This window comes from Stigmatopora argus, chromosome 15, assembly GCF_051989625.1.
Source record: "Stigmatopora argus isolate UIUO_Sarg chromosome 15, RoL_Sarg_1.0, whole genome shotgun sequence".
Lineage (NCBI taxonomy): Eukaryota > Metazoa > Chordata > Actinopteri > Syngnathiformes > Syngnathidae > Stigmatopora > Stigmatopora argus.
In genome coordinates this window covers 9,903,004-10,014,577 of record NC_135401.1, presented here as the reverse complement: position 1 = coordinate 10,014,577, position 111,574 = coordinate 9,903,004, and the positions used below count along the sequence as shown (strand labels likewise).

General features: G+C 38.5%; 4 protein-coding genes across 9 annotated transcripts; 3 read left to right on the top strand and 1 right to left on the bottom strand.

Annotated features, from left to right (window-relative positions):
- Window positions 1-14,449: 14,449 nt before the first annotated feature.
- htr1b (5-hydroxytryptamine (serotonin) receptor 1B) lies at window positions 14,450-17,019 on the top strand. The gene has a single exon (XM_077621699.1). The coding sequence runs from the start codon at window positions 14,704-14,706 to the stop codon at window positions 15,856-15,858; it is 1,155 nt and encodes a 384-aa protein (XP_077477825.1). The 5' UTR covers window positions 14,450-14,703; the 3' UTR covers window positions 15,859-17,019.
- A 4,045-nt stretch (window positions 17,020-21,064) lies between these two features.
- Window positions 21,065-54,523, top strand: impg1b (interphotoreceptor matrix proteoglycan 1b). 3 transcript variants are annotated; one of them, XM_077620706.1, is made up of 19 exons: window positions 21,065-21,442; window positions 21,646-21,736; window positions 37,420-37,638; window positions 39,726-39,892; window positions 40,335-40,363; window positions 40,568-40,602; window positions 40,696-40,742; window positions 40,813-40,962; window positions 42,038-42,096; window positions 42,293-42,477; window positions 42,549-42,911; window positions 42,978-44,479; window positions 45,348-45,437; window positions 49,526-49,745; window positions 50,808-51,018; window positions 51,210-51,395; window positions 51,472-51,655; window positions 52,523-52,606; window positions 53,945-54,523. In XM_077620706.1, the coding sequence occupies exons 1-19, from the start codon at window positions 21,437-21,439 to the stop codon at window positions 54,026-54,028; spliced, it is 3,912 nt and encodes a 1,303-aa protein (XP_077476832.1). In that variant the 5' UTR covers window positions 21,065-21,436; the 3' UTR covers window positions 54,029-54,523. The 3 variants fall into 3 exon arrangements, with proteins under 3 accessions (XP_077476832.1, XP_077476833.1, XP_077476834.1); XM_077620707.1 differs by lacking the exon at window positions 45,348-45,437 and having other exon boundaries at window positions 21,066-21,442; XM_077620708.1 differs by lacking the exons at window positions 21,065-21,442; window positions 21,646-21,736; window positions 45,348-45,437 and adding an exon at window positions 29,727-30,260.
- Window positions 54,524-55,202: 679 nt separating this feature from the next.
- On the bottom strand, window positions 55,203-97,630 carry LOC144089649 (unconventional myosin-VI-like). Of its 2 annotated transcripts, XM_077620709.1 has the most exons (33): window positions 97,389-97,630; window positions 93,946-94,086; window positions 91,939-92,008; window positions 91,801-91,874; window positions 91,362-91,491; window positions 89,869-89,974; window positions 89,619-89,674; window positions 89,441-89,538; window positions 89,197-89,361; window positions 87,418-87,498; window positions 85,279-85,459; window positions 84,466-84,610; window positions 82,895-83,052; window positions 82,251-82,342; window positions 81,874-81,946; window positions 80,494-80,621; window positions 78,903-78,998; window positions 78,428-78,598; window positions 76,510-76,548; window positions 76,321-76,414; window positions 75,948-76,078; window positions 75,805-75,882; window positions 75,593-75,722; window positions 74,987-75,077; window positions 74,094-74,244; window positions 72,804-73,012; window positions 72,636-72,714; window positions 68,888-69,048; window positions 68,674-68,724; window positions 65,946-66,049; window positions 62,808-62,942; window positions 61,787-62,005; window positions 55,203-55,811 (listed from the first exon to the last, which is right to left on the bottom strand). In XM_077620709.1, exons 2-33 carry the CDS (start codon window positions 94,060-94,062, stop codon window positions 55,612-55,614), a joined length of 3,813 nt encoding a protein of 1,270 aa, XP_077476835.1. In that variant the 5' UTR covers window positions 94,063-94,086; window positions 97,389-97,630; the 3' UTR covers window positions 55,203-55,611. The 2 variants fall into 2 exon arrangements, with proteins under 2 accessions (XP_077476835.1, XP_077476836.1); XM_077620710.1 differs by lacking the exon at window positions 68,674-68,724.
- Window positions 97,631-98,509: 879 nt separating this feature from the next.
- On the top strand, window positions 98,510-102,810 carry colec11 (collectin sub-family member 11). Of its 3 annotated transcripts, XM_077621156.1 has the most exons (8): window positions 98,510-98,528; window positions 99,112-99,199; window positions 99,702-99,859; window positions 99,925-99,996; window positions 100,389-100,460; window positions 101,450-101,503; window positions 101,625-101,720; window positions 101,903-102,810. In XM_077621156.1, exons 3-8 carry the CDS (start codon window positions 99,724-99,726, stop codon window positions 102,292-102,294), a joined length of 822 nt encoding a protein of 273 aa, XP_077477282.1. In that variant the 5' UTR covers window positions 98,510-98,528; window positions 99,112-99,199; window positions 99,702-99,723; the 3' UTR covers window positions 102,295-102,810. The 3 variants fall into 3 exon arrangements, with proteins under 3 accessions (XP_077477282.1, XP_077477284.1, XP_077477283.1); XM_077621158.1 differs by lacking the exon at window positions 98,510-98,528 and having other exon boundaries at window positions 99,063-99,199; XM_077621157.1 differs by lacking the exons at window positions 98,510-98,528; window positions 99,112-99,199 and having other exon boundaries at window positions 99,426-99,859.
- Window positions 102,811-111,574: the final 8,764 nt, after the last annotated feature.

Below are 111,574 nucleotides of genomic sequence, written 5' to 3'. Positions count from 1 at the left end.
TTGAACACTCTAAATTGCCCCTATGTGTGTGAGCATGAAGGGTTGTCTGTCTCTGTGTGCCATGCAACTGGCTGGCAATTGGATAGGTAGGCTCCAGCACCCCCCGCCACTCTTGTTAGGATAAGCGGTTCAGAAAATGAATGAATGAATATTAAAGGGCGTCTGGTGGACTTGCAAAGTATTTATAGTGGTGAAAAAAGTGGTGAAGTTTACAAATTTATAGCTGCTTTTAACACAAAAATATTGATACATCTGAGACGAGGAAACCCTCTGTTGGGTCTTGAAAAAGAAGAATAGAATAAATCAAAAAAATAAAAACAATGCTGGGGAGCAGCCATGTTTGTAAACTTTTGGTCTGCTAGTGTGTCGTTGTGATATATCAGATGTAAAGGTAAAACAGCACTTACTAAGCAATTGCCACCATGTCTCTCCTTTTAATGCAGTGAGCACTCACAAACAAAGAAGTGTGTTGTGTTTAGCTTCAACTCCAAAAGCAGGACAAAAAAGTGTCCTGCTTGATGCAAGATGAGCTGTTTGAATTCGGGACATTCCTGCATAATGCAAGACACATTGCCGCTCTACTAATGATTTGTTTTTCATTTCAAAAAGAAATTTACTGCAGAAACATATTTCATTTTTATACTTAAACATTAAAAGAGGAGAGTGGAAAACAGGAAATAGTCTTTTTTATATATATGTTACATCGTGGTGAGGTTGTTGCTGCTTTCTTTCATTCTTTTTCATGATGAATTATCAATTCATGATTATGGTACAAGGATAGCCGGTGGCGCAGTGATTCTTCTTTCGCTTGACTTCGGTTCAGGCAATCTGGGGTCGATTCCCACTTGGTGTCGGTGTGATTGTGAGTGTATGTGGTGATCTGTTTCATTATGTTCCCTGCGATTGGCTGACAACCATTTTGTGGTGTCCCCCGTCTGCTGCCCATGGTTGGCTGGGATCGGCTCCAGCACCCCCCCCGGCCCTTGTGTGATAAGCGGTACACATCATGAATGATACATGTACGATTCAAAACTCCCTGTGCTTAAATGGCGACCCACAGTGGACGGAATAAGGTGTCGCGGGACGTTTATGTACGAATGGAATATTGTTTTAACCCTTCATTAAACAATATTTGTAAATATGGAATGAGTATATACGTTGTGTGTTTCATTAAAATGATCTTTCAACTTTCTTTCACTATATATAATTTCAAATAACTCTGTATAACTTTATAGAACTTTGTTCGTTCATTCAATTCATTCATTTTTCCCTACAACTTGTTTTTATATTGGTCACAGGGGTGTTCGAGCCTATCCCAGCCAACTGTGGACAGTAAGATAATGGTACGGATAATGAATGAATTAATGATCCCTTATATTGTGATTAGAACATGAACAGTTCACGTCAGTGTGAATTAAGGTTAAATATATACTAGGCTCCAGCACCTCCCGCAAACTTTATGAGGATAAGCGGTATGGAAAATCAATATACTGGTTGACTAACTTAGAGCTTAAGTAACTTGAAACTATGGTATTCAAAGATAAGATTTCAATCTGACAGTTCAGATCCATCTGCCTTGAGACTTTGCAGTGTGAAAAATCACTTCAATCACAAATGAATTGTGTGATTATAGCGCAGCAAAGAATGTTAGTGATGGGAAAATCACAAATGACAAGAGGCAAACTCAGCTGTCAGGGAGCGAAATGAAAAGCAATAACAGTTGACACTATAATACTGCACGCTGGAGGTGCAGAACAACGATAAGTGACATGTGAAAACACTTGTGTTTAATCAAGTTGGCATACATCATTGTACTAAAGCCTGTGCTGCAATTCTCCAACAAATCTCATCGGTTGCAAAAGAGAGGAATGATAAACTGAAAGATGTTCATGCATCTTTATTGGAAAATGTACTTGTCCTTCAGTCCTTAACTTCAGTATTGGTTGCACATTCACTTTCAAGGCTTATGAATGCCTCCTTGAGAATTGCTTGAAGGATAAGTAGAATTAGGCAAGGTTTTTCCGTTTAACCTAGAAATTACAACGCCTACAGCTGCGGTGCAGACACCTCACGCCTACAGAACGCCTCTGGTCAATCTCGACAAGTTGCTTTTGGGCCAAGAATGTCTGTGGCAATCAAACAGACGGATTCTCCCATGAAAACACAAAAATTCAGGTCCAATTGTGCGACAACGTCTGAAACTTCCTGTTGGGGTTATTCTGGGATATAATTATATATGTGCGTATTAATCATTATATGTATGTGTGGAATATTAATCATTATATGTATATGTGATACATTAATCATTATAAGCAGACGAAAGCTCAGTATAACAAGGACACTCCCCCCCCCCCCTGCAGCTGGCTCCGAGGACATTTAATTTTTTTTAGGACTATTGACCTGACAGATCACCAAGTTCCGGGCCGATGACTGTTGATATGAGTTCCCAATGAAGATCTGTGAATGACTCTTAAATTGCTTTGACTTGGATTCCGGCAGATGGCGATAATCGGATCAACTTCCGAAAATACTCGCATATTGTTTCAAAATATTGTCGCTCGGTTCACCTTTTATGGAAATTATTATGCTTACTTGTGCAAATTCTTACGCAGTTGTTTTTGGTTTCCGATCCGCTCGTTTCACCTTTTATGGAAATTATTATGCTTACTTGTGCAAATTCTTACGCAGTTGTTTTTGGTTTCCGACCTGATTGTTGTTGCAGTTGTTTTTTGACCTTAATTGTGTTATTCGGTTAGCTTATGCAATTGTTTGAATCAGATAACCTTAAGTGTTTTAATTAAGTGCGACTAAATGGACAGAGGAGGATGCCTTTCTTCAGAATGCTCCGGTGGCGAGGTCGAGCCAGGACTGATTCTCACTTGCAAGTTATCGCTGGATTATGTCAACGATGTCTCTCCTTTTATTAAAGTATATCTATTAATAAACCTATCACTTCCATAGAAATGTGATATACAAACTATGCAAGAGTGCTTTATTTAGAAAGGAAACCAGAAGTTCAATTTTGTATCCGCGCTGAATTTCCTTTTCAGTGCGATGGTATGTGTCCACTTCCTGTGGTCAGGCCACGACGTCTGAGAAAAATAGACTTCTGCGTCAAGCCCATGATTATATCCGCCACATCGTAGACGTTTCTGCAGGGGATGAAATTTGTCAGATTGATTAGAATGCTTGAGAATGCTCATGACATCCTGAACACAGCCAATCTTGTCCTCGCTGAAGGCAGTGTAATCTAGCCCCAATATTTGTCCAAGTGTTTTCATCAAGCGAAAATTCCTTCATAGTCAGTTGACACGTAGTATTTTAGAGAACACAGCACAACAAATCAAATATATGCTAAATGCAGACGCAAGATGAGTCACCATAGAATAAATGATTAAAGAAAAACATGCGGTGGGTATTCACGCAGCAAGATTAATTAGGACACTCATGCTATAACAAATCCAGACATGACTTCAGCTCTGCAAGAAAGACCACTCAAAGAAAAAGGTCTTATCCACAATGATATTACATTGTGTCAAAAAGATTGTGTTCAGCCTCATTTCGGGGCATCTTTTGGAGAGGCTCCATTATTGTATTTCTAAAATGAAATATTTGTGATTAAAACCTGCTCAATCACCCATGACAGATGCTGCCTATGTAAAAATAAACCCATGTTTTTATGACCGTTTTGACTCACGTGTGCTGTTAAGGTGGGTTCTCATCATACCTTGCTCTTGTCTCTTTCGGCACTGTGACCTACGATAATCTGTTGCAGTCTCATGCTTCTTAGATTGACGTCACTCAACCTTGAGGTGAAACTGCCAGGTCTAATATCAATGGAATCCCAAGTCTAGTGACATTCTAAAAGTAGTTGTGAGGCAGCAGGCTGTCAGGTTCATTCATTCATATAGTATATATATTATACGCACACGCCACCAAAATGTGAAGACACCGGTAAACAAATGTTGTTTTGACCAGAACAGAAGAAAAAGATTCCATTTAGATCTTTGTTTTGTCGTTATTTAATCCGTTTTCAAATAGGGATTTTGGAGAAAACCTTAGAGTCTTATTTTATTTTAAAATGATATATTTACAAACCTTCAGTAATGTTTTCCTTCAATTATTATTATTTTTTTCAAATTAAACATCAACAGTGCTACATACTGCAAAATCCAACCTTTCCATGTAATAAGTTAGAGTTTTACACATTTAATACTATAATTGAAGATATTACCTTTTACATTGCCATAACAGGAACACAGTATGAGAAACATTTCAAAATCTTGCCTTGATATTTTTCACCATGGCAACCAGAACAATAAATTAATTGTTTCCAAAGATGCATTTTGAGGATGTCACATATATGTATATCAATCTTCAAGAAATGACCACACCTAAGGAAAACAAGCTAACACATGGAAGATGATTTTTGTAGTCAGTAGATGATACACCACCTAGAGTTTCCTTTTACCCAGTAGGCAAGCTGGAGACACACATGGCAGCTTTGTCACCATGGAGACCTGCAGGCTTTGGTAATTCGTGGGTAAAGAGCCGAAGCCTATTGGGTGGGAGCCATACCTTTGTGAAATATTGAGTGGAAAAAATATATACAAAGTTGTTGTCCACTTCCTCCTTGCGATAATTCATTTCTAAAAGTCTTTGACAACACTTAGTGGAGATCAATAGTTATGTATGTGAGAGGCGTATTTAGTATTTACAGCATCATTGATGTCGTATGGCCACTAAATGCCACAATTATCATCACAACCACATTTTTCAAGTGCAGTTTAATAAATGAATACCATGTAGAAAATGTATTATTCCAAACATTTAACTCAAAAAGTGCATCTTGTATATAAATTAAATTTAACTCAAAAAGTGCATCTTGTATATAAATTAAATGATTAAAACTTGACCTCTTTCCCCACGTTTGGCACTAAAGAAGCTGACATTTTACTTGCTAAATAGTTCAAAGCAATGTGATGCTCCAGGGCAAAGTCACAGAGTCATTTAATGAAAACACATCAGGATTCTGGCCCTTCCAATTTGATTATGTCGGCAATAGTTTTAAGAAGCGGCTATACAGCAAAATGCATACCTAAGCCAATGGAAATAAAGCCTGGAACTAAAGTTTTAGAAACCTAAAGAAAGTGCTACAGTGGGTGAAATATTTTTTGTAGCTGTACCCAGGGGGTTCCACCAATTTAAATTAAATACGTCTTAGATGTTTGATCGGAGGTCCCCATTCATTTGAAATTAAAACTATGGAAAAATAACAACAGGATTTCCATAGGACCCCCTCCTTTCTTGGGTACCACTTTTCCCCCCAAATACCATGCCCATGGCTAAAGAAGCCTCCTTTTCAGAAACATGGTGGATTTTTTTTATTTTTTTGAAGGATCCACTGAATCCTGGAACCTCATTACAGTTTATTGCTCATGCCGCCATGGATACCAGCAAATTCCCTCACAACTCATTTCTTTTTGATGCGCCTTTCACATTTTACAAAGCTCTTTTTCAGATGAACCATCGGCAGACAGCTTTGGAGCACGACAGACTCAAATGAAGTTCCCTTGCCGGTCCAGTGTTTCCCTTTGACACATTTGCAGCTCAGTAATGATATTCCATTTCTGGAAACATCTAATTACTCAGATGCCCCCCTCCCCTCTCTGTCTCTGTCTCTCCCCCTGTATTAATTGATACAAATGCCAATCACTCCTGGACATGTTGGGCAATCCCAGCCCACCTTGTTTGCCAACCTCATACTGAAATGATGCTGGTGTTACCGCCAGGAACACAGCCCAAGCAACAGCTGCTGCAATGAGACCTGTAGACAATTAGTCCATTTTTCAAACGCAGCCTTCATGACATTAATCACAAACAATGTATCTTGTTTGCTTTTCCCCCCCACTGTGCAACATTTTATCTCTCAGGTGCACTGCAATTTTTTTTTTATAGTAAACTATTTATATATTTCATGTACCTTAAAAATATGATTATTACAAAATTATAAAATATTGAAAAAAAATAGAACCAGATTTATGGAAGTATTTAGTAGATAAGGTAGCACTGATCCACACTTCCCATCCAATCTCAATACCTAAATCTACAAACTATTTGCGAAAACTGAAAATATCCTGATAGCAGTCTGTCTGCTTTTCCTTGTAATATTTTTGTTGATCTGATGCGAGACTTTAATAAACTTCCAACTACAGGCGAGCAAGATATTCATGAATGGCCTAAATATGTACAAAGATACTTTTTAATGAACTTTTTAGATCGCATTTTGTACAAGAAAGAAAATAGATTTGTGACTTTTATTTAAAAAAATGACCATGTATAGTAAGGCTATTTTCTTGAAAAATACAAAAACCCGCATTGTGTGGCATTTGAGCAATAATAGTCATATTTGACTTTATTGTATACTTAATAAATAAATCTTGGCTTCTGGCTCATCCAGTAAGGTCAGAAAAAGCAGTAAGAAAAACAGAATTCTCTTCATAGGAAAAATCCTATCATATGGCTGCAAACTGTGGAAAGGTTTTTCCAAATGGAGGCAGGTGTCATTATTCCACCTCTCATTGATATAGATCATTTTCCAAGATATCCATTTCCAATTTTGCAGCTCAATAGCTGAACACCTAGCAGGAATTTTCTTGTGGAGTCATTTCCACATATAACATTTCCTCTACAAATTTGGCTCATAAATCAGAGTTTCCACCAGATCGATCCCATCCTTGTTTGGTGGTTAGACATACATGCAAACTCCTTACAGAGCTGAGGTTTAAAATCTATGTATGTCTAAGAAAGATGAGACAGACATGCTAATCAATCATCTACCATGATGCCCCGTTTTGCTTGTTCATAAAAAAGGGAACTTTTATTGGCAATAAACCAGCTTTTGACATTTAGGGCATGCACAGGGGTATAACATCTTTATTTAAAGGGGGCATGATGTTTAAAGGTTTTGAGAAAGGCTGACAAATGATTTCACTTTAAAGTTTAAAACACCAACCCTATTCCTCACTTTCTGGCCCGACTTGTGATTAGCACACGCCTGCACATCCTGCGTCAGTGCTCTAGTGTGTGCCAACACACATCAATCGTACATGCATGTCATCATTTGGAAATGTGCAAAAAATGACAGCCTATTCCTGCGGGAGTCTGCAAATCATGCCTCATCTCACGTCTCTCTCATAATTGTGTCTAATTCTGCTCGTACCTCATTGGGACGTGTCATTTACGATGTTTGCAGGCTGTGCCGTTGGGTAATCTGATATTAATTGCAGAAAGGAAACCATCTGTGGTTTTGTAGCGGATTTCTGGGAATTTTGAAAGCACATAATGTACAATGCAACCAATCCTGGTTGATTGTAAAAATTGTATCAGCGCAACATCACAGCTTTCATAAATTAGATTCTTTTGCTTTTTTCTGCAAAGTGTAGCAGGCTTTTAGGTCATCAAAACAAGCAAAAGTTGAGTTGGACTTTTCTGTGACTAAATGGACTCACTGTTTTCGCCACGAGACATCAAGGGCCCGACCCCAGTAATACGGCTCATTTCCCCTCTCGTATTCCCTAAAAGGGGATGAAGTTGTGCATCACGCTCAATTTGTGAAATGTGCTCTTGACCTTCCTCTGGTCAGATGGTTGTAGCTTTTTCTAATAGCAAAAATGCAAAGAGTGTTGCAATTTTTATTAAAATTCTCTATTTTCCACGACTGGGTTCATGTTGGTTGTGGCTGATACAACTTATAAATAGCAATAACAGCAATGAAAGTATTTCTTTGGCTAATCACATTCCATAGTCCCCCAATATGTCATTATATTAAGACCTTAGACAGCTGATTGGCAACCGCTCTAGGGGGAAATTTGTCTTTCGCCCGAAGTTGGCTGCGATAGCCTCCGGCAACCCCCGCAGTCCTTCCGTGGCTGCGCGGTATGGAAGATGATTGGAATGAAAGAATGTTGGTATTGACAGGTGGATTCGTGGGGTAACTCACCTTTATAATCTATACATTTAAGGGTCCTTCAGTATTTTGAGGAACAGTTACAGCACAATGTAGCAAAATACCCCCTAACTTAAATAGTCATCATCCCATCTGGAGAACTTGACTTCAACATGCATTAAAAATGGTAGACTTCTAAAGCTGTTAGGTGACACACTTTTAGAAGACACCATATGCTACTGGACCGGGCCTGGGCTGCACAGCACTGCACTGGGGCATCTCTGGAACTCAACACGTGGCCTATATTTGTGCCACACTTGCGTTGGGCACAAGAGTGCTCACTCAAACATATTATAATATAACAACCATAGGCCACTGATGAAGTACAGTAGAAATTTCAAAGTCGGCTCCTAGTTTTTACCATCAGGGACCCATTGAGAATCTGGACTGGGTTAGCAACGGGCTGAATATGGCTTTGAGGCTCAAATGTGACCCACTCTGTTCTTTAACCACCAATTATTTCCTTTAACATCTCTGTATAAATAAAGTAAAAATCAAAACACTAAAAATAAAACAAATGATTAAATCTTTTATACATTTTTATTTCTTGAATACTTTACATACACTCTTAGCTATGTATTGCTTTACCTCATCTGCAAATAATGCAGCCCAGTGTGTTTTACAATCTAAATGTGCACAAAAAAATCTTACCCACCATGATCTTAAAGCATTAACTTAAACATGCACCAGTGATAGTAATAAATAAAAATAGTACAACATGTTATAAGGTGTAAGCCCTAGACCAGTCTTTGTAACCCTGTGTGCTGCAAGCAATTGTCAACTTAATGGTCACTGAAATGTAAAACTAATTTATTAAACTTGTTAATTTGAAAACAAAACTGCAATTGAGGGTTGGTTACTCATATATCAATGCCAATTACTCTTAAACACATTTGTTCATTTAAAACCACCACATTTTACAAAACTTCAACTGAAATGATGCTGGTTAAGTAAGACAAGAAAATGGGGTTTCACTCGATGACAGGAATTGATGTAAAAATGTTCATCTACTTGTTGCCCTTCATATGACAGAATAAAAAAGTGTTTCTGTTCATTAAATAGGCCATATTTTAGTCAATTTGTGTTGTAAATTAGAGTCAGATTCATCATTTTCTATATTTTAAATTATTTTAGTCCATTGGCAGTAGGGACAAACTGATTCAAACTTACAGGGGCCCCACTGACAGCATTACAAACACTTTTTAAATTCCCAGATCATCTAAAGCCAAATGTGGCTGACCTCACAGCTCAGCATGGTCACCTCCCCCATGTGTCGTCTCATTAGCGCTTGGATGAGAAAAAGACGTTTCCTGTGGTGGTGATATCTGGGGGGTTTAGATGTAGGCATATGACGACCAAGGGATCTGCCCTCATTTTGAATCTGTCCTATTTGGTTCCGAGTCACCAATGGTGGACTAGCTGCCAGGCAGTTGCAAGGCACACATACACAAACACCTATTCATATTCAGAGGTCATTTACTGCAACGTGATAGTTATGGCTTTCCCTTGTAGGACCAATGAGAACGGGAACCTATTTAAATGCGTAATAAAAAGAACAATTATTCTTTTTTTATTTTTAATCTTAAAAGGTGTTTGGTAACAAAATATCTGCAATATGTCAATGTTACTCAAAGTGACAGGAAACTTCTATTCTGTAAAATGAACGAGAAAATTGAAGTCGATGAACTTCCTTTACCTTCATGAGTAACTCAAAATGGTTTATTAGCCATATCTTGTCCTTGCCCTTCAGTTAGACACCTGTTATTTCGAGTCATCAATAACTTAAACATGTTTATGTAATGTCAGAGGAAATTAGAGTACCTGAAGAAAACAAGTATTGTTATGCTCATTGATATGCAACAAGTACATGCACAAATCCACACAAATTAACAAAATTCAAAACAGAATTAACTGATTCACACAAAAATTATGACCACCGTTTTTTAAAAGTATTTTTTCACTCTGGCCCAATCAGCCCTCCACATTAATTTCCGCACTCCCGGGTGGACGTAATTTTGTATACTCTTTGTGTTGGGTTTGAAGTTCTGTGATCTCAGACAATGACACAAGACTAATCAAGATATACACAATAGTGACAAAATAATGGAGCTGTTCATCACAATAGGATACATTCATCAATTTATTATTCAGGCTGCGGGGCAGACACATTTTTCTTTATCTTCCCGATAGTATTTGTACAAATTGTTTACTTCCAACTTTGTGGAAACATTTTCGAAAGACATTGTTTTCAGATTCAGCATGTACTAAACAATGTTTAGCCCCTTATTTGATGCATTGCTGCAACTGGTAGACAACCTTTAGTTACTTCTGTTATCCTTTCCTATGGGTAATATACGTGCTGTGTGCAGATTTTGTCCATGACATACTGTAGGATACATATCAAAAATCTTGGAAGGAGCCAGGTAATAAATGTAGCTAAATAAAATTTCAGAATCTTCTCGCAGTACATGGAACTAAGAAAAGGCCTTTAAGAGTCAGCTGGAGATAAAATAGATTGAAAATCTAGTCTGTCACTCTCCTTTGCCCAAATACGCTTGGAGATGAGGTGAGATTGCACAGAGGGGTGTGCCGTGTCTGAGAAAAACGTGGCTGCTGCTGAACTGGGTCACACACAATGAATTGTAACGCAAAAAAATGATAAAAAGTGCTAAAAGACGTGTGAATGCAAATGAAGCATCACCTTGAGAGCAGTAGAATAAACTTAATATTCATATGCTATACATGGGGTGGGGGGGGGGGGGGGGGGGAGGAGCCGGATAATGACTGTAACAAGCGGGCAAGACACAGTAAGACATTATCTGTTTTGGGGTGTTGGAATAAAGGTGTTAAAAAAGAGAAAGTAGATGCTGTTTTAATGTCTGTCAAAGACATTACAACAGTATACAAAAAAATACAGTTTTTTTGCCTCTGAGTTTGGCCACTCGTGAATTCACAGGAGGGTGTACTGACTGTGTTGTACCATAATAATGCATACTGGAGTTCATTTATGGGTACTCCATGCAAATTATTCTTTCCAAACAAATCTTCTGCTTTCACTGTTTCTGTCTGAGACTCTTATCTTCTCATTGATATGCAAACATTGCCCTCTTCTCTTGTCATCATTCAACACGAGTACCTATTTCCAACCCACTTCCATTACCATATATTTCATTCCCAGTCATTTGGCCATCTGTCTGCCACTGGCACGTCTGACTTTTCACCATCTCTTTATCATGGGCTTTTGTGAGACAAGGAACCATATATGGTGACTTGTAGTCCCCAGTACAGGATCGAAAAACTAATTAATACTCACCTGGGATTTTATTAGTCACTGTCTAAGTTACTGTCAAGGCAAATTTTTAACCAGCCAATCACATAGCACCAACTCAATGCATTTAGGCATCTAAACATGGTCAATATGATGTCCGATGTTAATAGCCAAATATTAGAAAGGTAAGGTGATTGATTTGAATTTGATTGTGACATGATTGTTGTTGCTACACGGGTTAGTCTCAGTATTTCAGAAACTGCTGGTTGATTGTGATTCATGTAATAATCTCTAGAAGGGTTTGAAAAAGGCACCCAGTAAGTGGGAATTCTACAGGTGAAAATGTCTTACTGATGCCAGAGGTCGGGGGAGAATGACTAGACTGGATCGTGGTGATAGATAGGCAACAGTACTCCAATAACCACTTGTTACAACCGAGGTATACAAAAGAGTATCTCTGAATGCCCAACACGTAGAACCTTGAGGGAGGGAGAATACATTAAAAGATTACCCCAGGAGTCACTCAGGTCAGCTGTGAACGTACAATTCACACAGGCCAACAAGAATCGGACAATAGAAGATTGGAACAATATTGCCTGGTCTGAAGTGTTTTGATTTCCGCTTTAATATTTGTATGGTACCTGCCTTATATGAACAGTTAAGGCTGGTTGGGGTGTAATTATTTGTTGTTGTTACAACTTAACTAATTGCCTTGTTTTCTCATTTTAAAACCTTATTAAACAATAGATGGCTTTTAAAAAATACTTCAGATTTGACGGGCTTATTAACAACAATCTTTACTTTGACCCAAGCAATTTATTTATACTTAATATTGACTCCTACTTGATTGCTGAACTGACACTGATTGACGAGAATGTTATTTAAATAACAAAAAGAATGAAATTTGTTTTGTACATGTCCTAGTTTAATAATTAATTTACTTTTAATAGCCAATTAATTATTATACAAAGAGCAAATACTGTCATTCTAAGGCTAAGGCTGCAGTAGTAGTTTAGTGAGGCTTATTTATGGATTTTAATAGGGTAATCATGTCCTTAGGTGTAAATCTCCCATAATACTTATGAAATTTGGGTGCTGTCATCTTATACTCTAGAAATAACAATTAAAAAACAACAACAGCGAAAAAAAACATCTCACTGTCATTTCCAATAATAAACAATAAGATGTCAATCAACGCTTCAGCATTATGTATGTGAAAGTAGCCGCTTTAGTACAGCTCTACTGCGTCATTTGTATGTATGATCCATCTCACTCTATCATTTGCCGCATAGATGCTTTACAACAAATAGTAGCATGGCAGCGGTATCCTCACATGCTGGTGTCAGTGAGCCATTACTAACATCAGCTCCAGCCGTTTAGGTGCCAAAAGCTGCCGAACACATAAGTGTGCGAGCCAGCTTCTAAATTCTCTGTGCAAAAAAAGTGAGCAGGGTGATTCAAGGTTACCAAGCGACAGCAAACCTGCTTTATGGTTGTATCGAACTCATAGCCTTATTATTTTGGGGCACACTTTTATGATAACAAGCTAGTGAGTCAAGCCTGAGCCTAATAAGTCTTACTGCTGGTGGAGGCCCTTCACACTACATGAACTACAAAAGTGTCTTTCAAAGCATGTATTTGGTGAGCTACTTTCATGACACAATAACTGAGATTATTGGCTCCCAGAAGCCCAATGGACAAATCCTTTATTTAACCTTCTAGGACCTGGCATCCACATGTGTGGATATCACATTTTTTGGTTGTCACAAGACAACAATGTTAAATTTTGGACTACAAGGGCCTGGCGTCCATTTATGATGTGGATATAATTTTTCTCAGTAACTACATCATGTAAAAAGATAATTCTTTGTTTTTACACTCATCAGGTCCCAATTAGCCAAAATATCAAAGAGAAAATAAAAATGCATGCCTTGCAAGAGTCTGGGTTTTAGGAGATTATTTATCTATTTATTTAATTGACCTGTTGCGCCACCCGTAGGCATGGTACTCCACTTCACACCCGCTGCTTACCTATCTACCTCCCTGCTGTCGAATAAAAAATAATAATATAAAAATGATAATCCATCCATCATCCATCCATCCCTCCATTCATCCCTCCATTCATCCCTCCATTCATCCCTGCCTCCATCCCTCCCTCCATCCATCCATCCACCCATCCACCCATCCACCCATCCATCCATCCATCCATCCATCCATCCATCCATCCATCCATCTGTAAATACATACACATATATACATACTTAGATACACACCTACATACTTTAATATTAAATATATACTACACGAGTCACAATATTGCAGCAATGGCAAAAATTGCATAAGATTTTTTTGGATCGACATACGACAAGCGTTGACCCTGTGAAGCACATTGATGATTGGCTAATACCAGTGGCGGGCCGTCAAATCCAAATGGATTTGGTTGCAGATTTGCTGGCAAAGCCATTTTGAAGACTGACTTTTCAAGAAAAAAAAGCTGGACATCATTAAGAAAGGTCGGACACCTCCAAAGCAAGCAAGCCTGTCACAACCGGGAACGGACATTTTCAGCACTAAATCAAATAAAAACGTATGCCAGAAATACGACAGCACAGGCCCAACTTTCAGCATTAGCTTCGATGGCGATAGAAAAGAAGGAAGAAAGAAAGGAGGATGGATATTGTGTACAGTTAAAAATGATTTTTGGTGAGTAAAATATGGCTATATTCCTAAATAATATTTCAATTGTATGAGGTTATTATTGATGATTTTTTATGTGTCGCAGCTGTAGCTGCAGTAGAGGTTTTATAGCCATAAAATAGTTTTTGAGGGTTGGATTGATTCGTTGAAGGCGCTACGAGAAAATGCACGGACCGCCACTGGCTAATACATAAACACACAAATAAAAAAGAGCATTGCGGAGCATAATTACAAGTAAACATCCTTTTATTGTTTTAAATAGTTTGTAATGGCTAGACTCTATAGCCGCTAGACTAAATGGCTATATATGTGCAATGCTCGGGTGGCGTATGATTGGCACCCTTAAATGATAGTGTGCATGGGCACTATGACCCAGCAGACAGTCTGGTCCTTTATGGAGACATCAGTTGATGTCACAGACTGTATAAAAAGAAGCACTTTGAGGCTCGCCTCCTCACTAGACCTATGTAGGTGAGTGTCCGGAGAACTTTTTTTCATTTTTTTTTTTACCTTCCACTCGGATTATGTCCCTCCTCACTGGAACTGCCGCAAATCCTCATTGTGCGTAGCCACGATGAAGAGTGGGAAACTTTTTACCCCGCAGGGGCTGGATTACAAGTGAAAAGAACGGGTGACATGGCGTTAAGGGGGCGACTGTCATCCAATTTGGGAGCCCGATGCGTGAGAGAGGCGCTGGGCGAAATATGACCTAAGAGTGACTGGAAAAGGGATGGAGGTCGCCGGTGAAATGGAGGCCAGCCCTCCGCCGGTGAACGCGTCCAACATGAGCCTACCCGAGGATGCGTCCGAGGCGGGCTGGGACGCGCAAAGCCTCGCCTACCAGATCACCCTGTCATCGCTCCTTTCTGCCATCACGTTGGCCACCAGCTTGTCCAACTCCTTCGTTATCGCCACCATCTCGCAGTCCAAGAAGCTCCAGACGCCGGCCAACTTCCTCATCGCCTCGCTGGCCGTCACCGACTTGCTGGTGTCCATCCTGGTCATGCCCGTGTGCGTCCTCTACACGGTCATCCACGAGTGGACGCTGGGGCAGGTGGTGTGCGACGTGTGGCTATCGTCGGACATCACCTGCTGCACGGCGTCAATCCTCCACTTGTGCGTCATCGCGCTGGACCGCTACTGGGCCATCACGGACGCAGTGGAGTACTCGAAAAAGCGCACGCCGGGACGCGCGGCTGGCATGGTGGCCACCGCCTGGGTGATCGCCATCTCCATCTCCCTACCGCCGCTCTTCTGGAGGCAGGTCAAGGCGGACGAGTTGACCAGCTGCAGCGTCAACACGGACCACATCTTCTACACCATCTACTCCACCTTCGGCGCATTCTACATCCCCACCCTGCTGCTTATCGTCCTCTACGGGCGGATCTACGTGGAGGCGCGCAAACGGATCCTCAAGCAATCCCCCAAGAGGAAGAAGAAGGGGGCGGCGGCGGGCAAGAGGCTGACTTCGGCGTACTTGGCCACGGGTTCGCCGGGATCCAACGCTTCCACCAGCCCCCTGCAGGGCGGCAGGCACGACGCGCCATCCAGCGACACCAACTCGTCCACTAGCGACAGTCAGGTGAAGGTGACTCTGTCGGACGCAGCTCTGGAGAAGAAGCGCATCTCTGCGGCGAGGGAGAGGAAGGCCACCAAGACTCTGGGCATCATTCTGGGCGCGTACATCGTGTGCTGGCTGCCCTTTTTCATCTACACGTTGGTTGTGGCTGCCTGCGACGCCTGTCATATCCCCGAGCTATTTGACTTCTTCACCTGGTTAGGTTACCTCAATTCGCTCATCAACCCGATCATATACACTATGTCCAATGAGGATTTTAAGAAAGCTTTCCACAAACTAGTGCGCTTCAGGTGCTGCAGAGGGTGATCCTTTTTTTGGTGTTTTGGATGATCATGAATGTGAATATGCAGATGCCATAAATAACAGTTCCAAGCCATGGTTTCTGGGAGAGATTGCTATCACAGGAAATCCACAGATTAAATGTATTTTAATGTGTATGGTGGAATCATATTTAATAATAATTCATATAAATAAGAGTATATGGAGAATATTGTAGGCTGACTGCTGTTGTCATGCCTACAAATACACCAAATAGGCCAAAAAAATGCACAATTAAAAAAAGTATTAATATATTAAAAAACTGCCTTAAGAAAGAATACTAACTTTTTGTTATTAATAATTTAACTAGTTACTAGGTAATTTTATCATTTCATTTAATTTATAATTATTTTTTCATAATGTATTATTATCACATGTATTTATTTATTTATTTATTTTTTACCTATTTCCAGCCCACTGTATGTTTAATAATAATAATAATATGTATTAGAGAGGTATGTAGTGTGCTGGGCTGCATTACCATACGCAGTGGAATTCTTCACACTTTGGCAAACAAGTCCAAATATCAGTAAAATCCACTACCACAAAAATAAACAAGGGGGGAGGTTAGCTTTTTAAAAAAGTTATTTATCAAAAGGCATAAATTCTATTTTATCTTATATTGAATTTCAATAAATCTGTTTTGGAATAACTATGATGCGTGGAACATAAGTGGCCAGCAAAAGAATACAATTGCTTGCCTATAACATTGCTAAAACAGACAAACAAACAAACAAACAAAAAAACAAAAGCAAAACCTCAGAGGAACAGTTGCAAAAAGCCTGGAAACATGATATAAAAAAATATACAGTTACTAGTATATTGATAGACATTTGCTGGAGTGTTAGAGTGACGGAGCGAAATGGCTGCCCTCTGTCAGGAAGATTTCCACGCCTACATTGGATCATACGGTGCGTCCTCATCGTAAACGTGTCTCACGCTTTGCACAATTGTGACTGAAATGTGATTGTCTGCATATTTTCAGATCAGATTTGATATTCTGCTTCTTATGGTTTCTAATGTCCCACAGTAAAGATATGTGGGCTGCTACAGTGTGTGTCTGCAACGTGATGTTTGATCTCCACACACACACACAAACAGATTTTTCCTCTCAGAGATGCTGTGCAATAAAGACAAGTATTTCAAGTATTTCTTTGACTTTTTCCCATAAGGTGTTGTGCATCTCATCTTGGATCACCAGCAAACACAATGCATTTTCTTTTACATTTTTGTGCATAATGATTAATAGACCAAGTTCCATGTGACATTGTACCATTACTTTATATTTTGCAGATCCATTCAGTCACTGGTGGACAACAGGAAGCCATTGTAGGTCACAACACCCTTTCAGAAAATAAGATGCCCATGACATGCATAAGTGAATGTCATTTGACTGTTAACGATTTTTTTCCACAAGGCTCGTTGTGAATTAACAAATCCCCTAGTATGAGCTGACAGATGCTGCTATTTGTAACACCATCTTCAGGGATTTCCTTAATACTCACACAGAAATATGTAATTTAATACTAATTACACATATACATAAATGTAGGTTTTGTAATATGAAATTATAAAAGAAACTTCTCTGGAGAGTGCCAAAATTCACACATGTGAGCTGTGTCTTCAAGTGTAAATAATAATGTTCACAATAGCAGATTTTTATTCTGGAGATGGCCTGAGATACGAATGATCCAAGTCGTAGGTTTTACAAGATACATAACAATAGGAGAGATGTAAGGAGATCATAAACTCTAATAGACTTCTCTTCACGGTAAGAAACAATTTGAAAAATGATAAATATTTTTCAAAAACAGGTTTCATTGGTTTGAAAATTACCATCAAACTAAACAACACAATGTCAAACACAACGCAGAGCAAAAATTATATTCTTATACAAGACAATTGCTCAAAGTTATTTAAATGAGCAATTTGGATATTTTACATATACTATCTTTGAAAATGGACAAAATAATGATTAAACAACAACAAAAAAGAAACCACTCACGGGCGCAACCATTTTGTGATGTCAGTATTACCCACACGCATATAAATAGACTCGAGCACAGGTGCATGTTATAATGTGTATTGATGAGATAATGAGAAAAGGTGTATAATTTGGAATACACACATTTATCAACTATAAGAGTAACAACAATGATAAAATATCTTGCTCTTATTGGATGCTCATTTCCTGGAAATAGTGGCTTTAAGTCACGTTCAATTTATCTAACAAGATTCCTTCCTCTAAATTGGGCTCGTTTGACTACCTCGATGCTCTCATGTAATAGAAAATCACATTAGCAAGCTATCTGATAACGTTAGTTAATTGCCGTTTAAACAAAAGATGTGTACGCACAAATGGCGGAACAATAACGCATTAGGAGAGATAATAAATAAATTTTGACAAGCATGTCTTATTTATCCTCTATGAAAAATTTGTAGTATGCCCGTAATTTACTGAGTCTTTCAAGAAAAATAAAGCTGTTGTTCTTTGTTTGCATCTAAATCCAGTCGTAATTATCCTGCTCATGGTGGCCAAGAATCATTAATCATGATGCCCAGACCTTTAGATGCTTTACATTATGTTCATATACAGTATATTACTACTATATACATTTATGAAGTACACAATTATACTTGAAACAGCTCAGCATTTTCTTTTCAATTGGGGAATATCACTTAAAATACAAGGCACAAAGGAATTGTTTTCTAAAGGAGGCACTATTTTGTTTGGTTGTTTGACTTCAGAATAGCTATTGTGAATACTATTGATTTGTTATTTTTACTTCTCCAGCTAGGTGTGCCAATGTGAGAACAGCTTTTGAGCCTGTAAAAAGCAAGCACTGAGGCGCATCTGAGCCCCAAAAAGAAAGTATAGATTGTATTTCCACTTATGGAGGCAACCCCTACTGCTGAATTGCAGTTTGCCAATTGTAGTGCAAGAATATAGTTTCCTTTGGTAGGTTGTTTTGCAAAAAATACGTTTTTTAAAAATATAATTATATTGCCTTCTTATCCCATTTATTTAAAAAAACATTCATGCAGTAGAATACATCTATTTTGGAATTTATTATAAGGGATTTAGTGAGAATAAATGCTTCAGGTGAAGTAAAAATGATAATTATATGCAGATATTCAATCAAAATGAAAAGAGGTCATCCATTTTGCAAGAAAATCTATGGACTTTATCCGGCTTGCCTTGAAGTTGGTATAATGCAATAATATTAGAAGAGTCGCATCAGAGGCAGGTTTCATTGAAGCCTGCGGCTCACTTCAACACCGGAGTTTACTCCATCGAAAACACCATTCATTCAAACGACAAGGAAAACCTAAGATGGAGAAAATGAAAAAAAAAATAGTGTTTCTTTCCAATATTCATATTCCTATTTTATATTTTTACCAATTTAACAGTTGGAAAATATCAACTGAATTTATACAGGGGTTTTTTGAGCATTTTATTTCACCGAGGCGGCCTGGTGGCGCGAGTGGTTAGCACGTCGGTCCTGCAGCTCTGGGGTCCTGGGTTCAAATCCAGGTCATGTCCGTCTGTGTGGAGTTTGCATGTTCTCCCTGGGCCTGTGTGGGATTCCTCTGGGTACTCTGTTTTCCTCCCACATTCCAAAAACCTGCATGGTAGGCTGATTGGACACTCTAAATTGCCCCTAGGCATGGCTGTGAGTGTGCATGGTTGTCCATTTCCTTGTGCCCTGCGGTTGGCTGGCCACAGCTTCAGTGTGTCCCCTGCCTCTGGCATGGAGACAGCTGGGATTGGCTCCAGCAACCCCTGTGACCCTAATGAGGATAAAGCAGTTCAGAAAATGAGATGAAATTGGATTTTATTTAATAATTTAGAGGACTAGCCTTTAACTTATACCTTCTAGTTTTTATTTTTTTAATTCTGCTTGTAATGAGGGGAGAGGCTCTAAAAAACTCTTTGAATTGATGCTTACAATTTACAAGTCAAATTGACAATAAATCCTGAATACTATACTATATAATACTATACTACTATAACATTGATTTAACTGCATTTGATTCAACATTTTAGCACTCATGAGCCCTTGTCCCGTGCAACGTAATGCATGCAGTCTTCTATGCAGAAATAAAAGTCATGTAGCACATCAATATGCAGGCAATTGCTCCTGTTTAACAAACTAGAGATGATTTTGTCTATCCAAATAATTTCTCCTTTGACTAGGACTGTCATCTGCAGGCCCTGCAAACAAGCCCTCTGTTGACATGAGAGGATTGCATCGCTAGAACAAATACATTAATTGCAGTACGTCCTTCCTAATAGCACAACGTGCTGCCTTGCTGCTTTGCATGGAGTGAAGGACGCCGCCGTGTTAATGGTCAGCGACGCACAACACATGGATAATGGAGCCATAAACCATCTCTCTCCTCAATGCAGTTTTGGTTAACAGCTTTATAGTTCTACTTGATGGTGGCGGCAGGAAGGCCTATTGGCATTCATCACTAGAAATTGGAAGCACACGGGCCCAATTACTATATATATAAATTATACCACAAAGGTGAGAACAATTGACCTTGAGGTGTGGGGAATGAGTCATCAGGTTATCAATTAACCAAACCATAAATGGAAGAAGCCTGAATGAATTGAGGCTGTCAAACTATAACTTTCATCATCAATATCATCATTTAATGGCACTGGATTCAATCTGTTTGAACTCGTCCATAATCACATGATTGATGAACTCATTTCTACACTTAAACTCTTGCTGCAAAAAATGAATCATAATCAATAGTTCAATATGAATTGTCAGAGGCAATAATCAATTCTCTGCTATTTAGTGTTGCTACAGCACAAAGTAACATGCATGATGGATAACACCCTCAAAGCTTATTATAACTCATGTGCATGCAGGGCACGCTTCAATGCACAGCTATGCTCTAAAGGTCCTTTTCGAAGACCCCTGGTGCATCATGTTAGTGCTACTTGTCATCCATGAAGCCAATATATGTAGTAATCTGCTTGAGAGAATCATGTGATTGGACACTCTGTATGCGGCTTGCCATAAAGGAGTCCAATAATAAGGGAAAGGATAAACATGACACACCTTCATTGACCCACTGCTTGTGTTTTCATTGGCACTCACACTGAATTGCAAACGCTCACAGCTGCATTGCACTGCTGTTAACGACCACTCACACACCTAAAAACCTTATGCCACAAGATTACCTACTTAGATAACTTTGGAGTGGTAGTCTCAATGGCCATCTTGAGAGGAAGGAGGAAGTTTTGCCTGGATGAATTTAGCCATAAACTTTAATCAATTAATTTGAACTTAATCAATATTGAAAAAAATATTTTAATTGAACATAACATCATTCAATTCAGTTATGTGCATGTAACCTATACACAATTAGGTAGCTAAAATGACTCAAAACAAAAGAAAGTTAAGCTGTCTAGCTAGCATTTTTGATTGGCTGTTTTGCCTATGATCAAATATTTAATTGCTAGCCCAGTCATGCACTCATTAAACAATTTTGGGATAGGCTCCAGTACCCCTGCAGCATTTGTGAGGATAAACTGCATAGAAGATGAATGAAGGTATGTACATATGTTCTTTCAATATTTCCTTTTCTTACAAAAAGCAACAAGAAACGACGTGCATTGCAGATGTTTCAACCTATTACTTTGCTGGTACTTTTAGGGGAAAAAAAGAATATATTAGAGACAAGACTATTAGAGACAAGACAAACAATGAAATGTCCTTATTGTTCTTTTCTGCTACTGACTGCTGCTCCACATAGGGGTCAAGCTCACAGTTTCATCCTGAACTGCTTAAAAATGCACAGTGTAGACTCTTCACGCAACACGGACGACAGCGCGTCAAGAACAAAGGTCTGCTTTGCCCTTTCTCACACAACGAAGAATACATTTAGATAAAGTTACTGAAAGTTTAAATGAGGGAATAATGCTCAGGCAGACGTACTTGCTGCGACATCATTATACCTTCTTACTCTGTACCCAATTATGGCATGTACTATTTGTACATGCGATGGCGATTGTGGAAAAAGATCAAAACAAAACATCACACATGTGGTTTTGCGCTTGGTGAAGAACCTGCAGGAATATCAATGAGGGTTTTCCCTCTACCTTGGGGCCCCATTTACATATTGTCTATTAACCTTTCAATATTAAGCATAAGAAGGTCCATTGAGACGGGAACTCGGTAGACATGTTTGTAATTTGTCAATTTCACATGCAATAACAACATAAAATGTCACAGAGAATATTAGCATGAAATTTGCTTGACATGGGCCTAATTCGGTGCGCTATTCATTGGCCTCCAAGCCTGTAGCTTCTTGTCAACATGCATTTGCTGTGGTGCTTATGTCAGATGCTTTAACACAGGTTTGGTATTTTGAAAGCTTTGGGGGGTGTTTTACCTACGACGCACCATATTCAGCCCTGATCTTTCACTGGATCTTCAATCTTGTCACGTTTGATTAAAATGTGCACTGTTTTCTCCTCGTGGATCATATGGAGCATTATTCCCTTGCACTTCTTATTCAAGGTTCTCTTTGTGTGTGCTTAGCTTTTAGGAGCTAGTTGTCATGGTTACAATAAAACAACTCACGCTCACAGTATGACAAAGGATTCGAGACTTGGAGAGTTTAGAGAAAATCATTTAGATTGATGGATGCATGCTGGATGTGTGAGCCATGAAAGGGTTGCTAAAAGCATGAAAAATAAGGACTTTCGTTCATGTGAATGAGTAATAGCTGAAAGTTGGATGAGGATCGGAAATGATTTTGGGACAGAATCCATTCTCCAAACAGTGCAGTCAAGGACAAACATCATGTGAAAGTATTCCACTTTCACGTATTGTAACATCCAAATATGCCACTAAAAAATTGTCGTACAGAGAAGTAGCTATTAAAGAGAGCTTTGTCATGTTAAAATCTGAATCTTTAGTTTAATTTTTTTAAATCCAAAGATTTGTTAAGGATCTAAATATTGAAAAATGAAGTACAACTGAAAGTTTTATTTTTTATTGTTCAATGTAAACAAATGGATAAATAGAAAAAATAATATATTTAGTGTTTTTGCTTTTAAATTTAAAAAAAGAAAAGATTCAAATATATTGGACACATTTTAATGTCTTAAGATGATTTATTGACTATCAGAAAGTCTGTCAATCCATTAGTCGATTCATTTTGGTAGCCTTGTTGGCAGACGTATCAGCTCTCTGAATACAACCGTAACTACGACACGGCTCACGACAAATGAGTTTCACACTCCTGATTGACAGTATTCCAATCAATGATAGAGTGAATATGTCGCAGTGGTGGAGCTGGAAATCCTCATGTTCCCCTTCGCTGTGCTGCCACTTACTTTGACTTCTTGCTCAGCTTCCTGTGGCATACGTTCCTGCTCCATTTCATTACTTTTTCCATCCTCCCCACCGACTTTTATGAGTCTGCCTCCCTTTCACAACAGCCTGCTTGTCCAGGTTTCCCTCCTCCATTGGGCCACTGTCCTTCACTTGCTTCTTATCATCGCTTCACAAATCAGTTTTGCTTTATTCCCTTGTGCTGCATGATGAAATGAACCCTGCCCATGGGGATATTACACATTGAATTGCACGATTCATGGCTCCATCTTCGCTCTACCTGCACACCGCTGCCCCCTCTTCTACTTCCTTCTTAGATTGTTGCGGGAAACCCTCCAGGGCCAAAGACATGAGCATTTCATCCCACCTGTGCTCTTTTATTATAAGCAGTGCTGGATATGAATCCTCGCGTGAGGTACATTCAGGCTACGAGAAACACCCTCGAGCCACCAATTTTCTCGTAAGCATCTCGTTATCGAAGCGTCTTAATCAGAGCTTCTTCAGGAGTTATCCCCGCCCCCATGTCCTAGGGATGACAACTTTAGTATTTCATCTCATTTTTTGGGCTCAATACAATAGTATCTTATCTGATTGTCTCATCATGTGTTTGCATGTTGCTTTTCTTTTTCGATTCACATATTTTAAAATGGATCTCTTGACTTGATGCTGTTTTGATTTGATTTTGCTTGAGCGGCTCTCAGTTTTTTTTCTTCCATGCAACACACGCTGTAAGTACGCTGTGTTGACATAATTGTCCATCTGTCTTAATTATGGTTGCCAGGCAAACAAATCTCCCAGTACATGCTTCCAAATGTTTGCCATCCATTCCAATTGCATGCGTCAGTCCAAACCCACCCCTTGATGGTGGTCTCTTTGAGGGGGGGCACACAAAGTGATAATTGGGCCTCATTTGAATATTCTTTGTCTCTCTTCCAATCAAAGTTAGCAAAGACTGGACTCGTGCATCCACCTGTTGTCATTCATTTAAGAGAATAGGTCATGCTAAGGTCATTAGCTTTGTTTTCAGTTCAGTAGGCTCAGATTGTTATTTTCGAGCAAATTGTGATGATGCTACAATCAGTATTCACGCTATATTTGGCAGTTTTGACTGGTGGGATCCGTTTTCGCAATTACGATTTTTCAGTTTAGGCTTTAGATCCATAGAAATCTTATCTGTAACTGTAACTAGATTAATCATTATTATTATTCAGGAATTATTTTTTAGTCTTCTTTGCTGTGTCTCTTTTTATTTAAATGTTTAGGTTTTTCAAAGTTCCCGTATGCTACGTATATCATGCTAAGTGTGTAAAATGTGTTGTAATTAAAATAATGAAAACTAATTTAAAGAAATTACTAAACAATAATTTGTTGGTTGTGTTTACACGTCCCTTTGGCACATAATAACAGGGATCCATATTTAGGCAGTTTACTAAAGCAGAGCATGTGTATGTTTCCTAGTTTTTTTTTTTTACAACCAAGAGTTAACAAATAATGAATTTTTGGGAAAAGAATGTCTACCCTCAGTATAACTGTTCCCAAAAAAAAATCTCATCATGAGCCACCAGACATGGTTTGCCATTCTGCTTGGGTCCAAAATTCCAGAGTTCAACATTACCATAATAGTTTCTTTTCAAAAATAAATATAGAGTGAAAACATGCTGAAAGAGAAGCTAAAGCAAGTCACTCAAATCACTTCACTTGCTTGTGGCTTTCCAGGAGAGAAACAGGCGAGCAGAAGCGTTCGTAAGACATTTATGTAATTGCCTCCCACTTCCTGATAGTTATCCATTGATACATGCTGCCACGTTTGATGCTTATCATTAACTTACCAGGCTACAGGCCAGGATGGGCCAGGCCCTACCACTTCGGCAGCAATTAATCAAACAACTACTGCTCTCTTGAGCAGATCTTCATCACTGATTACAAAGAATTAGGACAAACCTCATGTACAAAGTACCATAAAGTAGCCGAGGTTTCATTCTTGGCATTTTTATGCTACATATTTGAAGACACTCTCATTGTCGTAAAACAGTGGATAATAGAGCTGGAGTTCATTAGCGATTTTGTGCTGTCCACGTGTGGCAGGTTTGTAACACAAAGGTGCGCCTATAGGCAGTGTATTGTTTTTATTTTATAACATGATTTTCTCCGTTATCATAGTTCAATGAAATTCGTTACTTGCATACTTAGATTATTTAGGCCAAGGGTGTAAGACTCGGGTTGGTTCGCGGGCCGCGTTAACGTCAACTCGATTTCATGTGGGCTGGACCATTTTAGATATAATATTTAGATTTTTAAATAAATGGACTAAAAGAACTGAATTAAAAGCCCTGAATATTCAGGTTTTTTTTATTTCTAAAACAATGTTTATTTTAGCTTTTTTAAAATATATTTTTAGATTTTACAAAATGATTTTTGAACTAAAAACACAGAAAAAAATGATTAAAAAATTACAATCATTGATTTAACAGGGGGAAAATCAGAAAATGTAATATACATCTATACTCTTCATTTTAAATTGATCCTAAAACAGAACGTTGGCACTCATGATTTACTTTCCCGGGCCACACAAAATGATGCGGTGGACCAGATTTGGCCCCCGGGCCGCCACTTTGATATATGTGATTTAGGCGATCATAATTCAGATGGTCATTAATATACTAGTTCTTATCTTTTCTTTCTACCAAACAATGGAGAAGCAGGCAGTATTCCACTGTGCAACTTCGATAAATTAAATGGAATTCGATTAAATGTGTACCACAAGCATTTCTATATTGTTACTTCAGAAACAAATAAAAGGAAATCCATCACGCAAACTACCACCAAACTGCTAGAAGGCATACCATTATCAATCTTGCCTGCCTACAACAGGTCCCAGTTGGTCACAGTGAGAGGAAATGAGTGCAATCAGTACCGTGCTTTTAAGTAGATAGACAATTTCTCCCGCGGGGTAAATAAAGCAGAACAAATCGAATGAAATCCGAATGTAAAACTAAGGATGAGGGGTGTAAGCACTGAGCGAACAATAGCAAATAGATGCATTTGCATCGCTGAAATAAGTCCTCCTGACAGATGGCAAGTGCTCCTTTCCCCAGCTGCATAATTTAAAGTGACCTCGTTAATGGCACGATGATTCAAGCCATCATCCTGTATGCGAAGGTCATGCTTGTCGGCATAAAATTTGTGGTTGAGAGTCACTCTTGTCTGAATGAATGCACTTGTTACAGGTGTGGGCGGACGGCCCCAAAACAGGCTATCGAGACAGCTTGTGATGGTGGCAATAGTTTATGAGGTTGAGCCTCATGACAGTAGCCAGGTTTCGAAGGCCGTGGCATCTGCAGCGAGGTGAGCCTGGGTGAAGGTACAAGACGAGATGCGGAGGCGAGATCCTGCGGACAAGCAACAGGTCAGTCATCACATGAACAAATTGAATAGTTAAGCTTGTGAGAGGGGAGTGACAGTGAACTGTGAAAGATGATTCAGCCATATGGTGGAGATCTGGGTGGCTTTAATAGGCAGGTGAAGGAATGACGACACCTGCCATCGCTACACCCATCTGGTCCCGGCCCCTGTAACATGGAGATGTGTAATATGCATACCCACACACAAACCCAGTCCAGGGCTTGACAGTAGCACAATTGGGTTGTGCTCATGCGCAGTTGATTGAATGACAAACAACAACAAAGTAGGTGCATCACGTTTGCACGTTAAACCCGTGGGCTGAGTCAACATTGGTAATCCTCATCTTTGACTTCATCTTGACACTGACCCTAATCCTGTGGGATGACGCTCACTTTCATGTCCTTAAAGAGCCGACTGAAGTAAGGCTGAGCAAGAAATGCAGCAACATCTGACTTCCAGGGATTTTTTTTAACCGTATTCCAAAACTTTAGAAACATCATGGCCTTGAAAATATAGTAGGGTAAACCCTTTATGGCTATAGATCAGGATATTAGGTATGGACGGATAGGTATTAAGCTCTACCATGAGAATAGAAATTGGTCCAAAATATTTGTTTTAATGATCAATTTGCTATAAATGAATCTTAATGAATTTATTATAAACTCACTATGTGCATGGCACAGCAGAGGCTACATCCTCAAGTGAAGGCTCTGCTATGTGTAGGAACATTCTTTTGAGGACAAAAATGTGCAAACTCTCTTGGGAGACGACAGATGGTTCAAAAGAGGGGTCAGAAAGGCCGTCTACATGAGGGTAAAAAGAGCATCTCTAAACGTAGTAGGTGGTTCATGTCACCGCCTATCTTCCCGGTTTTCCTCAACCATTTTTTGGCTCGTGATCCCTTGTACATTTGTGCAGAGGACACATTCTATTTTGATGCAGCCAGGCCCTGGATAGAGAATTCAATGACGTGGGTTGGCAGCAGCACCATTGGTTTGCGAATGTGTATGTGAATGGGTGAATGTGAGGTAACACCTGTTAAAGCATTTTGCATACAGTAAAAACAAGTAGATGAATGCGCCACAAGTATAAATTTACCTTTTTAGTTATTTTATTTGTTGACATTTTTGGGGCCGTTTTAAGTGCTGTCAAATAGATTGACAGCATTTTTGCTTTACCCGAAAGATTCTGGGTTTGAATTGCAACATTCAAATCAATTGGTAAAAGAATGCAAATTCGGTAACTATATTCTAATATATTGTAGGAATGAATTTCAAAGAACATGATTATTTTTGTCTTATAAGCCGCTCAGATTGGCTGGGAAACAGTATAATGTACACCCCGCCTGTCACCCAAAGTCACCTTAAATATGTTCCAGCTCGCCTGCGACCCTAATGACAACAAGCTCTGGAGAAAATGGATGGATACACAACCAAATCTATTACAAATATAATAAAACATGCATGCACACGCCTCATGCACGTGCGCAACAGCAACCAAACACCACTGCAGCTATTAAATATTGCTTCACAGTGTGTCACGCCTCAGCCCTCACTGGTTCCAAATTGAGATTTGTGTGTCAGAAAAGAGGCAGGAGGGATTAGGTTGGTCTTGAAGAGGCTTATTTACAGCAGCAATTTGTTAGCAACTTACATGAGCGGCTTATCCTGTTCACAGAAGGAGTTGAGGGTGGAGACTTGCCATACGGAGACTTCCCGCCCTGATACGCCCCAACAACAATTGAGGCCACATGCCAACACGTTTCTGCTACCCTGCCAAAGTCGCATCTAGAGTTAATTGATGGTTGACATAGTTGTTTGTAATTTTGCTTGTGACATGCAAAGCCTTCAAATATGCTGTTGAAACCGAATAGAGGCTTTCCGAGTCTTTTTAACTGACAACTGACAAAAGCAGAAATGATATTTTGAATTTACAATTTCTTGGACTGCACGGAAAATGAGTGGTCAGCGCGTCCGCCTCGCAGTTTGCAGTTCGAGGGTTCAATAAGTGTGGGTTTTTGATTTTTCCATATGGAGTTTGCATGTTCTCCCCGTCCCTCTGTGGGTTTTCCCTGGGTATTTCCGTTTTCTCCTACATGCCCCATAAATGCAAAGTAGGATGGTTGATCACTCTAAATTGTCATTATGTATGAGTGTGATTGTTCAATTCAGTCCCAGCCCGTCTTTCCTTTCCTTACATCTAATGCCCACAGTTGGCTAGGATAGTTTCAGCACCCCTTGTGAATCTTGTAAGGGAAAACAATGCAGAAAATGAATCAATGGCTTTATCTGAAAATATGCCTTTGTATAAAAGAACAACGTGAAATGTGTAAACAAACAACAAACCATGACAGTAGAAATATCACCTGCTAGCGCATACTTAAGTATGAGTCAGACAGAGATAAAAAGCAATTAAAAAAAGACAATAGAACCAAAACCAGCAATTGAGGGCAGATTGAGAGAAAGGAGACTGTGGAAGCAATAACTGCTTGATCTCTATATATGGATGGGGATAGCAAGAATCAATAAAACTCAGTGCTTTCTAAAAGACCACTGCTGTACTACCAAACCGTATTACGGAAAACACAATAAAAAATAGAAACATCAATACAATAATAATCTTTAAAAAAACAATGTTCCTCTCCATTGTCGGACACTTTTTGATGCTTGAGGCACTTATTATTGAAATAGGATGGAGATAGCTAGTCTGTTTCATGCAGTGGATTTTAGACGTCACGATCAGTGTGCGTGATGTTCACATATAATGAAAGAACGGTTCTATGCTCTAGTGCTGTGTTATGTGTCTGCAAAAGAACAACAATGACAGTATCAACAGCTAATACAGTAAAATATGCTTCTAGATGAGTAAAATAAAAATCAAGCAGTTGCAGAAGATGGAAGCATAACGACAAGTTGATTCTAGTTGAACACTGTTCAAACTGGCATCATCCAAACTTCCTGCTATTGAATACCTTGGACCCACACAGGCTTCCAAGCAACATGTTGGGTTGCATAATGAGTAGAAAAAAACTCATTGTTGGCACACATAAATAGAGGCCCTCTGTGCCACATTACTGCACAGTTGTCTCTGCAGAACTAGGGGAACGTGCAGGCCAAAGCGGAGTGGGCAGGAAAACGGAGCAGGTTGTTTGGAAGCGACTCAAACGTTTGTTCAGCCGATAGGGTTCCCTGGTGTCCAGAAGGTGGCTAACAGGATGAGGCCGGGCAGCCACGTGGGAGATTACGAGCTGCGAGAAGAAGGTAAAGAGATTAGACCCTAAAAGGAATTTGCTGTCTTAACCTCATCACTGTTGCCACTTGGACGGGAAGAGGCCTGAGCTCCGGCCGAGATCCCGAACGTGTCCCAGCCCGTCTTTGCTCTTTCCCTCCTTCGCTCCCAGTTCGTCCATCCATGAAGCCGCCTGCTTCAGCCACTAGGATCCGACCGCGGCACCCAGGTACTTAGACGACAAATTGAACGGCACTGACGAGGACACATGTAGACGAGCTCCAAGAAAAGACATCCTGGATATGTACCATCTTGGAAATTAACCCACAATGCTTTTTAAATTTGGACTATTTTTATTTTTTTGGTGTCTGCTTGGCATCCAAGCCAGGCAAGTTAAAGGTAAGAAAGCATTTTAGAAGATTTGATTTCTGTTTTAGAAGAATGATGACATCTTTAAGTGGCTACATACAATCAAATCATTCGATTCAATCATTAAATTGCAGGAAGGATTCTGTCTCTCCTGGTGTCAGAATTTAATTCAGAAGATGATTGGTAACTGATAATCATTATTTTGCTGAGGACCACCTTACATTTTTGCAGTTATTTTCTTAGGTAACTTCAATTCAATTATGAGGCAAAGTGACTCCGCTGGTCCTAAATCAGTGATAACGCCTGAGGGAAATTTCGTTTCATTTTAATGAGATGAGAAATGAGAAACAAAATATGTTGGAAAGAAATTATATTGTAGGAACATTTGTTTTATCTTAATGAAAGAAGAAAGAAGAAACAAAATATAATGAATGGAAATTTTAGTGTGGAGTAGTGGAGAACTCTACTGTGTTCTCAACAGCATAGACTAATATTAATCAATTAACGTCGTAACTATGTAAATATGTAGATGACTGAACAAAAAAATGTCCAGCTCTGTTAAGATTTAGTATGCCATTTGTAATTTATCTGGTCTTAATATTTTATAGTAAATAATTTGCGTGGTACACACAAAAGAATTAGGAACCATACAGTACATCACTGAAATATTATTTGTCTGATGTAATGTACTTTAAGTTGTTTTAGGGTACTAACTACTACAGTGAAGATTGTTTTTCAGTTTTTGGGTTGGGATCTCTATAAGATGCCTTTCACGTCTTCATTAGAATTACGCAGTCCACCCAAAAATATAATATACTATTATAGTGATGCCAGATTCAACAGGTAAAATTGGTCCTATCATTTTGCAGCATCATTTTATTGGCTGTAAGAACAAGACAAGATTTTTGCATGGCCACCACACTACTCTGTTATTTGATAAAACGAGTATTTTTTTTTTTTATTGTGGACTGGTATATTCTATTTTGATAATCATTTTGAATCTTTCCCATATACCTTGAAATTGCTGTCCATCCTGTCATTATGAGGTAACTGCCCCATTAAGAAACTCTGATGATTTCAATGACAATACAAGCATAATTTTGTTACATCCAAGGCTAAAAAGGTGGACAATTAATACCACTTATTTTCTTTAAAGATTATAATTATATGGATGTTGGTACTTGAAAAAAACTAGTACAGTTGGCTTCCTTATTGCGTTTTTTTGCAGAGTGAAAGTCTACCATGTGATGATTAAATGTCAACAATGTCCATCATTTTCGTAAGCTCAGATATTTGGGTGCTGTTGCAAATTTTATTTAGTTTGCAGTTTATATAAAATTCATATAATTTGATAAGGAGTATTTGGTCTCAAACAATAACTTTAATATGCATATGCATTTATATATTAAATGTAAGGTTTTGTTTTAGAATAAATGGAATTTTGGTAGGTAGTATCATAGATAAAACATATGCAAAATCTAAGTTACATAGAGCATGTCAATATCCATTTAAAATAGTATTTTTAAGGTTTAGGTTTACTACATGGAGAAGAAAAATATCAAAAATCTCTTAGTAGGTTGGATAGCACTGTAAATGATAATCAAATTAATAACCAACTAAGAATTATGAATTGAAGCTGATTTTAAGGCAGAATATTTGGTTCCGTTCTTCGTTTGAATGGCGTGTGTAGGTATACCTAATGTTGTGGGGCAGTGTTATTTTCTAGGACAATCAAGGGGCAACATTGCCATTTTAAATGAGAAACTTTATCAGTTGAAAATAACAGGTATACAGCATGAACAAAACAGGTGGTTGTGTGTGCGTGGATAGTATAATGTGATAACGTCTGGTGTGTTGATTGGTGTGATGTGCCCCCTTGAGCTCATTACGCTGAAGGAAACAAAAGCCATTCTGTTCCCAGCGTCACAGGACACTAATCTTTTCTGGCTCATAACTCCACTGGGCGGCCTCGTGCATATGCGTCGGCTATTATGGCCCCTCGGCCTTCCTCCATGTGGCTGTGCATGTGCAGAAACTAAATTTAAAATAATAAAAAAAACCTAATTTGGTTGTTTTCTGTCAAAAAATCATCATTTTAATGCATGGTAGTTTAGTTAGTGTAGTTTGCATGAGAGCCAAAAACGGGACATTAGCCCCATTTTTAGATTGCATTCATTAGTTATTCACCAATATTTCCCCTAGCTTTTGTTCTCATAACAGTTATGGGTGAGAGGCAGTATGATTTGGACTACTACTACTTGGCAACCAAATGCAAACACCGCTTCAAACTGCCACTCTCCCAAATGGGCAAATTTTGAAAAAGAAAAAAAGACATCAAAAGGCAATATTTTCGCTGTCAGCGCAAGTCTGGACTTATGAATTGAGCTCGTTGGGTAGGCATGTTTGACCAGGTTTGAGCAATTTTATGGTGCCGGAAGGATTAGCATTTTGCACTGCTGGAGGAGTTAAAACTGCAAATCTCTTTCTCACCAACATTCCTCTCACACGGAGAGATGCGTGCTTGTGGCTCACTGTTTATCGTAGGCATGATAGAAGAATAAACTTGTTTACTTGGGTCATCTGCATGGCATGGGTGGTACAAATAGAAAATCATGGAGTGATGATGTATCAGCAGTTACTTGCCTACTATGTCCATGAGTGCTCTGCAATTGCCTGGCACCCAATTCAGAGTGTACTTTGCCTACTGCCTATTGTTGGTTGAAATCAACTCCTGCACCCCCGCAACTGTTGTAAAGATAAGCGACTGATAATTTATGGATGGATTTTAAGGTTCTTCATTGAATTTACATTATTGTTTAGGGCAGCAAATCCCACAGCTTCACATTTCTAACATTGCGGCACGAATGATTCTGTCGCACAATTTTTCCTCTTACGAGCACAAAGTGAGACCTATGGCCTCTTTAGAAAATGTTTTTTTTGCTGATTCTGGTTTGGGGCCATTTAGAGTTTAGATTTGTGCATGTGTTTACGCAGGGCAAAGTAATACCATTTCACAATTCCCTTTCACATGTCAAGGAGAGTTCACAATTCAATACATTGATCTATGCTCTTGTGAGGCAAAGGTATAGAAAAAAGAGACACAAAGGTCTTCACAAAAGTTTAGATGATTAGTGAATGATCATGTCAGCATTGCTCTATTCACAAAGTCTCTCAACGAGGCCCTGTTGCTCATTCAAGAGGAAAAGTGAAGGACGTGGTTTGGATTGTCGATCTCCAAGGCTGCCGTGAAGGGAAACACACCCACACTGAATCCTTTCTCTGAGTCACTTTCTGCTCATTGAATGTTTTTATCACCCTCTTCTTTCACTTTTCAATTAGCAATAAGGTGCATGAAGGACACATTGTCACCTTGTGTCCACGACATTTCAGTACTGTGTCTCATCCAGTATTACAGTTCTGTCACTTTAGCAATGTTGTCACCATATTATAGTATAAAATGTGTCAATGTTATACAATTTATATTCATAAGTATCTGCATGGCGAAGTTAATAAAAAAACACCATGGGAACAGCCTTGTCTCTGTTAGGCTTTGTAACAACTCATCCTCATGAGGATAAGTGCTATAGAAAATGAATAGATAATATCTATAATAGGCAAAATAAATTGAAGAAAATGATCCTTAGACATCAAGGTTGGGGCGGCCCAGTGTCCGAGTGGTTAGCGTGTCGGCCTCACAGATCTGTGGTCAAGACTTTGATCCCGGGTCAGTCCTCACTGTGTGGAGTTTGGAAGTTCTCTCTGGGCACTTCCGGTTTCAGAAAATTAATGAACGAATGAATGAAGATTGAGGTTGGTGAAAGATATATGCTACAGGTAAATACCAAACATTATTTACTATCAGTGCAAATATTTAAACACACTTCTATTGAATAACAATGACTGAAGAGAAAGAACCTACCCAGTTGTCAGACTGGCCCTTGCTGTTAGCTGGCAAATAGATCAGGACAGGCCCAGACCAGTCATTGGGAAGTTCCCGACATTTCCCGACAGCCTGTGGTCTAAAGTGTCCTGGCTGCTGATAAAAAAAATTATAACATAAAATCACATGACTGTTGCTGCTAATTTGTCTGGGCCATCTGCGGCAACTGACAAAGTTTTGATTGGAAATTTGGATAAAGTTGTGTTAAATGCAATTAGAGCCAATGATGATGCTATCAAAGAGTTCTCAACTCTCACCAATTGAGCGGGTCACATTTTTTCAGGCTAGTCTTAGGCCTTGTGTCATTCTTACAACCCAAAAATGTATAACGCAAGTGGGGTCATAGCCCATACATCCAAGTTACTTGAGTCGATCTGTTTTCTCCAACTTATCCGAGGTTGGGTGGCAGGGTCAGTGGCTTCAACAGGTAACCCACCACGCATATCATCCTGCTCTGGGAAGATTCAAAGGTGTTCCCAGGGCAGCCGGGAAACACCGTCTTCACAGCGTGTCCTGGGTTGGCCCCGCTTCCCCTCCAAGTGTGACAAGCACAGATCACCTCACTAGGGAGACTTCCAACAGGCATGTTAGTTTGATCCCGAGCAACCTCATCTGTCTCCTCTTGATGCGGATGAGCAACACTCTACTCTGAGCTCCTCCTGGATGACTGGACGTCTCTCCCAATCGGAAAGGGAGACCCTGGACACCTTGGGGAAGAAACTGATTTATATCCACGATCTTGTTCTTTTGGTCACAACCCTACAGCTCGTGACCATAGTTGATGGAAGGAACGTAGATGGACCAGTAAGAAACTGATTTATATCCACGATCTTGTTCTTTTGGTCACAACCCTACAGCTCGTGACCATAGTTGATGGTAGGAACGTAGATGGACCAGTAAGAAACTGATTTATATCCACGATCTTGTTCTTTTGGTCACAACCCTACAGCTCGTGACCATAGTTGATGGTAGGAACGTAGATGGACCAGTAAGAAACTGATTTATATCCACGATCTTGTTCTTTTGGTCACAACCCTACAGCTCGTGACCATAGTTGATGGTAGGAACGTAGATGGACCAGTAAGAAACTGATTTATATCCACGATCTTGTTCTTTTGGTCACAACCCTACAGCTCGTGACCATAGTTGATGGTAGGAACGTAGATGGACCAGTAAGAAACTGATTTATATCCACGATCTTGTTCTTTTGGTCACAACCCTACAGCTCGTGACCATAGTTGATGGTAGGAACGTAGATGGACCAGTAAGAAACTGATTTATATCCACGATCTTGTTCTTTTGGTCACAACCCTACAGCTCGTGACCATAGTTGATGGTAGGAACGTAGATGGACCAGTAAGAAACTGATTTATATCCACGATCTTGTTCTTTTGGTCACAACCCTACAGCTCGTGACCATAGTTGATGGTAGGAACGTAGATGGACCAGTAAGAAACTGATTTATATCCACGATCTTGTTCTTTTGGTCACAACCCTACAGCTCGTGACCATAGTTGATGGTAGGAACGTAGATGGACCAGTAAGAAACTGATTTATATCCACGATCTTGTTCTTTTGGTCACAACCCTACAGCTCGTGACCATAGTTGATGGTAGGAACGTAGATGGACCAGTAAGAAACTGATTTATATCCACGATCTTGTTCTTTTGGTCACAACCCTACAGCTCGTGACCATAGTTGATGGTAGGAACGTAGATGGACCAGTAAGAAACTGATTTATATCCACGATCTTGTTCTTTTGGTCACAACCCTACAGCTCGTGACCATAGTTGATGGTAGGAACGTAGATGGACCAGTAAGAAACTGATTTATATCCACGATCTTGTTCTTTTGGTCACAACCCTACAGCTCGTGACCATAGTTGATGGTAGGAACGTAGATGGACCAGTAAGAAACTGATTTATATCCACAATCTTGTTCTTTTGGTCACAACCCTACAGCTCGTGACCATAGTTGATGGTAGGAACGTAGATGGACCAGTAAATAGACTTCGCCTTTCAGACCAACTCTTCACGATGAACTGATGCAGAGTCCACACCACCGCTAAACTAATAACACCACTACACTAAAAAACGTCTTCTGTCAAATTGTGGTTCTCATAAGTTTTAAGGCATCTGCAACTTCCCATTTCTCACTTAACATTCTTGTCACACAGGTATAAAATGTGTTTCAATTGATAGTAGGCCTTTGAGTACTTGATTTTGATCAACAATTAAGGATTTTAAAAAACATTTAATTGCAGAAATAGCATTTACTTTATCTTCAACTACTAGTTACATCTTGTATGTGGGTATTCGCTAAACTCTGTAACAATCTATTTTATTAGCGTTATGTAAGCCTACAGTGTATTGCCAAAGTGAGTTTTGTGAAGGCCATTAAAACAACAAAGCTAGCATCCATCGCAAACATTTACACAAACAAGACAATCCGAGAGCTGTTTGCGCTCTGTCTGACAAGTCCAAGTCCATCTTGCTTGCCAGAATAAAGAGCATCACGTTGCAGAATTGATCTCTCATTTTGCTTTTCTCCCTAAAACTAACAGGGAAGAAAACGAAAATCGTTAGTTTTCTGAAGCCGTTATTTGATAATCCAGAGGTTTGACGATTTCCCGTCTGTGTTTGGGGGCTCTTAAATCCCGGCTTATTGTTTTAAGGAGCCCTGAGAGTGGCCACCTGGCATGATAGCATTGACTTTTCTTCTGAAACACCTCTGATGCAATACTAACGGCTCTCTTACCAGCTTCTGTAACAGCCCTGAACTAGCTTCTATTTGCAATTGCTGTCCCAGTGGAGGTCTCCTGCGCGTGAGAAGTGTGTCACACCTTGTCTGTGTCCACATACCATTATTGGCTTACGTGTTGAGCTCTATCACAGATCGAACACTCTAAATTGCCCCTAGGTATGAGTGCGTGCATGAATGATCGTCTGTCTGCTTGTGCCTAATGATTGGCTGGCAACCAATATAAGGTGTCCCCCGCATGGTGCCCAAAGTTAGCTGGGATAGGCTCCAACACCCACCGTGACCCAAGTGGGGATAAGTGGTATAGAAAATGAATGAATGATTGGTTAATTATTGCATTAATTGTTTTTTTTAAATCAGTATTTCATGTGTATCGATGTATTTTAACTTTGTGAATCTTCTCTGTGAAAAGTTATCTCTATCTCTATAGTGTAAATAAAATACATAATGCAAAGTGATTAAAATACTTTCTGTTTATCTTATTTGCAGAAAGCCAGGATCATGGTATTTCAGGACTCCGGGATGTGAGGTATAGGCACTTTTTACAAGCTTCTAGAATGACGAAATACAACAGTAAAGAAGCAAAAGCCGGTGAAGAGGGACATCGGAGGAGGAGGTCAACCATACTCACCACAGGTGTCAAAGTATGCCCCCATGAGTCCATGAAAGCTGTCATTGGCAGCCATCGAGCCTACTACAAGCTTCGAGGTATTTACTGTTGATTTCTATGCATTTATTTATTTTAAAAACATTTATTTATTTATAGAGGTAAGGGTATCTAACATTTATGCTTAAAGTTAAATATGATCATGGCGGGAAAGGTAAGTAAATGTTTTTAATTTTTTTTCACAATTAAATATGGTATGTGGTCTTAACATGTTTTAATAATATTTTCACCATTATAACAAAACCAATAAGCCTCATGAAAAGCTATTTGTTTCTTTCTTTTCATTTACTCAATATTGGATTAATTGGGAATTCTTATTCCTAGTCATTGAGAACATTTTATTTTTTATTTTTGTGCATCCAAGATTTTAGTGAGGCTGCATCGAGAGGTCATTTTACATTGCCTTAGTGTATTCAGATGGGTTTTGAGATTAATTTGAATTTTTGTTTTGTTATGTGGAGAAGATAAAATCTTTTTCTTATTAAAAACAAACCTTCATATTGTGATTCATATGTGTTGACAATACCGAGTGTTTTCCTCTTTTGGTCATTTACCTGATAGTCCTTCAAAACCTTTGGGCAATCAATCATTTTTGCAGATTGTGTTTCTTGCCTGTCTGATCTTTTATGTATTTTTTAAGGAGACGCCTGCTACAAGTCAGCATTGTCTTTTAGTTGCGCGTTTTTGTCAATATATGATCACAACTATTACTGAACACTTTGAGGGGGAAAAAAAATCAATCTCATGTCTGTCTGATCACAAAGCAAGGCTGTTTATTCCTTTGAGCATTGTGTCCTTACAAATTCCTGTGAAATATGCTTTTCTGGTCTAAAAGGGATTGGAAAATGAAGCAAAATCCCCCCGCCCCCAAAACCCCCAAAACAAAACCAAACAAAAAAACTGACACGTCAATAACAGTAAAAGCAGAGGGCATATCTTTTTGAATAAAGACAGAAAGGACGCCTTGATATCGTCCATTCATTTATATGCAAATGTTCTCTGTCTACCAAATAGTCAAGCAGAGCTTTAAAATGACCACCTTGGGTTTTAAAATACATACTAAGTTGATAACAGATATGGCTCCAATGTGTAATTTAAAAAGTAATGCCAGATGATATTGGTGATGCAAATGTAATCGCTGCTAGTAGAAATTAATTTACTAGGGAATAAAGATAATGTTGGACAATTTGAACCTTGCAGTAGCACAAAAATTCCAGTGTTTGGGACGGTGAATATTCATAAAGATATGCAAATGCAGCAGACAAGAGCACAAACGCTGACAAGAAGCATGTGGCCTATTTTAATTTCCTTTTTAAAATCCTTTCTGCATTATTATTTATATCATTGTATTGTATTTTTTGGGTGTTGCACTCAAACATTTTTAAGCGGCACTCTGATATGTGATATGGATTTGAAATGTGTAATCATAATGCTGATTGTGAGATTAATTATGAAAATGCAATACTTAGTTTATAGTAATTTATTCCCCATTTCCTGATATAATTTCATTCGTCTCATTTTGCCGTGCTCCATTCATCCAATGAGCTTTTCATAATTACACATTTAATTAAATTGGTTTTCAATCAGAGTAAAAAACAAAACTGTCATGAGGTTAAAATAAACACAATGAGGCAACCCAGTAGACGAATGGTTAGCGTGTCATCCTCACAGTTCTGAGATCGAGGGTTCAATCCCACGTACGGACCTTCCTGTTTGGCGTTTGCATGTTCTCTCTGGGCTTGCGTGGGTTTTCTCTGGACACTCCGGTTTCCTCCCACATTCCAAAAACATGCAGGGTAGGCTGGTTGAACACTCTAAATTACACCTAAGTATGAGTGTGAGTGTGAATGGGTGTCTGTCTCCTTGTGCCCTGCGATTGGCTGGCCACCATTTCTGGGTGCCCCGGCTTGGTGCCCGTTGTTGGCTGGCATAGCGTCCAGCACCCCCAATGGCCCTATGAAAAATGAATGATTGACATCATTCCCCATTTGAACAGCTCACAAATTTTCACCGAAATTAAAATCAAGATTTCTGGTGGCCACCCTTTTTTCGCTTAAATCTGGAAAAAAATGTCAAGTTTTTTCACCTAGTGAATTTGTTGTTAACAAAAAGTCACATCTTTTTTCAGTTTGTCAGGAAGCCATTTGGGAGGCCTTTCGTATTTTCCTGGACAGGGTACCTAACACAGAGGAATACCGATCGTGGGTTTACTCCTGCCAACATGAAAATCTCTGTATGGACGACCTGGCTCAAAACTTCAGTAGTTCTCAAGAGCATTTGGAAATGGTAGCCCAAGTAAGTGATGCAATAGTTGTATTTTGTGCTTCAATATTCCTCAGTGAGCAGACTGGAATCTTAATGTTCACCCTTGTGCATGAGCAGATATAGACCCCCCCCCCCAAGCAACCAAACATATTTAACGTACTTAGATTGCCACTTTGGGACAATTTAACGTCTTCAATTAACCTAGCATGCTTATTTTTGAATGTGTGAGTAAACTAGAAGCTATACACATTGGGATAACATGCAAACTAGTATACTTTAGATATGAATTCATGACCTCTGGTCCATGATGTGGTTGTTGTAATGAGTCAGCCACCATTCTGCCTAAATTCAAACAGATTTGAGGTGATTTTCTTTAATATAACTGAAGGGAGTCGGCGTATCATTACTAATATGAATACTAATACACTTTGGGTGACACTGATGAAACACGATGATATTTTTTGACTTTCAGAGAGTGGCTGAGCAGGCTCAGCTTGATGGGTAGGTCTACCGTCATCTTTTGAAAACATTATTTTCTTGACTGTTGTTTTTGCCAAGTATGTGAAATAGCCAATTTAGATTCTGATTAGCAACCCACACAAAGTAGTTTCTGTGATGTTATCATGTTGTTTTTGACTTAAAATGTTTTTCCCCCCCTTAACTTCAATAGTTAAAAATGTAACCACTTTTTTGTCCTTCAATCAGTGTTGTATTGGACACACCAGAACCAGGAGTGGAATGTGAGTTAAAAACAAGTGACATGCTTACTATACTATGTATTTAATTTTGGTTGACAAACAGCAGTCTGTTAATATATTTCTTTTTGGTTTTAGGCACTTGGACCCCCCCAGTGATTTTGATTCCAACTGAAGATAATATGGTATTTAAAGTCTCTGCTCAATATTTTACATGAGAATGGCTGTGCTGAATAACAACTTTGTCTTTACCAGACAAAGGAACAGCCAAAAATGATACAAGAGAACTATGGGGAGCACATTGTTGAGTTTAATGCTACCATTGTGGAGCCGTCCTACATTGAGCTACTGCATGATCCTCAGGCAGCTGACGCGGAAGACATCACTGGAGAAATAACCGACAAGGTACAATCTCATGAGGGATGTAGGGATTTTTGAGACTTTTAGTCCTCCTCTTTCGATGTTTGGGTTCTTGCAAGAACCACCTACATCATTGTCCAAAACAAGCAAAGAGCTCCACATTGATGTCACTTACTCTTCAAGTTAGTGTCACGCAGAAAAGGTGTGTTCACTTTAATCAGAGCCCAAACACAGCCACGAATCATTCTACCCAGGGGTTTTATAGCTTGCAAGCGAGAAGTTTAGGTGTTTGGGTAATTAGATGAATAGGTAGTCCAGGCTTACCTCATACTTTCAATGTTCGGGGAACTATAACATCTTTGCAACGACTCAAATTCAATTCAACTCAAATTTTCTGTCACAAATGTTCAAGTGTAGAGTTCCCATAGAAATGGTTAGAGGCAAAGATATGGTAATTATTTCATTCATCTTCCATACTGCCCATCCTCGAAAGGGTTGCAGGGGATGCTGGAACCTAACCCAGCTGTCTTCGGGCAAAAGGCAGACTACACCCTAGACTGGTCGCCAGTCAGTTGTAGGGCACAGAAAGAGACAGACAACAACTCACTCTCACAATCACGCTGCCACCGAGTGGAAATTGAACCCAGACTGCCCGCATCAAAGTCAGGCAGAAGAACGACTGCACCATCGCGTGGCTATGGTAATGATTGGTACACATATTAAGATTGGAAGGGCACTGTTTCACTTGTTTGTGCTAGTCTTTAGGGCTGAAAGGCTTTTTAATTGGTGGTGAGTTGGGGTGTAACAGTGGAGGAAGTTGTTAGTCATGAGGAACAGATGATAGAAATCATGGTTTTAGTGAAGATGTAAATCTGGGATTTGTCAATATACTGGGCTAGGGGATATGAAGTGTCTAAGATTTACATATCATATGGTCGAAGCTCAGGAAGGGACCAAGGACCAAAATTTGTGGTAAACGGTGTAGCTATTGCCGAATGACATTGAATCAGTTAATTGTAATGATTTGAATTCATTTAACTGTGTCCAAGACATAATATCAAAGTCATATTGGGCATAATCATATTTATTTTTATATTATTTATGCTTTTTCTTTTGCTAGATGGTTCATGCACTTAAAAAAATTCCAGGATTCAAAGACATCCGTTTGTTGGGATTCAGGTTAGTCTACTATGATTGAAATTATAGTTAAATAGAACAATTATTGCATTTTAAATATCTAACTATTGATACAAAACCAATATATGAACAGAATTGATACACACTTACATTACTGTATGTTTACTTGCTTGCTGCACAACCCATAAGCATTCTGCTACCTCTTCGGCTTTGTGATTTGACTTTTTGTCTTCATCAGCTCGGAGGATGTGACTCTTCATTATGCTGCGGTCTTTGATGGAGACATTGAGCTGAGTGATGATCCAGAGGCTTTAGACTGGCAGGCAAATGTGGATATTCCAAAATTGAGGCATGTGATGTTGAAAGCTTTACAAAAAGAGCCATCACTTCCACTGGACATCCAGAAATTAACCTTTGAAGCTGGTGAGCAAACGTTCACACTATTCAAGCAAAACTGATGAAGAGAAAACGATCAATATTCTTGTTCTTTTCAGTTACCACAGCCTACTCCGATTCAGAGCTCAGCTTGTACACCCCAGGTGTCAAAATCATAGTTGAGGACAGCATTTCAACGTTTCAACCCACCGTAGCAGCAACAGAAAGCACATTTGAAAGTATCAAAATACAACCTCAAACAGATAATTCTGTGCTGTCCTTGGTGACCACACTACCAGAATCCATTTCTGCACCTACCGCTGATGAGAGGCCAATGGGAGCTGCAGTGGAGGAGGCGTCTACAAGTGATCTTTCAGGGGAGATGAGTGACATCATCATGTTAAGTATAACACCAGCAGCCATTCAGGAACCGGGACAGGTGGAGGTCAAGGACCCAAGTGCAACTGAAGTTAACAGTGGAGGTGAGGTTTTAAATTCATAATTTTTCATAGTGTAAACATGCTCTGAAAATATTTTTCTTTTGTAAGAACATGAAGAAGCAAACACAGGAGAGAATGACTTCTTAGATGCGTCCCCAACAAGGTCCCATCAAGTGGTAGTGATCATTGACGAAGCTCACCTTTCTGCCACGGAATCTGAATTATCTCATGAGGATGCCGTTATAAACATGGAAACAGAGCCCAACACGGAGCCAAAACCATCACTCACAAACAAGGGTGATGCTTCCATTGAAGTCACCAATGAAGTATTATTTATTGTCACCAGCAAAGCCCCAATCGAGGCCTCCAGTGTAGCTAACAATGAGGCTCTTAATGAAGTTCCTATTCAGGTATCCACTAAAGTCCTTAATGAAACCCCGAGTGAGGCCTCTAGCATAATTTCAAATGAAGTCTCAAGTGAAATTCCCAGTGACATCCCAACAAAGGTCTCCAGTAAAATACTTACTACTATTGGTGATGTCCCCATCAAGGTCTCCAGTAAAGCCCCCAGTGAAACATTCAGCAAGAGTCCCAGTTTAGTCCACATCTCCAGTGATTTACCTAGTAAATCCCCCACGGAAGTCCCCAAAGCAGTTCCCACCGTTGATCCCAACAAGGTTTCCAGTGAAGCTCCTGGTGTTGTCACCTCTAATGTCCCCAGTAGATCCCCTACCATTGTGCCCAGTTCTGTCTCAGTTGAAGCCCACAGTGAAGCCCCTGGCGATGCATTCAACACAGTCCCTTCAGAGGTCAATAGTGAGGCCCAAACAGAGATCTCCATGGAAGTCTTGCACAATTTCTCCACTCAAACCCCCAGCATGACTCACAATCCAGGTGAAATCTTCAGTGAAGTTCCCAGTGAGTCCCACAGTGAAGCTAGCAGCGTAGTGCCCAGTGAAACCCCAAGCATTGTCCCCAGTGAAACCCCAAGCATTGTCCCCAGTGAAACCCCAAGCATTGTCCCCAGTGAAACCCCAAGCATTGTCCCCAGTGAAACCCCAAGCATTGTCCCCAGTGAAACCCCAAGCATTGTCACCACTGAAGCTATCGGTAAAGTGTCGAGTGACAGTCCAGTTGAAGCCCATGAAGTCTCCGACTTATTCAGCACGAAAGCAGCCAGCATTGTTTCCAATGAAGCCACGGATAAAGTCAGCCAAAACCCTGGTGAAACCCACAGTGACTACCCCAATACAGTCTCCAGTGAGAACGATACAGATGATTCAAATGGAATAACCCCAGCAATGTCAAAACCCCTTTCAGAAAACTCCAACATGCAGGATGATGTGGAGCCCAAACAAGCGAGAACTGAAAGGACTGAGGCTCTAGGGGAGGACAGCGGTAGTGTTGTATACCCTTCAGAGGCTGACGATCACTCCACAGCTGTCCCAGCCTCAAGAAAAGCCAGTACACCCGTAATGGCCGCAGTGCAGCAGAGCAGAGATTTAGTTGTTTTCTTTAGCCTGAGGGTGACGAACATGATGTTTTCTGACGATCTGTTCAACAAGACCTCGCCAGAATATAGATCACTGGAGAATACATTTCTTGAGCTGGTATGTATCCAAGCTTTTGTACTGGACATAATGTTGATACATGCTACCTTTGAGTACTTGGTTTATTAAGCATAACAGTGTAATGAAAATGTTCATTTGCATTTTGATGAAGTAATTTTAACACATTATAGACCTTGTGAGGATGCATTTTGTAGCAAGCCTTGTCATCCCAACTGCCAATTGAAGCAAACATATTGCCATGGTTCATATTCATTTCCTCACATTATGATTTTTATAAAAGTTGTAAAGTGTTACATGGTGTCAAGAAGCAAAGCAAAGGCCAAATTTCTAATTAGGTGTGCTGTTGCCAGAAAATAGTACTTTTCCTAATGAACACTGGACCTCCAGAGGGAGTTAAGGGTACGTAGACTATGCAAAACTCAAGAAATGTGCTGTCTTTAAAAAAATATATTTACATAGTGGCTTCCCTTATTGTTAAGAAAGCCTCATTCTCTTCTACTGTTTTGAAACGGAATGCCAATTGAATCTGGTCCTAAGAGTCAGAAGCTAAAGAAGCCAAGCCAATGAATGTATGTGCTATACACACTAACAAATCTTAAAAAAAAGAAAAATTGTGTGATCATACAATTAGAATGCCTATCCAGGTTTACACAAGTATTGGACATTCCTTAACATGATATTAGAACTTACACACGCTCTAACCCAAGAGGAACAGTGTTCTAATTGGTCCAAATCATTTTGGAACACTACTCAGGTGATTCAGGGTTGCTTTTGTCTTAATTAGAATACAGCTTTCACCTCGATGACTTTAAACCTGTTGTTTTAAGGCCAATATTTAAAGTTGAAGTCAAAGTTTCGAGAAAGAGGTTTGAAAGAAAAAATCTTCAAATAATTGTGTTCCACTCAGACTCAACACTCTGGGCCCAGAAAGCCGCCAAATCCTGGAGCATCCAATAAATCTGGGCCTAAGAGACAGACAACTTTAGCCTCCATACCGGTATTTTTCTTCCATATTGGAACTAGAAGCGCTAACCTTTCAAACTAAACATTTCCTAATGCATCTGTCTTAACTCATTGTAGAAAATTTGAAGGCTAACTAAAACACTTTTCATCATAGATATTGTCACTGTCGCTGCGTGTTTTGCATCGAGCTTTATTTCTTCTTTGTTCCATAAGATATTTCAGGCTAGCACAGCCTAAAGAACGTGCACTTTTTAACAGTATGAAACTGTATTAATTATAAATAGAAGTTTAAATGATAACTATTTCTCCAAACATAGCCAAACCATTTTTTTTATTTGCCTAAGAACTCAAATAGAATGAATATGGATTAGTTTAACATATTATTAAAGCAAAAGATTTTGCCAGAAGTAAAGCAAATTTATGTTTTTGCTTCCCATTCCATTCCAAACCAATGAAATGTGTTTTATGTTTTGTTTTTGTGAGACAATCATCTACAGATTTGTTCAGTGTATCATAACATGGAATTGTAGGGGCCTTATCAATAATACGCACAATAAGTGGAATTTTATATCAATGATAATAACTTCTTATAAAGAGGTACCATTAATAAAATGAAAAAAACTTTTCTCATTAGCTCAGTGCAAATAATAATTTCTAAAACAGTAAGTAAACGATAGTTAAATATAGCATTGATTGCACACCATTTGGAGTCCGTTGCACCTTTCTTTGTTGTACCTCAAATTAACTAAACTTGCCACTCTGTTATTCTCTTTTTTCCTATTCTATTTCTATATATGTTGGTGTATATTTATAAAATTTTACAAATATTCCTACTCAAAAAAATCCATTTTCTGATTTTCATTGTGAGAAATCCTGTAAACATATGGAATATTTTGTTATGGAAAGACGAGGTGCTTTTTGGTACTATAAAATTCTTGTACAAACACATTATTTGAAGAATACAGTGATTATTAGAATAAAACTTTGGAGTGAAGATGCCCATATTACATGTTTTGGAGTGCTACAGGTGCATTGTTTGTTGCTGTTTGTGTTTACAAACCGGCCTACGCGCTGTAGTCTGAATCACAAGACCTTGGTCTGCCTTAGTCATTGTGGAGGTTTGTCATTTGTGGATGCTAAGAAGCTTTCTGTTATTCAGGTCAGTTCCTGCCCTACAGACATACGTACACACACACTATTAAAGGTTTCAAGCTGCTTTGCACCATGTGCAGACATCTGCAGGCATGTTCACACACTCTATCCTGTGTGTGCTTGTGTAGGTATAAAGACAAACATTGTGTAAGTTCCAATTTGAATAAAGGTGAGCAATTTACATTGCTGGAAGTTTGGCGGCTGGTGAAGCATTTGTTGAATGGTCTTGTGAGAGAGGATACATAGCATGTACTGTAGTAACCCGATCTAAAGCGTAAACATCTGTGGGGCAACACAATCCGTTTGGATTGGTGAAATCCGTTTTATTATGGATATCATACAAACCATCCTCTGAAAACCTCTCTGCAGACTCATCATTGGCAAACTATGTGGTGTATTGTGTCAGGTTTAATCTATGATACTATTTTCCCCTTAATTTCCCCTTTTCAACTTTCATACACAGAAGTGTACAAACAAAAAGTCAGTGTCCACATTAACATTAATTCGGTATCTGAGCCTCTTATCCTTCCCGGGGTTGGGGGGTGCTGGAGCTTATCCCAGTCAACAATGGTAGGTAGGCAGGGCAATCCTTGAATTGGTTGCTGGTCAATCACAGATTTTACATATGTAAATATGGCAAATGAATGAACAATCAATCAATTTTCAAAATCTCTACAGTAATATAATATGTTAATATGTAATAATAACAACAGTTTTAGAAATATATAAGGCAAGATACTTAGGCCATGGTAAATGTTTTAAATTAAGCAGGACAAATATTTCTTTTATTCTAGTACATATTTTTTAAAATGAAAATACATTGCTTACAATAATAATTTTTCACATCCTTCATTTATTCATCTTCTGTACCACGTATCCTCGCAAGGGTTGATGAAAGTCAGACTGCACTTTATACTGATTGCCAGTCAGCCGTAGGGTACACAGACAGACAGTCCCTCGCACGCCCAATCATACCACCACCAAGCGGGAATCAATCCCACGCTTGCCCGCACCACCACCAGGCAGCTCTTTTCACGTGCTTATACCAGACAAATATGGATATAATGAATTCAGGTTTGAAAATATAAATTTTTTGACATACAAAAAAAAAAGATCTAAGGAGTGATGGTTAGCTGTCCCTTATTTTTTTTCAGGGTGTTGGTAACCCTACTCTCGATACACTGTCAGTTTACCATTAGCTCTTTGCTGAAAATGAACGGATCCTGTTGACGATGCAGTTTTATTTTCTCACAGAGAACCAAACCTTATCCAGTTTGTCTGACATCACATTATCAAACTGTCAGACAAGTATGATAATTATAATAAGTAAATGTTTAAAAAGAAAAAAAATCACTCCATCTCCAATCTTTACTGGTTGCCCATACAAAGATTTGTGCAGTTCTTTGCATCAGTCCTTGTATTTAGCTTTCTGGAAGCACAAACAATAATATGGCCTGACCTATGAGATGGTAAGTATTTACCGTCTTTAATCAATAACAGCCCATTAGAATAATCCTTTAAATGGGCTTTTTGGAAAAAGAAGAGAAATATTATTTGATAAACTAAAACAGCCCATTTAAATGTTTTTGCCAACCCTTATTAGTGATGATGTTTGACATGTATAAATCCATATACATGAAGCTTCCCTTTTTTTTCCTGAACCCCTCCATTACTGTACTCCTGTACCTACTGGTTTGTGAAGCAACCACTAAAAACTGGACATGGAGGTTGGATGACTAATGGACAATAATGTGATTTTAGAAAAACAGGTTGTTATTCCGTATGACATTTGGCCTTGTGACACCAGAGAAGAGATGTTTCACTAGGAACCAGTAGATACAAGCACTTGTAGTTGCGCTTGCCTAGATTGGACGAGGCTGTAGTGAGGTCTTGTAATAAAACGACCACTTTGAACCTGTGTGGGAGGCTGCTGAGGCACTAATTGTTCTCTAATCCATTGTTCACAGTTAATTTGCTTGGAGACTAATAGTTCAGAATGGTGCCCAAGAAACTCGCCATTTTTGCCGTAGACTATTAGCCGCAGGAAAGTGGCTGTCACTGACGTGTCGGTCGTTGTGAAGTAACCCCGTCAGAAGCGAACTCCTTAAGGCCGTCTTATCTCTCGCTCCACAGCCCATCCAGTTAAAGCCTAATCTCCCCTACTTGGTGTTTACCTTCTTTCGCGATCCGACATGACTCAGCTGGGGGGGTTCAAGCGCGATCAATGCTCATTGATGCGGGGCCATTACTGGTCGGCTGGTTGAATTCCTTCTTTGCTAAATATTGCCATTGTCATCAGTCTGTGGGGCTTTAGGTTTAGGGTTTAATGGTTGTTTTTTCCGCCCCTTTCTCATATTGTAGCCGTAGGCTCAAACCAACGGCTAAAAGTGAAGCTTGCTGTTTGCAGTGCATGTGTATTTGCTTGTTGCCTTTGCATGCAAGTCCTTGATGGATATGCTTGCCTTTTGCTAAGCAGCTGATCCCTCTCCTCGGTATTCCGTGACTACAATTTGCACATTTTATGCCACGTGAACACTAATTTTGCCTTTCTATCTTATTATGCCAAGCACCGTCATGGTGGGATTTCATGCTCATATTAGAATATAATAACAAACTATTCATAGCAAAGTCTCTGTAAAATGCGACCTGAATAATTTCTGGATTGGACGGTGCAATGACAACCTCAACCTCAACACGATTCAAAGTACTAGATCCTCTCGCTGTGGTCTTCTTCTCAGGGGGGACGTGGATGCTGAATGCAACTCGTCTTCCTATGATCAAGACACAATTCCTACCTGCTCTTGTCTTACAAGCTTCAAATCCTGATATTACTGCCTCCTTTTCCACATTCACTTTCTTAAACAACTACTGAACTAAACCAACTTTTATCCGCATTAATATATAATCATCTTTCTACTTTAGCCAGGAGAAACTCAACTAAAACTAATTAGACTAACTCTCTGTCTGCAGCTTTTACCCTACCTCGAGTCAAACCTGACGGGATTCAAGCAACTGGAAATCCTCAACTTCCGTAACGGTAGCGTGGTAGTGAACAGCAGGTTGAAGCTGGAAAAGGAGGTGCCGTACAATGTGACCGAAGCCGTGCACTGCGTACTAGAAGACTTCTGTGGTGCTGCGTCCAGGCGGCTTGACATCGAGATTGATAGCCGCTCTCTAGAGATAGAACAAGGTGAGGTGTCCTTGCTGATAAAATCTCAGCCACACTGCTGGAAAATACATTTTTATTGCATTCTCTCCCTTCTCAAGCAAACGAGAAAAAAAATGGAACAACTCTAAAAAAACAAAAGCTTCCCACATCTCAGCTATTCTTAAAGCTGGAATGTTGGGAGAAGTGAATAGTTTAGAGTAGATGCATCAAGACATGGTATATCTATGAAATGAAATATGTGATTTTAGTATGTGATGCCAAATGCACGGAAGCCCAAGCCCTGAATTTAAGTTAAGGAAATTTGTAATGAAAATTGTACCTTGATGCTTTCTTAACACATTTATGTCCATTCCCCACACATATTGCAGTCTACACTATATCCTTGCTAAAAGTGTCCTATTGTGCTGAAGAATCTCGATGATGAAGAGGAAAAATAAAAAAACAATGCACACAATGCACGTTAAGAAGAAAGTCCACCAATTTTAAATTATTTGTGTCAATCCTGGAAAACTTTTAGTACATTCATCTATGGCCTTGGCATTTACAGACAGTCTAAAGTGCAGTGCAAAAGTAAACTGATAATTACCTCTTCTGGAAAGATAATTACAACAACAACAAAAACAACGGGTAACAAGAATACAATTCACAGACGAGGTTAGAAGTAGATGTGTGGAAAAACAAGACACTTAGATTTATAATTGACTATATTTCTCGCTCTTATTACATGTATGTTCTTCTATTGACATCACATTTGGTGGTGCGGTGTGAATAATAATTTCAAATTTGTTGAGCTTGACTTGTTCTTCTCCAATGAAAGCTTTTGATTTCTAGACTCTAGTCCTTTGCCTTGTTATGTGACAAGGTCAAAGTCCACAGTTGTCCATCTTTAACATACAGCAACTTAAACGTGATGAATCTTGTTTGTGCGTACGAGCTACCGACTGTATATCTTATTAAAAGTCAACACCTTGCTGCTCATTGATCAAAGCGCCCTTTCATTTCTCCTCTCAACCTGGAGATAGCGGTTGGCTGGCGGTGCACGCAGCTCTCATGTTAATGTCGCTCTCCTGTGTTATTCCGTAGCTGACGAAGCGGACCCATGCAAGTTCCTGGCCTGTAATGAGTTTTCACGCTGTGTGGAGAACAGTTGGAACAATGAGGCAGAGTGTCAGTGTGACCCAGGCTACAACGCAGTGGATGGCCTTCACTGTCAGAGCACATGCGAGCTACAGCCAGACTACTGCCTAAATGGAGGCCTGTGTGAAATCATCCCAGGCCATGGAGCCATATGCAGGTACAATTCTGAGTTAATGTATTCCTTGAATGCCACCTGATTGTGTGAAGGTTTACCCGCTTCACTTCGGTGCGGGCAGGCGCGGGCTTCATTCCCCCTGGTGACGATATTAGTAGAGTGATATTCCCTAACATAAAATATTCATCAAGTGAAACATGTTTTCCCAAAATGAGACAATTTCCATGTTCCAGATGTCCCGTAGGCAAATTCTGGCACTACCATGGAGAGCGCTGCAGCGAGCTGGTTTCAATACCACTCGACCCATCGTTAATTATAACCTGCCTCGTGGGAAGCCTCTGCTTTATTTGCGCTATCATCGGCATTTTGGTCTTCATTAACAAGAAGTGCACAGCGACGAGGAAGGCAGTCACCTTAGTGTAAGTTGCTCACTGTTGTTTTGTAATGTAAGATATAACATTAGGCTTTTTAAACATGTTATCCACCTCCAACTAGGCACAGCATTGCTCCCTATGCCTTTGAAAATACTTTGAGGGTGAACCCTGTATATGAGAATGATGATGGCGTCTTAAGCCAAGTGTCCACATTGCCGTGCCCCTCGAGCTCTGCCTCATCCCACTCTCACCAGTCTGAGCAGGAGCTGTATGCCTCAGTTGAAAATTTACATCTCAGTATTGAGGTACAGAGTGCTGAGCAGCACGAGAACTTGAACTAACCTTCATGCTACTAACTGCTCAAGAAGCCGGCCCACTCCTCTAACAAACACATGCTTGTTACATCACATTTAATACTCTCAATTGTTTTCGGTTTTGAAAGAAAAGCTGAGTTCCTGTGTGATGTGCTGATTTCTCAAGGAAAATGTTACATGAAAGTAACCCAGCTTTTTTAGTTAAAAAATATATCCTTTAGCTTACCCCTAAAATTCAAAATTCTAACATCTGAAAGCGAGTTGTGCCTAAACAGTTATAACTGAACACGTTAATGCTTCGCAGAGAGTTAAATGGCCTGAGAGTTCATTTTTTTCATTGATTCAATTTCTGTTCCGCTTAGCCTCACTAGGGTCACATGTTCATTTCAGAAAATCACAAAATGAAGTGCTAATAGAGGAAATAATTAATACAGTCTAATTATGCTTAAGTGTGTTTGATTTTCAAACAGAACTTTCAACAGCAAATTGCCATCCTCATTTGTTGTCATCAGCAATCCTGTTCCTGTTGACTTTCTGACCCGTTTTTGCTGTAGTTTGTCCTTCAATTATTCCATCTTTTAGCTTTACTGTTCATCTGTGAGTAAGGACCCACTATTCCTCCTACAATGTCACAAAACATTCAAATCTGCAGCGCAAAACCCACCAAAGATGACATCTGCCGTGTAGCTATAGCTCTAGGTCAAAATACTTGTTGTACTGTAGCGCTCGTCACTTTTTATTTACTCTCCATCTGCTTACGTGCTCTCCAGGCACCTCTGCTGGCATGAGAAATTAATGAAGCGTGTTGTAAAGCCAGCGGGTGTCCACTTTATGAGAGTGTGTGTGTCTTTACTACAGATCCCCAGAAAACTCTACACCACAAGATCCGAAAAGTTAGTGTCGGAGCTGGTGGACTTCCATCAATGCATCCCACACAATGAGGTAAGAAAAGCACACACTGTAAACCACAAGCTCGGGAATAGTAGAGTACGAATGGGAATTAAAGGGAATCATGATTAAAAAATGTTTTTCTGCCTTCAGGTTAAATATGTACTTTATCTTCAAGAGTGAGTGTAAATATTTCAGCACATTTGCATGAAATATTATGGCGCTACGACACCTGCAAAGAAAAATGTGTCCATGATATAAACCAAATCACAAATAGTTACGTGTTAAGTTGTTTTCTGTACTAACATCGTGCTCAGAACAACGCTAAAATGCTTCAGATCACCTCTAATCACCAAAGTTGTGCATGATGTTGTTGGTTGTTTTGTGCAAAACCTCCACAAAGAGCTACACAAAAAAAGAGACGTTTGTTCCCATTTTGCATCTAAGACACAGCCAATACCTGACATCAATTCTTGTAGTCCCAACCAATATTCCCTCTAATTTTTTGTTTGTCTGGGCAGAAAGACAACCTCCCTGAGCACACTGAGTACCGGTGTGAGCAACATCATCATTGCTCGCTATGGGCACACACCAGTATCACACCTGCCATAAGCAGGTGTATGTCTACTACACATAAATGATTTAGTAATAATAAAATGTAATGATTAATATCTATGAATGGGCGGCCCGGCGGATGAGTGGTTCGCGCGTCGGCCTCACAGCGAAAAAATAAATAAATAAATAAAAAATAATTGGGATTTTATTTTGTGCGCTCCACATGATTTGCTGTGCGCAGAGAAGACGAGAGTAGTGCGCAATTGCGCACACGCGCAGCTTAGAGGGAACATTGGTCCCACCATTTTTTTTTAAATAAATTTTGAGGGGCAGGCCAATTGTCAGGAACATCAATGTTCTCCATGGAATATCTAATACCTTAAAAACTACACATTAAACCATTCTACTGACAGATAGAATGAGCTCCCTCTGATGCTTTGAAAAGTTTTGTTGGACCATATGGCTGGAGAAAATCATAGGGTTTGGTTTATGCAGCAGTACAATAAAGGTCCTGTAAAAGTGGAAGTTGACAATAAATTATTTTATAGGGCCATAAATACGACTTGTTCAAAAATGACTAAAAGAATGCAAAATTCAAATGAATAAGAATATTACTAAGCAAGTGTATTAAGGTTTTCAAAACTGGGTAAAATAGCAGAAACAGCATTTCACCACTAAATTGTTTTCTGTCTTCATTCATCTTCCAACATATTTTTTTATTATGACCTTTAAATGTTAAAATATCTCTAAAATCACAGTGCAACCATGACATTTTAAAAGGAGTGAGGACTTTTTTTCCTTTTTTTTATCTATTGCATCTCTACTTGGTTCTCTTAGACGTGGCGACTACCAAATGAATACAGAGCGTGTTTTCTTCTGTGGACATCAGACAGTGAGGGCGGTGAGGCCACTGTGGTGTGATGGCGCAGTGGAGTCCTGCAGCTAGAGTTGCCACGGCAACAAAGCGAGTGGAGGATCTACGCTTAATTGTATCTTTGATGCCACGCCCCCAAAACACCCCATTGAGTACGTATTAGGTCCTGAACTTTTTAGTGATGAACCTTTCTAGCTAGAGAGAGCGCTATGGATATTCCAACATGTGCAGATTGATGTTGTTTTCATGTGGAATCATATATTTATTATGCATAATGAATTGTAGGAACAGTTCCTGTACAGCTGTTTTCTCCTCACAATGAGGTAAATATCGCTTACAAAGTGACATACTTGGTGTTATGTCACTTGAGACATTTTTATTCGCCTTTGTCACGTTCCAAAAATTAAGGAATGAATGTATTAGCGGACAATAACGTAAAACAGGCACGAGTCTTTCAGCCTCTCTCAGTCAGATCATTCATGTTTGAAAATTATTTTTTGTACACATTTTACTATCAATATAATAAAATGTTTTTCCATTTAGCTCCTTTGCCTTTTTTATGTTGCTATTATGGGGTGTTAAAATATTAGATTTCCTGCTTTGGTAAGCGTTTGGTGCATTATGCACTTTAACAAATGCGTCCCTCTTTCCTTTCAAGCAAAAATGTTTCACTTCAAACTGCCTAAACTACAGCATTTATCAGTCAATAAAACAAATACATCACCTTAAATAAAACATTTTACTCAAATTAGGAGATTTTCTCCCCCAATAGCAGATGCCTTCCTTGTTATACTGTAATTGTAGGAAAATAACAATTCCTCTTTGATAAATAAGCAAAAAACAATCTTTTGGAAATGCCTAAATTGGGGCAATTTTTTTTTTGATGGGATAATTTGTTGTTTACCCTAACTGAGTTATCTCAAACACACTTAATGTTCAAGTTAAAGAACAAGTGCCTGCAGTGAACCTTTAATCGGCTTTAACTCCACTGATCACCATGTATGCGTGCGAGCCTAGGATGAACATCAGGCGTACCTTTGCCTTTCGTTTTAAATGATCTGTACGTTAATCTTATTTGCAGCAATGCTCATTAGGACGTCAAGACCAGTTAGGAGTTGCTTGCCCCCAACTGCTGCGCTACTCACGATTCTTCACACTTTGACTTTAATGGGCTAAGGCGCAACTGGACCGAGCATAATTCATACAATTAAAATATCGCTGTATCGATAATATAATTTATTCTCTAATGTTGCGGTGGAAATACAAAGACAAATGTTTTTGAGCAAGAACAACCAAACAAACACTGCAACGTGAAAAGCCAAAAAAAATCCTCCTGCATATCAAATTAGCCTCGATACAAAAAAAAGATGGTAGAATTAGAATAAATGAAGGTAGCCTTGTGTTTACAGTTTCAAGAAACAGAATACACACATAAACACAGCATGAAAACAAATAAATGTCTTGCTCATTAAGGTTTTAGGCTGGACTTTTTGGTGAGGTGCAAATTTAAGGCCTCTTTAAGGGTGGTGAAGACAACAACTACAAACAACACAACATGAATGGAGATAGGTCACATTGCATCATATATCACATCCTGCTTGCCTTTTGACATGTGTTGCGATGTGCGAGTTCACTTAAGGAGATTCTGCAGCATGGCGGTGGCATAAGTGGGCCGTGCCTGCTTGTTCTCAATGGCTTTCTTCAGGTAATGGATTCCGTCGCAGCGCTCCCAAATTTCCTCAAACTGCCTAGCCAGTATCTCGGCACCCCTCTTCCTAGTCAGACCGGTCTCTTCTAGACTCAGCTCGCACATCTCCATATCATCTTTCCCTGAAATGGCAGACAATCAAAAGGAGAAAATTCCGAATCACATAATAAATCAAAAGTGGAGATAAAGAAAAACGAAAATGTGAATGAGAAAGGAATTTAGTTACGTAGAGATGGATCCTAATACACTGTACTTTGTTGATTGACTCATCTCTGACTCTCTCAACCATCTCCGTTTAAGAACTTCGTTTTCTTTTGCACAATATCATTAAACGTGTGCGTTCTAAATTTGGTGAGGAACAAAGATTCATACTTTTATGCATAATCATAAAATGTTTAAATACACTAACATTCACTATTCTGCTTGTCCAATTGCCTGAACAGGACAGATTCGGATAAAAAAAATAAAGCACAGCATTATTTTCCACACCTATCATCTTCCACAAAATGCCCATATACAGACGCTCCCCTACTTACGAACATTCAACTTACGAACAACGGTACATACGAACATGTCTGCAAATTGCGTTTAAGTCCAAAAATGTTCGCAAGTCCAATTTTGTATTTCGCGCCTTTTTCGGAGTAGTACTTCTTTCCGCCGCTAATACCGACGCCTGGCGCTGTGAGAGCTCAGCTCAACCAGCATCTACCTTCTTCTTCGTTGCAATGCGGAAGTGCGTGAATGTATCTCCAGTGTGCAAAGAACCTTTTTCATTTGTATCATTAAATAGCTCATGCATCCAATATTGAATATGGTTGGTAAAAAGCTAAAGGCTTCTATTGAGGGAGTTGCAAGGAAGAGGCAAGCCATTTCATTTGAAACGAGTGGCAATAATAACGAAGCTTGATGCGCGTGAGAGTGGTGAGCGTTTCACGGGCATTGAATCGTTCGACCGTCAGTACCATTTATAAACAGAAAGATCGAGCAGCAGGACCCAAATATTGAACGTTGCACAAAGTTTGCAAATCAATTGAATGATGCCATACAGTGCTACCGCATCATTTATGATGAAAAAAAGAAGAACTGTGCAAACGTCATTAGGTCGCTTCTTTTGGCCAGTTTCTAAATCTCTCTCTCTCTACAGTACTGTACATATTCTCTCCATTTTATTAAATGTTTTTTTTTTTTCAGTACAAACCAATGCGTGTTACTTATACAAGCCTTAAACATACAAATGCACTTATATAAACCTTCAATATACTTATATCGGCCTTAAACATAAATTATAATACAAAATATAGCACTGAATCAACTTACAAACAAATTCAACTTATGAACAATCGCTCGGAACCAATTGCGTTAAGGCTTTTTTTCTTAAAAAATGACATAGTATTGTAAGGGTTTTTTCTTAAAAAAAACGACATAGTATTGTAAGGCTTTTTTTCGTAAAAAACGACATAGTATAGTAAGGCTTTTTTCTTAAAAAACAACATAGTATAGGCTTTTTTCTTTAAAGACGACATAGTATAGTAAGGCTTATTTTCTTTAAAAACGACACAGTATAGTAAGGCTTTTTTGTCTTTAAAAACGACATAGTATAGTAAGGCTTTTTATTTACAAAAAAGACCACGTATAGTAAGGCTTTTTTCTTAAAAAATGACCATGTATAGTAAGGCTTTTTTGTTTAAAAAAGACCATGTATAGTAAGGCTTTTTTTCTTAAAAAACGACATAGTATAGTATGGCTTTTTTCCCCTAAAAAAACGACATAGTATAGCATGGCTTTTTTTCTTGAAAAACGACATAGTAGAGGAAGGCTTTTTCCCTAAAAAACGACATAGTATAGTATGGCTTTTCCCCCTAAAAAACGACATAGTATAGTATGGCTTTTTTCCTTTAAAAAACGACATAGTATAGTATGGCTTTTTTTCTTAAAAAACGACATAGTATAGTAAGGCTTTTTTTCTTAAAAAACGACATAGTATAGTATGGCTTTCCCCCCCTAAAAAACGACATAGTATAGCATGGCTTTTTTTCTTGAAAAACGACATAGTAGAGGAAGGCTTTCCCCCCTAAAAAACGACATAGTATAATATGGCTTTTTTCCTTTAAAAAACGACATAGTATAGTAAGGCTTTTTTTCCTAAAAAACGACATAGTATAGCATGGCTTTTTTTCTTGAAAAACGACATAGTAGAGGAAGCCTTTTTTTCTTAAAAAACGATATTGTATAGTAAGGCTTCTTTTCTTAAAAAACGACATAGTATCGTAAGGCTTTTTTTCTTTAAAAAATGACATAGCAAGTAAGGCTAAGAGAGTCGGAGAATAAATCTGACTTCTGATTCTTCACCTTCTAGTTGTTGCTGTGGTCCACTGGCAAAATCATTGGGTCAGAACATGAAGTGGGAATCAGGAGTGAGTTCAATTCCACTCATTGCAATTCTCAAATTGTTTATTGAGGTAATGAAAAGGATAAATACAACTTCCAACTTTACTGTGGTGCAGTGGCAAAGACATTGGGTCAGAACTTCAGGTGGACTCAAGTTCAAATCAGAAGTGAGTTTGATTCCACTCTTTGCAATTCTCAAATTGTTTATTGAGGTAATGAAAAGGATAGATATAACTTCCAATCCCATCATTTCAGAAGTCACTGTGGTCCAGTGGCAAAGACAATGGGTCAGAACTTCAGTTGGACTCAAGTTCAAATCAGGAGTGAGTTCAATTCCACTATTTGCAATTCTCAAATTGTTTATTGAGGTAATGAAAAGGATAGATATAACTTCCAATCATATCATTTCAGAAGTCACTGTGGTCCAGTGGCAAAGACAATGGGTCAGAACTTCAGGTGGACTCAAGTTCAAATCAGGAGTGAGTTCAATTCCACTATTTGCAATTCTCAAATTGTTTATTGAGGTAATGAAAAGGATAGATATAACTTCCAATCATCTCATTTCAGAAGTCACTGTGGTCCAGTGGCAAGAACAATGGTTTGAAATTGAAGTTGGACACAAGTTCAAATCTGGAGTGAGTTCAAGTCCACTCTTTGCAAATCTCAAATTGTTTATTGAGGTGATGAAAATGATAAATATAACTTCCAATCATGTCATTTCAGAAGTCACTGTGGTCCAGTGGCTTAGACAATGGGTCAGACAGACCTCAAGTTAGTGGATTTGACTGCCATGTGGGAGATGGGGTTCGAATCCCGCTCTCGTTTGACTAATCACTACACTAGTAGTTCAGTAAATGGGTAATTTTTTTTTCATTCAAATAAAGACTTAGTCATTTTTTTCAGCAAAACAATATTTCCGGTCAGCCTTCGGCTGACCGGAAGACAGTTGGGAGGGGGGGTTCCTGGTGGTGTTCAGCCTTCGGCTGACCGGAAGACAGTTGGGAGGGGGGGTTCCTGGTGGTGTTCGACAGTCGGCCTGCGGCCGACTGCCGACACCATATAGTCGTTGACTGGCGACACCGGGACGTGAACCCTCGACACCCACGTCGCAGGCAGGTGACTTACCCACTACACCACGAGGCGGCCCGCCTATACATGATTGGAAGTTATATTTATCCTTTTCATTACCTAAATAAACAATTTGAGAATTGCAAAGAGTGGAATTGAACTCATTCCTGATTTGAACTTGAGTCCACCTGAAGTTCTGACCCATTGTCTTTGCCACTGGACCACAGTGACTTCTGAAATGATATGATTGGAAGTTATATCTATCCTTTTCATTACCTCAATAAACAATTTGAGAATTGCAAATAGTGGAATTGAACTCACTCCTGATTTGAACTTGAGTCCACCTGAAGTTCTGACCCATTGTCTTTGCCACTGGACCACAGTGACTTCTGAAATGATATGATTGGAAGTTATATCTATCCTTTTCATTACCTCAATAAACAATTTGAGAATTGCAAATAGTGGAATTGAACTCACTCCTGATTTGAACTTGAGTCCAACTGAAGTTCTGACCCATTGTCTTTGCCACTGGACCACAGTGACTTCTGAAATGATGGGATTGGAAGTTATATCTATCCTTTTCATTACCTCAATAAACAATTTGAGAGTTGCAAAGAGTGGAATTGAACTCATTCCTGATTTGAACTTGAGTCCACCTGAAGTTCTGACCCATTGTCTTTGCCACTGGACCACAGTGGCTTCTGAAATGATATGATTGGAAGTTATATCTATCCTTTTCATTACCTCAATAAACAATTTGAGAATTGCAAATAGTGGAATTGAACTCACTCCTGATTTGAACTTGAGTCCACCTGAAGTTCTGACCCATTGTCTTTGCCACTGGACCACAGTGACTTCTGAAATGATGGGATTGGAAGTTATATCTATCCTTTTCATTACCTCAATAAACAATTTGAGAATTGCAAAGAGTGGAATTGAACTCATTCCTGATTTGAACTTGAGTCCACCTGAAATTCTGACCCATTGTCTTTGCCACTGGACCACAGTGGCTTCTGAAATGATATGATTGGAAGTTATATCTATCCTTTTCATTACCTCAATAAACAATTTGAGAATTGCAAATAGTGGAATTGAACTCACTCCTGATTTGAACTTGAGTCCACCTGAAGTTCTGACCCATTGTCTTTGCCACTGGACCACAGTGACTTCTGAAATGATGGGATTGGAAGTTATATCTATCCTTTTCATTACCTCAATAAACAATTTGAGAATTGCAAAGAGTGGAATTGAACTCATTCCTGATTTGAACTTGAGTCCACCTGAAGTTCTGACCCATTGTCTTTGCCACTGGACCACAGTGACTTCTGAAAAGATGTGATTGGAAGTTATATCTATCCTTTTCATTACCTCAATAAACAATTTGAGAATTGCAAAGAGTGGAATTGAACTCATTCCTGATTTGAACTTGAGTCCACCTGAAGTTCTGACCCATTGTCTTTGCCACTGGACCACAGTGACTTCTGAAATGATGTGATTGGAAGTTATATCTATCCTTTTCATTACCTCAATAAACAATTTGAGAATTGCAAAGAGTGGAATTGAACTCATTCCTGATTTGAACTTGAGTCCACCTGAAGTTCTGACCCATTGTCTTTGCCACTGGACCACAGTGACTTCTGAAATGATGTGATTGGAAGTTATATCTATCCTTTTCATTACCTCAATAAACAATTTGAGAATTGCAAAGAGTGGAATTGAACTCATTCCTGATTTGAACTTGAGTCCACCTGAAGTTCTGACCCATTGTCTTTGTCACTGGACCACAGTGACTTCTGAAATGATGTGATTGGAAGTTATATCTATCCTTTTCATTACCTCAATAAACAATTTGAGAATTGCAAAGAGTGGAACTTAACTCAAGTCCACCTGAAGTTCTGACCCATTGTCTTTGCCACTGGACCACAGTGACTTCTGAAATGATGTGATTGGAAGTTATATCTATCCTTTTCATTACCTCAATAAACAATTTTAGAATTGCAAAGAGTGGAATTGAACTCGAGTCCACCTGAAGTTCTGACCCATTGTCTTTGCCACTGGACCACAGTGACTTCTGAAAGTTTCAGTTTCTAATACATAAATCTCTCTCTCTCTCTCTCTCTCTCTCTCTCTCTCTCTCTCTCTCTCTCTCTCCAGTACTATACATATTCTCTCCATTTTATTAAATGTTTTTTTTTTCAGTACAAACCAATGCGTGTTACTTATACAAGCCTTAAACATACAAATGCATTTATATAAACCTTAAATATACTTATATCAGCCTTAAACATAAATTATAATACAAAATATAGCACTGAATCAACTTACAAACAAATTCAACTTATGAACAATCGCTCGGAACCAATTGCGTTCGTAAGTAGGGGAGCGTCTGTACAAGAATTTAATGTGTCCAATGGCGATGCGTTAAAAATACTCTAAACATGGGCATTAAGTTTCAAATAAGACCAGGCCCATGGGCGTCATGGTTTCCTCATAAAGAAGCATTGCCAACTAATGGCCTACCATGGCTCAGATGTTTTCGCTGTTTGACAATGGTTTGCTCAGTACATGATTCTTTTAAAAAATAACATTATTTTCTTGAATACATATCAGATAATACTCTGTAAACACATTCTTGACTGACCTGCCACCAACACTATGGGTCTTTTGTCTGGGTGAAGCTCCATCTGTCGGGCGATCCAGGGCCCATCGAAGTGGGCATACCACCAGCCCTTCTTTTTATTCTGTGGGTCCTTATATTGGTCGGCTGGCCGGATAAAAGGGATGCGGAAGTAGCGCTGTTGCCGATTCATTGACACTTCCTGGTGCTGGGACATCATTGTAGGGGTATGGTTCTGTTGCGCTGTTGAAGAAGCAGAGCCCCGTGGAGCATTTAGTTGAAAATTACTTACTCTAAATTTTCAATTTTTCACATTCTATTTTGTGTATTTTTGTTCTGAAAGGAGATTGGAATTGGAAGACAATCACCCACAAGTTTCCAAAGAGCAAAATAAATAAGAGGCTCAAGTGCTGTTTGCTTTTGCTCAGCATCTGCTTCTGTTAAATTTCATTTTAACTATGGGTGTCGTATAATTAGTTGGATTTTTATGGTTGATTTTTGAAGTTGAATGGAAAAAGTTTATACAAATTATAAATAAAAATAAAATACTGTGAAAATAGTTTCCAGATATGTGCCGATCATCATTAATTTAAACATGAGATATGGAAAAAAAGTAGCATTTTTTTTCAAGGGCATATTTAATATCCTGATTACTTATCAATATAAGCAACCAATAACAATCAATATTTGTTTTGAGAAAAAAGCTAACATATCAGGGGTATGCTGGCAAAATCCAAATCATTTGCAAGCAGCAAGAGCAAAGCATTAAGCTGTCACATTAACGTCTCATGGACCTGACAAAGCATGACTGGCAGTTACTTGTTAATTTAAGATATTTTCCTGCAAACAGTTGGCAGCCACATTTTCTGGCCACTGTATTCTGTTGATTAATTGAATTTTGCCAAGCACTGGATTTCTTTACAGGCAGGCCATTAATCCTTGCCAATAAATGTGAGGTAAGGCACTGAGGAAAATAAAATAATCAAAACCATAGGTATTCACAGACATTGGAATGAGGATAGAGAGATGTAGGTCGTGAACTAACCATAGTCGGTGACAGATTTAGGAGCCCTCTGATCAATTCCGTCATCATTGCGTTTCTTATTCTTGGACTTCCATGCGTGATAGACCTTCAGACGCCGGTGAAACTCCTCTCTGCAGGCCGCCAACAGATCAATGTCTGTCCAAACAAAACATGTCGTTAAACCTACAATACAATTAAGGTATGGATTGTTGTCAATTATTGTGACTGCAGTCTGTGAAAAAGGGTTATGTACTTGAACTTTACATACTCATTACATGTGAGAAGGAGATACAGTAATGTTTAGGCCACTGCAACTTTTGTTGTTGTTGTTGTTGTTGAGATAAACCATTCACAATCTTTTTTAACCATAGAGCAGATTTGCACAAATGATATAATGGTAAAGCCAGTGTGCTAAGAAAAAAAACATTGTCTCTCTAGGCCTCTGTATAAAGGTATATCCAGGAATGTATTAATTTACTATCATTTATTATATTGGCATCGATGGAACAGTTTACATTTCAGAATTCAGATAGTCATCCTTCATTAACTGGGCAAAAGTTTGCCAACGAACGAACAGATGGACAAGCATGACATTCATAGCAATTAAATGGTACACACTCCACTGAGTGACATTTTAAGTTCTATGTGGTCATTAAAGAATTGCTAAAGCAGCAAAGGTAATAGAGCATCTAAAATAATGGGCCATAAAAGTTGTTTAAGGAGTCAATACAATCCAAGCGGAATTTTTAAATCCCTGAAGTATCCAGGTTGATTACCACATAACTGAACCCGATTGGTTAAATGAACTCTTGAGGAGTTGAATGAGTTGCTCAAATTAATTGGCCTTCTAAAAATTACTCTATGTAAACAGCACCTTCAGTATTACATGAAATACTTTTCACAGATTATTCAGAAGCAGTGGCGGTCCGTGAATTTCCTAGCGACGCCTTCAGCTGTCGGAATCAATCCAACCCTCAAAAACTATTTTATGGCTATAAAACCTCTACTGCAGCTACAGATGCGACACATAATTGTTTTGCTGAAAAAAATGACTAAGTCTTTATTTTAATGAAAAAAGGATCATCCATTTACTGAACTACATAGTGTAGTAATCAGTCAAACGACAGCGGGATTCGAACCCCAGCCTCCCACATGGCAGTCAGGTGAACGAACCTCCACGCCACGAATTGGCCACACTTTACTTTGTCATTATTGGAAGGTCTTGACTACAAATATATAGAAACAACTCAGGGAAAATGTTTCCCAACTGGGATTTGAACCCGAGCCTCCCACATGAGAGTCAGATGAGTTAACCTCTACACCACAAATTGGCCACACTTCACTTTGTCATTATTGGAAGGTCTTGACTACAAATATATAGAAACAACTAAGGGAAAATGTTTCCCAACTGGGATTTGAACCCTAGCCTCCCACATGATAGTCAGATGAGTTAACCTCTACACCACAAATTCGCCACGCTTTACTTTGTCATTATTGGAAGGTCTTGACTACAAATATATAGAAACAACTATCAGAAAATGCCATGAAGTGCCCACACTTTACTTTGTCATTATTGGAAAGTCTTGACTACACATATATAGAAATAATTAAGGGAAAATGTTTCCCGACCGGGATTCAAATCCCAGCTGCCCACATGGCAGTCAGGTGAACGAACCTCTACGCCACGAATTGGCCACACTTTACTTTGTCATTATTGGAAGGTCTTGACTACAAATATATAGAAACAACTAAGGGAAAATGTTTCCCAACTGGGATTCAAACCCCAGCCTCCCACATGGCAGTCAGGTGAACAAATCTCTACCCCACAAATTGGCCACATTTTACTTTGTCATTATTGGAAGTTCTTGACTACAAATATATAGAAATAACTAAGGGAAAATGTTTCCCGACCGGGATTCAAACCCCAGCCTCCCACATGGTAGTCAGGTGAACAAATCTCTACGCCACATTTTACTTTGTCATTATTGGAAGGTCTTGACTACAAATATATAGAAATAACTAAGGGAAAATGTCGGGAAAGGGCCGCAGTGGGTGGACGTTTTCGTTCCAACCGGTAAGAGGAAACCTTTCCACCAATCTGGTATCCTAGAAGTGCAATAAGTGGATTGCAGTCAGGTGCTTCTTTTTTCAGCAGAAACCTCATTGGTTAAACTGTTTGTGTTGGATCGGTTGGAACAAAAACCTGCACCCACACCGGCCCTCCAGGACCGGTTTGGAGACCTTTGCTCTACGCCATGAAGTGGCAACACTTCACATTGTCATTATTGGAAAGTCTTGACTACACGGTTGTTTTTATTTAAGGGAAAAATGATTACCCCTCTACACCATGAAGTAGACATACTTAACTTTGTCATTATTGGAAAGTCTTGACTGCAAATATATACGCCTGCGAGAAGGCCTTGGTGTCACAAAATCAAATTCTGATTGGTTAAAGCAACAGTCTTATCGACGCTTGTTTAATGCAACAGAGCCTGCAGAACTGATTGTGAAGGCCTTGAGGCAGATTTCTGACCCTGGCAACAACTAATGGCTGAAATGTGATTGGTTAAATGCTTCAATATGAAAACACACATCTGGAAGCAGTGCAACCAGCGGGAAAGGAAGCTAACAGACAATTTGGAATTATTTCATAAGTATTCATGGACAAAATATAATATATGATTCAGATATTTCTTAGGCCAGCAGCGAAGGCCTTGAAGGCCCTGACGGCACACCACTGTTCAGATGTCCTTGGGATCCCAAAGGAAGTATCTGGGTTGCTTGACTTAACAGTGCTTGCCATATATCGGGCAGCCAGCGGAAAGTCTTTTGATTTTTATACTTGACTGAGTAGAAGTTGGCGCGGAAAGAGTCGGAAGTCCAGAGGTCCGTCATCCTCCAAAATGGTGATAACTTATTTTCTGTGCCACTTTAAAAAAAAAGCCAGTGTAATGAGCATGCAGCAGCTGTGGGAGCACCAACTGATCCGTCCTTTCATTTAATGGGCACAAGATCTTGTCTGTCCACATGCTCAGCACAGCTGCAGGCTGAGCGTTTTTGGCACTTATGCTAGATACTAAAAAAAATACTGAGAGGAATCCACCAAAGTGTAAATAGTATATATATGTACATACAAACAGCCAAGCTGGGTTTCCTTACCACAGGAAGTGTTGATGACATCTCGCAGTTCAGCATATTTCCACTTGCTGAGGTCATACTTTTTCACGCCAGCCGCAGCTTTAGTTGCCTGCACCTGAGGACCCCTGTGGGTAAAGACCATGTGATGATGAATATGCGTGGGACGCATAAAATAATGACAGGGCACAAAAGGGTCACTGTCTGCCAATGTGAAGAGATTATGATGTGAAGCTGTTATTTTGGCACATGCCGTACGTCACATTTCACAAGCTAGAACTATACTCTTAAAAAGCAGCATGAACACCAGCACAGCAAAAATTTGATTCGAAGCACATAAAAGGCACAACTAAAAGAGTATTCAGCCAACCTAGGTTGTTAGTAAGTCATTTTTGAGAGGGAAAGACAATCATAAGTATTGTGAACACACTTCATGTGAAAATACAATAACATCTGTTTATTCTGACTTTTCAAACGTATACTTTCATTTCCAAGCTTGAAATAACAAACTAGACCATTATATTGAAGAAAGAAAAAAAACATTGAGTCTGATGTGTCTATGGACTAAAAAGAACTTGACAAATCCTTGGTGATGTCCCCCATGGTGTTCACTTGACCTCTATTTGCCCCCAACTTTTCACGATTTAGGGCGCCACCATGACAAACCATGTTTTCCACCCTGCACGTGAAGCCCACATATGGGAATTTGTGCAATATCTGAATGCTCGCTAACTTTGAGGCCGATGCCCCAATTAGTTTAAATATTTTATTATTTTAATTTACTAAAATAACACCTTAATACTTAGTTTGGTGAAGCCAGTCCTGCCATTTTGATGGGATTTGTAACATGTAACAACATACAAAAATGACCCAAAATAATGCTTATTTCCTCGAAATCCAAGAACTGTTTGAAGATCTTGAGTACAACTGAACAGGAAGTCATATTTTCATGGGCTAAAATGGAGTGTCCTAATTGAAGATGATAGCTGAATTTCGTGTACCGTTGCCGTGATGAAAACAGCATCAAGGAAAGTGCTTAACTGAAATGAATCATTCTGAAAATGCACATTACCAATAGCAAGATTTTAAGATTTAAAGATGTTACGATTTAATATTTTTGTTAAAAATTGTCCCCCCATACATGCTATGAAGCAAAGGTGTCTCCAAACAGACGATCACTCACTCAGAGCCTTTTTATTCATTAACCACTTTACAAAAATCTGCAGGAGGGCAGTCTGCTGTGCAGGCTTTTGAAGATATAAAGACCTCCCGCAAAGTGTCAACTAAAGCCCTATATGTTAGCAATACACATTACAAGCGTGCATAATTAAATTCTCTCCTTGGTTGCTTTGGTCGATGTCTTCTTCAACAATATATTTCTCATAAGGGTCCAAAAAGAAAACAAAATCAAAATAAACAACAGTAAAACTATTTTGTTTCGTTCAATAGACATTAAAAGCAGGACCCCTCCCTCCTTTGTAGCTTACAGTGTATGTCAAACCAGCACCACAAAAAAACATACTGTACAACTGCTGGCATTCACAGGGTAGCTTGATTTATGAATCAAACAATCTATTCAGACCCTCAGACAGTTAACAGCAGGTCTGAAATCACATACCAAGCTTTCCTGCAGAGCCGAGGCTGCTAATTCAATAATACTGAGGAATTAAGTCCTCTATTTACAGCTGCTAATGTCTAAGAGTGGAAAATGTCTTATCTAATCATCCAGATTAGCGCTTGTAGTATTATTGATGATGATGAAAACATTAGAACGAGTGAGAATCATCATCATCAGTCTAGCTGGGACATAAGGAAAAGCACGAGGAGGATTGTGCAGGCAAGGGACAAGCAATGGGGGTGAAGTGATGGGCTGTTGCTAATAGAAAATGGTTGGTCGGAGCAACCCAGGAACAGAGAGAGACAGGGAGTCCAAAATGCTTATTACATTGTTCAACTGTAATATGGGAGAACAGCAGTTTAACCAAGGTACTGCATTTGCAAGCAGATGTGGAGGCAGGTTTGTGGGGAGATGCCGTCCGGTTTAACTTTGGTTTTTCGATGCTATAAAAACTGCTTGACTTATTCAGTATTTTTAAAGGTTATGAAGCACACACCTGTATCTCAAATTTTACAACTCAACAATAATTAAATCCTTGTTAGTGGATGGGTGATTACTTGCAATTTACCTCATTCACATTACACAGCTCTGTAAATGATAGCTTGGTTTGCCAATTGAGTAGCCCCAATAGTAACTAGAAAAAAAAGCATGTACTTGTTCTGTTGCTGGGTTGCAGCAGCAGTAATGACAAATCAAAACAAGACCAGTGTCTATTTTCTAAATGTAATGAACACAAACTGGTGGATTTAAGATGCAAATCATTATACAAGAATGCAACTGGTGCCTATATTGATGAGTTATAATCCATTTCCAGAGTACGTGATGTTTAACCATAAATGCGTGAGCAAAATTGCAAACTGAGTTAACACAGAGTAAACAGTATGATCTGTACTTTTGATCAAATACAAATATCCTCAGAATAGCACAACCAGAGATTTTTTTACTATCTATTGTTGGATTTATGTGATTTTATGTGCATATGTTATTATGGACCAGATGGAACAAAACAAGAACTTTGGTCTGCTGATCTACTCGAAGAATTTCAGAAACAGGATGGAAGTATGATTAGAGGCACCATAGTGAAGGAATGTGTTCTTTTTTTAACTCTACTAACAAGTTGTTTTGAGTTCTTACATGGCTTTGGCTGAGGATGCAGAAATAGGAAGGTCCGAAAAAGCCTCATAACTATGAAAGGACAGAATAATAAGAGAAAAGTGGTTACGCTTGCATGGAAATCAGAAAAAAGGAGATGGTGCTGCTGCTCGTTCGTTAATTTCATTGTGAAAATAGTTCAACATGTGCTTCTCCACCCCCATGCATACACTTTGGTTTTATTAATATGTAATACCTGCGAAGACTCGGGTCTATCTGACCATCATCAGTGATGAGCTCAGCCTCACTCTGAGCAATCCTCATGGCAAGCTCCCTGTCACGTCTCTCCTGCTCCAACATTGCGGTCCGCTGGACCTGTTCCTCACGTTCTAGGGCAAACTCGATTTCAAGCTCGGCCTGTGAAAATGACACACACAAACAGACCACATGTTACTTTAATGCGGATGGTCTTCTCTGCCAGAATCTACAGAATATAAACAAAACTAGGCTGTATACTTGAGCCTGATTAGAGCTATTAATCCACTATTAAAAAAGCTTTATTGGTCATGTGTCTAGACAAACACAGCAACAGCAGTTTGAGAGTTCTTTCATAACAATAGTTTTCTCCAGACGGATTAGCTGGGAACTGTCCTCAAACAATGACTAGCCATGCTGGTAGGGGTTTTCACTAAATTATTCCATGCATCACTATGCCAGTCTGACATCCTACAATACCTGATGTTGCTTTCAGTCTGGCCACCACCTAAAAAGGCCTTGCCTAGTAGCTTTAATGACTAGTGTACCTGATATTTTGACAACAATTATCATTATTTCCAGACTATAAGCTACAACATACTCACTTTGAAACCTGCGGGTTATGGTCCATATGGCATTTTTTAAAGACCAATGAGCTCCATGTATTTTGGTGCAAACATCCTATAAGACAATGCAGACACCTGCGACTTATGGTCCATTGTGGCTTATACGTATATTAACAAATAAAGTTTTCTTGAAAACATCAGTGGTAAAAGTCAGGTGTGCCTTGTAGCCCACAAATGAAATGACATAAGTTTAACTATAGGGTTCACTATGATTTACTGTAGATTGAACACTTCTAAACCCATTGAGGAAGTCCGTCTTCCATTTTCTTTAAGGAGCTTTAAATACAAATAACCTCCCGGGCAATAAGGTATTATTCATTCTTGTGGATGGTCAGATCAGCAGCCACGACAGATGACCAGCGTACCAGAGTGAAACATGAGGTGATCTAAATGTTGAGCTGCTTCACAGTCACAGAGCACAAAAAAGGTTTTATGGTTCCCAGTGAAGCCTAGTATGGCCCTCAGAGGAGCTAGTCCAAAGGTTTTATAATTCTAAAGCAGACCTAAATCACAAAGGCTCTCTTTTGGAACTTCCCTAATGCCACCAGAACACAAAGATTTAAGGACTCAAGGGGCCAAGCTATCATGCGAGTCCTTGATGCAGCAGAAATAAATGAGAGAGAAGTAACTTTTTCCTACATGAAGTCTGCTGGTTGCAAAGTTTGGTAAAAACTTTCAATGAGTTTTGGGGAACTGGTGAGTGGTTTATTCCTATGTGAAAAAGGACAAACAACTCCTTAACTTAACACACAAAATAGTCTTGAATCTTAAATGTGGAGAACTGACAAGGACGGATGGATATAACAAATACCGTAGGAGAGTAAAGCAGATAATTGTCAAACAAAAGAGAGAATATAAAAGGTGCACGTAATTTAGTCTGAGAAAAAATGTCAGAGAATAGGCTAATCAATCAAGAACACATACACAGCCTTCTGGGAGTTGGTCCAAAAGTAAGAATAATGGTGCCTTCACTTGGACAGAAAGTGATCGTGTCAGAAAATCTTAGAGAAATACACTGTTTACAAAATAGAGACAATCATTACAGTCATTCCCATATGATGGGATATCAAGTTGCTCCGAAGCAATAAACACAAATCAATTTCTACTAATATATTGTGCAATGGGGTAGACTCCAGACGGGGGAAGCTATGACAATTTGAGAGACAAAGTCTCTGAAGGAATATTTTTTTTCCAGGGTTAATATATTGAGCCTTCAGAAATTGTTTAGACATTGCAGATGGTAATGCATAGCAAAATGAGTCCTAATGTAGCACTCTATCAAGAGCACGGAGGGGAAACCAGGAGACAGGCCAAAACACAAAGGGCACTAGAGGCATAATGATAAGCCAAAAAGAGGCTTTCCACGAGTTCCTCCTTTTCTTTATTGAGAGCAACAATTCAAGAGCCCTAAGAATTCATTCCCGCAATCTACTTGTGTGAAGAATTTTCTACTAAACAAATAGAAACAGACGTACACCAATGTGGACTGTGCTCGATGCCAGCACCATACAACTATGCAACAATATAATTAGCACATTCACCATTGCAACCTAGATATACTAAGAATGCAGCTACATTGTGGAGATGGTTTGTTTGCTTTCATAAATGGTTTAGTGGTAGGCTAGAGAGAAACAGGCCCCACAGGGCTCTAGTGTGAGAGCATTAACTTATTTTGACATTAAACAACAGTGTGTATTCAATAGAGTTAAGTAGAAAAGTATTTAAGTAGTATATTGTGTGAGACATGTAATTGTGTTATGTTTTTTTTGTCTTAGTCATATGAGTGTTCAAAATGAACTTGACACACAACCAGTAATTTTGAAAGGAAAGGCAGAGAGAATCAATGAAACAAACCACAAGGTTACATAGTGGTCGGATTTTACATAAAATTATATCCTTTCTATTAGACTGATTACGTTACTGTATAAAGTACTTTAGAGATAATTTGACTGAAACAATAACACTAACTGCATTGGATAGCTGGTTTATTCATTCATTCATTAACTGCTTATCCTCTCAAAGGCTGCGTGCGGGTTGCTGGAGCCTATCCCAGCTAACTATGGGGACGAGGTGGGGGACACCCTGAATTGGTGGCCAGCCAATCGCAGGGCACAAGGAGGCGGACGACCATTCATGCTAACACTAATACTTGGGGCAATTTAGAGTCTTCAACCAGCCTACGCTGCATATTTTTGGGATGTGGGAGGAAGCCGGAGAACCCAGAGAAAATCCACACAAGCTCGGGGAGAACATGCAAACTCCACACAGTGAGGACCGACCTGAGATCGAACCCAGGACCCCAGAACTGTGAGGCCGGCGTGCTAACCATTCGGCTTATGTTAAATTTTTCTGTGCAAATGTCAGCATAGACTGTTGTCCAAATGAAATGACATGAGAGCAAAGGGAGTGAACCCAATCAGTAATCATGTTCTATGACGATTTTTTTTATTGAGACATACAGAATTCCCTACTACCTTCTTAATTTTATGTCATTAAGAACTTTGTTATATCCTCGTTAAAATCCCCCAAAATAAAATTTAATTAGCAACTACAGTATATACGGTTGCAAATCACATGGAGAAATAATTCGAAGATATGAAGAAAGGAGAGATTGATGTCGTTAGGGATGACTATGCCCTTGAGCTTGGGTTGGCGCTTCCTCCTTTTACGATTCAGAAAATGCAATTCAACTCTAATAACTAGATTTTAACCCCAAATCCTTTCAGATGAGCTACTGCTGTCCCGACAATCACCTCATTAGAAAAGAAGATCATTTGTAATATTTCTGGGTTTATTTTTATTTTAGGGCACTGAGGTAAAACTGAGGTAAAATGTCATCAATACATGATGCTGCTTTCAGGAAAACCCCAGACCAAACCATGGTGTAGACTGGTAAAATCGTGACTGACAAGTGGTTAAACTCAATTTCCATCTTTTTTTTTAAAAGAGGGATTGGGTAAAAATAAACTTGCTGTGAGATATGCAAGTAGTCCAGGCGGAGTCAGTTATTTTATTTGAACACAATCTATTGGAATTTGCTTTTGTTGAGCAGTTGTTATACAGACATCAATATGTTGTATAACAAGAGGACATATATATATAACTAACTACAGCAGCCCAAACCTGTAAAACTTTCTCTTCTTCCTCTCGCTTCTTCCTGTCTTCCTCTTCCTGCTTCCTCTTCACCTCCATCTCTGATTTCCTAGAAAGAGTTTTTGAAGATTTGGGTTAAACCCTGAACACACCTTCACAAAATATTTCACACTAATCTTTCCTCTTGTTGGCACATACAGTCTTCTTTCCTCTTCTTCTAGCTCACGTTGTTGCTCTTCTTTCTCTTGATGTTTCTTCTCTCTCTCCATCTCCTCCTCAATGTGCTTCAACCTCTCAGATTCCTCCTCTTCCTGTTTCTTCTTCTGCATTGAGGACAGCAGCTCCTCTGAGCGTTTCACCAACACCTGGTACTCGGTATCAATCTCTTTCCGGTTCATCACGGAATTCTGTTCGAGGAGATATTAGGGTCACAAGATAAACATGAGAGAGATAGCCAATATCTACTGGACTGCTGTGTAAACAAATGTACAACTGAAATAATAATCATAGTTTTTTTAAATAAAGTTTGCATTAACTTTGAAAAACTTTTTTTGCGGTGGTATGACCTTTGTTTGGTGCCAACAAAGTGCCATGCAGCAACAAAATGAAAGAAAAAAAGATGGTGAGTGACGGGCTGCCGGACCTGTCAGATATTTAATGAGGGGAAGAGAGGTTGATATATTCACGATTCATTAGAGTGAGTCACTAACTGGAACACCAAGAGGGGAGGTGACACGGTCTCGTCCCCAACGTATGGATGACCGAATGACAGGCATTGGCCTCCCATGAATTATTCACTCGGCAAAGCAGTGTTCAGAGCACTCCGAGTGTTGAAGTTGGGCTGCTAATAGGCTAACAGAAGAATAAGGGGGCTGAGAGGCTGACTGGTATGAAGCAGGCGGAGTGGAAGTGTCGGGAATCACTGCTGCGTCACACAAATAGCCAGAGGACATCAGGCATCATTGCCAGTCTCAGTATCATAATTGCTAATGGTGCATGAGAAGCAACAGCTTTAAGAAAAGCAGCACTTGGAATTTCTACCCGATGGGATGCAGATTGGTTGGTGATTTGCAGAACTTGGCAGACCCAATAAAAGGTGTTTATTGGGCAGGGGGGACTGGGATTTCGCTAATCAAGTTTGATGATTTAAGTAACAGCCACAATAAATGACATTATTGAGGAGAGGATTTTTTTTCCACGTGCACTGATTGAAAATATCGATTGAGAAAGAGACAACATGAGCAGTGAGCACTTAGCAAGAAAGACTACTGTGTGCTCAAGGGTAAATATATAAAGTGCAAATGCCATCCTTGAAGAAATTCAAATCGTAATAGTAGATGCACAACTCAACGCTAACGCATGTAGAGCGTCTGGAACATGAATGACATAAGCATCTTAACAGTCGCTTTGAATAGAGATGTCTTTACAACTGGAAAATAATCCTTGAGTGCTGTGAGAGGGTGGAGCATAAAGTTGGTGATGACTCACTTTTATCTTGGCTATCAGGGAGTCTATGCTGGTTGCCAGTTGCTGGACCAGCTTGGTCATCTCCAGTTTGCCTTCCTTCAATCCATTAACAACCTCATCTAAGCGCTCTATGTGCTTCTTCAGATTTTTCACCTTTACCATACCATCGATGCTGTAATAAGAATAAATTATTAAACAAATAAAAACTTTTCTAAATGTGTGTGCCCATTTCTTTTAAATAGACCCTAATCAAAAGAATGGAGAGTTATGTTTTTCTTTGGAAAGGAAATAAATTAATTTTCAATTAAGCAAGGAAAACATTAGTTGTGCATTTTGTTTAAATTCTAACAAAAACTAAGTGTGTTTCTGTAATAATTTAATAAACACTGGAAAATACCAAATGATTATAAGAGGAAACCACATGCACTATAAAAGGACTTCAGATTCACAATGTAGACACTATCTTACTTTAACTAAGGACAATCCACTTGGTGATAACATATAGTACTATAATTTTTTTTTCCACAGGTAAGTACTTGGCACCAGACATATGAAATAACCTTGTGTAATTCGTCACATGCTGCTTCACCAAGTCTAAAGATAAAATAGATTAATACAGATTATTATCTGATCATGTAGCAGCTTGTTCTAGCTAATTCCCAATTTCCTTGCAAAGCAGTGATGGACCTGCTGTCCTCATTACTCGTTATGTGGGGTTTTACCTTACCTGTGTTTTGCTTTTCTTTGACTTTTTACCGGTTTGAACAAGATGTGATGATTGAATAAGAATAAAAGGAATACTCAACTGGACAGCAGTTAATTTCAAGTGTTTTAACTTCTTCGAACAATTGTCTCTTAATTGAAAGTATGAAAAAAAAGCTTTTCAATTACTGTAGATCTAGGGACAGACTCACCGTGGCTTGTGCTTCCGTTTACATAACCACATGCGCACCGTCTTCTGAATCTTAATGCATGCCAAAGCCCTGTAGCTCATTTTGTTCCTGACTGGCAACAGTGGAAAAAGAGAAAGACTTAGAATAGATTCTTAACCCAAGCAAAAATCTAACCTGATCATAAGAATGGGATGTAGCGTTTAGAGCCCTAAAAGCATATCTTACCCATTTGTGTAATACTGCTGTCTTTCTAAACCTAAAACAAATGGCTACTGAAATACAATACATTACTTGTATGGTCTGCCATGCAGGAAGTGCCTCATCAAACAGCCAATTTTCTTCCATAATTTAATTGAATGCTTTCAAAACAAAGAGCACAATGGATGCTGTTCAATGGTGTAATTCCACAAGTAAGCACATTGTCAAGTGTTGCAGTGCTGACTGCTTTAAGAGAATAATTTCAGATTGCTTGAAGCTGCTTTCTGCCTGAGAAATATATTCAAGGGTGTAAGTATGGCTTTAGTATTACCACCAGGACACTACATTTTACTTGGTGGGGTAGGATACTGTTGCAGTTTCGTGACACTTGTTTTGAAAACATTACTGTAAGCAACTGAATGGACCTACGTTTGATCACAGACAGGCTACACCACTGGACCTTCTTCCAACGGCTGCACATTAGCCACTTGTTGACTTTCTTCAAGAGCTCTGCCAGGTGGTCGGGATCTGACTTCATTATCTGGTCAAATTCTGCAAACTTCAAAGTCAAAGTCAAAATCAAATATGAATTTTTATTTTAGGCCAATTCTATTTGTCAGGCTATCAACTATGCTGGATACCTTTCCGGGGCGGAAGAACACTTTGGTCAACCCAAATTTGAAGTCATTGTCATTTAATCCCAGAGCTTTAAACAAAGCCTACATAGTAAAAAAAAAGTTAAAATTGCAATACTACGGTCCATCTCAATCGTTTAGCATTGCACCTTGCAGAAAAGACGCGGGTTCAGTCGGGTAAGCTTATCAGGCATGTACTGTTTATACATGTTGTAAAGCTCATGGAAAGGTGCCCTAGAAGGGAACCCGCCCTGCATCAGGTCTAGCACAGACACCATTCCTGAGTAAAACAAACAGAAAACACATCCACACATGAACAACAGGCTACAGGAGGACCTAATGAACGTTCTTAAGAGTAATAGGATTCTATGCAATTCTTTCCCTGAAATATATTGTGTTTTCATATACGTTTTACCGTGGCGACCTCTGAGGAGATAAACCGAAAGTCCACTATTATTATTTTGGCTTATCAACATCTATCTGATTATATTCCAACACAACATTTGAGATAAGACATATTACCTGAGCACTGCAGCTGTGACAGAATGAGAGCGCCTTCAAAGTGATGGCTGATCATTTTCAGGTTAGGTTTGACACAGCGGATAAAACTGGAGCCCTGCACCAATAGAAGGCAACCATTAAAGGACATACAGTTCCATGTCAGCAAAGTTTTGATCTAGGTCTACAGTCTACATGTTGATGATAACTCACGGTGCTACGAAGCTTTTCCAGCAATAAGTTGAGCTGCGTCTGAGAACAGAAGCAGACAAGGACTCATAAGATTTTGTTTGAGGAGTGTAAGAGGAATTGAGTCGGCCACATGAGCTTTAGGCGCCACACATTCTTTGCAACACTCTCTGGCCACGAGCACCTTATTGAACGGCATTATCTTTGTGCGAGAGCCCGTGTCTGGTGCATTAGTGATGAAAGCCCTGCAGGAGTCTCAGCAGTGATAAAGTCTGTTGAAAAACACAGTGCGTAGTTTGTACCTGACAGTGGTGGGGATTTGGGCAGGGGGGGCAAGTGGGTCCACTTCCTCTTCTTGAAATAAACATAAGATGTCAATGCTGTGTGGTTCGATAGACACTCTTTTGTGAGTGTTTGTTTCTAGCCTTTTTTCCAGTTTTCCCATTTGTACTGTAATAACTGAAGCTGACTTCACTGAGTTTTATTCTCCCATAAATAAAAGAGGTTGAGGTGTCTAGAAATCAAAAGTATACTCATCTCAAGAAAGATGGAGTGTAACTACAATGGGAAAATAAAATGCATTGGAATTGCCTCAGTTAAATGCAATCCTTTTTTATTCCTCCTTTTATTTTTTTACAATGGCTATGTTTACATCCAAGCAATAACCGTTTCATAATCGCTAACTGGCAGTAACCTAGTTCCGCAACGCCATGTAATATGTTGACAAACCCAAGTGTGCTCATAATCTATTTCTTAAAATCCCTTCTCATTGGTGGTAGGTGGTAATGCGATAGCAAGATTAACAGTAATGCAGAAAATGATGAAAACCATGGTTCAGCGGAATGTGGAAATTGTGCAATTCTGATTATGACGTGATGACGTTTCTGTGAGAGAAATATTCTTGGTTTAATTGATTCAATTGTTTTTACAATTAATTTAAAATCATGGATGATCGCTACTGTAAACTGATTTTTTTAAATGTCTAAAAATATGATATATTGCTCTAAACCTGAATAGTGGCTACATTTAAATGCAGTTGTGGATTATGTCTCTAAACAAGTTAAAATGCCTCAATTCTCCCTGGACTCCCTATATTGCCTTTAAACCATTATTGACTGTACCGAACATATTGAGAAGTAAACCACTGTTTGTCAATTCATCAATTTCCTATAGTGCTTGACCATATTACTGTCATGGATTAGCTGGAAATGCTCTAGTCTAGGCAAACCCAGAGCATATATTAAACAAACAAAATACCAAACAAACACACATTAACAGTGAAATTTAAAACTCGGGACAACACAGACTTTTCAATGTACTTAACATTAATGTTTTGGAAAAGTAGGAGGAAGCCAGTATCCATCAGTAGTGTAGTAGAGCTTTATAAGCAAAATCGAAACAAGTGTCTCAAATATTAAGATGTGCAAGTCAAAGCACATGTGGAACTGCAAAATTATCACTAATCTGGCAGTGCTCCTTTGAGAAGTAGAACAATTATAAATGGATATGTAATCAAAGTATAGGTATGTATTTTAAGCAGACAGCGAGTATCCTCTTTGTTATTGCTATGAATTTGCCTTATGACCTGAGGATACATGTCCATAAGCAGCAAACAGTGCTACATGCATTGATTTTATACTAGCACCTAAAATGAATGACGTGTGCTTGCATGTCCCTTGAATGGCAACGCATTACAAAATGGGACAATGGCAGCTGAGTAAACATACGTACGCGCACGTGAAAACAAAACTTAAAATTATGTTACGCACAATCAGATAAACTCAAGAAACAACTTCACGATGAATGAAGACCGAAGGTATACGAATCAGGAACTCACTCCTGGCCGGAGCTGATCAGCCATGTCTCTTTCATTTTGCACCCAAAACTGATATTTTAACGCAAGTTCACAACCTTCTGAGTCAAACTCCAGGGTGTCTCTTACCTTGAATTTGTTTCCAACGCTGATGAAACTGAGTTTTCCTGCTTTGTGTTTGGAGTCCTTGTTAGTTGCTGAGGTCTCAAACAGCTCTCGAACAAAGTCGTTCTTAGATTCGCATACTAAGCTCTCCAAGGACATGTGGAGGGCATCATTGTTCTTCTCCACAAACCGAGTCTGTTGATAAATGTTACAAATTGAGCAATATTTAGCAACATCTTTTGCTATCTGTTAATACAAACAGCAGACATAAAATACATTCATATTCACTTACAATAGTCAATTCTTACAAAATTACATGAGATTTTAAGAAGGCCGAGGCTAAAAGTAGCTGTAATTTTGAATCAATTCCGAGGTGCATTTTTCATTGTTAATTCTCCATTGTAGTTTTTACTGACATAGTGATCCCTGTATGAGACAGCTCTTGCATATCTATGATGGTGACACTGCTCCGTACATTACCAACTGTGGGAAAAATTACCGTTTCATAGCAAACAGCTCCAGCAAAGTGCCTAATGATAAAGCCTTCATCATCTCGGAGATTCCGATGAATAGTCAGTTTGGACTTCCGAGGAACCTAGAAAGGCAAAATAAGAGAGAGACATTCAATCTTATTTATTGACTGCTTTGAACTACAAATGCAATTATTTCTCTGTGAAATTATCCCTGACTGTCTGTGAAGAAGAACATTGTTTAGGCACTGTATACTGCTATTGTATGGACTTTAGAAGGCGGGTTTGGCTTATTGGAATTGGAATGAAAAATGACAAAAATGCAATTCGTTATTCATTGCGTAGCGAGTAAAATCTAAAACAAAACAAAAAGGGCAGGGGAGCAGCAATCCATTTGACTGCTGGAATTATGTTGTCTTCCATATTTATCACAATTTACAATTGCAATCATACATTCATTTTCTGTACCCCTTCTCCTCACAAGGTTTATGGGGGGGGGGGGGGGGGGGTGCTACAGCTTATCCCAGCCCACAATTGCAATTATAAAACTATAAATGTATTTTCCAATGCTTCTCTTCTTCATGAGAGAACCTTGGTACTTGTGAAAATGTAGTACATTTGACTTGAGTTACAAAGTGGAGTGGTTGCCTCTCAAAATGAAGGTTGGTGCTTTGATCCTTGAGAAAGATATTGAGCCCCCCAGACGTTCCCTCCATGACAACATATGCCACCATCGTTATTCAGTGGGTGAACGGGGTGACATTAAAAATGCTTCAAGTACTTTGAAAGCAGAAAAGCACTAGGAAAGAGAGCCCATTTCCTAGTCAATGAACCACATTTTGTAACTTTACCGGGTATTTAAAATTGAACCTTTAAGACTAACTATACATCTTAGAACTGCATGATTTGTCCAAGGTAGGATCACGAGAGGTTGTCAATGAAATATTACAATAATATGTGATAATAGTTTACTTTAAATATTGCAACAGCAAGGTCAGAACCCACCGAGGGATTTGAACCCCCGATTTAAAAACTGTGTGGTGGACGTGCTTACCACTCTATCATCGTGCCGCTTAATTTAATATAATTTTCATAATAATTATTCTGGAAAAAACATGGAAATGGCAAACACAACAAAAAAAGCTAGAGAGGGTACACCATAACGTATTGACATCTTTCTTCTTCTACTACAAAAGTATCTTTCATAAAAACATTACAGTGTCTTCAATTCATCTCAGAGATCGCATAAATATCTGGTATGATAATGTTTTTGTTATTGACGGATTTTCTACCCTTGGATACGTATTTACCTTATTTAAAAATGTATTTCAGTGATTTCCTTCAAAATGTAAAATGCAATCTAAAAGGATTTCATGCATGCTAAGACATAGCCGAGGCAAACGAGAGCAATAAAAACAGAAAAAGGAAGGGCACGAGTGGGTAAGCATCAGTCACGTAACTGCGACAGCACACAGGTCTAGTAAAAACGACCGTAAAGATGAGACTAATGTGGAGTCCATCTCTCTGCCCACACAAAAGCAGAGTGATGGGAGACTGTGAGGCATTTTGTGTGTGAGTGTGTGCGCTGTTTGTAGTGGTGGGGTAGTTAAGATGTCAAACCGTAAGTCTGAAATGCTCTTTATGCTTGTTGTGAACAGCCTGTGCAAAGTGTTGATCGCTTGGCTGAGGAAGACGGTTCTCTTCGTCCAGAATGTCCAGAACGCCCACAAGTTTTGCTTCGACGAGATCTGCAAACGAAAGAGGATCTAATAAAAACTGGCTGAAAACCTGAAATATTCTATCATGCTCGATCCCATAACAATTATTAGAAATGTCCACTCTGCATAAGTATTCAAAGCACAGAACATTTTCATCAGGATGTTCATTTACTATCATTGCTGAATTATTCATATACCATGCTGTTTTTGGAATATAATCTAATAGCCAAGGACCACCCGGAAACATTTGCATGAACAAGCACCTGTGCATGAATCCCGAAGACTGATGAGTGAATTAATGCCCAGCCCAAACGGTCATTTGCAAGTCATAAATGTTATTCATGGATGCCATTTAACCTCACACTTGAATAATCACAGCCTTTGAAATACAAATCAAAATGTTTCACCTTGCTACGCAGAGTACTTCATCTTATTAATTCTGGAATTTATTTGACATGTGGGACAACAGCAAACAAGATTGTATCATTTTCCCCACCTTCATGTGCACGCTAAAGAATCCACAAAAGCCACAAAGAATCATTACCTGGTCACTCTTCATTCACACACATTTTGAATAATGAGAAATATGTCCTTTTGCAGCAATAACAGGCACGTTTTTGCCTCTCTGTCCATCATTCAAACATGAGAAACTTATCTAAATGACTACTACTGTTATACAATAAACAATCACACACACACGCACACACACCCCTACAACTCAATAGTGTTCCCAAGTGTTGCCCGAGTGGCTTGTGTAAACGTCAGAAGTCCACTATAGCTAAAAGTATATATTGAGAGTAATGCCCTCAATCCTATACGCATGGTGGTGATTTAAAAAAAAAGAAAAAAAGTATGAAGTCTCTGACTGTAAATCACCAGCAGGAGAAAGACAATACAGCCATTGTGAATAAAATATCAGTCAAAAATGAACTTGACAATGACAATATTGCTACTTAAATATACATTTACCATTCATCGGAATTGGGTTTCTCTCCATTTTCTGTGCACAGATGTTTATTCCAATAAAAGCATGAGCTACCTTTTTATTTTTTTGAATTTTAAAAACATATTTGTAATGTAGTTAAGCTTATTTATTCAAAATCAGCCAATGAGAAATAATTCTTATAGCTGTACAAGCTCTTTGTCATAAACAATGAACCTTAAATTCTTACTAAGAAGACGGGGTAACCAAAAAGAGAGGATGAAAGTATTTAATAGGTTCCAAAACTATTCACACTTAATTCTTTTGTCAAGTGTCTCAGTTGAAGGTAACAGAACATACCAATGCAGTCCTGGTTGTCAACATAATGCACTTCATTTACTCCCAGTCCTTCCTTTTGATAAAGTTCTTGTTCCTGCACAAAAAGTCAAAAAGTAACCTGGCATGTCTGTTTTAAATGGTTGAAAGTGTCTAAAGTAATTTGAAAAGTCTAACTCCTTTAATTGGAGCCCTTAAAAGAAAATAACATTAATAGATCACAGGAGGTAACTACGTGTCATCACACCGTCTGGGAAATTAGCATTCTAATTTCATCAGGAACACTGGGAGACCAAAACAGTATGGGGCAAAAATCTCATCCAAAGTGTTGTACCGCAGTTGAAGACAAAACAAGGTGTCAATTTGTGACATGACAGAGAAAGTTTCTAAGGACTATTTACCTCTTTTAGGATGCGTTCATTAAAGAACTGCTGCAATTTCTCGTTGCAGTAATTGATGCAGAACTGCTCAAAGCTGTTGTGTTCAAAGTATTCTAAGAAAAAGAAATACCAAAGCATAAATAAACTTAAATTGTGGTTAAAGAAAATAAATATCTGTGGGAATAGCCATAAGTAAATGCCATGCAGTACAAAGGGAGCAATACAATTCATTTTTAATTGCTTTTTCCATCCATTAGCTACTAAAACTTGTAAATTACAATTGCTAACACAAAACTAGAAAACTTAGATAAGATATAACTTGGTCCATAACACTTTTACGTTTTCTCACCATAATGTTACTTTATTTTAGTTTAATTAAACAGACGTTAAACTATTTTTTTTTTACTTGCAGAAATCTTAGGAATGTTAAATTGTTACTCATCCTGCCTTTTCAGTTAATGAGTACTTAATGAAGGATCTAGGATGGTGAAAGTTTAATTCCCTTTTATTATTTCCTATGGGAAATTTATATTGGAAGTAGAACCTCATGTTAGTCAGTCATGCATCGGATTGTGTACAAGTTTGGAGTTGATTTGAATTTTAAAAGCTGCTACAGTCATTTGGATGAATATTTACTCACTTATTATGTGACATAGTATATTTACCAAAACCAGCAATATCCAGCACACCGATGAAGCTTGAGGAGGACTTGAAAGGGAAACATTCGTTCACTCGTTTGACCACATGATCAAAGAGGCGGCTGTACACTGCCTTGGCGAGGGCATCACGAGCATTGTTAGCTTGTTCCACCTTGAGAGGCACCCTTGAATGACAAATGGCATGACATATCAGTCACCTTAATAGTGGGACAAGACTCTTCTCCAATACATTAATTTTCTCTAAAATGAAACCAATATCACTTTTAACAAAACTGAATGATTGTGACAATTGTGTTCTCACTTCAAGTGTTTTTGAAGAAAGTGGTCTCATTCAATTTTAATTGCAATTCCATAGTCAAAGATGAATGGAAAGAACAGCATGAACTTTGAACTCCACTTGACTTTGTAATAGCATTGTGACCTTTTTCTTTAAATTAAATATCGCATTTGACCATGAGGCCAAAGGGCAGGCCCCTGATGACCGAGAGGTCAACATGGATATTCCAGCTGGCTGAACCGGGCAAATTTAATATTAATAAATGTGACTTTACGCAATTATGGATCTTTTTTTTTTAAATATCCTCATTATTTTTTATATGTATGTATGTATATATATATATATATATATATATATATATATATATATATATATATATAGATATATATATACACATACACACCCATACATATATATAAACATATATACATATATACACACATATATATATACATACATATACATATATATATATACACACACACATATATATACACATATAGATCTATATATATATATATACACACACACATACACACGCAAACAGGCCACCTGCCAATTGTTCTTTTTCTTCTATTTCAAATAAAATTTCAGTGCAAGTCATATAAAACACATCCGATGTTAGAAAGATCTGACAAGCATTTTAATCCATAGCAATGTTTCACATGCCCTCTGGAGAGTGACTCAACCATAAGTGATACAGCAACAGCATCCATCCACAGCTTTATGCTACATTCAAATTCCCCAAGGCTGCGTGAATCAGTCTAGGCCTTTATAACAAAGGCAGACCACGCCTTCCTCCTACACACAGTGAAGGCCTTTTTTTGTATGGTGTTGACGCCATACTGCCTGCCTCCTCAGATACCTTCTGCATTATTCATAATAGGGAAACACTTCCAGGGCAGGCCAGCATCTGGCCCTCTTCAAAAATTAATTGACCAAGCCCGGTCCGATCACTCAAACACCATATCGTCACTGGAAGTACATGGGAGCAATTCCAGAAGGGACTGTATCGTATTCGGCACTGCATGACTGATATAAGAATATAACACTACTACACAAACTCCCAAAGGCACAGTATGGTATAACAGACATTCCTCTTGAATATGTGTGGTTTATGTCAATTTATAAAGATACAGATCCACCATGGAGAAGATGCAATCCATTTTTAATGTGTTAATCAAAGCAGTTACGAAAAAGAAGTTCTTCCCTGCTTTATTGTACATATTTGCCTTTATTGGCTCTCGGTAATGGAGTGACTACCTTATACAAATAATATATGATATGCGTCAATTCTTACTTGATAACTGTTCCTTTAGCGCCCCCTGCTGTCGTAAGCATAATCCTCGTTGTGAGACTGCCCTTCAAATCATCCTGATCCAGACCCAGGAGAACAGCACAATATTCCAGAGTCTGACGGGATTGATTCTTCAGAACGCAGCCCCCTAGAAAATACAAACAACAAGCACACTAACTATTATATTAAATCATTTTTTTATGTTCCTGCTTAATTTATATCTGTTATAGTAGTTGAATGAACATTAACGCAATATTGTAAAATAAAATGGGGAAAAAGGTAGGCGTTTGAACTATAAATGGAAACAGTTAAGATGATAAATGAACAAAAACCTAATGTTTATTTTAAACTTGAACTCAATAAAATCTCACTCAATAAAATGAATCATATATTGTATCTGACTAAAGTATGTAAAAGCTTACAAACTTAATTTATGAGTAAATAAAATCTAAATTGAAAAATGGCAAATAAGTCCAATGAAAATAGAATATTTAATTACAATATTCTAAGATAAATTGTACAGTTATGTCTTGGAAATAGTAGACAAAATTAGTATGAGACCATTTTGTAGTGGCTGCCAATTTTTTATGATGGCAGCAGTTCTTCATACAAACTAAAATATCCATACAATTTATTTTGTGAAGTAGTGTTATCAATTTTACCGCGTGCAGTTTGCAGACAATTGAACAATTCAAATTAAGGGGCTTCTGGGACATTGAATGTCATTTTTGAGGATTCATGCAAGAAAATCACGTAAAACTTTTTAATGATTCACTGGTACCCTGTTCATTCAATAACAAAATAATTCTGTCCAACCTGAGCTACTTCCTGTTTCCTCAAAGTCAATGTTGCCGAGGTGCAGAACGCCAGCAACCACCCTAAAGAGGTCCAACTTCTCCACGTCATCAAGACCAATCTTTTTCATGGCCACGCACATCCTATTAAAGTCCCCCTGGTCATCGAGAAAAGGGTCCTTCAGAGCGCCCATTTTCACATGCTGCAGAAAGAAGCGGAGAGGAAAATCATCTAACAATCACTGTCAATCAATGTTTTCTTTCATAGACCAAATCCCAAAGCTAAACAGCACACAAAAGAAACACTCCTTCCAAAAGTACATTGTATCTGAGTTTATAGTTTATGCAATAATAATGGGAGAGGAAACATGCAGTGTGAAATGTGGTGTCAATCAAAAAATTGGAATTAACAAAGTCTTCTCCACAAGGACTTGACTGTTAAGTACCGTCTAACTCCTAAGCAACAAATGTTGTATAATTTAATATTCTAAATTGAAGACATTAGGAAAACTAGAAAAAGCTCAATCAATATCACCCAACATGCATTTCTTCACATCTGCAAAGAGCAGCACCGGAAGCAATTCACTCTCACAAAAATAAAGGGGTAATAAAAAATAGGCATCACCTTATTGTCCTTCATATCACAAATATGGGGTAGATAAATAATCAGGAAACTTAATTAACAATTCAATGAAGTAGACAAAAAGGTTACAACATAGAGATCATGTAAAAATACAGTAATCCCTCGAATATCGCGGTTTTTGTAGACCAGACATGGCCGTGATAATCAAAAAACCGTAGTGTCACCCCTATTATAACTACCTTTTTTTCAGTTCTGAGTCCTAGTTGCAAGAGTGGCTTCCGCTTACGAGTTTCAATATGGATTTTCACATTTTTATGAACTTAATTTAAAAAATAAAATAAAAATTGATAGCAGAACAAAATCGTGAAGAAGTGAATTCACGATACACTGTACATGACGTAATAGCATTGAAACCACATCAAGTCCAATATGAAAACAGATTAGATCTACATGGAGCCAGGTTAGACCAAGTGTTGGTAATTTTGCAAGCAAGCACAAGCACCTACTTTTGACCGAGGCCATGCTTATTCACTGTTCCATTTCCAGCCAACTGTCAAAGGTGATGACTTAAATTATGTAATAGTTTTATATATACCAGTGCGATGCTTAAAGTACTTTGCATCAACCCATATTCACCTCATTGAAATAGTTCTGCTGGGAGCAATTTAGCATACAGCGGTCTGCTGACCCTTCAGTGACTGAATGACCTGCTCAACCAACTGCACCACGGTCATCCTTGATGAGGAAGATTATGACCAGTCACTACTTTAAATGCAGTACGAGGAGTCAAGGAAGTCAAAGCTTGCAATGTATGAGGGGCATACTTCCATGAGTTGTTTTTAAGGAAATTCTGTTCTGTCATGGGGGCACATTTTGGCCTTCTGCAACCATGTCAATAAATCAAAAACATTTGAATATCTGGGTATCATAATTTGCGAATACACCTTTCTGAATTTTGTGATTTTCTGGTTCCATGCCATTCTTCACACATATATCTCCGCATCCTATAAGTGGTATCATATTGATCTTCATTAAAAAGCATTGCCGACGAGTCAGAATGAAGAGTGCACCTACTTATTGCAAATTAGTATTGCCCCCCATGTTGCCTTAATTTCTTGGAGGCACCATGAATCCAATAATTACACAGAGAACTCAACATGAGCAATTAATTGATAAGTCAGTCCTCCCTGCTCTTTAGTAGACATTTTGACTAGACATATTTAGGAAATAGATTTTTTCTTTCTTTACCACAATTTCACTAGAATTAAAATCTACTGTAATTAAATGAAATACTTGGACTTATTTGCATCACATTTGTTTTTTTCTATTGTTTCAAGATATTTTTCTCCATGTCCCTTTCTAACAGCAAATAAACAAAAGCACAGTCTCCCATCTGTTCTGTATGTCATTTATCAAATACACATTTAGCAAACATATACATGTTTACTTTTGCTGCTGATATTGTGGTCTCAGCATGCTGTGCATTCTCACTATTGTGAGAAAATAACTTCTTTAGAAACAATGGTAGACCATTTTTATTTGCAAGTAAACACATGCAAACTGTGAAATTGAATTTACCTCCAGACTCTTGCGGTTCTGCATGATTTGCTTATCGGAGTTTGTGCTGGCAAAGTATCGGGTGCACCCTCGGTTCAAATACTGCAAAGTAAATGAATAAAAAATAATAATTGAAAACATTCTAATACAATTATCTCTCTAAATTAAACTTCAACCAAGCGGGAAAGCATTTCAACCTTGTAGAGCAACTGTGGGAGATATTTCTAGGGATGGTCACAATGAGAAAGACTCACGCAAATATCGATGGCAATAGTGTAAGGTAATTGCCTCTGTTGCTCTTTCTGCCACTCAGGGACCCGAGTTAATGAGAAATAGCCAATTCTACAGAATTACCTGCTTATTTTGTTATTTTAGTATGCAGAACATGTTATAGCTGGGATTAACATGTGTATCACCAGTCTATTGAGGTCATGATCCCTGGGTTTATGGCTGCATTGGATTCTATTCAATTTACAGAAGATCTTCAATCCAAATATGGTGAGTTTAGATTAAGAAAAAGCGAAATGGCAGTATTGTAGTAGTCAGATTGACCCTCCCCAAAGTTTACAATTTTGTCCCATTGGGCTTTTTGGGTCTTTCCTGGATTATGTGGGGGTTCAGATCAGTAGATGTCAGAATTGTCTGTCAAGTGTGGGCATGTGAAACCCCTTGTCATATTTGTTATGATTTGGGGATATATATGTAAATACATTTGACCTGCGGGGTTTTTATATGTTCTCCCTATCATTGTGTGTTTTTCTGAGGTTATAGAACATTTTTTCAAATGCTAGAACCACCCTGGTTTCAGTGAAAATTGTCAACTATTCATATGTAAAAGATATCATATACATCTATGTTTTACTGGAAATGGTTGTATAAATGGTTGTATAAATCTAGCTGTGTCCTGTGGCTAGTTAAAGCCAATCCAGGGAGCACCTTGCTTATTCCGAAAGCAGCGGGGCTGGGTTCTAAGAAAGATTAACTGAGTAGAAAGTGAGTGGCTGGATGGAGAGATTACATCATTAGAGTCCTATCTAGGTGACCTTTGACAGAAGACATAACATTCATGTTTTTGAAATCCTCAAATAAACTGGGGAAGTCAGAGAAAACACACAAGAACAAGAAAAACAGGCAAATGACAGACTAAGATTTTCTTGAGGCCTCTTTACGCTGATGTTTTGATTGTGAAAGTGTGCAAATCCTGCTAAGATATTTTGAGGGACAGTTTTACAAAAACAAAGTTGTAATTGTATTAATTAATTTCTAGTAAAAATTGTTTGGAGGAAATGAGTTAATATTAAGAGAATAATTTAGCGACATTATGACCCACACAGAGAATATGGTATACAAAAACTGAAAGGTAGTTAAACACATTTCTAATTTTAATAAAAAATCCATGAAAGTTTTCACAGTTTAAGGGCAACAACTAATAATATAATGAGGATTTTTTTAAATGAGAAATAAGTAAATTAAAATAATCAAAAGAGGTTTAATAAGAATATATGATTTTATCTCATAACATTGGTTTTATATTAGTTTTGGTTTGTCAGAATGATTTACTTGCAATGTTATATGTTATTGTAAGTACCGTATTTTCACGACTATAAGGCGCACCGGATTATAAGGCGCACCCTCAATGAATGACACTTTTTATTTTTTTCCATTTATAAAGCACACTGGATTGTAAGGCTGTCTATTTTGGAGAAAATTTAAGACTTTTAAGTGCGCATTATAGTCGTGAAAATACGGTATACGTATATTGAAATCATTAAATGAAAGGGTAGCAGTGAATACACTAACCCTGAAGCTGTCTGGAGAATCGAGGTGCAGCTTTTTCTTGATGTCCTCAGATGCTCCGGCACAAAGCCTGTAGAAGATGTGGTAGTTCCTCTCGTCATTACTTTGCATACAAATCCTTGATTTCTCCAGCAAATAATGGGAGACAAATCCACCTACAACTGCATTCTGGCAACATGCAAGAAAAACATTGCAAGTTATATTTTATTCTATCTGTCTACACATAGAATGGCAACAATCGCATTACCTTCTCATTAAAGTGGATTTCAACAAACTTCCCAAAACGACTACTGTTATTATTCCGGACGGTCTTGGCGTTGCCGAATGCCTCCAGGAGAGGATTTGCTGAAGTGTAAAAAAACCATACTTTACAGTGATAAGACTAAAAGCATTGTGTAGTAAATCAATTATCTGACATATTTTACCTTCCACAATTCTCTCATCAATATCTTGACCACTTCCATAGGTTGTGGTCAAATATCTACGGGATGAAGATACAATAACGATGGATAAAAAAACAAAACAAACAAAAAAACAATGGCAATATGAAACAAAAGTTTAATGGAGATGGCTTCAACATAACTAACTTGCACAATACATTTAAGACAGTTATAATGAAGTATGAATGAAGACGGTAGCAGGGAAAATTGCCTTTTCTAGTTTTAAAAATCTTACCTTAAAACAAACTTAGTGTTTTCCGTTTTGCCAGCCCCCGATTCACCAGAAACGATGATGGACTGACTCATTTTCAGAACCTTCATGTCCCTGTAGGCTTTGTCAGCTAAAGTAAGTTAGAAAAATACCAGACAAATTACTTTCTGTGCCATTAAAAGTTTGAGTACAACAGTTTTAGCATTCACAATCCTCTGCAATTATAAGTAATCAAAAAGAATTACAGTGCAATCTCCAATGATAACCCAATGTTCTAATTTCAAACCTTCTTCCCATAGAAATGAGTGCAAGTGAATTACAGTAATTACTTCAAGGTTTAAACTGTCACCAACATAAAACCGTGTATGAGTCACTGTTAAAATTATTACAGGTACTTCTAGAATCAATGTGTTGCATAGTGCATTATAAGTCCATTTATATTGCCAACAGTTTCGTAAAATTGATTTGTGCTTGCAGTTTACCTTTAATTACTGGTTCTTATTAACTGTGCCTTGTGATTTTAGTGTGACTTTTATAATCCTTTTATTGGTGTTTTTGTTTCCATTTCTTAATTGTGTATTTCTAATTTTAATGTGATGTAATGTGCTTTGAATGACCTTGTGTTAATTATGTTAGGATAAACAAATAAATTGTTCCCTTCCCAGTAAAGTGTACTGCTAATATTATAATGACATTCTAGGTTCTTATTTTATTCATTAATTCCGTACTGCTTATCCTCACCAGGGTCGGGTACACGGTCGATTGGTCGCCGGTCTTTTGGTCGCCGATCTTTTGGTCGCCGGTCTTTTGGTCACCCGAAAGGTTATTGATAATTACCATTTAAATCGTTGCTTAAATTCCCTAAATACCAAACGGCGAATTACTATTTAGTCATACTTAATGCCCTATTAATTATTAGGCTAAAGAAAAGCTCCAAATTTCCCGGAATTTTATTGTTTTTTGTTGGAGAACTTGTTAAGACCCTGACTGATGTACCTTCCTAAGGGGACAACTCATGTACATACAAACTCTTATACACTCACACGTCGGCTCAGTAAAACTGCTCATGACCATTGTTGGCTTTTACTGATGCGTAGACCGTGTTGTTTTACCTTGTTTTGCTCGTCGGTCTTTTGGTCGCCGGTCTTTTGGTCGCCCGTTGTCGCGGTCCGGGCGACCGAAAGACGGCGACCAATCGACCGCACACGCCAGGGTCGTGGGGGTGCTGGAGCCTATCCCAGCTAACTACTGACAGTAGGGGCTCTGAATAGGTCGCCGGCCAATTGCAGGGAACACTGAGACGAACGATCATTCATAGTCAAACTCATACCGAAAAAGACAATTTGGTGTGTTCAACCTGCCTACTTTGTGTGTTTTTGGAATGTGGGAGGAAACCGGAGTACCTGGAGAAAACCCACGCAGGCCCGATGAGAAGATACAAACTCCACTCATTGTGCCACCTCAAAATATAACATGATGAACAAAAAAATATTTTTAAAACAGGTGTGAGCTCTCACCTATTGCATAGACATGAGGAGGTTGAGTCCCCAAAGACTTCCCCTGATATGACTTGATGGCTTCAGGGCCGTACAGGTTGGGGATGTCATAGTAAGGATTGACAGCTATCAATATATTGGCCACGTAGGTCTGTAAAAGAAACGATAAAATGTAGATTACAGTTAGCCACACATACACTTGTGAATAATTTTGAGACAATGTTCTGAAGAAGCCACCTTGCCTAATTTTCTTGCCTTTCCTTTCACATTTACCAGCTGTCATTCTTTTCTAAGTGAGTGACTGGGATCAGGATGCAGTCTGGCATTAACACTGTTAACCTCAGCTATCACATGGCTCTTTACTAACTGGCCCTTTCTCCAGAATGGTTGAAATCAATATGATAGGAACCATCTTCTAACCACTAATGTCAATCAGTTTAAGAGCTAAAAGAAGACATACATAGATATGTTCCTTATTGTATCGCACTTTGACGTTGTTCAGGAGAGTAGCTTCATTCAAATACATGAGGGAACCTGAAATGAAAGAAATTCAATAATTATTTAGCAAATAAAATTACATTCAAATATGAACACTTACAGTTATCTTCAACATGTTTGTTAACATCGTCTTCCGCTGGGAACACTTGATTTATTGGCGAAAGGAATGTCTGTAATTGGAAAGGTATAATTGATTAATCAATTGCTCCTGGGCAGCCATTCTGTGCAGCTGAGTTCCCTCAACGTTGCAATTGAAATAACTAATATACAAAAATTCAATTTGTTTAATTTGTTAAACATTCTATGTACTTAAGTGGTTAAATTAAAGCCCAGGTTTTTAAATATCTTTCTTATCATCTAAACACTGCAGTAATAAATTGGATATTTTGCCAAAACACACTTCAAACCATTTTGGAAATGCTGTACTAACTTGGCTCAAATCGGCCACAATAAAGACCACATGACATACAATACGTCTAAGCAATAAAAATGCAGCAAGATCGAGCTTGGCCACTAATGAGCTCAGCACTCCAACAGAAAGTGTGACAGAGAAAGACTTTCAATGAGTCTTTCATTTCCTCACTGAATGGGATGTAGGGTAGTTTGTGAAGAATAAACTGAGAATTAGTTCATTGCAGTCTATCTGTGTGCTATGGTCATTAAAGAAACAACTAAATTCACGCATGACAGAGCCATTCATGGGGAATCATGCAAGAATTATGCAGTCTAATTGGGTACGGAAATTGAGTAGCCTATGAGCACTACTACTACTTTTTTTACTTACTAAAAGTAATATAATGGTGTAGATTTTCATTAAAGATCGGCAGAAAAAGTTGATTTTATGACATTTATTTTGGAGGAATTAGAAGAATTAGGAATTTGAAGAAACCGAGTAAAAATGGAGTACACGACAGCGAGTCCCGAGAACTAAGGCGAATTGGCCTTATTAACCTTGTCTCTTTATATATTTTGTTAATTATTTTTTGCTGTTCTTTTGCTGTCTCTTTAGCATCTAAAGACAATTACAAATGTGTCATTGAAGATTCAGTCACAGGATTTTGCTATTTACAGCAAGGCGTTGTCCGCCCTCTTAATTACAGGTTGACTACATACCAGCAAAAACCTAACTTTTTATTAGAAGAGTTATAAATTGAAGATGTTTGGATAAATTGGGGATCTTGCATTTTATGACAAAATCTATAGCAGCCTTTAAGTGAGAACTAACAGATTCAGTGCCCACATTCGTGACCGGACAATTTGTCAAAATACGTTTGGTCCCCGGATGTTTGGTCCCCGGACGTTTGGTCGAGCGAATGTTTGGTAGAACGGACGGGCCGTCGACTGGACATTTGGTCGCCGGGTTCGCTCCCTGTCAAATTATGAGAGAGAGACAGAATTTACTGTTGGAAGCGAGCAACCAGGTAATCTCTCGCTCTCAAAATTATAATCTAGTGAGAGAGAGAGAGAGAGTCCGTTCTACAAAACGACCGGTCGACGCCCCGTCCGTTCTACCAAACGTCCGGTTGACCAAACGTCCGGGGACCAAACATCCCGGGACCAAACATCCGGGGACCAAACATCCGAGTGCCGCCCACATTATACAGACCAACTTGAGACCTACGCCATTATATTGTCCAAATTGTTAAATTGTGTTTGAACTGAAATTTAATTTAAAGTCCTCACGCACCTAACTGATCCTCAGGTACTAATAAGCTGACCATCAAGTTTATCAGAGTGTATTTTTCAAAACAGTCACAGAGATGGAAGCGGTTGCCAAAAACAAAAGCTGCTGTAAACACGAAACACTGCTCAGGTGTAGCAGGTGGCCTCAATCGTCTAGTGACCAGCGCTCTTCTAGTCAACACTATCAGACACCTGCTGCCTTTCCCTTTATTTATTCATGGCCAGTAAAATGTGCTCAGTAAAATGTTCTCTTGTGTTTCACTTATTTCACATGGTTTTGTTGGCACATATTCTTACATTGTTTATGTGGTTATTCTTGTAAAATGGGATTATGAGGATTCAGTGCTGAAGGGTCACGTTGTAGTCCCCAATCAACAAATTAAAAAAAAAAGTTATTGTTGCTTTTTTATGTGCTTTGACTCACCTTGCCTTTCTGGCTCAGTGGTTCTATAGTGAGGGTGTCGGATCCGATATCGACAATGGTGCCCAGTTGGAACCCATCTGTGGGGTGGGGGGCCCACACTGGCTTTCCATCCTCCATGGCGTAGTCAGCACGGCCCTTCACCTAATGCAATGATACAGGGGGACACGCTTTTACAATTATTGAATTCAGTATAATATTGTCAATTGAAACATAAGTGGTGCAAGAGCAATGATAACGGAAATTTGTATTTGTCATCTGCCTTTTAGTAGCACGTCGGCCACACAGTTCTGGAGTCGAAGGTTTGATCCCAGAGCGGTCCTCACTGTCTGTAGTTTGCTTCTTTTCACTGAGCTTTTCTCCGGGTACTCCGGTTTTCCTCCCACATCCCAAAAACACTCTGTCACACCTGTGCTTGTGAGATCGCTACATTGGTACTGCATATGGTGGGTTCCGTGCTGTTTGGTATGATAAAATAGATCCGATGTGAAATAGAAGTACATTCCTATTATTATCCTATAACTAAAACTAAACGACAACTGTTGTTTTATTAGTGCATGAGTTTGTTTGTTCTAAGACAGAACAAGCAATAGGAACGTGAAATGACAAATGCCCGACACTAAACGAGATTTCACAATTGTTTCTCTTCTGATGTTTGTCAACATAATTTATCCAAGACTGTTGTATAAAATGAGGACTTCATTCATTCAGAATTCTGGTTTTGTGCATTTAAAAGTATGAAATTAAAAAATGCCAATCGAATCGCAATATTTGTCAGAAAAAACAATCTCAATTTATTTTTTGTTTCTTTGTTTTTGCGTCTAAATCTTGCTGCTCTACTCTTTAGTGAACATAAAAAAACCTTCATAACCCATACCTAAGATGTTATTTCAGTTTGAGGTACATATAATTTAGACCAGCAACACTGTCGACAAAATCGGACTACACATTGCTAATTATACTTTTATCTTGTTGTGTTAATTATTACAACAGCTAACCCCAGACAGAGAACAATCAATTGATTAAGTTCTTACTGAATCACATTTCAAAAGTCTAACCATCCTCACTGTTAGTGTGAAAGCTTTACATCAATGCCATTAACAGCTCTAGAGAGTTGAGCCTAAAACAACCACATCACCACTAAGAGCTGACATGCAGGATCCAATTAGGGGAGAGATTGTGGCCAAATGTCAAAGGGGATTGGTTTTTATAAAGTGCTGACACAGCATTCAAACAGAAATTCATTCAGCAGTCTAACTTACTCAGCAGCTTTTAATGTGAGCTGTAAATTTAAGACAAGTATCTATCTTTGTCCTCTGTTGGGCACATAGAGTACTACGGATTTCAATAAATCCACATGAACCTTCCTTTCTTTCTTTTTTTTAACACAAATACTGTCTACTATACACCTAATTATAGTAGATGCCACACCAAAAGCCAAATACAAAATACCCAACTTTAAAAAATTGAGTCTGCGTCAATGAAACACCTTGACTTTGGTACTAATTTAGTACAATTGTACTACTAGTACTATAGTACACTACTTGACTATCATATTTGCAGTTTGTTCTATCTCAGGGGTGTCAGACTCAGGTTGGTGCGCGGGCCACTTTAACGTCAACTTGATTTCACGTGGACCATTTTAGATATAATATTTGGATTTTTTTTAATAAATGGATTAAAAGAACTGGATTAGAAGCCCTGAATATTCAGTTTTTTATAGATCTAAAACAATGTTTATTTCAGCTTTTTTTAAATATATTTGTAGATTTTACAAATTGATTTTTGAACTAAAAACAGAAAAAATGGATTAAACAATTACAATTATTGATTTAAAAAGGGGGAAAATCAGGACATTTAATATACCTCTATACTCTTCATTTTAATTTGATCCTAAAACAGAAAGTCGGCACTCATGATTTACTTTCCTGGGCCACACAAAATGATGCGGCGGGCCAGATTTGGCCCCCTGGCCGCCACTTTGACACGTGTTCTATCTCAACAAACTTTTTATCAGTTTTAGCTATGGTACAGTACGTTCACATTCAGACCCAACATCACCAACATTTATTTCTCCTTATTTTTTCCTAACATCCAAAATGATTGTGTGTGACCGTGATGTTCAAAACATTCCTGCTGAAACCCAGATGACAATGAGATGATAACTAATCACAAATATTACATTCTGTACCTTAAGGATGGCATTATCTCAACACAGTTGTGCAGTAAGAACAATGGTAAAAATAAAAATAATGCATATTATGATAGGCTCCGGCACCCCCCGCAGGCAGCCCTTGTGAGGACTGTACCTCTTGGGTGAATGGAAATGTGTCTGTCACTATACCAAGTAGCACAACCTGTATTTATTTCTTGAGTGGAAAATGATGACACCTATTTGAGTTATTGGTTCATTTAAGTATTAAATGTAGAGTGCAGTCAACTTTTCAATGACATGGTAGAATTACATAATACTTGATTATTAACAGCCATGTGGAAAGGGTAGTAGGAACATGTGACAAATCACATTAAAAGGAAACCCGCCAATGTGTGGTACAGTTACAGTAAAGGACTTTAAGGAGGGCCTCATCCTAAAAGTGGCGTCTTGAGCCAAATGCATTGGTCCCCGTATACGCCTTAAATCCTATTAGTATCTGACCCTAATCCAGACAATAGAGGCGAGAGAGGGTTCGAGGGGAGTCGTAAACATAATAAATAAAAAGTCAAATGATTATTTGAGTAAATGCAAATCAGGGTGACATTAGATTAGATTAGAACTTTGTTTTGTCCCGTATTCAGGAAATTTCTTGGTTGCAGTAGCAATACAGACACAAGACACACATGTCTGATGCTGTGATGGAGACTAGTAAATGTAAGTATATAAACACGAGAATGGATAGTGTCTGACAGGAACTAACATTCATGTTTCCTGCCTCCTGCTTCCTGTTCGCATCTGGGCTAAGGCACATACATGGAAAACACATCAAGACAGAGTAGGACGTGAACACAGGTTGTTTTTTTAGGTGTATATTTTTAACATACTTTATAATATATATTCCACACAAGATGGCACAAATAGCAGTGATGCAAAAGTATATTAAAAGAAAAAAGAACACTATGAAATTGCTCCTGCTCAGAAGGCAGCATGACAGAGGGTGCTAAAACAATTATTTTTTTTATGTGGCCAGGTTGAGACCACCCATCTTTCCATAAACCCTCCAAATCTCTAGCAGCCCCCTGCCTCGTTCTGACGTCATCTTCATAAGAAGTACTACTATTGTATACTTTAGAATTTAGATCAAGTCATCGCCTATCCTTAACCTTAACTAAAAAGTTAAATTAATTCGTGTAATTTGTAGTAATTGTCTAAACAACAACGCCAATCCAGACATTGGGGGATGTTAATTGGCGACAATTGGCGAGTAAATATAAAAAAAAGCGCAGCCTACCTGTTGCTGCGTCTGTCCGCCGATTGCTTCAAGATCGCGTCCCAGAAGCGCGTATGCTTTAATCAGTGCAGTTTAGTAATGGTAAAGACTTGAGTTGCCCTCATTCGCATGCGTAACAACAGCAAAACATTTGATCGCGCAAGGTGCCTCCAGAACTGAACGAGTTGACGGCTCAAGGGATGTCATTGTCAGCCAGACAGTAGAGCAAAGAGAAGGAGGAGGAGGGGAGAGAGCGAGCGTGCGACCACGGTGCATTTACGGACAGCTCGGAATATCTATTCTCAGGAAGTGTATAGTATTACTGGTTGGAGAAAAAGCAAGCATTCTTGAATAAGGTTTATTTTTGTTTAGGCATGTGAGTTTTGACGTATCCATTTTGGATTGTTTCACAAAACAAAACAACAACAACCCCAAAACATTATGGACATTTAAAAAGTACATTAAAACTGGATTTGCAAGTCCCAAATAGGAATGTAATATATGCATTCATTCAATTTCTGTACTGCTTATCTCTTATCATGGCTGCTGGACCCCATCTCAGCCAACTATGGAGAAAACCCACACATGCCTGGGGAGAATATGGCAACACCACACAGTAAGGGCTGACCTGGGATTGAACCGTCGACCCCAGAAATGTGAGGTCAACACACTGGCCAATGCATTAACCCAGTCCTCAAGGACCACTGTGGGTGCAGGTTTTTGTTGCAACCAATCCAGCAAAGGCACTTTAACCAATGAGATTTCTGCAGAAAACAAGAAGCAGCTGACTGCAATCCACTGATTGCACTTGCAGGACACCAGATTGGTGAAAAGGTGGCCTCTTTATGGGTTGGAATGAAAACCTGCACCCACTGTGGCTCTTTGTGGAATAGTTTGCCCACCCATGCACTAACCACTTATTCACCCGGCTGCCCTATAATACATTTATATTGTCTTTAAAAAATAAAGCTATCAAATACTCAAATGTTCTAATCTTTAAAATATGAATTAAAGGAAAATTTGAACATCTAGGGGGGAAAAAAACAACAACAGTCTTGAGTGTTGCCTTGATGTCATGAATTCTTCATTGGTATGTCACCTGAAACCTTTAGGAGGATTTTGAAGGAGACACCCAAGCCACCGTTGAACGCAGCCACTGGGGTTTGTGGATCTAGTTCGGATATGTGATATGTCAAGTTTAGACGCTATCTTATTACTGTCACCGAACTACTACATGGAGGCACCATCTTGACTATTTTTATTTAGTTTAAATTCCACTTTAAATGTTGTAAAACATGATAAAACTAGCATTGCTGTATTTTCACTTATTCATAGAGTATTCATATTCATGATCACATTTTACACCAAGCAAATATAATAATAAGTTAAATTTAATGTTATAAGGCTACATCATTCTTTTCCCTGTTTAAAATTATTTGTGACATAACAGAGAATATTAAAACAGAAAAGACAAAAGCAATCTCCGTATAATATATTAATTTATACATATAACAAAGAGTTTACAAATCACAGTACAGTAGTATGGCACGGAACTGTAACTAGTTCAAATACTGTTGAATTTTGGGTGTCCTAAAAAATGTACTTTTGGTTGAACTATTATTCACCTCTCTTCCTACACACTTTTCATTCACTCGGCATCTGTCCCAGCCAATTATCTGAAGAGCTCTGCATTATCTTTGTTTATGAATGTCCAAATACCAACATTCCTCAACCCTTATGTTAGAAATTTCAGATCTTTTAAAACTGAAGAATTCTCAGGCAAGCTGCTTGCATGCTCAACTTCTGACTGGGAAATAAAAATACATCCCCAGGTAAGCCATTTGATCTTAAAATTCTCGACACTTGCTGTTTATGGTGACAAAACCTGACAATACTAGGCAGTAAATATATGACTAGTATTATTATTTTATATATATAGTATACCTATTTAAAGTTTTCCATTTTTGAATTGCATGAACATTTTGTATTGTTGCTTGATTAAGCTTTGCTATAAGAGCGGTACCATTTTTATCGCATATAGAATTCAAAAAAAGTAATAATAAAAAGTTACTTGGACTGCTATTTGGCATTTTCAAACAAGCTGATAAAATTTGTGATGTACTGTACTTTTACTTGTGTTCCAGGTTTTTTCTGTTCTATTTTGTTTGTTAAATTAGCAGAGTAATTTTTGTTAGTTTGTTTTATAGGTAGATTCCATTATATTTTATGTTACATAATATCTGAGACTTACAGTAAGTACATTCGCAAAGCTTATTTCTCATATTATAATTATAATATTATACTATTTTAACACAGCTCTTCCCACTTGTACAGTTTATCACGCAGTGCATTTATAATGACGAAAGAGCCGGAGAACATACAATGGTTCCTTGTCATGTATGTAGTGACTTTGTTGACATTACATACAACAGAAGGACAACACTTGACAGATGAGGCTTGCACTGTTCAGATCCTTGTCCCTGGTCTCAAAGGTAAGGTGTTTCGAAAGACTGGACACATTTTAGTTTGCGTCATACTTTTTCATTTTTCTTTAAAGGTGAACCAGGGGAGAAAGGAACAAAGGGAGCCCCAGGGAGACCTGGAAGAGTGGGCCCACCAGGGGAAATGGGTAATAATAGACCCATTCTACAGTATATTCATTTTAAGCGACACACATTTATGTATTTTAATGAAATGTTAAAAACAATGAGCTGAAGAGGACATTGTTTGGCCTGTCATGTGCTGAGTATCAAGCTAATCAGAGCTAGTCAAGTGTTTACATTTGGATAAGAAATGACTCAATGACAAAATGAAGCGGTAAACATGTTTACTGAAGATTTTAATGAGAACTGGAGAGACTGTGTTCAAGATTGTTTTACTCATTTGATGAAGTGCCTTCATGACTTACTTGTATGAAGGCTTTGGATTTGCATGATATTTAAAGTAAGTTAGAAATGATATCCTGCATAGGATATATGTTGTAATACTTTGATACAGACCCCCATCAACCATTTATTACAGGTCAACCTGGGCTTAAAGGACAGAAAGGCATTATGGGACACCATGGAAAAGTGGGGCCATATGGAATGAAAGGTAATTATTAAACCTTTTGTGAACTGTCCATAAAATCTGAATTGAAAAACAGACACAGCAGCTGGTGTGCTTACTTGTAAAGCATGACACCTCACAGTTCTGAGGTCAAGGATTCAATCTCTGGCTCCAGTCTTGAGTTGGAACGTTCTCTCCATTCCTGTGGGTGCATTCTAAATGCAGTGGATTATGAATGAATGAAAAATATACTCAAAATAGTTCATTCTGTATATTTCAATATGAATGGATGCCAATCAACGCACTGTATGTGTCCTGCAATAAACTGGCAACCAGTCCAGTGTACCTTGGCTCCATAATGAGCTAAGACATACTCCAGTTCACTCACAGCCAAAACGAGTACACATTCTTTTAAAAGGATGAATGTAGGTTATATAGTACATATTTTTTCACCTACCCAGATAATAATAGTTTTGTGATGACAATAAACCATTACAAATCAAGTCACATCTACGCCATTCCCTGCAATTGGCTGAAAATGAGCTCATGGGCTCCTCTCAGGACAGAGAATGGATGGATGTGTGTTCTCCTCAAAACAAATTATGTTTGACTTCTGTATTTAGAGTCATATGCGGGAACTGTCCTTTCCCTGTCCTTTTTCATTTTCAAGGATTCTTTTGATTTGTAGACGTCTCCGTCTCCTCTGTTTGTGAAAGGAGAAAGCTGACTCAATTCAGCTGCCACAGCAGGGGATGGAAAAATTAAATGTGTGCTTTCATATTGGTTGTCGAACAATATTAGGTGTACTTGCCTAAAGACAACAAGAGCAATATAAGTTTATTTGGTGGGATTCCAACAAGAAAATAAAAATATCGCCCTGCCATTGGGTATGACGTATTCCCGTAATATATAATGCAATACAGCGATTGATTGAGAACACGTGTTGTATCAAATATTCCCCCACAGCACGTTTCTCTAGATATACTGATAATTTAATATGAGATTTGTTCTTGAACAACAGCATGTCTTCACAGGGATGAAGGGAGACATGGGAGATCAAGGACCGAAAGGCCCAGACGGAGAGCCAGGTATCATGTAGTATTTTCTTTTTAAGAGTCCAGTTTTTTAAACTTAAACATGTACATCAATTTTACAACATAAGTAGAAGCATTACGGAAGATTGGTGAATGAATGTTACTGTTTCAACAGGTTTCCCATGTGAATGCTCACCAATCAGAAAGTTGATGGGTGAAATGGACATCATGGTAGACCAACTAGCTTTTGAACTGAAATTTATAAAGAACGGTAGGAATATATTAATATATATACATATATGTATATTAAAAAAATGTCTTAAACAGTTTGCGTGTGTTGGTGTGCCCTCAAAGCTTCATTTTAAGGTGCACCTGGTCCTCAAATAGACCACGTAAAATGTGAAATTTATAGAAATACAAGTGATCACTTTACAGCCCTGCCCTCCTCCGCAGCTGTTGCTGGTATAAAAGAAACAGACACAAAGGTGTATCTGCTGGTAAAGGAGGAGAAACGCTACTCTGATGCCGACCATTACTGCCAGGCTAGGGGAGGGCACCTGGCCATGCCAAAGGATGAAGGCGCTAACACGGCCTTGGCGGGCTACATCACAGACGGAGGTTTAAGCAGAGTTTACATCGGTGTTCATGACCAGGATGTGGAAGGATTCTTCACCTATGTGGACCAAACTCCCATGTCCACCTTCAGCAAATGGAGAAAAGGGGAGCCCAATAATGCTCTTGACAATGAAGACTGTGTGGAGATGGTGGCCTCTGGAGAGTGGACTGATGTTGCGTGTCACCCCAAAATGTATTTTGTATGTGAATTTGCCAAGGATGCAGTCTGATTTGTAATGAGATAGATGGACTACGTACATGACTTTCAGTGACGACAGTATGAAAAATTCGCCACCACACTATAACAAGGATATACCTTTAATGGGTATGAATGAGGATCATTAACTTATTACTTAGTCATTTATTAGTAAAAACACCAATAGAAAATTAAGGAAATAGAAATGAACAGCAAGGAAAAATATCACCTGCATAAAGCCTTTATTAACTGTACTGCCCGGCATGAAAATGATTAATAAAGTTTTAACTATTCTATTGACAAAGTTTTTGTTTACTTAAATAATGAGCTTGAATGGTTTTTTTTGGCTTAATGTGCCCTGTGATTGGCTGGCAACCAACAAATTGTCCTCTGCCTACTACCCACAATTGACTGGGATAGGATCCAGTACCCCCGCAACCCCTGTGAAGATATACATATATGTATAATATATGCTGGCAGTTGAGGGGTTAGATAGTAGGAGAGAAGCCTTCAGCCCGTAGTAGCACACTGGTTTTAAACATGCATACGAGCCTTAAACAATAATAATTTGAAAATGAATAACACACTAACAGTTTGACTGTCTATTAAATAGGGTGTGACAAAAACATGAGGTCACACACTTTGGGTTATGTGGCATTTCATAGTTTAAAATTGTCTTTTTTTAGTTTTGTCATTAATATTAAATTATAGTTCTTGTATTTTGGACTGCTGGTGCTGTTGTTTTTATTTTCGAAGTCCCAGCTGAGGTATCCTGTTGACCCCTCAAAGAAAAAAAAACAATTTGAATATGCATGATGCTGTCCTAATAAAGCACAGCACTGCTCCCTTAAGAAATGAATAATTTATCCTGAGTTGAATTATGCATTTAATTGACCAAGAACTGTCTGACTCAAACTAATTAGAAGTCATTGTTCATCAAATATCGTGTTACCTTTTTAGTAAGATATAAGCACTTTGTAAAAATGTATGGTATGAATAGTGTAAAAGATTCCAAGTGATTTTTTTCATATTCCCAGATAAGATTACAACTGAAGGTTGTTTGAAGATACTTGTTTGACTTCAGTAACATGTTGATTTTAAGATTTGTGCTGTTAAATCTGGTGGTTTATTTTGCCAAACCAGAAATATTTAATATAAAATATCAAATAAAATCCAGATAATTTCCTAGAAACTCACTTATACTTTGTTCTTCTTGTTATGCCCTCTGGAGAAATGTTCCAAATACTTGCTTACTTTGTTCTTATTGTTGATCTTTTTACTTCTTGGGAGGGAAACTAACTACAATTATTCGTGGACTGATTAGAATGAAATTTGGAATTGGGGCTGATTGCTACTTCTCCGTATTCATGAACGATCACAATAAAATGCTGTGCGTATATTTCTTTTGGTTTCTTTTTGAAGTAATAAGGTAATAGTAATAAGTAATAAAATATTGTAATTCCTCAGAGTTATACAAAATGTGTAATATATTACTCAAAAGAGGCTCTAATATTTCTAACACTAGCCGTGAGACTTACCATTCAACATTAACATAATGTGAGAAGTACAAGTGTGTCTATTTCATAGCCGCAGTATTTCAATTAACATTTCCCTACGCCTGGTACGTATTGTGGGAGTGCAATTGGTTATGAACCACTGGTATCATCCATCACTGTCTTTATGGAGCACTGAGTTACCAGTATGTTAAACTTTGATTGAAAATCCCAACAGGGGCAGGTTGGCTCACTTGATCAAATGCAGTGGGATTCATGTACAGATTATTTGCACCAAATGTGGAACTTCTCAGAGTGAAATATATATATATATATATATATATATATATATATATATATATATATATATATATATATATATATATATATATATATATATGAGTAAGTACGCAATTGAATGCTATGCAATCATATGGGAATTGCATGGCATGGTGAGACGGAAACATGCAGAGTCAGCAAATTGAGGTGCCACCTGACGTGTGATTGTTCTAACCATGAAAGATGACGATGTTGTCGCACATGCCATTTTGTAAATGGAGAAAAATGAGTCATGCATCAATAGGTGCCTTATTTACACAGACACACCCACACAATGCACCCCTAATCCAAAAATATCATAAAAAGCAAATAATAAAGAAGGGTTTCTTAATTTATCAATGTATATATATGTTTTTTTTTTATCTTTAGCTGTTCATATTTAAGCAAATGTTTAAAAACTTAGACAAAATACAGTTTTAGAAGAGGCTTGACGGAGCACAGCCAAGGAAAAAGTGTCATGTTGTCCTTGGGTTTCAGATTTCAGGCTGTCATTGACAGTTCTAGCACACCTTGTTTGTTTAATTTCTAATCTAAATTGGTATTTAGAGCCAAGTAGACGACATAGAGACAAATCCCCATCAAATCTTGCATGTATTTCGACTCAAGCAGGCTTGTTTTGTAGTTTTCTCCATATTAAATAAAATCAAATCCTTGCCTTTCTTTTAAACCACTTGATGGAGACAAAGACAACCTTATGGCTGTGCTTTTCCTCACCAGCCCAAGTCTGAGCATTAGTCATCTATCTCTTCTAGCACACATGGTTGCCACACTGGAATCCTCTCACTGATCCGCTATGAATATATGTAAACATAATGTGAACACTTAAAAACTCTTTTGAGATGTATTAAAAAAAACCTTCCTCCCTGACTTGTTCGGTCACCTGTTAAGACGTCCATTTAACGGGGTCATCTTCATCATTAATTTCAGTTTGACCTCGCAAAGGACAGAAGCCTGCTTCCAAATGCCAATAAAAAAGATGCTTTAAAACGTGTCTACAGAGGATGTGTAAAATCTAACCTTGCCTGCGGTGTGTGGGAACTGCACAGGCTGCGAATTGCTGAATTGGACATCTGTAGCAGAGCCTTGACTGCTCAGTGCAGCGGTGACATCATCCAGAACATGATGATCCTGTTGAGTTTACAATGCTGACTTAGCAGTTTCCCTGAATGCCTAAATTAAAGATGTTTTGGTTTAACTTTTTGGCTTCAGTTGCTAAATTAATTCTTGCAATGCTGATCTAAACAGTACCGTTGACTTCAGGTGCACAACTCACTACAAAGGCAAAACAAACAAAATGCCACTGTGAGTTAGAAACAAGTCATTCTTTTCAGTCCGTTGGCGAATGGGCCTGCCATCCTCTCAGTCCGAGCGTTATGGGTGGTTAATTATAACATCGGATCAATTCATGATGTGTTTCAGCTAAATAATGGTAAGCCGTGGACAGCATTAGCTAAACTGTTCCTCTTTGCTGATTAAAATGTGTTACTGCAGGGGTTGAATGATTGTGCATCATAAGTTTGATGAATTAAGAGTGGCTAACCAAATGGGTATTCATAATCGTAGATCGTATTTTACTGCCGTATGTGAGGGGAATACAAAATATGAGCAAACGAGCAAGTCATAAACAAGCAAAAAAATCTGAGGGTTATACATTAAAAATCTTTAATGAAGATTAGTATTAGTGTTGGTCCATTATTAGTACATAGCAATTTAAAGAGGAGGTGGCTGGTAGGGGAGTATCAGCACCATGGTCTCTCATGGCCTATATTAAAATGTAAACTTTTAGTTACTTCTTAAATGAATCAATCATCTCTTTATCAATTTTGTTTTGCCCCCGTCTTCATTAGGGTCACTGATAAACTAGAGACTATTGTGTACTGTGCACCATGGAGTGATCAGTCAATCACAATGCTTTAATCAAACAATAGATGCCCATTCCAATAAAAGCCTAAAGGGGCTATAGAATGGGTTTAACATACTTATTTTATTATTATTAAGTATATATGTAAGAATTATGTCAGCACTTAAATTAACTTGCCTAAAGAACTCAATAGTAATTCAAGGCAATTTTATTGTGACAGCTTTCATTGCATCCTGGGGAAAAAAACATTTTAATAGAAACTTGCATGGGGGTAGCAGCATGCCCCAAAACATACAGCATGCATTTATGAAGGAATTAAAAAAAAGGAAATTATGGACAATACTGCTGCACTTGAAGTGGGTTTAAATAGACTGAAACAATAAAACTACATGCAGAATGATAATTGAATCACTCAAAAGCCCTTGGATATTAACATGCTTCAATTAGACTGCTTTGAAATTTACATTATCATTTAAATGACATACATTGAAGTCATTATTTTATGGCTGAAACATACATACATTGAAGTCATTATTTTATGGCTGAAACGTACAACAATTTATTTCTAGGTAAGATTTTTTTATGCTAAATTTGGTGGATGCCAGACCACATTAACGTGGATTACTAAGTACAATAATGTCCAGATATCAGTGGCATTTTCTGAGTCTTATTTTTTCAAATTTTAGAAATCCAAGATGCATGGACACATGTTGGTGTTGAGTACTTGCTGATGTTCATGGTTTGCTGCAGGGATTGATCCTGTCCTCTGTTTAAATGGGATTCACAGTAGAGGTGAGTGTTTGGCAGAAACTTATAGCAGAAAGTAAAATACTTCACACAATGTGTATACAAAACGAAGCAAGAAAGGATGAGTAAATCCTCCCCTAGGCTGTCCATTTTACCATTATTCCAAAATATCATTGTGATGCAAAAGTGTGAGAGGAATACTGGTAGTACCCTGTGGAAAACTAAACCTCCTGATGCTGCCAGCATGTCTGTTCCCCAAGGAGCAGCTTTCATCCAGGCTGGAGGCTGCTGGATCCTGTTGGTCTGGACGCCCACCTCCAGGCCTCTGGGCTATCATATCACAGTGTCCTCTTGTTGACTCCTCTCTGTGACTTTTGAGAGGACCCCCGATTACTTCTTCTCAGCTAACCCCTCCGCAATATCCGCTGTTCCACTCTATCTCTCTTACACTTGGGGAATATACTTACATACTCCCATGAGATATCATTCCATAGATGTAGATGACCTCAGTTTCGCTGCCGCTTGTGCTTTCTGATAGCGGCTGCTTGTAATGTGATCACATTCATTCTGTTGAAAAGAACTAGTAGTATTAGTAATAGTCACAGTGGAAGTAGTAGTTTTCACATTCAGAGATTGATATTTGCATGAAAGAGTGGTTTCTTTACAAACTAAAGGTCCCAAGGTTGAATTTAGATACTCTGCCCAGTGGTTACATTTTTTTTTTTCAGGCACTCACTGTATCCACAAAACAACATGCAATTATCAGTAGGTAAATTTTGGACTCTAAATTGTCAGTCCAGCCAGTCCAAGGCTTTTCGACCAAAAGTCAACTAAGACACGCTCCAGCTTTGCTGCTGGATTGGCTGAAATTTGGACGCCAAACCTCACAACTATATGGCTGACGTGCAAACCACTTGTCTGATGTGCTGGCTCCTGGTAAATTGATTGACCATTTAGTGTAATCTGGTCAAAAAAGCTAACTGGGAGTCTACTAGTGGCTCAGTTACAAATACTACTGCTTGCCAGGGGCTGACACCTCTGACTATATGTTATTGCAAGACCATTATCATCTCTCCCTCCGAAGTGAGTGCATTTTCTTTTTAAGTTTGTTGATTTAAATACTCTCAGTCACATTGGAATGTATACACAGAGCGTAGATTGCCAACTTTTGTTTGACTTCCCAAGGTGTAGTTTGATTTCACTCTTGAATTGAGGTTATGAAATTGAATTAGCACTCTGTGCAGTGACAGTGCCACTTGCTCTTCCCGTCTTTCATCTCATCTGCTTGTGGACACAGACGAGCAAGTGAACGTGAACTCTATTTCAACCCATCCTTCTCGTTGAACAGAACAAGCAAACTTCATTCCCATTTTTTTCTATCCCCCTCGCTCCCCTCCTTTCAGCCCACCAGCGGGTGCATTGAATTCAAAAGAATATCAACAGCGTGTACAGTACATTAAAGAAACCGAACAAGTGAGTAGTGACAATGCTGCCTTTCCCCCAGACACTGTGTTAGTGAGCTTGCAAACGATCAGCGCCACAAGTGCAGTCTCGTGGAAGCTCACAACACCACCACACAACTGCACTCGTTGCCCCCCAGGCCTTCCAAGCCCGCACAGGGGCAGCAGGCAATAAAGCGGAGCGAGATGCAACTGCAAAGACACATTAAGTCTCTGTGTGCCTCTCATTCTGTGAAAGGCAGCACACCTTTCTACCTACAAGAGAAAGGATGAGGAGAAAATTGCCTTTTCAGGCAAGCATTAATTCAGATGTGTGCTCTGCTGTCTGAACATCACTCTGAATCCCCCTCCTCAGCAAACTGACTCCCAAACCAAACCTGTTTTCTTCCTTCCTTTTCATCAATACCCCAGCGCCATCTGCTTTTTTAAAGCTTGTTTGGATTTTCATTGTTTGATGTGCCTTGATAAATAAGACAAACTCAGTTAGAAATTCATAGCTGCCCCCCCTCCCCGTTTCATCAATAAATGATTAGTTTGCCACACTCCCCGGTGATTGATAGGTTGTGCTCAAAGGATGTATTGGAAGCAGATGAATTCAATAGAGAAGGAGTCATGGCGGGGCTACAAAGCACAGGAAAAATGGAGGTCAGTGGAGAATGTTAAAAAGAGTGTTGAAACATGTTGCATTTTGTCTTTTTCCCATGATCGGTGTGTCAATAATGAATCATAGAAAAACGGAAGAGAATAGTGTTTGTTTCAAAGTTGTTGTTTAATTTCCACATTTGTTTGCTGGGGATTTAAATTGTGGACATTGACCACACATCTAGAATCTAGCAGTAGAATATTATAACTAAAAGTAAACTATAAACTGAATCAGTGCAGTTATGGTTCAAAAGGAGGACAGCAGACTATGGTTTGGTCCTTTTATCTTCATTCTCCTATATGCTGATTTTATACACACTTGTTGTAGATTTTATTGAGAAACTGTCTGTGCAGAAGAAGGAACAAATATGACAACTTTATAAGTAATGTCTTAACATCTTAGTCACACAATGCTGTGGGGACCACGCTCACAAACTTCTGTGGGATAAAAAGTCATACACTGCTTTTGGGTATGTGTGAACACTTTTGTTAGACACTGCTGTGGGTTAGACTTTACTATCTAACCAAATTTTGTTGACCAATGGGAGTCAGCTAACCAAGTACAAACAGCATAGCCAAGATTATCAATTGTGTTAATTGGGCTTTTTTTTGCTGAGAACAGACAATGGTGTTCAACCTAGCTAAAAATTTTCATTTGCGATGTTTTAAAAATCAACATGCAAGAAGGATCTGATCTACAGGAACTCGTGAAGCTCTCTCCCTTAGTATGAATTCTATCTATTAATCTATATATATACTTTTATTTCGCTACATGAGAAAGTATTAACAATATTAGATATGGCTCTCAATGGGATGCTGTATTGCACAATAAGAAAAGAAATAACTCTGAATCAAAACTCTGAACCTTATTATACTTTAAAGTATGTATGCTCAGATGTGCAGGCTATATGAAACATGATGTCTAAATATTAGTCAAAAGTGTTGTTGTTGTTTCATTAAACATTTAAATACCCTTCTTCTCAACTATTATGCTTTGTAGTCCAAATAGAACATGACCTGCCTGCTGTTTTGTCTGCTAGGTGAATAATAATAAAAACAAGACTTCAAACACTGTCAAGCACCGTTAAATCATAAATGAAGCCAATCAGACCGTTTTGTAGAATATTTCTCCAGAAAGGCTTGTAGTTAACTTGTGTGAAAGGGAAAACAAAATGCTTTAATTTTCTTCTGATGAATGGTAATCAGTTTTGAATCATAGTGACAAAAGGGTCATAAAAACATCATTTCACAATGCATTCATGGTGCTGATCATCAGCATTTTTTCAGTTTAATATTCATATAGGCAATATTATATATACAGTAGTCTGTAATGGAATCTTTTAAGATGAGGCTGTTGTTTTATGAGTATTTACCTTTCACAATCTGGGCATATTGCCGCAATGCAAACACAAATAACCTGGATATAAAAGACAAATATGGCATAACCAGCATTTTGAAACCTGCTATAGAACTGTAGGCAAAGAATGTAATTTTTGCAAGAATTCAAAGGGATTTTGGTTAAAACCTTATTTTGGTATTATTTTTGTTTTAGTAGCAAAACCTGTTGATAAATAATTGCTGACTGCTAACACCCTACTGTTAGTCACATTTGTGGCGATGTGAGAAGTAATTATACTTTAGCCGGAATAATTGTAAATAATTGTCATCAAAATTTAACATGGATATTATTTGAAATCGAGGCCTATAAATTCGTCATTTTCATGTTGAACTTCAACCCATTTTTTAATGTAGGCAAGGTATCCGATCCATTATCCCTAGGCTATTTACTTTGCGTTCTGGCATTTTATGATTTATAAATTAGGCACTGGAGTCCCCTTTATTTGATTGGCCTGTCTGCCAATCTGATATTAAAATGAATCTGATTTCTTTTGTTCATTTTTTTTGTACATTAGCTGATTTGACATTAATCCAGCAGCGAGATTCTTGCCAATCAAAGGAATTAACTTAAGGTTACTCAATGATATATATGTCCAATTGTGTTTCCTATTGATCAATCGCAGACAAAGAGGAGTTTGTTTAAAAAAGCAGTTTGATGTAGCCGTAAAATAACTTTGAATAACATAACGACCTGTCACTATGAAAATTCAACTCGAAAGAGAAAGTTTGTACTGGCCGGGGTTAACCATAGCTTTCTGACGCCCCTTATTTTGTCCTCTGGGCCAGTCTAAATGAAGTGGCTCGACAGCAGCATTGATCTCTGTTAAAGTTGAGAGGGAAAATGGAGAAGGAGAAGACAGGAGGCAAGTGTAGGATGGAGGGGGAGCAAGCTTGCAGAGGAATGAGGTAGATGCTGCCAGCCAATGAGGTAATTGTGATTAATCACTTTTCTTAGAAGGCAGCATGTCGAGTGCTCCACAACGACAGAAAAAAGACGGAAGGAACGCTGGTGTTGCAGTTAGAAGTGCACCCATTGTTTGGGTTAACGATCTCGAGGTGAGACATTTTTAAAGCACCTTTGCCTTTACTATTAAACGGAAGACTTCTAAAATCCTTATTAAATCAACAGAATTATACTTGATATTCCAAATACATGTTGAAAGATTAAAAACTCTAAAACACGTAAAAATCAACACCATTTACACAGGATTTATTTCTGTTCATTTGCATATCAGCGCTCTCTTAAAATGTCATTCACTATCCCAGTTTTCAAGACTGTTTGTAGATATCAATAATTCATCAAATAAAAAAAATGTTTCCTTGAAAACCAGGAAAAAATGACGACAACTTTTTAAAGAAAGCCTCAACATGAAT

Coding starts and splice junctions, on each gene's coding strand:
- colec11 (XM_077621156.1), top strand. CDS start 99,724: ATGACGAAAGAGCCGGAGAACATACAATGGTTCCTTGTCATGTATGTA. Junction 100,461..101,449: donor GGGGCCATATGGAATGAAAG/GTAATTATTAAA, acceptor ATGTCTTCACAG/GGATGAAGGGAGACATGGGA. Junction 101,721..101,902: donor ACTGAAATTTATAAAGAACG/GTAGGAATATAT, acceptor CCTCCTCCGCAG/CTGTTGCTGGTATAAAAGAA.
- LOC144089649 (XM_077620709.1), bottom strand. CDS start 94,062: ATGGAGGATGGAAAGCCAGTGTGGGCCCCCCACCCCACAGATGGGTTC. Junction 80,622..81,873: donor TGACAACCAGGACTGCATTG/GTATGTTCTGTT, acceptor TTTCGTTTGCAG/ATCTCGTCGAAGCAAAACTT. Junction 75,883..75,947: donor ACCCGCGTCTTTTCTGCAAG/GTGCAATGCTAA, acceptor TTTACTATGTAG/GCTTTGTTTAAAGCTCTGGG.
- impg1b (XM_077620706.1), top strand. Junction 40,364..40,567: donor GAGCAGGCTCAGCTTGATGG/GTAGGTCTACCG, acceptor TCCTTCAATCAG/TGTTGTATTGGACACACCAG. Junction 42,097..42,292: donor ATCCGTTTGTTGGGATTCAG/GTTAGTCTACTA, acceptor TGTCTTCATCAG/CTCGGAGGATGTGACTCTTC.
- htr1b (XM_077621699.1), top strand. CDS start 14,704: ATGGAGGTCGCCGGTGAAATGGAGGCCAGCCCTCCGCCGGTGAACGCG.